This window comes from Alosa pseudoharengus, unplaced genomic scaffold (genome assembly GCF_046254945.1).
Source record: "Alosa pseudoharengus isolate Yale_2024_CS ecotype anadromous, Long Island Sound unplaced genomic scaffold, YU_APseudo_1.1 YU_APseudo_1.1_scf_1, whole genome shotgun sequence".
In the NCBI taxonomy this organism is placed as follows: Eukaryota; Metazoa; Chordata; class Actinopteri; order Clupeiformes; family Clupeidae; genus Alosa; species Alosa pseudoharengus.
The window spans coordinates 39,178,096-39,303,923 of NW_027468564.1; the positions used below are offsets into that span (position 1 = coordinate 39,178,096).

The 125,828-nt window shown below is 41.6% G+C and overlaps 3 protein-coding genes, 1 long non-coding RNA gene and 1 pseudogene across 4 annotated transcripts; 2 read left to right on the plus strand and 3 right to left on the minus strand.

Annotated features, from left to right (window-relative positions):
- Window positions 1–35,629: 35,629 nt before the first annotated feature.
- LOC143118839 (polyunsaturated fatty acid lipoxygenase ALOX15B-like) lies at window positions 35,630–61,831 on the minus strand. The gene is made up of 28 exons (XM_076279956.1): window positions 61,679–61,831; window positions 59,174–59,375; window positions 58,608–58,689; window positions 58,023–58,145; window positions 57,704–57,807; window positions 57,441–57,610; window positions 56,877–57,020; window positions 55,717–55,923; window positions 55,366–55,452; window positions 54,892–55,061; window positions 54,575–54,696; window positions 54,131–54,231; window positions 50,776–50,946; window positions 50,261–50,391; window positions 48,737–48,896; window positions 48,184–48,385; window positions 47,657–47,738; window positions 45,767–45,889; window positions 44,449–44,552; window positions 44,181–44,350; window positions 43,619–43,762; window positions 41,475–41,681; window positions 41,109–41,195; window positions 40,627–40,796; window positions 40,308–40,429; window positions 39,874–39,974; window positions 36,292–36,462; window positions 35,630–35,950 (listed from the first exon to the last, which is right to left on the minus strand). Exons 1-28 carry the CDS (start codon window positions 61,829–61,831, stop codon window positions 35,771–35,773), a joined length of 3,990 nt encoding a protein of 1,329 aa, XP_076136071.1. The 3' UTR covers window positions 35,630–35,770.
- A 5,739-nt stretch (window positions 61,832–67,570) lies between these two features.
- Window positions 67,571–82,049, plus strand: LOC143118847 (polyunsaturated fatty acid lipoxygenase ALOX15B-like). Its single transcript, XM_076279969.1, has 6 exons — window positions 67,571–67,607; window positions 67,690–67,875; window positions 68,350–68,489; window positions 69,480–69,683; window positions 69,806–69,892; window positions 82,035–82,049. The coding sequence occupies exons 1-6, from the start codon at window positions 67,571–67,573 to the stop codon at window positions 82,047–82,049; spliced, it is 669 nt and encodes a 222-aa protein (XP_076136084.1).
- A 2,081-nt stretch (window positions 82,050–84,130) lies between these two features.
- LOC143118854 (cytosolic phospholipase A2 zeta-like) lies at window positions 84,131–99,087 on the minus strand (annotated as a pseudogene).
- Window positions 96,205–97,004, minus strand: LOC143127638 (uncharacterized). The gene is made up of 3 exons (XR_012987663.1): window positions 96,964–97,004; window positions 96,414–96,456; window positions 96,205–96,248 (listed from the first exon to the last, which is right to left on the minus strand). It is a non-coding gene; the product is annotated as an uncharacterized LOC143127638 (long non-coding RNA).
- An 8,468-nt stretch (window positions 99,088–107,555) lies between the features above and the next one.
- LOC143118865 (polyunsaturated fatty acid lipoxygenase ALOX15B-like) lies at window positions 107,556–115,354 on the plus strand. The gene is made up of 13 exons (XM_076279993.1): window positions 107,556–107,769; window positions 108,250–108,331; window positions 108,426–108,548; window positions 108,740–108,843; window positions 108,936–109,105; window positions 109,507–109,650; window positions 111,474–111,680; window positions 111,951–112,037; window positions 112,269–112,438; window positions 112,634–112,755; window positions 113,098–113,198; window positions 114,252–114,422; window positions 114,813–115,354. Exons 1-13 carry the CDS (start codon window positions 107,556–107,558, stop codon window positions 114,990–114,992), a joined length of 1,875 nt encoding a protein of 624 aa, XP_076136108.1. The 3' UTR covers window positions 114,993–115,354.
- Window positions 115,355–125,828: the final 10,474 nt, after the last annotated feature.

The following is a 125,828-nucleotide window of genomic DNA, read 5'->3' on the forward strand; positions in this document are numbered from 1 at the left end:
CTGGCTTAAGCACTGGACTAAGCACCTTTTCAGCTACGCGCTCCAGAGGGCTGTATTAAGGTTGGTCGAGCGCCACTACAAGGTGAAAGTGAAACCAGTGCTTGAAGTGGGAAAAATGGTGCCGGTACTCATCATTCACTTGCATCATACCACGGTGTATCGATATCAGCATTTTTTTCTGATGTCGAAGAACACTGGTATCGAGACATCAAATAGGCTATTATATTCTTAATTTTACAGTGAATAAAATATACTAACAGATATTGGTAAGGAATCACAGTGTGCTATTGCAGACCTGCAAATTGAGAAGTGCTGAAAAAGGTTACCTATTTGCAAAACAAACCTCTGTAGAGGGGTCTGGGGGCATCTCCCCCAGTAGAAAATTTTGGGATTTTAACATGTAAATAAAGCATTCTGGTGTACTCCTGTACGAGATGAAGTACGCAAGGGAAAGTGCAGGTAGAAGTGCCGGGGTACTGCGTGCCGGTGAGTAGCCTACCGGCCGACTTCGAGGCGAGCACTGGGTGAAACAGCATATTGCTTGATGTCGGCAGTAGGCCTAGTTCTAAATACATTTAGGTTACACAAATTACAGTATCAAATTTGGTGCTTAATATGCTGATACGGCTTCATGTTTTTTCCCCATTACAGTGTCACACGGTGGCATATTTTTCCAATATGAGGCTATATTGTGAAATAGTGAAAACTCTTTAAGCAACACATAACTACAACGTTTACACTCACACACAGAATTATGGGCATTGGGGGAAATACGTGCATAAATCGCGCGTAACCCGTATCAGCATAACCACCAAATTTGATATTAAAGCTAGAATGTGGCGGTATTTAACAGCTGTCAATTCTAAGCGGTACATCGATGTTTTGCCAGATCTAATTACCTCTTACAATCATAGTTATCATCGGAGTATCAGGATGGAGATGTCAAAAAAAATTCCGTTTTCAAATTCAAAATTGGTGACACCGTTAGGGTTTCTAAAGTGAGAGGTGTATTCACAAAGGGGTATCAGGAAAATTTTACACATGAATTCTTCACCATATCTGAATGTATTCCTCGAATACCACCAGTCTACAAGTTGAAAGACTATGACGGTGAAGTGTTGGACGGATGTTTTTATCAGGAAGAGTTGCAAAAAATCCATATCGATAGGGATAAACCATTTAAAGTGGAAAAAATTTTAGAAAGAAAAAAAGTGGGGAAAAGAAGTATAGTCTTAGTGAAATGGTTAGGATGGCCTTCAAAATTCAACACCTGGCTTCCTGAAAAAGATGTGATTGACATTTAGGTTTTTTTTTTTTTTTTTTGTCATTTATAAAATATTTAAACCATAGTTTCTAAACACAGTACCTCATTTAGTGTAGAAGACATCATGGATGACGAAGGTTTCTTTATCACATTACCGTCTAATTCTTCCCGAAGCGTGTATCCTGACAACGAAATTTCCAGATATAGGACTAAACTAGCAAGACCATTAACCTTGAAAGGACATTGGGAAGTCTCACTTTCTGAAATTCAGTACCCAAGGACATGGGAAACCTTTCGCGATAAACATGCAACATTTATTTTAACGAATAAGGTTACCGGGGCATACCGTGGAATTAAGCTTCGTGTAGGGTATTACCCAAGCGTCACATACATAGTGGCTGAGATTAACAAACATTTGGTCACACACGGTATAACCCTTGGTTATGATGATGTTTTAAACAAAATCTATGTTGATGCAAAAAAGGACATAACTCTAACATTCTATGGAAAACTGGCTACCATTTTAGGCTTTGATCGTGGGATGGCTTACGACCCAAGCAGTGCACCTGACACGCTGGGTAAAAAATATGGTCCTCGTGTTACCGATTTGTATGGTGGGGAGTATTCCCTATTTGTATATACTGACATGATAGAGCATCAAATAGTGGGGGACTATTTTGTACCGCTCCTGCGATGTGTACAAATAACGGGTGATGACAAGGATATTGTCACAATTAACTACGACAAGGCACATTACGTGCGTGTTTCAAAAGCGCATATAAGCGACATAGACATAGAAGTGAAAACTGATCAAAATTATAACGTGCCATTTAAGTACGGGAAGGTAGTGGTAAAACTGCATTTCAGACCTGTGAAACAAACACAACGGTTTTAAAATGATGATGCCTTTTAACCACTACGCGGATCCACAACGCTATGTTGCCTATTATCAAAACCAGGCCGGGGGCCTGTTGGCTGGCTACAGCGGTGCACCTGTAATGTATGGGGGAGCTGGTCTGGGCGGTCTATTTCGTGGACTTTTTCGAATGGCTATGCCACTATTGAAAAAAGGATTCAGTATTGCCAAACCTCATCTAAAGATGGCTGCTAAAAACATTGTTAGTGACGTCGTCAGCAACGTCATGCAACCCCGCTACAATGAAACTGCTCAGGATGGTTCTGGCATACTAGTGATGTCACGCACGTCTATGAAGAGACCCCCAGGAGTGAGGCGTGCTTCACGCACACAGAAATACAAAGTGAAACCAAAGAAAAGATCAGTGTTGAAAAGGAAATCACGGGGTAAACAACGACAACAACCCCCTGCTAAAAAGAGACGTAAAACTATATTTTGATCATGGCGCTATTACATGGCTTGTCAGAAGAATGTATCAAATCAGAATTGGATCTATTTACAGTTCCTATGACACAAACAGCTATCGAAAAAAACCTATATGTGGAAGTACCACCCATCTCGGCCCTGGCCGACACAGCGCCGCTGGAATTTGTCATAGCAGGAACGGGGGACTCCTACTTGGACTTGAACCATACACTCTTGTTTACAAGACTTAAAATTACAAGACCGGATGGTGCAGATATAGCTGATGGGGCTCCAGTAGGCTTGATAAACTATCCAGGGGCCACCATATTTTCTCAGGTCGATGTCTCATTGGGGGACCGATTGATTTCACAGAGCTCAAACACATACCCATATCGGTGTATCATAGAATGCCTTATGAACTATGATTGCCAGACACTGGAATCAGTTTTCTCCGCCGGATTGTTTTACAAGGACTCAGCAGGCCACATGGATGTAGCGGACCCGGCCGGAGACAACCATGGACTCACAAAGAGAGCAGCCTTTTCAAATGCCAGCAATGTTGTGGAATTGTTGACACCAATCCATAGTGACATATTTTTTCAAGAAAAACTCATGTTGAATGGGGTTGACATAAAAATCCGACTGACCCGCGCAAAGGATGAATTTTGTCTGATGCGTAGTGACCAGATAGCATATAAAATCAATATTGTTTCAGCATCTCTATTTGTTAAGAAAGTCACTGTATCTCCTGCCGTACGACTAGGTCATGCACAGGCTTTGCTCTCTGCTACGGCCAAGTACCCAATTGACAGAGTATGTCTAAAGAATTTCTCAATACCCGCGGGCACTCGTGTTTCCAATCAAGAAAATCTGTTTCTAGGAACACTCCCAAAGTCGATAATCCTTGGAATGATTGATAACGACGCGTTCACTGGAAGTTACGGAAAAAATCCCTTTAGCTTTAAGCATTTTGACTTGGAATTCCTGGCTGTCTATGTGGATGGACAACAATTCCCTGCTAAACCGCTAACACCGTCATATTTACAGGGGTCTGCGGTGCGTGAGTTTTATCAGCTAGCACTAGCCTCTGGAAGACATCTAAAAAATAAGGCTATGATAATAGACCGTGAATCCTTTCTTCAAGGTTACACTCTTTATGCTTTTAATTTGTCACCTGATGATGATTGCAATCAACATTTGTCATTAATTAAGTCAGGAAACATTAGGGTAGAAACTCGCTTTAGACAGCCCTTACCAAATACTATAAATTTGGTGGTGTATGCTATATTTGACAGTATAATAGAGGTATCCAATCGAAGACAGATCCTGATAGATTACCACTAAAGCTATGAACACTGTTCAACTATCTGCAATTATGGATAAGATTTCTAAAAACACCCATTTTCTTGGCGTGCTAGCATGTGACCTATTACCAAAATCACCTGTGCTAAAATTACCTGCGTCTGTGATAATCAACACCCATAGCTCAGACTTACCTGGTGAACACTGGTTGGCCGTGTACATATCAGATGATCATGTGGGGAATTTTTTTGACAGTTTTGGTAACAAACCAAACAACAAAATATTTCCACCATCCATTTACACATTTCTAAGAACTGTGTGTACAAGTATACAATTTTCAAACAAACAAGTACAGGATTTCATGTCTGTTACGTGTGGTGAACATTGTGTTTTCTTTCTCTATCATATGTTGAGAGGTTTAAGCTATGAAGATGTAGTGTCTAAGTATTCTTACAACTTGATTAAAAATGATAATATGGTTTCATCATTTGTGAAAAAATTACAACCCTGTAGCTGTAATTCTAATTTGTTTAACTGTGTCCAACATGTACAAACTGGTGAAAAATTTCTAAACAAGTGTTATTGTAGTGTGATGATAAATAAAGAAGACAAAACATATTACCCGTGTTAAGTGTTTTTATTGACAAAATATTGAAGATACAACCATTATAACGTGAGAATACATGTTGATGTAGATATAAAATAATAATAATAAAAATAACAAACATAAAAATAAAAAATAAAAACCCACAAATCACAACCTGAAACAAATCACAAACCCTCAATGTAGAAAAACAAAATGTCATATACATTACACACCCACACACACACACACACACACACACACACACACACACACCATGTACCATGTCATTGGCACATATTTAAAATTGAAGCCATGCACTAGTCTCAAAATGAGGTGTTTGAAAAGTAGGGGAATCTCTGACAGGTGTCGCAGAGGTGTCTCTGACAGGTGTCGTATAATTATGTGATGCATTTGTTTTCAAAGATTTGATTTCCTCTTTAACAAACCTATTCGGCACTGTAGACAGGGGTATGTTTAGCTTGGCTATAGCACTTAGAAATTCATGCCACCCCTGAGGTCTCCTACTGGGGCTCACAGTCTGTGGTCCAGTGACACTTCTTACCAAATCAAATATGTGTGTGCCGGGTATGGTGGTACCATTAAAAACGAATTCCCCTGTCTCATCCCACGATGCCATATCTCGAGACTTGAGCATTTTTTCTAATATGTACTGAGCATTCTTTTTACTTCTAGTCGGTATATTTTTTAGAACCTCCTCAATCAATTGATCATGATCCTCAGCAGTAGCTACAGTTTGCGCTGCTAAATTCACTCCAACATCACCACTTACAGCTGGTTGTGGCAAACTCAAAGTTATAGTATTGGTCTCAAGATCCCCCTGTTTAACCAGTGTTAAATATCTCTGCAATAATGATGTATATTGACTGATTTTTTCATGCTGATCCAAATCTGTTCTGCTCAAAACTTTTCTTATGGATGCATCCAACTCATTTTCAACAGATTGCCTTAGAGGTACAGGTGTTGTTTCACTCTTTAATCTATCCAATTGCCTTTGTGGGACTAAATACAATTTCTCTGCATGCTCCATCAGTTCTAACTCTGTCTTGAAGCAATTAGACTGCTTATAAAAGGTATGGCTACGCTCAAGAGAGGAAGAAGGAAACCACCTTTTTGATTAATTGTCAGCTTTTTCTTGCGTATACCAATTTTCTTGTCAGCAATAAACTTTATCACAGCCTTCTTCTTTTCTAGTTTTTTATATTGGGCTTTTGTTAATGGTATGGTACCACGGAGGATGTTCAAAGCCACTTCACACAGAGTCAGGATCAACTCATCTGACGCAGTTTGTAAAATGAGGCGTCTCTGTACCGGTTTAGCCTTAAGTATGGTCTTTAAAAGTGACAAATTTCTACGAACCCTCGCAGACATGGTTGTGTCTCAGCTCTTTTTCTGTGCATAGACAGCCGGATACTCTGAAAGCAAGTCTGTTCTGAGGCGAAGTAAATCTGGTGTTTTCGCTTTATAATCAATCAAGAGGAAACCATAGGGTTTTTCTGTGGCATTTTTAAAACATTCCAGAAAAAACTTTGTGTTGCCAGGATACATCTGTCTAGCCAAAACCGCAATCTGGTTGTTATCTCTGGGGTTTTTGAAAAGTATTAGATAATTTGTGTTTAAACTAATGGTCCTACTGGATTTTCCCTGAGAAAACAGGTTCTGAACCAGGTAGATAGCACTAAGGTTACGATGGTGGACATACTGGGTAAACACCTTTTCAACCTGTGTATTGTTACAGGCATCTTTCATCACATCATCAATAATCAATAAGTTATTTTTGCTTGCTGGCAAAAGTTCATCGTCGTCTAGAGCACTAGGTATACCCTCAACAAATTTGATGTCTCTTATCTTCAACAAATCATCATAAAGGGGTTGCCAACAATCGTAAATGTAAACAATATTGTCAATTTTATTACTGATCACAGTGTCTGCGTTCGCCATCAGCAGTTTTACAAAATAGGTCTTCCCAGAATTTGATGGTCCACTTATTACACATGAAAATGGATGTTGAAGTCTAAAGTCAAAACCTGACACATCTCGCAAACCCAAATAAGATTTATCCATTATAACATACCTCCTTCAGAAACCATAAGGCAATGTTGAATAATCAGACAGTAACACCCGTTTGTTGTAAACAACTTTGAAACGTTTCACATCTGATTTGTTTTTCAGAGTGAGGTTTCTTTTGTTTCGCACAATGTTATCAGTACGGGCTAGTATGTGACGTGTGCTATTTCTGTCTGTCACATGGTGATCAACCAGGTCTATCAGGCTGTCTAACCTGATTACTTTTGAGTTTTCAGCATTCAAGGTGACGCCTTTAGTTTTAATACAAGTTTTGCCAGAAAACGTCTTGTAACCATACGATTTTGGACCAGATGAACAAAATTCTACAATGTAGTCACCAGAACCTATTTCATCTGTGAGGTCTCCCAAGTAAGGCCCCAATTCCGGTTCAAAATCGCCATCCTTTGAAGCAAAAATCAAACTGTCCGTGTCCGTGTAAAGAAGCCTCGAACCCAATTTATCCATAACATCATACAGTTCTAGACGTGCATGTGCTGTAGTGAATGCACCGAGGAATACATTTATGTCAGGTGTCTGACCGCTATGCCCCTCAGGAAAACGCCACTGAATCAGAGCCACATCATCCGAGACAAATGAAAAGTGAGTGACCTCATACTCATCACTAAATATGTATCTGGCAAACTGTTCTGGATCCTTCAACATTTCTGTTGTAGGAAGGTTCTCACGCATAGAGAAGCGACCCCACAGGGAATTGAGCAGGAGTTTGTTAATGCTCCTGCGGGCTTGGTTCATGCAAATATTGTCAGGATTCAATCTGACGCCCTCCTTCTCAAAATAGTCTTCAATGTAAGCATTCTTCTCAGCCTCCGATACTACATGTGCAGGGTAGCCACTAGCTTCCTGTTTGTATTGCAAAAAGGTTCTGACATAACCTGAAAACAGTGTATCTGACCTCTCGGGAAAATGCCATACTTCATCCAACTTGGCCAAAACATACCCCTTCTCAACAGCTTTCAGCAATTCAATGCTAACCCAGCAACCTGATAGAGCCCGGTCTTCATCATTGTGGACACAGGGAGTGGACTGATTCTCTTGTTCGGCACATGTTCTACAAAGTGGAAAAAACAATTTACCATTGCATCGGTATGGTAAAACAGGGTGAAGCAACCCTCGTGGGGGGTAGACTGTTGCTTTGACTATGCCATAGTAGTTTTCAAGAGGTTCAAAGTCCTTCAAAATAATCTGAGGGTGGCCTACTGGGTAACTTTTTCTGGCCTGACAGAATGGATAAAGACTAGTGAAATCCACATATCTGATTTTCTCACCATCTTTGGCTTTGTAGTAGAGTTTGTAGGCATTTGTCCTACCACCAAAGAGACTGGCTCTTGGTATCAACCGCTCTGGGTGATTGTATGTGGACATAAACTCAATAACAGCTGGGTCATTTTGCTTTGCAAACATCCACATGCACTCCCACATAATTTCAACTCTTAAACCATATGTTTGGGTGAGTATCTCTACTTTGTCATCAAAACGCTTTCTTAGAATGCCATATGGAACCTTTGACAAGGGGTGTGCATGGTTTGGATTGTAACGACAATCATGACCGTGGTGCATACACCCATTGAATTCCAACGCAATTCTGTCACCGTCTTTTTCATAATAACCATCAAGATAATATCTACCCACCATCATCTCACCGCTGGTCAGTGCATGCTGCACATCCACATTTCTAGTAGCTTTCACAAATTCCAACCATTCAATGGAAATGTTAGAAAATGCTTTGTGTTGGTTTATGTAGGCATTGTTATGTGTGAGAGCTAGTGTGTCTCTGGGGAGAAAATGTGTCTTGTAGACAGTCATACAGCAAGATGCTAAAGTGGTTTGCCCAAAGGGATCTAGACCTGTACAGTCCATAAACTCACTGCGGTATTTCAGACAAGCCTCTCGTAGCAAAATTACATCTTGACGCCCATAAGCCCTCAGTTCTGTTTGAAAGTCAAAAACACCACCGGAGACCTCTCTGTACCACTCATCAAACTCTGTTCTATCTTTATCAGACATGGTGTCATAACTATAGTAAGACTTGTCAGGGTATGGGCCGCGGTAATTGTTGTTTTCTCGTGTGTTAAATTTGTGTGGAAAGTATCCTTTTCCACTAGTTGACAGATTTAATGCAGCAGTAGTTTTAGCCAGACACATTGGGATGAACGAATAGCTGTCTATGTATCGCTGTTTAAAACAAGGGTCGTACATAAAAATCAATCTACACACCATCATAGTAATCTTTGGCGTAAGGCCTATTTTGGAAAAATGTTCCAACAGAATGAAATTGTCAAATCCTGATGCATTGTGCGCCAGCCATGTGTACCCCACATAATTTGAACTCCTAAACTTCTCCAAAAGCTTGTCAACACAATCATAGCCTTCTGCCGTAAACTCCTCCCCACTATATGTGATGGCACAGACAAAATTAGCTTTGTGTCTTCCATCCTCAAACCTCGTCTGAAAATCAAAAAAGATGTATTTGTTGTCTATTGGTTTCTGTTTAATAGGCTGTATGTAACACTTGTGTACACCGTCAGGCGTCAAGTATTCCTTACAATGAATGCAACGTGTCGCTGCACATTTGTGTGGTTTGGGGTTTTTCACACTAACATCATAACGTCTGTTACAATCTTTGCAATATTTTAGGACGTCACATGAGGATGCTAACACACCTGGATCCTTTGTGGGTGTAGGCTGTTTGTGTTTCTGAAAACAATATTCAGACTTACAGTACCTCAGACAATCATTGCAATATTTTACACGCCCCTTCTTCTTGTGACATTCAGCGTCATGACACACATCACAACTAAACTTGCACGCGTGGTGTCTGCGATTGCTATAACCTTTGTAACAAAACTGGCAAACAAATGGTTCCCCTAGAAATGCCTTGAGATTCACAATCCTGTAGTAATGGCCATCGTGTAGGTATAAGAATACTGTTTTAGGGTGGGGGTTTTCACTTGTCTGGTATTTCAATAGGCTACCATTGGCTGAACTGTAGAAGACAACAATTTTAACCACCAAAATGGTCTCAAACTTGGAAACATCCTGAAAACCAATTTTCTGTTGCATAGTAAAACCAGCACGCATCTGTATGTCTGTAGCCAGTGTCATCAACCGCTCATCATTGGCCTGAGGATACAGATAATGTGCAGCACACATAGCGAAACACAGATTGTTTGAAACATTAGCAGGACAGAATAAATTCAATCTATTCTTCTTAATGACTTCATTATGCGCCAATTGGCGTAACTTCCGGCGTGCACCGCCGTTCCACCCCCGTGTTATATTGACAGTTAGCTCTAAGCTTTGATCTGCCATGATCTGTGTATTACTCTGCAAAATTCTTTCAAGAGATTCAATGAAATAATCTAGAGCGTGACCATTTGCTGGGGTCAACATAGCAGCTACATCAGAGGTGAGACTAGGCCCCCTCAACACTATGTGGAAAACACCATTTTCCCCTGCAAGGGCCCTACCGAAGTCAACTATGTCACTCAGTGTGTTGTGAACATCCATTATGTATGAAGCCATGTCAGTGTTTGATGCATTCCTGAAATTAAGTGTTCTGTGTAAAACCATACTGTTAAAACGGGGTCTTGCCACAATCCTGTAATCACCAACTGTGCCACCCTCTCTTATCAACCTTTGTATAGTTGCACGATCTAGGCCATGATTAGTTCTAGAGCCACCATAACCAATTTGCCCCACTTGTGTTACATTGCTGGACTCTGCAACAGTATTATTCACAACATCATCAACATTTCTCACAGGGTCATTTATGCCTCTGGGTTCCCTTTCTAAACTGAATTCAGCTATGAGAGAATGCACCATGTCATTTATCTGTGTAATATGCTCATTTGCACCGTCATTTATGCCTCTGGGTTCCCTTTCTAAACTGAATTCGGCCATGAGAGAATGCACCATGTCATTTATCTGTGTAACATGCTCATTTGCACCGTCATTTATGCCTCTGGGTTCCCTTTCTAAACTGAATTCGGCCATGAGAGAATGCACCATGTCATTTATCTGTGTAACATGCTCATTTGCACCATCATCTGGACCTCTGGGTTCCCTTTCTAAACCAAATGCCACCAAGAGAGAATGCAGCATGCCATTTATCTGTGCAACATGCTCGTTCGCAGTAAAAGAATTAGTAGACAGTGTACTATCAAATCTACTACGTTTGTTTGGCGGCTCCATTGTCACACACACACACACACACACACACACACACACACACACACACACACAAATAAAATTAAAATTCAATAAAATTCAAACCTAAAACTTTAGAACTAAAAAACTAACAAACTAAACTTTTTAGAAGAGAGAGAGAGAGAGAGAGAGAGAGAGAGAGAGATAATAATAATCATTAGAAAGATTACAAAATACAACTGATAGGTTAAATTAAGACCCTAATGTGGTGTAGATCTTTTAAAGTACTCTAGAACAGCTTGCATGCCCCGCCAATCCACTTTGGAAAGAGAAAAACTCTCACGGACCATATTACTGAGTTTATTGGTCTCAACAAACTGTTTGTTCACTCTATCGGTGAGCTGTGTGAGATGTTCACCGTGTTTCTTTAACTCATCCAAAATTTCCACAACCTTCTTTAGCACAATCTGTCTGAAAACAGCATTTGCATGAATCATTTTTTGCAAATGCTCATGTCTAAGATTTGCTGCATTGCTAACACTACCCAAATCAGCTTGTTGGGAAATAACCACTGGATCTGACCTTTGATGTATCTCCTTGGTGTGTTGCTGGTCCCCCAGTATCATGCCATCAGACATAAACCCAAAGTCCACAGAGTGTGTATCAGGGAGTGTAGATTCTCTGGAAACAGCCGTTTTTCCTGAATCCACAGCGTCAAAAGTTTTTAGTTCATCCTCAAAGTTTGGGTTACCCCAGTCTGATTGAGTATCACAGCTTGTAGCCCCACCAAAAGTGGTGTGTATTCCTGAGTCAATTAAATCCAAGTTTTTTAATTCGTCCTCAAAGTCAGGGCTACCCCAGTCGGTAATATCCACTTCGGGCCATTTATTGTCAAATTTCAATTCCGGTGACTGTAGTCCCCCACTGTTGGCATCATCTGTGTAAACATCTGCAAACCAACACAATAATACATACACCATGGTTAACATTGTAGGCCCCTCGCCATGTCCTTCTTATCATTTACACATAATACATTCAGCTCATACAATACACACTGTAATGCAAACACACTATGGTGTTCCGAGATTCCGGACTTACCTGCATATTCAGAGATCAACACAGTAGGGCGCTTGGCCGCTTTGTCTATAACATGGTTGTCCAAATGCTTTCTCTTCCTATCCCTTTTACCAGTTGTCTTCGGTTCAACATCCGCGATCAGAGGGGTATAGTCCACCAGATTTTCCAAAGCTGCTAAAGCTAGAGAAAAAAGAAAAAGAAAAAAAGAAGGAAAAACAATGTCAGAAAATATGTTGGCATAGAATAAAGAGCATAAACTAACTTACTAGAAAAAAGCCATGTATACTCACGAGATGAATGGCGGGGTACAGTTTGATTACTGTTTTTTGTTGTCTTCCGCTGTTTACCCGCGGTCCTCGGCTCAGCATACACATCATTTTCAGTCACTGGAAGTCTTGGTGGTAGATTTTCCAAATCTGCTAAAGCTTAAAATAAATAAAATAAATAATAAAAAAGTTAACAAATGTTAGAAAAGGATAGAATCAAGAAATGCTTGTATTATATAAACCACAATATAAACTTACCATCTGATACATGATGGATCGCAATCTGGTCACTGGACACCGGATTAGTTATTTCACTACGCACTAGTAAAGAAATGAAACATATACTTTGTTAACATTCAGCCCAAAACAGTTGCATAAAGAAATGTAATATACATACTACTTACAAAGATGATTGAACCCTGTGATTCCTACATCAGGGGGAGTAGCAAGGACTTCAAAATCACCTATGACAAATAAAAAATAAAAAAAAAGAACATAAATAAAAATCATCTATCAAAATTTACTAAATAAATTGTTAACAATAACACATTGTTAAAAGATATTGTGGACTACTTACTTACGTTGAAAGAAGACATCATGGTATCTCAGCTCCAAATGCTCCAAAGTTGTCACCAGATCTTGATTGAAGAAATTTTTCAAAATTCCCCCCTGAGGTAACTTATATACCAGGTAGCCAGCACATTTGCAAACAATGGGGGTCTATCTTTGGGTTGGGGATGTTCACTGGCTGACTCAGTTTTAGTCACACCCTCACTCATACCTCCTCTGAAAAACTTGTGTTATAATTAATGAAAAAAGATTTAGCTAAAACCACCTGTGGATGATAATTTGGTTAACTGAAATAAAAAGAAAATAACTATCTGATACTCCCTCAAAAACAAAATAAAAAACGTATGGACCATGTAGAACATTAGTAATAGTATTTTGATAAATGCTTGAATCATGTTATATTTAGACAAGTTCCTTCCACTCAGTTTGTGCTGTGCTTTTGTACACATTTCCCCCTGTTCTGTGATTTCTTTAAAGAGAGTTCATTTAAAAATTGGTTTGAATGAATAAAAAAAATAAAAAAATGCCACATTGGACCATTACATAACTATCATGATCTTAAGATGAACTGTACCTGGGCCATGGCTCCAGAAACACTGCTTATTTTGTGGCTTGCTCTGCCTGCAAGCTCTTCAAATCATTTACAATTAGTCAGAAGCCTAAGACAATGGAGATGGTGAACAGGTGTGTGAACACCACACACACCAGGACTACATGGCCTTGAAACAGCACTAACTGCAGGGACTTGCTCTGATTACATCGTCTTCAATTGATTTAGATATAGTCAGAACCCCAAAGACAATGGAGATGGTGAACAGGTGTGTGAACAGGTGCAGCTATGCTGGTATTCATTAGGACTACATGGCCTTGAAACAGCACTAACTGCAGGGCTTGCTCTCACTACATCGTCTTCAATTCATATAGTCAGAACCCCAAAGACAATGGAGATGGTGACCAGTGCATCTCAGTCTTGGTCACACAACCCACTAAAAAAAAAAAAATGGTGTTATAATTAACAAAAAAAGGCTGTGGAGGATATTTTGGTTAACTGAAATAAAAAGAAAATAACTGTCTGATACCCCCTCAAAAACAAAATAAAAACCTATGGACCATGTAGAACATGACATAGTAATAGTAATTTGATTAAGGGTAGATTCATGTTATATTTAGACTAGTTCCTTCCACTCAGTTTGCGCTGTGCTTTCTGTACACATTTCTTCTGTTCTGTGATTTCTTTAAAGAGAGTTCATTTAAAAAATGGTTTGAATGAATGAAATATACCCTCATTTGACCCTTTCATAGCTCTATCCCTGACAAGACACAGAAACACACACCCCCCTCAGGTTTGTGGAATGCACAATGATAAGAAGGGGACAACGTCCAGGGTTGGACACATCCAGGTATCACTGACTGGTGAGAGAAAGGTAACCAAAACCATTTGATATACGAATGACACTTAGTTGCAACATGGTCAGACAATTAATCAATTTTGACCAAAACCATTTGATATATGAATGACACTTAGTTGCAACATGGTCGGACGATTAATCAACTTTTGACATGCACACCATAAATCAGCAACACTACGTCCAGGGTTTGACATATGGATCATCAATCCAATTTTGACACATGGGTCATCAATCCAATTTTGACACATCGGTCATCAATCAAATTATGGCAGGTGTCATCAATCAATCAAATTTTGACAGGTGGGTCATTAATAATTTTTTTGACATAAGGTACAGCTTAGATACTACTGGAATTCTCTCTAAAATTAGCGAGACTTATCAAAATAAGCCAGGTTTGGCCTTTAGCGAGGTTGATGGAATACCCCCCAGGTATGTAACCTACATATTTGTTTTTGCCAGCTAACTTTTAACATGATCTTCATATTCATTGTGATGCTATATGGACCTCATGCACATGAAAGATTAATATATCATGCCATTATGTTGTTTAACACACCGTGAAATAAAGTTTTCACCTTACAACTTTGCTGATAACATTTCAAATAAATGTCAGTTAGCGCATTAGCAAGGATATTGTGTAACGTATAGGCTAGGCTAGCCTACTGTTGATGTTGTTTCATAGCCTTTTGCTTGTGTGTAGTTAGGCCCACTGCTAGATTTTGACAGGAGCTTGTGATATCGCTTTAAAGTAAGCTACTTGGGCTCAGGCAAGCTGTCAAACACTGTCCACTCATGTGGTGCACCCCTCTGGTTTATACATCCAGTGTTTATCATCTAACTGTATCTGGATGTGTTGCTATCAGAGCAAGACGTTAGAGATGGCGCATGACATGCAGTGATGCCTCGTATAAAAAAAATAAAAATAAAAAAAAGCGCTATTTAAGCACCGAAATGAGGCACCGAAATCCACGTTGTTATTCGATGCAGTTACTACCGTTTGTGTCGGCACCGGTGCCATATTAGAACCGTGTTTCGGTGCCCAACCCTACTAATAACCGACAAAGACTGAGAGGAGACAGAGGGTTATACACAGGGGTAACAGGGCACAGGACAATGATCAGGGTAAAACAAGACATGTGCAAACCATAATTAAACTAACAGACTAATTAACAGAAAGACAGAGGACTGGACGAGACCAACAAGACAATAACAGAAAACAGGTGGGGAAACAGAAAAGGAGGGAAAACTAAGCACAGATCAAATAAGGAAATGGGGCGGAGACAAAGACAGGTGACAGGCAGGTAAACACAAAGTACATGGGGAACAAACAAAGGATCACATGGCACCGGACCCTTGCACATGCACTGTATTCAAGCCACAGTACACTGAAGACAGTAAAGCATGGTGGTGCATGTTATTGGGATGTTTCTCATACTGTGGTGTTGGACCTATTTGTCTGGCAAAACCCAGAAATGCAAAATCATAATCAAAATCATATCAAGTGACCTAGAGGGCTGAAATGTGGTCAGTTCAGAGATGCTTGTTATCCAGCAGAAAGAGAAAAAACAATATTCTAGCCTCTGTAACTCCTAAGTCCAGTGCTTCCTAAAAAACTACAGGATCTTAGCTTTCTAAAGATGTCCAGCATTTGATGGTAGGCCAAAAGAACACACTGCCATCTGAAGTAGGCAGTTCCATGTTGGGGGGGGGGGGGGGGAGAGAAATGGCCCAACATGTTACGGGAAGATTTAAAAAGAGACTGGCACTCTTGCACTGTAGTAACATTTGTATGGTCTAGGTACCGTTGCATAAAAAATAAAATGGCTGTTATTCAGAAGACTACTTTTACTTTTATACTTTATGTACATTTCTAAGCCTATACTTTGTTACTTTTACTTGAGTAAAGAAGTTAAATCAGTACTTCTACTTTTACCAGAGTATTTTTTAACACAAATATTTATACTTCTACTTGAGTATGGGAAGTGAGTACTTTTGCCATCTCTGGGTGGCAGTAGTTGGTCGACTCCATGCAACACAGATGTGAAGCAATTCTCAGAAATAATGGTAATGCAACTAGATATAAGTGCAGTGATTCAAAGTAAAGGAAAATCTTGAGACATTTTTCAGTTCATACAGTAAATGTTTGAGTTTGTAAAGAAAAATGCAAACACTGCTATTTTTTTGAACAGCCTAACATTCCTTTTTCTTCACTTTCTGTAAAGGTATAACACAAACTTGAAAAAATGTTGGTCATGTTTTGATTTGAAATTGAATTTGCAGTGTTCCCAATGCATTGATATTATGGAATTAACAGCTATTCTAAGGATTTTGATACACACACACACACACACGCAGGCGCGCCTGCAGGTGTACGTCCGTACGCACTGTGCGTACCATCAGGCTCAACGGCGAGAGAAAATTTCCCTTGTGTGTGTGTGTGTATTCACACCAAATTGGCCTACCATACCTTCCCAACTATGCACAGTATCCCATTAGCTGCATGCCATCAGGCTATTCACCATTTTCTATTACGTTAGTGAACACGTTATCAAAATTAACGTGCACACATTTTGTTTGAGCAGGAGAGAGAATATACACACGCAGGCACGCAATAGGCTACTTGTTTTCTTTTACTCGGCTATCTATATATGGTTATCAGCACACAATGTTGAGCTAATTCACTAACTCAATACTAATCATGGATATCACAAGTTTTAAACAACGAAAACAGAAAGCAAAGCTAGGAGTTATTCCAGATGGACAAGAACAAGGTAGGCAATCGGTGTACTTGTCAGAACGTTAGACTGCACTAAAGCCAGACGTCATGTTACGCTAGATTCTAGCGGCTAGAACAAAACTAAAGGTAACTTTAGCCTGTATAGGGCTGTATCAAGTTGTCCAAATGAATTGGTCATTGTAGACGTTGTCGTTGTATTATTGCATGTGGATGTTGTTATGCTATGTAGGCTACTTTTTTGCTGACTGACCAATGCACGGACCAATATTGTTCACGAGTGATTTTTTTTTTTTTTTTTTTTTTTTTGGGGGGGGGGGGGGTGATGGGTGTGCGTACCATAGCATTAATTCCTGCAGGCGCCCCTGCACACACGCACACACAAATACATACATACCGGTACATGCATACATATATTCTTATTATTCTACTACTATTATAATGTCACTGCTACTACATTGCACATATCTGTACATGTTGTTCACACAAGTGTTCATAATACATTTACACTGCTCTTATAATGCTAATACACTGCACATATTTATATCTCATTCTTATTACTCTAAACCACATACACTGCCTACACTGAACTATATTTATTGACCTGTCTATACATTGTATATCACTTTGCACTTTTCTGCTTTTTTGACCTTCTGGTTAGACACAAACTGCATTTCATTGTCTTTGTACGTGTACTCAGCAAAATGACAATAAAGTTGAATCTAATCTAATCTAATCTAAAAAGCATCAAATGTTTTTATTACGGCAGTGTTTCTCAAACTTTTTCAGACCAAGGACCACTTTATCATAAAAAAAAAATTGCGGACCACCTAGACCGCGTGACAGTCAAAAACCTAAAAAAAACCCTTCTTAAACAGCCTATATTATGAACTCATTTGTAATAATTAGGTTACTACCAAAATTACCACCAAAGACCTTGAACATGATTTATGTGAGCTGAATTTCTGTTAAGGTTCAGATTAAACATGTACAGACCTATTGCCTTTGGTTGTGATGTGATGAATAAAACGTGAATGGTGGGCAGATGAAGAGGATTTATTTGAAAAAACAAATGCTCACAGTGAACATAAATGCTCACTGTCATTAGCAATAGTAGAGTTGAACTCATTGTGAACTAGTTCAAAATTAAAGGAGTTAGCTATGAAGGTGAATAGCCTTTTCATTTTTAATCTGAATGAAACTATGCACTGCTAATAAAAGAACACATTGCAAATAAGCATAATAGCTTTACAAATAGCAATCAACGCACTCATCGTTGTCTAATTTTTAATGGGATGAATGGTGCTGCTTGTGAAGCATCATTGACTCAATGTCTGGCTCCAAACTGGAGAGTTTCAATCTCATACTGGGGGCTACATTGATCCTGTTGCGCTGCTTTGTTTTTAAACCAACCAGTGTGGAAAATACAACTTCACAGTTGTAGGTGGTTGAAAACGGCATTAACAGTTTTAAAGCAGACTCAGCCAGCTCAGGATGTTCAGGTTGGAGATGGACCCAGAAGTCTGCCAAGCATTTTTCTCTAAATGCCATCCTGAGTGCCCCATCTGATGCAATGTCCACAAGACTGTCAACCTCCCGTGCTGATAGTTTGGAACTGACACGCTCAATGTGAGATTTGTCTCCAAATGGATTTCTGATCCACTCAAAGTCCCCATCTAATTCTGGAAAGTATCTTCCCAAGTCTGTGTGAAGGCCTTGCAGATGTTCTTTGAAGGCTGCAACGGTTGCCATCCAGGACCTCTTCGACTGCGAGGAGAAAATCCGTTAGAGTTGGGAAACAGTCAAATTCCTGGCGATCAAGACGGACACACCACAACTCCATTTTCATGCGTGCAGCTTTAATTTTGTCCTGCACAGTAAAGATCGTGACTGCTTTTCCCTGCAGTGCTAAATTCAGGGTATTGAGAGTGCTGAACACATCGGCAAGGTAGGCTAATTTTGCGAGTGATGATGAACTGCTTGAAAAGGCAAGACGTTTGTCAGACCATTATAGCAGGGAAATTGCACCGACATTCCCAACACAACTCCTCTCATTCAGGTCTTGCTTTAAAGCAGAGATTTCACATAAGTCATCTATTTTTCAACTTGCCAAAATGCTGGTGGTAGATTATGACAGTGTAACATCCACATTCGGGGAAGTGTGTACTGCTCTCATGTTGTTTCTGACCAGTGACGGACTGGGATTAAAAAACGGCCCTGGCATTTTCACCAACCAGCGGCCCACACGGGGACGCGCATGCACGCGCGTGCATGTGCCCGCAACACACAGATATAACTTCACATGCTCGGACATAACACGTTTGTAGCCCCATTGGTGATGAACTCTAACTTTAATATGCATAAAGACTGAACCAAGAACATGGATATATCAATGCACAACTCCAAAAATATGAAATATGAAAATGAAAAAAGAATAGCCTAGAATAGGCTACATGGATTTCTATGCAACGTCACGAAAACATGCGTGCGCAAGAGGCAGAAAGCACCATAGAACAGCATAGAGCAGTGCTCTCCATGAAAAGAACAACATGAGTTTTTGTGCTGAAAACTGCACCAATTCGAAATCACGATGGTTAGAGAATGTTCAATATGTTCAATATCCCTAATGCATGTCTTCGCCAAAAATGACAAAATACGATGTTAATGCAAATGAACGGCAAACTCTGAAATATAGCCTGAAATGAGATGTTATTATCATTGGGACAACAGGGGACCAGGGGTATATAAAAAATTCCGATTGTAGCTTACAGCAGCCGACTATTTAAATCAAGTTTATAACACTGTGGCACCAAGCGTCTTCTGCCCCACGGCTGCGCGCGAATGTAGGCCTAGTTTTGTTGCACGGGAAACCCATCAGAGCAGCCGCTCCACAAACGTCTCTTAATTAACGTCATGCAGTTAACAAGGTGCGAAGGAGCTTGCTCATCAGCATCCAAGTTCATTATAGGACCTCTTTCTCTGTCGCCATCAGCATAAAGGCCTCCAAATTATCCTGTGACAATCGTGTCCTTAGGCGATTCTTGATGAATTTAAGAGTGGAAAAACTCCGTTTGCATGCCACTTGAGTACATGACGGTGTTAGTAGGAATTAATTTGCTAACCATATATAGTTGTTGGCACAGGTAAAGAGGTTTAACTGCTGGAGAAGGAAATAGCAACATATTGCACAATTCTTGCAGGTAGCACATTTCTTGCTCACCAGGTTTATTTCTGTATCTTCCTATATATCCGCGGCATCATCAAAGTCCGACGCTTTTTCAGGCTGTCCCAGTGCGTGGCGAGATGTGTCAATTCCGACTGTAGATTTTCAACCGTAGCACCTTCACTGAATTTAAGCAGTCAATAAAAGATACAGGCAGCATATTTATTGTATTCCAATTTCAAACAATGCACTTTTAAATCATTTGATTGAATAAGGTTACAAAAGAATGTAGACTGATGTAAATATTGAGGGTCACCATGACTGAAGTGTAGAGACTCATGTCTGGTATAAATACTGATCAGGGGCCGGTTCCCCGATAACGCTCACTCTTAGCCCGTTAAGAAGACTCAAAAGATATATCTTTCCAAAGTTGTTTATGTTCCTAAGTGTGTTCCCCGAAGTGTCCCTTAGGAAGCTTCTTAACACGCTGCCTCTTACGTTCGACGTTACAAAGGCGCTGTCCCAAGTGAAGGTGCTGTATTAGTTGGCATCGATTGCTCAGGAATCGATTTTCTACTTCACGCGAAGGTGCATGACGGCGTTAAGAAAGACAACACGTTCTATGCACATAAAACACTCCTCAAATTATTCCAGTAACATTTATTTGAACATAGTTCAAAGTTATCAGTAAAATATAAACTATTAACTAAATTATCAAATTGGCAGCCTAATATGTTCACACGATATGTTGTGACGGGTAGACTAACCGGGTATCCCTCGCTAATCATCCACCCTCCTTATCCCGTAGTGCCACTTGTGCCGCTTCTTGATGGGTTTAACGACTTCTAAAATTATGTGATACACTTTTATATTAATGGTAAGGTACCTTACAATTAGAATTGATTGGCAAGCAGCTGCAGTTACTTCTGTTTAATGCGGTATTGATTGCCATTGGTTAATGTTTTCAATAAAAAGCAACCTATCTACAATGAACAGAGAGAGAGTTAGATAGCCTACAGTATGGTGGGGAAGCAACGTAAAAAAAGGGCACCAAGCTTCTCGTCAGAGGAACTTAAAATTGTGCTGGACGAGGTGAGCTTGCACAAGGTGACACTGTTTTCCAGCTTTCGGAATAACTTGTGCAACAGCAACAAAAAAGAGCTATGGAGCGACATGGACAACACGGCTCCGCGGCCGGCGCCGTTTTTGATTCAATACAAGGACACGTTGGATCGCTGCCATAGGCCTAGTTGGTCGCTTACTGGACACCGCCATGCTTACCCATTTATAGATCTTAGCCATTTAGAGGCAAATTCTTTGCCAGCTTTTAATTATCAAAAGTGATTGCCAATTTGAACGCTTTAATGACATTACGAAATAGCCTAGGCTTACCACCATATTAGTTCTGATACCAAATAAAGTAAACTTCATAAATAGGCCTGCATCCATTGCGAACATATTTTATTATTAGTCTTAAAATGTCCATAACATAAAATCATCGTTGAGCCACAACATCATCAACATACTGTAGCATAGTTTGACTTGTACTGCGCTGCGCTGATTAAAGACTGCTGCACAGTGGCGGCGACTAGCGCCTTGAGAGCTCAAACAACGCTAAGAGAGAGCTACGAATGGTCCAGACCAACCTTACGAAAGTGTGACTTACAGAAGATATATTTAGCGTACGAACGTGTCGGGAATCATGCCATAAGGTTAAGAGAGAGGTTAATAAAAAGGTTAAGAACTACTTAGCGATAAGAACGTTTTGGGGAACCGGCCCCAGGTTCCTACTATGAAGGAAGAAATGGGAGTTAGAGATAAATGGCTTATTCGAAGCCATGTTACACTATTGATGCTTGATAGTGGGCCGAGAGATATTGTAAAACCGTCTTTACGATAAATGGGCCGCGCAAACCCGACAAGCATGCCGGCCCACGAGGGGCCGCGACCCGTCCAGTCCGTCACTGTTTCTGACATTGGCTGTGACTGTGGCAACAGCTGAGCGATCTTTTCCCAAACTCAAACTTATTAAGACCTACCTAAAGAGCAGCATGGGGCAGGAGAGGCTTAGTGGGTTAGCTATCCTGTTAATTGAAAATACGAGAGGCAGCAGCATTAAATATTGGGAACATCGTTAACGATTTTGCACAAAGAAAGGCTCGTAAGATGGCCTTCTTCTAATGGCCTAGTTCACGCATATTGGGGATTGTATGCATATGAATGATTTTATTTGGTTTCTGCACGGTTAAATAAGTTAGGCTACATTAAGTTTTGTTTCTGCGCAGTGTGAGTTTATAAGCAAGCAATCTACGCTTGCAGTTTCAGCAGAGGGTTGAAGAGGCGCATTGCGCGCATTGAGTGTTCCCATAATTCCATGCGAGTTGATGTTAATGCAGTAATATTAAATTACCCTGGCCTGCAGGCTGTTAATAAAATTATTATGACCACCGCTAGCGAAGCGGTCAACGATACCCGGGACACCGAACCACCGGGGCACATGAAATTTGGTGGGTATGTAGCCCCACTAGACTTTTACGGAAAAAATTTGTTTCGTCCCCGGGGGCCACTCCACCACAGTGCTGGGCCCCCCGAACCGCAAAAAAAGCCTTTTTCTGAATAACTACCTGAACCGTGGCACTGAGGATGAAGAATCTTTTATGGTATGTTGGTCTCAAGGGCCCACATCAACCTGGCCCATAATCACTCATTTGTGATTTGCACCCCCCCGGTAAAAAATGAAAATGCAATATTATTCTGCTTTAATCGCCCCTATCTTCAGTTAAGATGTTCAAAACTGCACCAAATTTTATGTGTATGATTGACCTGGCATTCTCTGGGGGTATGCCAAGTTTCGTAGAATTTCATCCATGGGGGGGTCTAAAAAAAATTAGGTTATGTGTACATTTAGTGACTGTACACTCATTGGCCTGTAGATGGCGGTGCACACATATACACATGCACACACACACAGGCACCCACATACTATCGGTATTAGAACGGCCGATACATAATTACAAATTCAGTAGGATTAAAAGAAAGCCATAATAAATATTCATCACCATCATCATGGCTGCATTTCCAGTATTGGCGATAAGTAGTCGTTTGTCCACTAGATGGCGCATCGTTGCAGTGAGACGTAATTTTGTTGGAAGTTAAAAGTGGGTTGAAAAAAACAATGGACACTAGAGGTGGATTTTGTCGTTCGTTCTCATGACACAGTTCGCGTCGTTCAGTTCGCCAAGATGATTCGTTCTGAATCGTTCGTTCTTTCGTTCAGTCGCATTTCCGGTAGCCTACAACGTAGTTCAGCGGTGAATCATGGAATGCAGGTTCTCAGCTCCTCGTTTGTGAAAACGGTCAACACAACACTGTAGCCTAATTGTAGCGGCAAATATAGCTGCAACTAAATGATTATGTGTACTTTTAGACAAAACAGCAGTAGCTAATGTGTTCATTCATCTTGACATTAAATTGACATATTGAAGTAGACTACGGCTAGATCAGCTAATTTCTTTTTTAAAAATGTGTTCATTCATAAAGGAACAAAGACCCAGTAGGCTATGCCGACAAACATGTTTAAAGGTTTGGCAGAAAGATTATATTGATGAAAAGGTTTCAAGTCCCCATTTTGCCCAGGCTACAGAGCCATAATCACTCTGCTTCTTCTGCTTCACTCCGCCAAGAACGAGTGACTGACTTAACGAGAACGACAGACCGAAGTGAAACAGGTCTTGGCGTGAGAACGAACGAACGAGACAGATTGAAGAGACATTTATTAACCTGACATGACACAGAAAATACAAAGACAGCATGCATTTACCATTAGACAGATATTTAAATGTAAATGCCAATATTGAAATGCAAAATGGAATTGTTAATGTACATTATCGTTATTTTTTATCGTATGCTCTCCCACTAGTCTCACTAGCCCATTTGTTTTTTTTCATGGAAACGGTTGCTATGCTTTCATGCCCCTCATTGGCTAATTCGATGAGAACGTTTTAGAAACAATACAGACAACAGCATACGATTGGTTTGGCTCTCGCCTTAGGAAGCTGGGCCAGAGGCATTCACAGCAGCACTAGGTCAGTGTGATTCAGCGACGAACGAAAGAACGAACAAGAACTGGAAAGGCGAACTAGTTCAGGTCGTTCATTTTAAAGACCCGTTCGAAGGAACTAGTTCGTTCGCGACCGACCCACCTCTAATGGACACTTCCTACAAGGACTGTAATTTACCGCAGAGAACGTCTAATAAGGATAGGACAATGTTCACATGAAATGTAATTCCCATTTCTTCTTGAAGCCGACATAAATCTGAGGATGTTTATCGGACATGCTTGGTTTTTACTGCAGGTACGTTAATCGTATAATATCAATAAGGACCTAATGTTACCGTTAGCGTTGGTTGAGTGATGGAGGCCAATTTGATTGATTGCATTTGTAGACAACTAGAAATGCGGATATACCAAGCAAATTGATAGCAGCACTGTAATTGACCGATCCCAAGCCCCGCCCCCTTTTACTATGTCACAATGAGGACTTCGGAGGACCTCGGTCAACCTCGGTCAATTTTGAATTTTCTAGTGTCCATTCTGTATGACAATACGCCGGCTATGCGAATGCTATAATGCTTCTTTTGCGAGTAGCCTAAGTAACTAAATAACTAAAGAGCTCAAAAAGGTTCAAAGATAAGCCTGGGATACTTGTAGAAGTGACATCCGATATCCTGACCTTGTGAAACGTTAACACACATAGGCCTAACTTTGGATAAGCTGCTACTTTTCAGTAAAGAAATCTGAGTGTGTCCGAAAATGTTCCCTTTATTTGTGTTCATAACTACACACAAAAACATAACTAAATCTGGTTTCCACTGTTGAAACGTCAACATAAGCCTACGCAAAACATTATACCTACCTTGCTGGAACTGAACTTGCATTCATACGATTGGAAGACGCGAAAAAGGCTATACCTTTAATCACGTATCGCCTACACACAACAAGAATACTTTCAGCTTTGCTACCTTGCCATGTTTAACTTGGGATAGAAGACTGTTCACAGAAATAAGCTAATGATCATTTTTTGAACAAACGCAATAATAGCCTACTGCGATGCATTATTGATGGCTGAACGAGAGATAGCCAATGTCTTCTACAGATCGATGTGCAGATTCAAAACTATGCTATGCAGTCTCAAAATCTCCAATATTAGCCTAGACCTAGGCTACTACATTGCCCACATTTAAATTAATTATAGCATAAGCGGGCACTGATGAAGTCTAGTGCAATTGGACTTGGTCCCGTAATAGATTTTGTTATGGACACGTCAACACCATATGTTCTGTTTTTTGAATATATCAATATTACTTGACGCCCAGAAATCCAGCATACACTGTTGCACTCGGCTTAATGGGGGTGCTGCGTCCCCATGTTGAACACGCGTTGTCGCACACTTTCCTGCAAACTTGTCCGACTTAGCAACAGTAACTATGGGACTGACAATGGGAGGAGGGGCTTGGGATCGGTCAATTGTATCGACTGTCATTTGTTGCACGTGCTACAAAAATCATTCTGTGCAATGGAAGATTTACCAACGTTACTGATACAGTTTTGCCTACATGCGTGAGACTAAGACTAAGACGCCTGTTTATTTTGTTTTAAGTGCGTGCAGGGAGAGGGGAATCGATGTGCTTTGATTCCAGCTTGGTAGTTGTAGTCTGTGAAATTAAAAAGCACATGTGTGTGAAGTATCCAAACAATGACACGTTCATTTCATTATGGCTGCTTTAGCATCACACCTTAAGCTACTGTGTAGTGGGTCCCATTTAGAAGTGGCTACTTCATTCGCGCTTTCCTTAACTCATGGAGCTGCATGAATTTTATTACAACTTTTCGCCACAATATGGCAGTTTAAGTCCGCTTGATACTGTAAGGCGTAAGCCATTGGTTTCCAAATGAGATTTTATTTGTGTCGCCAGCATAGCCTATTGACAATTTATGTTGTAAATAGGCCTACCTTATAAGCCTACCTGTAGCTTAGGGAAGCTAACAGCTTTCTATTAGGATCTAGTTTGTTAGTTACAGTTTTGTCATAACTCCCTGATGCATTTTTGCATTTAGAATAGCCAGAGCGTGGATATCTCAATCGGAAAATTAAACAATATCGGGTGCCATGGACTAGGCTGGGTGAACCCAGCCTGATCTGCCCGCTATTTATTTTTTGATTTCTTAAAAGATTGAGCTTGGTCTGGTGAAACCAGACTAGCCATGGACCTCAGTTACACAATGCAAGGGAACATGAATCAGCTATATTTGCACGAACAATAACGGACAACAGTTCTTCAACTTTGGCCTGTTAAAATGTGTATGAACAACAGTCTAGCGACGCATTTCATCAAGGCCCATTTGGACATGTCAGTTATTTGCATCACTGGTTACATGTAAAACAGCATTTCGTTTCAGACTACTGTTACTTAAAGGAGAATTCCGGTGTGATATTGACCTAAAGTGTGTTGAAACATGATACCGAGTGTGAACGTATGTCTCATAGCCCATCTCGGCTTGTCCCCTGCACTCCAAAATCTGGTGCTAGTTAGCCGATGCTACCAACAGCTTGTTCAATGGTGGTGCTTCAGCATCGGGCTAGCCATGCAAATAAATCACTGTTTTACACCATTTACGAGGCTCAATGTATCTCCACACTTCATTGGTATACTACCGAAGGCCCTGACATTTAAAACGAGACATTGAGAACTTTGAAAAAGCACTGGTAGTTTACTTACAATATACAGACAGTATCTTCATGAAGTTTAGCGTTTGCAGCCATCTTGAATTTAGTCACGATAAGTCGAGCGACAAGTAAGAATGAACAGGTATGATAAGGGATCAGATTCCAAAAAGAATTCAGTGGAAATGCATGGATTCTAGTTGCTGCTACCGGAAGAAACTGGAATCCATGCATTTCCACTGAATTCTTTTTGGAATCTGATCCCTTATCATACCTGTTTATTCTTACTCGTCGCTCGACTTATCGTGACTAAATTCAAGATGGCTGCAAACGCTAAACTTCGTGAAGATACTGTCTGTATAAATCGTCTTGTAAGTAAACTACCAAACTACCACAAAAAACTGCGTGGCTTCCTTTCTCATGTGTCGCTCAAGCTCTTCACATTTTCTCTCAAAAAATGCCACAGGTTTGCAGATGTAATCTTTGTGTTTTGTCTCTAAATGCCGCTTGAGTTTAGCAGGTTTCATTGCTTCATTGGCCAATATGTCATAGCACAGAACACAATGCGGCTTTGGATCTTCAGCATCTCCAGTCCAGAAAATTCCAAATTTTATGTAGTCACTATGGTATTTACGTTTAACTTTTGCATACGATGTTCCACTATGTTGTGCTAGGTCCTGCTGCAAGCTAGGCCTACCCTGGGACTCGATGTTCACCTCGTCACTTACGTTGGATGTTTCTTCAGCTTTTCTTTTAACTGACCCCGTCTTCAGCCACCGATCCATTTGTCTTATTGTTATTAGGCTAGGCCTATACCATTTTAAGTCACTCGTAACGTTAAAGTTCTAGTTCTATGTTTCTTTCTTTGATAGACTATTTTGTGGAGCCTAACTAGTTAACCTAAGATACACAGGGCAACTTTTTGGGCAATGTTGGCGGGAAATGCTGAGCAACACTTTCCCATTGAGATCGGGCAACATAATTTCTTTTAGGACGATTTGGATACTTAGTTTTTAAAGTAAAACAAGTACTCAACACTATTGTTTGGAAGTCAGGTGGGGTTGATTCATTTTTTTTATGACATCCTCCCGCGGACCACTTGGGGGAGCTCGGACCACACTTTGAGAATCACTGATGTAAACAGTCCACAAGAAACCTCAAAGTGTTACCTTTCATTTGAGACCATGATATGCCTGTCATTAGTTGAAACTGAAAAGGTGTTCATCTTCAAAAGAAGCTTGTTTTCAAAGTTGCCAGAATTCAGTGCCTGGGAGTTTCAGGCCCAGGACTGGCCTACATAGTGGTGGAAATTGGATAAATTAATTAAATGTATTAATTAAAAAAAAAAATTTTTTCGCATGCCCAAATTTCCGTCAATGATTCCCGGGACACTGAAAGACCGGGGTACACGAAACTTGGTGGGCATATAACCCCACATGGATAGCATGGAACCATCGTTTTTCGTTTTGATCTGTAGCCCCACCCGCTGGACTGGACCCCCCGAAAGGAGGGTAGGGCAGACAGTTTTCTGTGAATATCTCGAAAACCGTAGGGTTTAGGAGGACCATTTCTTTTTGTATGTTGATCTCAAGGGGCCATGTCAACCCATTCCATAACCACTCATTTCATGTATAGCGCCACCTAGTTAAACACAAAAAAGTAAAAATGAGGTGTTGTAATTGAAGGTATCTGTGACCTAACATAGTCAAAACTGCACGAAATTGGAAGTGTAGGATCATTATGACACCATCTGTATGCACGCCAAGTTTTGTGGAATTCCGTTCATGGGGGGCCACACAATAAATTAATTTATGTTACTATACACCAACTGGCCTGGAGGTGGCCGGAGACAGTTTTCTGTGAATATCTCGAGAACCGTAGGGCCTAGGAGGTCCACCTTTATGTATGTTGGTCTTAAGGGGGCAGGTCAACCCATCCCATTACCACTTACTTCATGTATAGCGCCACCTAGTTAAAAATTAAAAAGCAAAAAAAAAAATTAGGTGTTTTCATCACAATATCTCTGGCTGACAAGGTCAAAACTGCACGAAAATAAAAGTGTAAGATCATTATGACACCCTCCGAATGCATGACAAGTTGTGTACTTTCGTTTCATTCGCCTTACAATAAAATAATTTATGTGTACATTTAGTGACGTACACCAACAAGGATTCCCGGGACACTGAAAGACCGGGGTACACAAAACTTGGTGGGCATGTACCCCCACATGGATAGCATGGAACAGTCATTTTTCGTTTTGATCTGTAGCCCCCCCGCTGGACTGGACCCCCCGAAAGGAGGGTAGGGCAGACACAGTTCTCTGTGAATATCTTGAGAACTGTAGGGCCTAGGATGACCATTTTTTTCCGTATGTTTGCCTCCAGGGGTCATGTTAACCCATCTCATGTGCACAAACAGATACACACACACACACAGTAATCATACGTATGACACATACTCACACAGTAGACATATGTACGCTTGCATGCACAGGCACACACACACACACACATAACATAAACATAACACAAACAATCAAGAATTTCTCAGAATTATGAACAGGCAAGATGGAGGTGGGGTTGTATATAATGCATTTTACATGTGAAATCTATGCACTAATCATGTTTTGGTACTTGTTGTCTAGCAGATACCAGTGAGAATTGAGTGTGGATAATGCAATTTAGTGAGACAGTTAGAATCATATATGTCTTTCAGCGTGATTTCTTTTTGTGGAAAAAATGTGCTGGACTGGGCGGCGGTCATATTTTGTACCGCTCTGCGGTACATCTAGTTTTAACACAAACTCTCAAAGACTTACTTACATGCAAACAGGACTTGGGCTAGACAAGGTGAAACAGAGAGACAAGCCAACAAGGAACAGAGAAACAGGAGGGTAGAAATACACAAACCAACGAGACAACAGGGAACAGGTGAGGAAGCAGAAACGGAGGGAAAACTAACAAGACAGGAAGCACAGACCAAATAAGGAGATGGGGCGGAGACAAAGACAGGTGACAGGCAGGTAAACACAAAGCACATGGGCGGGAAAGGCGGGACTGGAACAGGCAGGTAGGGACTGGCCGGCAGGGTCAGGACAGATGTTTGGGACAGAGCAGGAACCATCGGGGCAGACACAGGCAGGACAGATAGATGACTGTGCAGACTTGGGCAGGGCAGACTCAGACACGGCAGACTCAGACACGACAACGACAGACTCAGACACGGGGGCAGGGGAAGGGACAGGAACAAAGACAGTGACAGGAACAGTGACTGGGACAGTAACAGGGACGGTGACTGGAATGGTGACTAGGATGGTGACTGGGACAGAGAGAGACAGAGATGGGCACAGTGACGGGGATGGTGATTGGCACAAAGACAGTGACGGGGGGGACAGACCACTCAGGAGAGACAGGAACAGAGAAGGGCTCGGGCAGAGGCGGGGCCAGAAAGTCAGAGAGAGGCGGATCCGGCTCAGGCAGAGGCGGGGCCGGAAAGTCAGAGAGAGGCGGATCTGGCTCGGGCAGAAGCGCGGCTGGACAGACAGGCAGAGGCTGGGCTGCCGGCGTGGCGTCGGGCGACTGGGCATGGTGTCAGAGGACCGGGTTGGACGACGCTTGGCACCACGTCTCCTTCGGGAGGGAGGCTTGAGGGCAAGCCTGGTTCCACAGAACTGGGACTCCTGCGAGCCCTCTGAGTGCGGAGAGAACTTGACCTGAGCAGGCTGAAAATCTGGAATGGTATTGGCTAGTTGGAGGCTCAGCTGTCCCACCCTAAGCCCCTGGCCCGAAGCCAGGGGATGTAGGGACAGGATCAGGCTGGAGGCTAGCAACCTCACTGGAGGGAGCAAGGAGTGCCTGCAGGCTTCTCCTAAAGCCAGTGGTATGAGCCAGCAACTTCGGTGCCGCCGGAAGTGCCGCCAGCCAAGATTTGGAGGAGAGATTCTTCTCGAGCAAAGTCACTGCTGCCAATTTCCTCTCCAAAGATGTGCTGCTATTGAGGACGGTGTTTAGTCGCTCAAAAAAGTAGCCGATCTGCTGAGGTTCCGCCCACAATGGTTCGGGCTCTGCTGGGTCCATCGTGGTCGGCTTGTACTGTCAGGGTTGTGCAGGAGGACCCAAGTGCAAGACTCCATCAGGCAGAATTACAGACAACAACAATTTATTTTAACACAAACTCTCAAAGACTGACTTACTTACTTACATGCAAACAGGACTTGGGCTAGACAAGGTGAAACAGAGAGACAAGCCAACAAGGAACAGAGAAACAGGAGGGTAGAAATACACATACCAATTAACAGAAAGACAGAGGACTGGACGAAACCAACGAGACAACAGGGAACAGGTGAGGAAGCAGAAACGGAGGGAAACCTAACAAGACAGGAAGCACAGACCAAATAAGGAGATGGGGCGGAGACAAAGACAGGTGACAGGCAGGTAAACACAAAGCACATGGGGAACAGGCACGACCAAAACACAGGACACTACACAAAAAGGCCACCAGGGTGGCACAAAATCATTAGTCCAGTCCAGATCCTGACAGCTATATTGTTGTTTGGTGCTCCTTTACTACACCCTTATCTGAGCAAACAAGGCATACAGGTTTATCATGTAGGGTAATTGCTCTTTCTTACATTAAATAACTTTAATTTATCCTCTCTACTTGTCCCTGTAGTCATGGCCTCCTCATCACTAATTTCGGGCTCATCATTTTCACTGGTCGACTGGTTGATCTGCTGCTCAGTCTCTCCTGGCCTCTTTCTACCATCCATCCTTCCTGACGCTTGTGTCTACTGTAGGGCCGGCTCGGCTATCCATATCTGAGAAAACTTTTTGGAAAAAACGGGCTATATGGACCCAACCAACTCTTTTTGGGAGGGGAGAACTCCCTCGCGTAGGCTACAACCCATGCAGAGGCATTGCATTGGTGTCATGCACAGAATGCGGAACGTGTCCTACTTTAAGAAAAGATAGACTAACGTGACAAAAGTGAAGCGGCCCACCGGGAATTCTCCCGATTCTCCCGATTACCTAATCTGGGCCTGATTCAGTCTTACTATTCTTGGACTGAAGACAAGTCCTGCGATGCTAAATAGCCTTTCTCAGGCCGCTGAGGCAGGTAGCGGAGTGTTTAGCTTCACAGAAGCTGCCAATGTACAGAAACCTTTCTTGCAAATACGGCCACGGGTGTATATGACGTTCTCTTTACCACTACCCTGTTCACCGAGTTCACCACTATCGTCGGGGTGGTCGTCTATGATCACGGGAGGTCCTCCAGTAGGTGCTAGTGCTTCCATGGCGGTTTCAGTGCGTCCTCCTTTAGCAACAAACAACCGCTGAAATAGAGCGTGCAGCGTGCGTAATGAAATATAATTTTTTGTTTTAGTAACGAGTAACGAGGATGCTTAGTGGAAATATAACGGAGTAAAAGTATACATTTTATCTAGAAAATGTAGTGGAGTAAAAGTGAAAGTTGACATAAATTTAAATAGCGAAGTAAAGTACAGATACGTGAAATTTCTACTTAAGTACAGTAACAAAGTATTTGTACAACACTGATGCTTCCCAATATTCAACATAATACTCATGTGTCACCACACCAAGGGTGGGAACCAGAGGGGCCTAGGTGACATTTTTGGGATACATGCATCAAATGAAACATATTGATGAGCAAATGGACAACAGGGGGCTGAAATGTGGTCAGTTCAGAGATGCTTGTAATCCGGCACAAAGAAAAAACTATATTCTAGGGCGTAGGTGACATTTTTGGGATACATGCATCAAATGAACTCTGTGTGAGTATCACACAGTTATTTTGACTGTTTCTTACGAAAACTACAGGTTCTCAGCTTTCTATAGAGGTCCAACATTTGATGGTAGGCCCCAAAAGAGGTGGGAACAATGCCCTTGTAAATAGGCACAGTGCAATTTCAGGCAAAAACTTGAAATTTGTATTGAGATCCATGTGGTCAATAAATTGTTAATTCACCCACCAATTACATATCTCTCTTCTCATATGCCAAGCTCTGAGGATGCTAATTGCATCTTCCCTGTTTTTGGACTTTTACTTGAATATCCTTTTACACATGTGCTTAGTGGGCTGTTAGCTTGACAATACTTTAATCAGATTGGTTGGGTTGTGCTGAAAAAAGATTATAAGATAGTCAGTATATTGCACTTTCCTGAGACCTCTATAAAGTCATTAAAACATAGTAATGCAAAAATCTGCAACAAATGGCTGGAGTCCTAGGAGCAGTGGCGGAGCTAGGGGGTGGCTTAGCGGGCTTGAGCCCCGAATCTTTTTTCAAAAGCCCCGAATCTTTTTTTAGTGTTTTAAATTCCCGGCAACTCTTATTTCCAATATAACTTCCCCTCGGTTTCTCTATAAATGTCACCAAATGCTCTATTACTGAGGAAATATATCCCTTATTTTCAAAGCCCAATATTGAAAAATAATTTGACTTGCTACACGATCTATGCCAGGTCTCTGGGCTATCCGCTATGGTGATTTCAATGGTTAGATTGATTTGTTTAGATCCAGTGAAAATGCTGCCTTGACAACGCTACGTCATGGCTTCGGTGTTCCAAAAAGCCTCTGTCAGAAGTCTGTCACTTTTACAGTGTGTGATAAAACACCTTGTGTACATGTTGTTGAAACGTTATGGATATTAGAAAGTTTTTCAAAAGACCACCCAGCTCCGTTCAAGCAACAGCATCGCCCAGTGAACTGACGGATGGTGTTGTTTCAGATTGGTGATTTCACGTTAAGAGCTTTCAGTCAGTTAGGCAGGCTAACGTTAGGCTACTTGGTTAGCTCCCTAAATGCTTAATGTTAACGTTAAATGTCCTCGTTCGTCGGCGTAATTTAAGGCAAATTCAGTACTCTCATAGGCTGCTAGCTAAGCCTACTGCAGAATAAGAAATTCCAGCTCCCAAAACAAAGTGATCCTCGTCTTGAAATGTCAGAAAAAACCCATTAACAGTTATCTGCCCATGTCAACTTTTCAGTGTCATATGTTGCACAAAAGAATGTTAACTGTTAGCCTAACTTAAAACCTTGTTGATATCCTATCCACCACCACAGATCTTATAATCCAAGAGTCCACATAAATATAAAAGTCATGTTATGTTGTTTTGGCTGCCTAACTAATTATTAACTAAAAAATGATATATTGAGAGGAAAGGGCCCTTTCCATAAGTGTGTTAATCAAGCACCATGCAGTCTGCATTCATAATCTTGCTTGATTTTATGCACCTGTGTAAAGGGACCTGAAATTACAAAATTAATATAATTTAGAAACACCTATGTCAAGATGATAATGCATTCATTCTAAAATACCCTTGTATCATGATGACTGGCCATACTGTAATTATATCATAATATTATGTATATTATAGTATAAGATATTATATATATTTGTCACACAGATGAGATCAGGCAAGAGGAAGAAGGAGAATAGCAATAATAAACAATAATGTCATATATAACAATAGCCTAATGAAAATAAACAAATACTATAATATACCATAAGAAACACTTAATTAACTAAGTACATGCTAAACAGATATGAACAGATATTGCCTCTTGAAAGACCCAAAACTATAATTTTACACAGGGTAGTGCCAGTCAGATACCTTGAATCTGTTGAATGTTAGTTTCACATTTTTTAAGTCTCAATGTGTCCATTAGTTTACACAAAATTCACTAGAAGTCATTATTTAAGGGGTTATTTAAAAAAAATATTAAATGGGCTAAGCCCCGAATGTTTACAATGTCTGGCTCCGCCCCTGCCTAGGAGTAAACCACATGGGAAGTTGTGCAATAAACAGTGAGTGTGAGTGGACTCTGCTCCTATTTGTGTGTGTGTGTGTGTGTGTGTGTGTGTGTGTGTGCGCGCGGTGTAAGACACCTGTCATGCAAAGTACTTATTAACAGTTTAATAAATTTGGTCTCTGCATTTATCCCAATCCGTGAATTAGTAAAACACTCAGTACACACACAGTGAGGTGAAGCACACACTAATCCCGGCGCAGTGAGCTGCCTGCAACAACAGCGGCGCTCGGGGAGCAGTGAGGGGTTAGGTGCCTTGCTCATAGGCACTTCAGCCGTGCCTACTGGTCGGGGTTCGAACCGGCAATCCTCCGGTTACAAGTCCGAAGCGCTAACCAGTAGGCCACGGCTGCCCCAGATTGGTTGGGTTGTGCTGAAAAAAGATTATAAGATAGTCAGTATATTGCACTTTCCTGAGACCTCTATAAAGTCATTAAAACATAGTAATGCAAAAATCTGCAACAAATGGCTGGAGTCCTAGGGTTAAACCACATGGGAAGTTGTGCCATAAACTGCCCTCCCTGTGAGTGGACTCCTATTTGTTTGTGTGTGTGTGTGTGTGTGTGTGTGTGTGTGTGTGTGTGTGCACGGTGTCCTTCAAAAGACACCTGTCATGCAAAGTACTTATTAACAGTTTACAATATACCTCGGAATCTCAGTATCTAAAATGCACCACACACACATTAGGCAGGCAATAAATCCTTCTCATGGAGAATAAAGAATGTCCACTCTCAGGTTAACACACACACACTGTAACCTTTACTTGACCAAATTCAACGGTGTACATTCCTACGCTTACACACACACCACTTGCATCACTTCACACAGTCCTTACAGTACGTGGTCACGTATCAATAGCAACACAAAGCCAACCATATTCACATTATAAGACATCTCATCTTTTTATGCTTCCCAATATTCAACATAATACTCATGTGTCACCACACCAAGGGTGGGAACCAGAGGGGCCTAGGTGACATTTTTGGGATACATGCATCAAATGAAACATATTCATGAGCAAATGGACAACATATTTTTTGAAGTAATTTTGGCCCTCCTAGTTGGTGAAATGTCACTTACGCCCCTCTGGTTCCAAGCCCTTTGACAAGACATATTCATACAAGCTGATCTCATTTTGAAAGGCATTGAACGGCTTTATTCATGATCTCATTTTCAGTTATATTTATTTTGGTCTTCAGTTATATGTACTTATGATTTGGTATTCACTTACTATGTATTGATAAGGCTATTACAGTAATAAAAAATACATCTTTTTAAATGGCCACACTATTCTCCACATTTTGGGGGCTCAGATAGATGTAGGGAAACTCCAGCTTCTTGTTCCTCTCCTCAATAAGATCAGACAACTCTCTCAGATCCTTCTGAAAATCTTCAATGAGCTTGCAAGGGACCTCTTCATCAAACAGTTCTTCTGGGAAACTTCCCAATAGGTACTGGAATGTTAAGAGCGTGGTGTAAAACCATTGAAGTTATTAATAAACAAGTTGATAACAACATGTATGACAATACAAGCAACAATAGTTCAGTCCCAGCAGAAACACTATGCTAAGGCAACAGTTTGCAAAATGTCTGACATGATTAAAGATTTTCTTTGAACATAATCAACATAGTTTGTTTTTGTGTCTAAGACGGAAACCAACATCCAGTATAATATAATGGAACACACACAAGAAAGATATTCAGAATTTTAAAAAGATGGATTTTTTTCACTTTTGTTAAATTGAATTTGCAGTTTCAGTGAAAACATGCAGTTTGATTATGAACAAAAACTCACCTGATCTGAAAATGCTTTGCTCAGCAGTCTCAGGACAGCCATGGCATTCACTGTCGTACCTATATCAGGTAAAGTCTCCAGAATGGTGTCCATTGTGGTCCGGCCTTTCTCCTTGGGAGGGGGCTTTCTGAGGGCAGTGGGGTAGTTGGGCATCCAGCTGCCAAAGTCAAACTGCATGGGCCAATTGGATGCAAGAGCGATAAGACACAAGTTAAAAAAAGAAAAATGGAATGTGGACGTTGTTAAATTACCTGTCCTGCAAGAGCGTTAAGACAAAGTCAAACTGCATGGGCCAATTAGATGCAAGAGCGTTAAGACACAAGTTAAAAAAAGGAAAATTGAATGTAGTTGTTGTTAAATGACCTGTCCGCCAAAGTCCAAATGAGGCATACAGTACATGTCACATTTGGGTCAGATATTTAAAACAAGGAAGTCCAGTGCACCATTAATGTAAGTTATAACATGGACAGTGTGTATGGCCTGTGTTTGTGGTAGGGAGGTTTTCCTTTGGCAGTTCGGGGCCTCTGAGCTTATGTGTTATGGGTTCAGGTGTTGAGCATCTTTGCATAATGTTGATTCATAAAATAATATTGCTTGGTTTGGAGAGTGGTAAGGAAGCATAAAGGGAGGTTTTCCATTTTAGCAATTAGCCCCTAGAGGCCGTAGGTTACACTGACTTTAGAACAGCTTATAGCGTTGTTAGTCACGACACGCAAGCAGAGTGCCTAAAATCCTCCTTAGCTGTTCTAAAATCAGTGCAACCTACAGACTTGAGTGGCTTATTGCTTTTCTAAACCTTTTACACATATCTGGCAAGATTTCATAAAATAAAGTAGCCTGGGTTTTCCCATGCTGCCTTACGCACACGATTTTATTCACGCTGCTAGGCAGCCTAGATTCTATGGACTTCGTTTTCACCTCAACAAAGGAACCAATCACAGAATGGAGGGAGGACAGCAAGACGATGACGACACACCGAAGTGGTTATGAGCTACGTACAGACACATTTGATAGACATTCGTAGCACCCAATAAACGGCTCTGGGCATTCGTAAACCACGTTTCAAATAACAGAAAATGTACATGTAGTTCCCAGACGAAAACGTATATGTAGTTCCCAGGCCCCATCTCAATGAGATGAGGTTTGGCGTTAGCCAGGCTAAAAATAAAGGCACAGCGACAAGAAATGTCACGATGTATTCATAATCATTCTTATTTCCTCTATCAGAAAGGTTGCAAAGCAACGTTAAGACACCTACTCTAACTTATGTATGAATTTGTGGTAGCACAGTATAATATAGAAAAAAATTCGGTCAAGGTGTATGTTGGTGTTGGATTTTACATCGGCATCAAACGCAATTCAGCCAATCATAATCAAGGACCGGAACTATCCGTTTTAGAATTTCCATTGTGGCCTCTGAGCTTATGTGTAGAGCATATTTGCATAATGTTGATTCATAAATGTGACGATCCTGCCATTCGTACACGGAGGTGGTTCCAAATGGTCCATGCGGCGCCATACTTGAAAATGGTGTATGCTAACATGCCATAGCTAATCTGCACGATCTTGACCCCCAGTTTTGTACCATATGCTTTTGTTTTCTGCCCCTCACCCAGGGATGGATTACTGCACGGGCCTACCGGGCCCAGGCCCAGGGGCCCAAGGGGTCAGGGGGCCCTGAAGCCCAAGCCTTTGCATGGAATCATTGCCTCAATATCAACAAATCAGGATGTAGGCTATGAATCTGATTGAATTTAGTATTGGCCATCCCCAAAATGCACCAGCATACAGGAAATCACATCAAACAAATTAAAAATGTTCTGGGGGAGGACCCCCAAACTCCCCCCCCCCCCTCCCACATATACGACAATAAGTGGGGGGCCCTTAATACATCTGGGCCCAGGGGCCCGAAAGTTCATAATCCGCCCATGCCCTCACCTAAGCTATGTTCCCTAATTATTGCCTTTATTGCTTTCCACCTGTGCCTTTTTAGTCTTGTTAAATATTGTGTATTTGAACACTGTCTTGTGCGCTTTGCTGGATTATTATGACCGCCACGCAGCGAAGCGGCGGTCATATAGGTTTAGTCGGATTTGTCCGTCAAGGATTCCCAGGACACTGATTCCCGGGTACACAAAACTTTGTGGGCATGTAGCCCCATATGGATAGCATGGACCCATCGTTTTGATCTGTAGCCCTCCCCCGCTGGACTGGACCCCCCGAAAGGAGGGTAGGGCAGACACAGTTTTCTGTTAATATCTCGAGAACTGTAGGGTTTAGGAGGACAACCTTTTTTTTGAATGTTGATCTTAAAGGGCCATGTCAACCCATTCCATAACCACTCATTTCATGTATAGCGCCACCTAGTTAAAAACAAAAAAGTAAAAATGAGGTGTTGTAATTGCAGGTATCTGTGACCTAACATGGTCAAAACTGCACGAAATTGGAAGTGTAGGATCATTATGACACCCTCCGAATGCATGCCAAGTTTCGTGGACTTTCGTTCATGGGGGGCCATACAATAAATTAATTTATGTGTACATTTAGTGACTGTACACCAACAGAGTTTTCTGTGAATATCTTGAGAACCGTAGGGCCTAGGATGACCCATTTTTTGCATTTGTTTGCCTCCAGGGGTCATGTTAACCCATTCCATATGCACCCATGTGCATAAACAGATACACACGCACACACATACATTCACAGTAATCATACGTATGACACATACTCACACAGTAGACATATGTACGCATGCATGCACATGCACACACACAGGCACATACACAAGCACACACACAAGCACATGCACACACACACACACACACACACACACACACAATTCAAGAATTTCTCAGAATTATGAACAGGCAAGATGGGGGTGGGGTTGTATAACATTTATTTTACATGTGAAATCTATAAACTAATCATGTTTTGGTATTTGTTGTCTAGCAGATACCAGTGAGAATTGAGTGTGCATAATGCAATTCAGTGAGACAGTTAGAATCATATATGCCTTGCAGCGTGACTTATTTTTGTGGAAAAAATGTGCTGGACTAGGCGGCGGTCATATTTTGTACCGCTCTGTGGTACATCTAGTTTCATCTCTTGTCAGGTTTGTGCCATGTTCTTGTCTATTATGCTATTGTCAGTCTAAGAGTTTGTATTCTCGTTAAGTTTTCTGTAAAGTTTATGTGTGAAAGAAGACACGGTAAAATCAAGTTTAGTTCCACTTCGGTTCCACTGAATCTGCGTTTGGGTCCAATCTGCTATTCTGGCCTACTGGCCCTGACAATAAAAGACAACAAGGCAATGGCCTGCTCTATCTCAGTCAATGGGGGCTTTCTGAATGCAATAGATTAACTAGGCATCCAACTGCTAGTGTTAAACTAAAAAGGATCGGCCGGGGTTTGATTCTGAACACACTGGTGAGAGCCCATGGCGCTTTTGGATAAAAGTGTCTACTAAATCTCAGTTCACTTTAAAAGGGGCGATCATTTTATTGATGATATACTGTATGTGGTGGAATATGCTGCTCTTTGTGCCATTTAATTGCCCCTTGGGGATGATTTGAATTGAATTTACCTGTCCATTGTTGACAGCAGCATGTTGAGCGGATGCAGTGAAGATCACCATGGTAACAAACTTGATGAGATCGCTCACTGTCTGAAAAGACTCAGGTGCGCCTGTGGAGGTATAAGACATTGACATGTAAATAAAAAATCTGCACAAAACACAAAACAACTCCATCAGCATAAAAGTGCATTTACATCTGTGAAACATTAGATGACGACAAAATGAACTGAACTCCATGCAGTCATGACAGGAATTAGTGGCCATTGATCCGTGTGTGTTCTGACATTCTAAATTCCTCATGAAATACCATGAAATTCCCAGGTTTTTCCCATGAAAGTGTTGGTTGACATTTATTAAAGTGTCTTAAAATATATTTTAGAGTTAGGTCTTTTTTATTTGTAATTCCATTTTTTTATTCCTAAAAGACAGCTCACTGCACACACCTGTGTTGCTCCTTTCCAGGAATCCATTGGTGAAAATCTCTCTGATCCAGCTCTGCAGTTCTGTGTCCTTCTGCACATGCTTATCAGATGTGTAGTAATGTTGCATGACTCCTGATACATACCTGCAAATGACCACATGATTCAGTGTCAACTATTAAATATAGTTGTCTGTATACATGAGGTCATTGTTAAAGTGAACAATGATATAATATTTAAATAGTTTGACTCTTTTTTAAACACGCACACATACACACACACAAATAAAGAGGGGGGGGGTACAATCTGCAACTCTACTCTGACTTCCCAATGGTAAGCATACTTGTTGATGATGTTCCACAGTTGTGTGCCATCATCTCTGTAGTAGTAGTTGGGGACGTCCTCCAGGCCTCTCTCAGAGATGTTCTCAGGCAGACAGAGGGAGCTGTAGGTCAGGGAGGAGGTTGCACGCTTCAGCAACTCAGGCAATGACTTTCCGCCAATGCCAGCATTCTAGGATTATACATAAAGAATTCATAAGGATAAAGTATAAAATAACGCAGTTTACCTAATATCATGATCAAATATTAGATGAAACTAAAATGATCCTTGTATACAAATATACTTGTATAGTATATCTCTATTGCTGCTGTCGGATGGAAACCTAAGTCCTTACTTGTGTTTTTTGTTTAGTTTTTTGAAATATTTTTTAAAGTTTTTTTTCTGAAAATGAATGAATTTGGACATACAAGGTTTCCACCCGACAGCAGGGATCATATCAACATCTATTTTTTACGGTTTCATTATGTAAAGCTGTATGAGTACCAAGGTAATGGCGCCATCGTCGGAAATCAAGCGACTTCTTGCCAGGATGTTGATGTGGAGTGTGTAGCGGGTGTGGGGAATAAGGAGCTACAAAGAAAACAGTAAAAACAGTAAAGAGAATGTTCAGCATGTGGTATACGGACAGTTCCTAAAGGCAAATTAAAATAATAATATACTTGGAACTAATTAGATAGATAGATTCAGAGAGTACTAACAACATTTCCAAATTTAAATGATCAGCCCATGTGATGCTCTATTTTTCTAATCATTCTTGGATATTTTTTGTTCTTCCTGGAACACTGAATTGTTTGGTAATAGGCCTCACTCCAGCTAATGCATGTGAGATTACACCCGCAGATTCAATACCTTGAAAAGAGGGTGCGGGGATGGGAGGTTCCGCAATGTTGCCATGGCAAACACCTCAGACAGAAAGTGAGTTCTCAGCAGGTGAGAGTCGAGCTCTTGCATGCTGAACTCTGCTGCCCGCACAAAGATCTTAGCCAGCAGCCAGTCATGCTTGGGGTCGGTGGGCAGGAAGATGGGGGTTTGATGGGGTCCAGCCATTTGCCTTAACTGTGGAGAAATGACAAATCCATGAAACTAGAACAGTGTGACGTTTATACAGAGTGCAAACAAACTGTTTTAAACTCTAAAAGATTAGATGTTTTTTTGGTCTTGCCTATTTCTCCTAAACATACTTGAGGTCAATTGCTCCTAAACAATTGAGCTCAGTGGATACCAAACCAAGACAGGCTTTGACTGTAACATGAATTAAAATGAACTAGTGCAGTGCCCGTTCAAACATGCTATTCCTGTAGCCCAATTACATGCCTGCTTTGAAAATAGAATAGGGAAAAACATAATTCCAGGTAAGCATTCAATAATGAATAGTAGGGGTGTAAATCGGAGTCTTCATGACGATTCGATACAATATCAATTTCTTAAGCCAATGATTCGATCATTTTCGATACTTCAGAATTCCCCACGATACGATTCGATACGATTCAATACTCAATATTTTTACATGATATCTATGAAGTTTCAAATAAATCAACAAAAGTTCGGAATGTAGGAGCAGGTATCTAAAGCCTAAGTTATACAGCCTCATGTCTTTGCAAAAAAACCACCCGCAGCTTAGGAGTAGGTAGTGCGCTTACATCTGAGCCATAGACAGAAAAAGAAAGGTCGGAGCTGATGCTAAAAAAAATAGATAGGCAAACAAACAGGCGGCAAAATAAACACATTAATCGATACTCTTGCGGAAGAATCGATGCATTGAATCGCCTGCTGCATAATCGATGCATCGATACGAATCGATTAATATTTACACCCCTAATGAATAGGCCTACAGATAATATAATAAATGTGAAGTGAGCAGAATTTAAGCATGGCTACATGTGACATTTTTTACAAATCAAAATTTCATAATCCTAACAGCTGCTTTGAGTCAAGGCTATATGCTTAGCCTATTGAATAACTTGATGATAGAGAAAACAAACCATTTTGTGGAATGATGCATCATATGGAATTTGCAACGGTGTGACTCAAAAACAGTCTCTGGTGGCCTATAAGTGACATCACACTCTTTCTGCCACTCGTTGCTTATCGCTGGTTATGCTTTGCATGTGTGGCATTCTGAGACGTTCTTTAATCGGGACCATCATCGCTCGTTTCAATTTAGGACCTTGCAGTTGGAACTGTCGTTTGCTTATTCAAAGTCTAAAGAAAGTCCAAAGTAGCCTGGGCTATTCATATAGCATCACACTCTGTCTGCCACACGTTGCTTGTCGCTGGTTATGCTTTGCATGTGTGGCATTCTGAGATGTTCTTTAATTCGGGACCATTATCGCTCGTTTCAATTTTGGACCTTGCAGTTGGAATTGTCGTTTGCTTATTCAAAGTCTAAAGACAGTCCAAAGTAGCCTGGGCTATTCGAAGTGTCCGTTTATTGCACATCATTTTTTACGTCATTTTGAAGAATGAAGAGCCACTGCATACCTGTTGCAAAATCCGTGGAGTTCACTTTATTGTTTAGGTCAGACATGTTACGTTTTTACCCATATAACTTCCACTGATCCAGCTTAGCCAAAGCCCTGCTTCTATCCTCACTGGTAGCTTACAGTACAGTGGTGTGTGGGAGGAGGAGTGGCTAGCGGTGAAAGCCAATGTGCTTCTTTTACCGATATATTTAACGATATCTTTTTGCATTTCTTATTCAAACAACGTCAAATTTGGCACTGCGCTTACTCATGCCCATAGCAAGACACCTGCCAAGTTTGAAATCAGTCTGACAAACGGTCAGCGAGATATGCGTGCCACAGACAGACAGACAGACAGACACACAGACGCTTCTTGCTTTATAGATAGATAACAATTTAAATCAGTGTCCACTTCTATTTTTAGTGCATGTATGCATTCCTCCATTTTGGTCACTAGAAAAACATCACAACATTTTGAAATAATACATTTTCTTTTTATTTTGCTACATTTCAAAAGTGTAATGTGTTTACCTGTATGGCTATGGGCAGCATCAGACCCTGAGGGTTGCAGTAGAGCAGGACCAGGGGAGCAGTGAGGTACTGCTGCCTGCCAGCAACTACATTTCCCACAAGCCCATCCAACATCTTGTAGTCACACAGGAAGATGTTCCCTTTCTGAGTGGTTTAGGTGTAGTGGAGGGCAAACAATACATAGACAGTAAATATAGAAAAGAGTTTAGCATCAGACATAACATGAACTAGTTTCACAAAGATGAAAAAACAACATATTTGTGTTGGTCTCTTTTTTCTACAAACATTCATGATTGAAGCTACACTTCAATCAGTCCAGTCAAAGGGGCCTTTGTTGGCCATGCTACCTTTCCAGCAACTTGGATTAATCATTGGATTATTGGATTCATGCTTTTTATGCTTATGCTTTTATGCTTAAAAAAAGAGAAATATTTCCTATCAAAAAGCCTTTCAGCAAATTAAATGTAATTAGATATTTTCAGTTAATTTGCTTAATGCTATACTGTGCTCAAATCTACTGATTTTTCCCCCAAGCTAGACTGTTGACCAATGCGTTGCCTACCGCTATCTCTGCCTTCAAGGTGGTTTCTCCTAGAAGGCCTTTGACCATCTCCTCTGTGACGAGGAAGTTCTCGGGTAGCTTTGAGCAGCGTTGGATCAGCATGGGGTTTAGGCCATTCAGGAACTGGTAGCCAAAGAACTCGTCCTTGTCCCAGTGGTCCTCAACGTATTCTGCAAAGCATTCCATGTAAGAACATTTGCAACAGATACAGCCAGTGCTATGTTCTCATTATGCAATTCTGAATAGCACGTCCAAGTACGATGATTACCAATGGTTTTGTTTGCGATGTCACAAAGGTTCATGTGCAGCTGGTCGATGCTTTCCCAGGATTCTCTATTGTCAGCTAATCCATTGAGCTTCAGATAAATTAACCTACACACACACACACACACACACAATAATGAACTATAATTATGACCGCCGCGCAGCGAAGCGAATAGGTTTAGGCATTTTTTTTCTTTTCCGCATGCCCAAATTTCCGTCAAGGATTCCCGGGACACTGAAAGACCGGGGTACACGAAACTTGGTGGGCATGTAACCCCACATGGATAGCATGGAACCATCGTTTTTCGTTTTGATCTGTAGCCCCCCCGCTGGACTGGACCCCCGAAAGGAGGGTAGGGCAGACACAGTTTTCTGTGAATATCTCGAGAACCGTAGGGTTTAGGAGGACCATTTTTTTGTATGTTGATCTCAAGGGGCCATGTCAACCCATTCCATAACTACTCATTTCATGTATAGCGCCACCTAGTTAAACACAAAAAAGTAAAAAATGAGGTGTTGTAATCGCAGGTATCTGTGATCTAACATAGTCAAAACTGCACAAAAAATGGAAGTGTAGGATCATTATGACACCCTCTGTATGCCCGCCAAGTTCCGTGGAATTCCATTGATGGAGGGCCACACAATAAATTAATTTATGTTACTATACACCAACTGGCCTGTAGGTGGCCGGAGACAGTTTTCTGTGAATATATCGAGAACCGTAGGGCCTAGGAGGTCCACCATTTTTATGTATGTTGGTCTTAAGGGGGCATGTCAACCCATCCCATTACCACTTATTTCATGTATAGCGCCACCTAGTTAAAAATTAAAAAGCAAAAAATTTGGTGTTTTCATCACAATATCTCTGGCTGACATGGTCAAAACTGCACCTAAACATGTACATGCACACATGCACACAATTCAAGAATTTCTCAGAATTATGAACAGGCAAGATGGAGGTGGGGTTGTATAAAATAAATTTTTACATGTGAAATCTATGAACTAATCATGTTTTGGTACTTGTTGTTTAGCAGATACCAGTGAGAATTGAGTGTGGATAATGCAATTTAGTGAGACAGTTAGAATCATATATAGGCCTTTCAGCGTGATTTATTTTTGTGGAAAAAATGTGCTGGAATGGGCGGCGGTCATATTTTGTACCGCTCTGCGGTATATCTAGTTATAATTGTGAGCGTCTTTGTAGTAATATATATATAAAATATGTATGTATAAAATATATATTATTACTAATGTAGGAGGCAGCACACTCATCCACAATCAGAATGTAAGAAAAGGATGGGTTAACAAAACACAAGACTCACTGCGTTCTTGCCGTATAGGAGAACTCTGTCTCCTTCGAGAAAGAGAATTGGAGTTTCTCTGGCAGAAGCATGGCAGATTCGTAATTGATAATCCGGGGCAGGTTCTCAGCATACACACTCCACCTGTAAAAGGAATATACAGGAGAAATGCAACGGGTGCTTTAAAGGAACCATGTAAGATTGTGGCCAAAACTGGTACTGCAACAGGGCCGTAGTCACCATAGACATTGAGGGGGACGTGCCCCCCCCAATATTCAAATATGACAAAAATGTCCCCCCCAATATTCGGACATAGAAAAATAAAGAAAGAATAAAGCGCTATACTAGGCCTACAGGAAACCAACACGTATCTGAAATGTAATCAAATGTAAATAACGCACAAATTAGTGACCTATGGTTCCAGAGTAGCCTACACCCCTGAGTGGTTTGTCTTGGTGATTTTCCGTTTTTCGTTAGTGGCGTGCGCTATCAAAAGCTTCCATTTACTGCACCCTACTGCGGTGAGGTAGGGCTGTCAACAATATCGCAAAAGCTACCGGAACAATTTTCACAAAACTTCTTGGAAAGGTGTAGCACAGGCTAAGGAAATCCCATACATGTTTGGAGCCGATCAGACTGAAAGGGAACATTTTCCATATTGTAGCCTATTCTCGCAATGATAGCGAAAGTGAAACGTTTTATTTTAAATGATGAATTTGTGCAAGCCTGTGTCATTTCTTTCACGTCTTTCAACATCAATAATGCATTCATATGCTAGTAGTAATGCCAGAAATTACCGTGTATAGGCCTCTTAGAAATGATTGTTGCATCTTGCATATTATTTAGATGTACACTCAATCGCGCATCCATGCAGGCAAAACGTGATCAAATGTGGCGACGTTTACAATACGTGATAGTTAATGTGAATCGCGGACAGGAATTTGCACCTCCATTCACCAATTAAAGGCTGTAGTAGGCCTAGTGTTTCTACATGTTGGCACAAAACGTAATTTCTGTCAGAAGCCAGTCTATAATGCATACAGGGGTAACATGAGGTGAGTCAGACAGAAGAGGGGCCTGTCTTAGTAGTCTATTCCTGAATCCTGTCCCTTTCAAACTACGTTAAAATTGTGTGATTAGCCGCCAGCATAATACAATCTAAATTAAAAGACAAAATCTTATTAGGCTCCAAACCTATGAGTCTAAGCCTTAGTTTAAAAAAATCTTCAGGTGTAAGTAATAAGTCAAAGAACCACATTCTGTGAAATATAGAGGTTATCAAAATATACTCTAGTTTGTAATATCTTTTAAAGTATACATTTTGAACACAAATGGAGTCACAGGTCCATGGATGGACCAGTGAAGTTGCTTCTTCTCCACCCTTCTCTTTTCACAAAACTCACGGGGGGGGTGGGGGGGCATTCTGTTTGGGGGTCCCTCAGACCCCACCACAGATTTGGTCCCCCCCAATGTTGACATCATGACTACGGCCTTGTACTGCACACTTTCAAATTACTCTAGAGCGGTGTATCCCCTCCCCACCCCCCCTGACTCGAGGTTGCCAACCCGGATGCCGAAACACTACTGACTTTGTGATTAGTAGATAGGTGGAGGGTGGCGCATCAGGCCAAAACACAATATGACATGACAAAACACAACATCAACATCAGTTGAGTGCTGCAACTTCACTTTTTAAATGACAATATCCTGGCCGGACTACTGTTGTCAGTGATATAAGTATTTGAAATGAACATGATTTCTTAATGTCTAGTGTCATATCAGGGCCATTTTATGATTAATTGAAATACATTTCTTACATACGGTTCCTTTAACTTAACACCACACAGACACTTAACACCACACAGACACTTAATGTCACACACAGTTAGTTTTGGTGTGTTGCCCACATACCTAATTAACTTCTGTCGTCCTTCTAGCTGACTCGTCCTTGTCTTTTGGGCAACTGGGTTGGTGTCCTGGAACACAAGCAAAGCTGAAATAGAAATGTAATCCCATTATGAAGGTCAATATTAACTGACTGACTGCTTTGTCCAAGTTTTGACTGAATGAAGGTGTTACATTTGTGTGAATGACATAGACTAGAGCCAGAAAGAGTAACTGCTCACTATTGTGCTTTTTTCCCCCTTCTTTTTGTTTTTATACAGAAATCTGTTTTCTTACAAACACACAAAATGTGTGTCTGTGTGTGTGTGTGTGTACCCTTGAATCTGTAAACTCATGATAGATAGATAGAACTGCTTTAATCTACTGGATTATTCAGAAGATTTGATTCCTAATGTAACTTGACTTGTAAAGTGGAATCAAATAATGTATATAAAATGTGTTTACACAGAACATTTCCAAGATTTCACCACTAAACTTTCAGGTGCACCAGTAATATGTGAATTGAGGCCATGCCCTGAAACAGGAGTGCCTACCTTTGGCAGGTCTTAACACAACAGTCTCATCGCTGCCAAGCCAGCGGTAACAAGGAAACAAAATGGCATCCCCCTTAGGCGTCTTCACAGTGATCTTATCACAAAACCATTGGTTGTCAAGGCCCATAAATGCCTGGGTGCGGAGCTTTAAATAGATGAGTTCGCCTAGGGACGCTTCACTCTCCAACGTAATTGTTCGCTCCTGTATAAACATGGAAATGGAATATTAAAGTAAATATATGAAGAGTTTGTTTACAAAAAAACAGATAAAAGACAGATAAACATAGAAAATCATGTCTTTTTTGATTAAGCAGAATTAATCTAGTCAAAATTACTTCCGTTTGGTTGATATTACTTGAAATGCAAAGTTTCAAATATTATTTTTTAACTAAGATGCACTCATTTCATTGAAAATGCATTTACATATAAAAATCTGTGCTTGTTAGAGTTGCTGCAGCAAGAGCATCCAGACAGCTATAATGCTACACTCTGCGGGGCATCTTTAAAATCATGCCCCAGAGTTTTTAATTTCTGTTGCTTTAAATGCACTTACCGATCCTTTGGTAAAGCCAAACGACAAAAAGCGCTTGTGTAGATTCTCCTCCTGGCTCTCAGCATCAGCACCACGCAGCTGGACGTAAACGTAGCTCGTGGTGCCAGAAAAGGGGCGGGTTCCTGTGTGTGCCGTCACTGTGTAGCTCGCCATGGCTATTCTGCATAGGAGTGGACACAGATTACTTAAAGAAGACAACTAACATGATGAAGACACTAAATGACAGAGAGAGAGTATGTGTGTATGCATGTGTGTGTGTGTGTGTGTGAGAGAGAGAGAGAGAGATAGAGAGGGAGAGAGTTAGTTAGAGATATAGAGAGAGAGAGTCTCTTTCCTCATTCTCTCACAAAGTTGCTGTTGCAAGATGCATGCCAACATTTGATACTAAATTAAGCAGCAGAAAGAGTAATCTGTGGTTGCCAAAACAAATCTTCTCTCACACTCACAGACGTTTGTACATTTGAAATTGGATGGGAGTATTTTTCCCTGCTGATATCCTGATGTTATTGTGCCATGCACAGTGCCCCAAAATGATGTGTGTAAATGCCGGTGAGAGTGTAAATGTTGTACTTACACTGTATGTGCTGCTTAAAATGTCCCACTTGTGTTCCCTTTCCTACAGTATCTTCATGTTAGTGTGCATTTTGGTAAGCGATTAGATGTCTTGCCTTTGTTTCAGGCAGGCAGAGAGACATACAGACGGACAAACAGACTCACCAGAGTTACAGAGGAAGAGACTCACCTTTGTAAATATCTTTCTCTTGTTAAAAGAGAATGTGTGCTGTTGTGGAGTACACGCAGACCAAGAGGAAGAGATGCTGTCTGAGAAGAGCTCTGGACATGCAGCTTAACATGGTGTGTTCATTGGGAAATTTGGCTTTGTGTAAACCACATAGGAAGTTGTGCAATAAACTGCCCTCTTGACTTACAGCAGTGAGAGTGTGTGGAGTCTCCTCCTATTCTTGTGTGTGTGTTTATTTTATTTCCTTTGAAAGAAACCTGTCATGCAAAGTACTTATTTACAGTTTACAGTATACATCGGAATCTCAGTATAATCTCTCCACACATATTAGTAATCCTTCTCACGGATAATAAAGAATGTCCACTCTCAGGTTAGCACACACACACACACCTTTACTTGACCAACTTCAACGGTGTACATTACACACACACCACTTGCATCACTTTACACAATCCTTACGCAGTGACTTGTATTAACACAAGCAGCACAAAGACAAATCATAGTCACTCTAGGACATCTTCCCAAAATTCTTCACAATATTCATGTGTAACCACATTATATGATAAGGCATATTATGCATACAAGCTTTTCATTTTGAAAGGCATTGAACGGCTTTATCCATGACCTCACTTTCAGTTATATTTACTTTGGTCTTCAGTTATATGTACTTATGATTTGGTATTCACTTACTATGTATTGATAAGGCTATTACAGTTATAAAAAATACATCTTTTTAAATGGCAACACTATTTTCCACATTTCGGGGGCTCAGATAGGTGTACGGAAACTCCAGCTTCTTGTTCCGCTCCTCAATAAGATCAGAGAGCTCTCTCAGATCCTTCTGAAAATCTGCAATGATCTTGCAAGGGACTTCTTCATCAAACAGATCTTCTGGGAAACTTCCCAATATGTGCTGGAATGTTTAGAGAGTGGTGTAAAACAAAAAAAAGTTACTAATAAAAAAGTTGATAATGACATGTATGACATAAAAAGCAACAGACATAAAAATGTAGGCAATAGTTAATATTATATCAGTCCCAGCAGCAACACTATATGGCACTAAGGCAACAGTTTGCAAAATGTCTGAATTAAGATTTTCTTGGAACATAATTAACATAGTTTGTTTTTGTTATCATGCAACAATAAGACAATGGAAACCACTGTCAAGCAGTATAATAAAATGGAACACACAAGAAAGATATTCAGAATTTGAAAAAGATGGATTTTTTTCACTTTTGTTAAATTGAATTTGCAGTTTCAGTGAAAACATGCAGTTTGATTATGAACAAAAACTCACCTGATCTGAAAATGTTTTGCTCAGCAGGCTCAGGACAGCCATGGCATTCACTGTCGTACCTATATCAGGTAAAGTCTCCAGAATGGTGTCCATTGTGGTCTGGCCTTTCTCCTTGGGAGGGGGCTTTCTGAGGGCAGTGGGGTAGTTGGGCATCCAGCCGCCAAAGTCAAACTGCATGGGGCAATTGGACGCAAGAGTGTTTAGACACGAGTTAAAAAAAGAAAAATGGAATGTGGACGTTGTTAAATTACCTGTCCGCCAAAGTCCAAATGAGGCGTACATGTCACATTTGGGTCAGATATTTAAAACAAGGAAGTCCAGTGCACCACTATCCTAAGTTATAACATGGACAGTGTGTATGGCCTGTGTTTATGCTAGGGAGGTTTTCCTTTGCCCATTGGGGTCTCTGAGCTCATGTGTTATGGACTAAGGTGTTGATCATCTTTGCATAATGTTGATTCATAAAATAACATTGCTTGGTTTGGAGAGTGGTCAGGAAGCATAAAGGGAGGTTTTCCATTTCAGCAGTAAGCCCCTAGAGGCCGTAGGTTACACTGACTTTAGAAAAGCTTACTGTGGTAGCGTTGTTAGTCACGACACGCAAGCAGAGTGCCTAAAACCCCCCTTAGCTGTTCTAATTAATATATTATATTCTAATAAAGCTGTTCTTGAATTTCCCCTTGGGGATCAAAAAAGTATCTATCTATCTATCTATCTAATGAAAATGAAGGCACAGTTTTTATAGCCATACATGCGTGTTCACTTTTGGCTCCTTGGCTATCAATTTGGTAACGATAACGGGCTATTTGATGTCTTTAGAACACTAAACATGTCAAATGTTGAGTTACTCCAGTCTACATTATTTGACGTTAATCACTCCTAAAGTTAACTGATGGCTAAATAACCAAAAATTGTTTGCACCTCCAAATGGACGGTGACGTAGGTCTGTGACGCGAGTTTGTGTGAAAGAATAGAACAAAATTCGGTCATGGTGTATGTTGGTGCTGGATTTTACAACGGCATCAAACGCGATTCAGCCAATCATAATCAAGGACCGGAACAATCCGTTTTAGAATTTCCATTGTAGCCTCTGAGCTTATGTGTAGAGCATCTTCGCATAATGTTGATTCATAAATGTCACAATCCTGCCCTGGATCTCTAGATCCACGTTCATGTTTCTTGTGTATCATGTGTACTGCATTATGTTCCTGCCCTGTATTGATGTCTTTGGATTTTTGTCATGTCTCCTGCTCCTTGTCACTTCCTGTGTCCTGTAGGCTTCTATGAGGTTCTCATCTGTCTTTTTGTCTATCCTCCCTTCCTTCCTTCCTTCTCTAACTCTAACAGGAAATCAAACAGGTGTCTCTGATTGCTGGCAAGTGTTGTCCATAGACAGTAAACGTGTTGCCCCCCGCAATATGGCGGCCGCGTTTACGTATGCCACCTAATAGAACTCGAGCCCAATGCGTTATCTAGCTTTCTAATATCTATGGTTGAGATGTCCTGCTCACTCACGCATCACTTTTAAGAGATATCAATTACTGATGATACGGCGCAGCACCTCTTAGGCTAGAATAAACAGACACGCAAATTGCAGAGAATATGAGCTTATACCAAAGCCTAAAAATGTACATAGACTCTTCCTACTTATTGACCCTGATAATGAGATAATGTTTGATAGTTCTGGAGACATGGATGAATAGTTATTATACAATGTGGAGGTATTTAAGGATTAAGTCCCGCCCTCCATACAAATGAATGGCGGAGGCTAGGCTAGTAAATCCAGCCATTTCATAGTCAACACCATATTGAACAATGGGGCTAGGATCCAGCGCCAGTCGGCTCTGACGATGCGGCAAGTTCCAAAGCTGGAAATGACGCATGGACCAACGTTGATTTTTATTGGATGTTCTGTGAAAAGAGAATCGTCCTCCAGTTCACAGGGTGGCGATAATGCACATACCTTGCTTGCCACCTAACAAGAAGAAGAAAAAGTTGCTTGGGAACGCTTGGAGTTCGAGTGGAGTCGCCCGTTTGGCTGTAGCCAAAGTCCTTTTAGGCAAGTCTCTCCTCTCGGCGGCCATATTGCAACACTTTTTGGGCACTTATTGGGCATCTATTTCGGCAGAAATGCACTTGCGCAAGGCTTCACGACACTAATCTCGCTCCAGCGGCAAGATCACAACATATGATTAGCACGATGTCTTCACAACACACCACATTATTGGCTCAATGTATTCATAACACAGCACGTGATTGGCTCAATGTATTCACATGTCGACGTTTTGCCGCAGAAAGGGTGTGATATGTGTAGACAACTGTGTTACAAACTAACCCCATGCATTTCTATGGAGGATTTTTTGAGTGCTGTGTCTCCTCATTAGAAAGTCTCTGCTGTAGCCGCCGGATAGGTACCCACCCACCAACATGTACGGGCATGAGAGCAAGTGCTCAACACAGACTTTTGTGCACGGAGCTGGTTCCAAATGTTCCATGCGGCGCCATACTTGAAAATGGCGTATGCTAACATGCCAAAGCTAATCTGCACACTCTTGACAATGCCTGCATGCATCCCTAATTATTGCCTTCATTGCTTTCCACCTGTGCCTTGTTAGTCTTGTTAAGTCTTGTGTGCTTTGCTGGATTATTTCGTCTCTTGTCAGGTTCGTGCCATGTTCTTGTCTATTGTCAGTCTAAGAGTTTGTATTCTGGTTAAGTTTTCTGTAAAGTTTATGTGTGAAAGAAGACACGTTAAAATCTAGTTTAATACCAAGAAGACACAAAAGGGCTTAGGGCGCTCAGGAGACTTCAGATAGTTCCTTGCTCAGGTGCTCTTCTGCGGCATGCCCTGATGAAGGCCAATATGGCCGCAACGCGTAGGCCCATGTGCTTTTAACCAGTTCGTGCCATGATTAATTAAAGGCTTTTTATACTTTTTCAACCTCAGAGTGCCTCTGCAAACTCTTTTTTCTCTAGTTTAATACCACTTCGGTTCCACTGAATCTGCGTTTGGGTCCAATCTGCTATCCTGGCCTACTGGCCCTGACAATAAAAGACAACAAGGCAATGGTCTGCTCTATCTCAAGTCAATGGGGGCTTTCTGAATGCAATAGATTAACTAGGCATCCAACTGCTAGTGTTTAACTGAAAAGGGTCGGCCTGGGTTTGATTCTGGGCATCCAACTGCTAGTGTTAAACTGAAAAGGGTCGGCCTGGGTTTGATTCTGAACACACTGATGAGAGCCCATGGCGCTTTTGGATAAAAGTGTCTACTAAATCTCAGTTCACTTTAAAAGGGGCGATCATTTTAGAATCTGAACCAAATAGATACACAGACCCTTTTTTAAAAGTTTACCTGTCCATTGTTGACAGCAGCATGTTGAGCGGATGCAGTGAAGATCACCATGGTAACAAACTTGATGAGATCGCTCACTGTCTGAAAAGACTCAGGTACGCCTGTGGAGGAATAAGACATCGACATGTAAATAAAAAATCTGCACAAAACACAAAACAACTCCATCAGCATAAAAGTGCATTCACATCTGTGAAACATCAGATGACGACAAAATGAACTGAACACCATGCAGTCATGACAGCACAAGGAATTTTAGCGACCATTGATCCATGTGTGTTCTGACATTCTAAATTCCTCATGAAATACCATGAAATTCCCCAGATTTTCCCATGAAAGTGTTGGGTGACATTTACTAAAATATATTTGAAAATATATTTTAGAGTTTGGTCTTTTTTATTGGTAATTATTTTTTTTATTCCTAAAAGACAGTATTACTGCACACACCTGTGCTGCTCCTTTCCAGGAATCCATTGGTGAAGATCTCTCTGATCCAGCTCTGCAGTTCTGTGTCCTTCTGCACATGCTCATCAGATGTGTAGTAATGTTGCAAGACTCCTGTTACATACCTGCAAATGACCACATGATTCAGTGTCTTATATAGTTGTCTGTATACATGAAGTCATTGTGAAAGTGAACAGTGAAATCATATTTAAATAGTTTGACTCTTTTTTAAACACGCGCGCACACACACACACACACAAATAAAGGGGGGGGGGGGGGTACAATTGGCAACCCTACTCTGACTCAAACGGTAAGCATACTTGTTGATGATGTTCCACAGTTGTGTGCCATCATCTCTGTAGTAGTAGTTGGGGACGTCCTCCAGGCCTCTCTCAGAGATGTTCTCAGGCAGACAGAGGGAGCTGTAGGTCAGGGAGGAGGTTCCACGCTTCAGCAACTCAGGCAATGACTTTCCGCCAATGCCGGCATTCTAGGATTATACATAATGAATTCATAAGGATAAAGTATAAAATACTGCAGTTTACCTAACATCATGATCAAATATTAGATGAAACTAAAATGATCCTTGTATACAAATATACTTGTATAGTTTATCTCTATTGCTGCTGTCCTTGTGTTTTTTGTTTTGTTTTTTCGATGCATTGTTGAAATATTTTTTAAAGTTTTTTTTTCTGAAAATGAATGAATTTGGACATACAAGGTTTCCACCCGACAGCAGGGATCATATCAACATCTGTTTTTTACGGTTTCATTATGTAAAGCTGTATGAGTACCAAGGTAATGGATCCATCGTCGGAAATCAAGCGACTTCTTGCCAGGATGTTGATGTGGAGTGTGTAGCGGGTGTGGGGAATGAGGAGCTACAAGGAAAACAGTAAAAACAGTAAAGAGAAAGTTCAGCATGTGGTATACAGACAGTTCCTAAAGGCAAATTAAAATAATAATATACTTGGAACTAATTAGATAGATAGATTCAGAGAGTACTAACAGCATTTCCAAATTCAAATGATCAGCCCATGTGATGCTCTATTTTTCTAATCATTCTTGGATATTTTTTGTTCTTCTTTTGGTAATAGGCCTCACACCAGCTAATGCATGTGAGATTACACCTGCAGATTCAATACCTTGAAAAGAGGGTGCGGGGATGGGAGGTTCCGCAATGTTGCCATGGCAAACACCTCAGACAGAAAGTGAGTTCTCAGCAGGTGAGAGTCAAGCTCTTGCATGCTGAACTCTGCTGCCCGCACAAAGATCTTAGCCAGCAGCCAGTCATGCTTGGGGTCAGTGGGCAGGAAGATGGGGGTTTGATGGGGTCCAGCCATTTGCCCTAACTGTGGAGAAATGACAAATCCATGAAACTAGAACAGTGTGACGTTTATACTAGAGCTGTCAAAATAACTGATTAATTTTGATTAATTAATTTGAGAAAAAATAACTGATTAAAAAAAATAGCGCAGATTAATCGATTCCGTATGACCTTTGACCCAAAGCCATTCTAGTCAGTAACCATTACCCTGTAAAATGAAGGAGAGAGAAGAAAATGTGCTGCCTAGATCATAGAGTGGAACATTTGCTTTTAAAAAACGGTCTGATGGTGTTGATAAAAATAAAGTCCTCTGCAATGTCTGCAGCAAGGAATTTGCATATCACCAGAGTTTGTCAACTCTAAAGTCGCACATCAATGCAAAGAAATAGTGTTGACATTGAGGGGAGTGTTAATTTATTTTCATTGTGTCCTCAGGTGTGGCCTGAAATGCCTTGTATGTGAAAAAAAACTTCTTCTATGATATTAGGTCATATCATAGATTATTATGAACATTATTTGAACAGTGAAAATAATAATAAAAGAGTTTTTGAACTTTAATGTCACTAATGCTGATTATTCAATGATTCATTTGAATTTAAATATTTAAAATACTTTCACAGCAAAAATGATATATGTGATTAATTTAGATTAATTAATCACAGAGTATGTAATTAATTTGATTACAATTTTTAATCGATTGACAGCCCTAGTTCATACACAGTGCAAACAAACTGTTTTAAACTCTAAAAGATTAGATGTTTTTTTGGTCTTGCCTATTTCTCCTAAACATACTTGAGGTCAATTTCTCCTAAACAATTGAGCTCAGCTAGGCTTTGACTGTAACATGAATTAAAATGAATAACAATTTAATTCAGTGTCCACCTCTATTTCTCGTGCATGTATGCATTCCTCCATTTTGTTCACTAGAAAAACATTTTCTTTTTATTTTGCTACATTTCAAAAGTGTAATGTGTTTACCTGTATGGCGAGGGGCAGCATCAGACCCTGAGGGTTGCAGTAGAGCAGGACCAGGGGAGCGGTGTGATACTGCTGCCTGCCAGCAACTACATTTCCCACAAGCCCATCCAACATCTTGTAGTCACACAGGAAGATGTTCCCTTTCTGAGTGGTTTAGTGTAGTGGAGGGCAAACAATACATAGTCAGTAAATATAGAAAAAGAGTTTAGCATCAGACATAACATGAACTAGCTTCACACAGATGAAAAAACAACATATTTGTGTTGGTCTCTTTTTTCTACAAACATTCATGATTGAAGCTACACTTCAATCAGTCCAGTCAAAGGGGCCTTTGTTGGCCATGCTACCTTTCCAGCAACTTGGATTAATCATTGGATTATTGGATTCATGCTTTTTATGCTTATGCTTTTATGCTTAAAAAAAGAGAAATATTTCTTATCAAAAAGCCTTTCAGCAAATTAAATGTAATTAGATATTTTCAGTTAATTTGCATAATGCTATATACTGTGCTCAAATCTACTGATTTTTCCCCCAAGCTAGACTGTTGACCAATGCGTTGCCTACCGCTATCTCTGCCTTCAAGGTGGTTTCTCCTAGAAGGCCTTTGACCATCTCTTCTGTGACGAGGAAGTTCTCGGGCACCTTTGAGCAGCGCTGGATCAGCATGGGGTTTAGGCCATTCAGGAACTGGTAGCCAAAGAACTCGTCCTTGTCCCAGTGGTCCTCAACGTATTCTGCAAAGCATTCCATGTAAGAACATTTGCAACAGATACAGCCAGTGCTATGTTCTCATTATGCAATTATGCACATCCAAGTACGATGATTACCAATGGTTTTGTTTGTGATGTCACAATGGATCATGTGCAGCTGGTCGATGCTTTCCCAGGATTCTCTGTTGTCAGCTAATCCATTGAGCTTCAGATAAATTAACCTACACACACACACACACACACACACACACACACACACACACACACACACACACACACACACACACACAATAATGATCTATAATTATAATTGTGAGCGTCTTTGAGGTAATATAAAATATATATTATTACTAATGTAGAAGGAGGCAGCACACCCATCCACAATCAGAATGTAAGAAAAAGATGGGTTAACAAAACACAACACTTAGACACTTACTGTGTTCTTGCCGTGTAGGAGAACTCTGTCTCCTTCGAGAAAGAGAATTGGAGTTCCTCTGGCAGAAGCATGGCAGATTCGTAATTGATAATCCGGGGCAGGTTCTCAGCATACACACTCCACCTGTAAAAGGAATATACAGGAGAAATGCAACGGGTGCTTTAAAGGAACCTGTAAGATTGTGGCCAAAACTGGTACTGCAATCACTTTCAAATTACTCTAGAGCGGTGTATCCCCTCCCCACCCCCCCTGACTCGAGGTTGCTAACCCGGATGCCGAAACACTATTGACTTAGTGTGATTAGTAGATAGGTGGAGGGTGGCGCATCAGGCCAAAACACAACATCAGTTGAGGGCTGCAACTTTTTAAATGACAATATCCTGGCCGGACTACTGTTGTCAGTGATATAAGTATTTGAAATGAACATGATTTCTTAATGTCTAGTGTCATATCAGGGCCATTTTATGATTAATTGAAATACATTTCTTACATACGGTTCCTTTAACTTAACACCACACAGACACTTAACACCACACAGACACTTTGCTGTCACACACAGTTAGTTTTGGTGTGTTGCCCACATACCTAATTAACTTCTGTCGTCCTTCTAGCTGACTCGTCCTTGTCTTTTGGGCAACTGGGTTGGTGTCCTGGAACACAAGCGAAGCTGAAATAGAAATGTAATCTCAGTATACAGGTCAATATTAACTGACGGACTGCTTTGTCCAAATTTTGACTGAATGAAGGTGTTACATGTGTGTGAATGACATGGACTAGAGCCAGAAAGAGTAAGGACTCACTATTGTGCTTTTCCCCCCTTCTTTTTGTTTTTATACAGAAGTCTGTTTTCTTCCAAACAATACACCAACGTGTGTAACACACAAAATGTGTGTCTGTGTGTCTGTGTGTGTGTGTGTGTGTGTGTGTGTGTACCCCTGAATCTGTAAACTCATGATAGATAGATAGAACTGCTTTAATCTACTGGATTATTCCGAAGATTTGATTCCTAATGTAACTTGACTAGTAAAGTGGAATCAAATAAAGTATATAAAATGTGTTTACACAGAACATTTCCAAAATTTCACCACTGAACTTTCAGGTGCACCAGTAATATGTGAATTGAGGCCATGCCCTGAAACAGGAGTGCCTACCTTTGGCAGGTCTTAACACAACAGTCTCACCGCTGCCAAGCCAGCGGTAACAAGGAAACAAAATGGCATCCCCCTCAGGCGTCTTCACAGTGATCTTATCACAAAACCATTGGTTGTCAAGGCCCAAAAATGCCTGGGTGCGGAGCTTTAAATAAATGAGTTCGCCTAGGGACGCTTCACACTCCAACGTAAATGTCCGCTCCTGTATAAACATATGGAGATGGAGTTTTGAAGTAAATATATTAAGTTTGATTTATGAGTTTGCTTGCAAAAACACATACACAGATACAGATAAACAATAAACCATGGATTTTTTGATTAGGCAGAATTAATCTAATCAAAACTAGATGTACCGCAGAGCGGTACAAAATATGACCGCCGCCCAGTCCAGCACATTTTTTCCACAAAAATAAATCACGCTGAAAGGCCTATATGGTTCTAACTGTCTCACTAAATTGCATTATCCACACTCAATTCTCACTGATATCTGCTAGACCAGTGTTTCTCAAAGTGTGGTCCGGGGACCACTGGTGGTCCGCAAGCTATCCCAAGTGGTCCGCGAGCAGACGTGGTAAAAAACAATATAGATGAGTTGTTTGCAATATTGAACCAACTTCCAAACAGTTCTGCAACACTGCCTATGTAAGCTATGGCAATTTAAATCATATGAATCCTCTAAAACAATAAGCAAGGTGCAAAGACAATTAGCAAGGTGGTTCAGTGAGTAGGCCTATTGTGTCTATTAGCTAGGTGGTCCATGAGTTTTTTTTTACTGGTTAAGTGGTCCTTGGTCTGAAAAAGTTTGAGAAACACTGTGCTAGACAACAAGTACCAAAACATGATTAGTTCATAGATTTCACATGTAAAATTCATTTTATACAACCCCACCTCCATCTTGCCTGTTCATAATTCTGAGAAATTCTTGAATTGTGTGCATGTGTGCATGTACATGTTTATGTTATGTGTGTGGGTGTGTGTGTGTGTGTGTGTGTGCTTGTGTGTGTGCCTGCGTATGTGCCTGTGCATGCAAGCGTACATATGTCTACTGTGTGAGTATGTGTCATACGTATGATTACTGTGAATGTATGTGTGTGTGTGTGTGTATCTGTTTGTGCACATGTGTGCACATGAAATGGGTTAACATGACCCCTGGAGGCAAAAATACGGAAAAAAATGGTCATCCTAGTCCCTACAGTTCTCAAGATATTCACAGAGAACTGTGTCTGCCCTACCCTCCTTTCGGGGGGTCCAGTCCAGCGGGGGGGCTACAGATCAAAATGAAAAATGACGGATCCATGCTATCCATGTGGGGTTACATGCCCACCAAGTTTTGTGTACCCCGGTCTTTCAGTGTCCCGGGAATCCTAGTTGGTGTACGTCACTAAATGTACACATACATTATTTTATTGTAAGGCCCCCCATGAACGAAAGTACACAAAACGTGGCATGCATTCGGAGGGTGTCATAATGATCCTACACTTTTAATTTCGTGCAGTTTTGACCTTGTCAGCCAGAGATATTGTGATGAAAACACCTAATTTTTTGCTTTTTAATTTTTAACTAGGTGGCGCTATACATGAAATAAGTGGTAATGGGATGGGTTGACATGCCCCCTTAAGACCAACATACATAAAAAAGGTGGACCTCCTAGGCCCTACGGTTCTCGAGATATTCACAGAAAACTGTCTCCGGCCACCTACAGGCCAGTTGGTGTATAGTAACATAAATTAATTTATTGTGTGGCCCCCCATGAACGGAATTCCACGGAACTTGGTGTGCATACAGAGGGTGTCATAATGATCATACACTTCCAATTTCGTGCAGTTTTCACTATGTTAGGTCACAGATACCTGCGATTACAACACCTCATTTTTACTTTTTTGTGTTTAACTAGGTGGCGCTATACATGAAATGAGTGGTTATGGAATGGGTTGACATGGCCCCTTAAGACCAACATACAAAAAAAAATGGTCCTCCTAAACCCTACGGTTCTCGAGATATTCACAGAAAACTATGTCTGCCCTACCCTCCTCTGGGGGGTCCAGTCCAGCGGGAGGGGGGGGGGGGGGGGGGCTACAGATCAAAACGAAAAACGATGGTTCCATGCTATCCATGTGGGGTTACATGCCCACCAAGTTTCGTGTACCTCGGTCTTTCAGTGTCCCGGGAATCATTGACGGAAATTTGGGCATGCGAAAAAGAAAAAAAGAAAAAAAAAAAAAGAACAAAAATTCTGACTAAACTATATGATCGCTGCTTCGCTGCCCGGCGGTCATAATAACTTCACATTGGTTGATATTGCTTGAAATTCACAATTTAAAAAAAATAATTTCAGAAAATTAATTTATTTCATTCTCTCAAAATGAACAAACAAAATCTGTGCTACCCAGTTAGTTGTTGCGGCTAACAGCTAGCATCCAGATAGCTACAGTGTGACACTATGGGGACATCTTTAAAATCATGCCTCTGGATTTTCTGTTTTTCTGTTGCTTTAAATGCACTTACCGATCCATTGCAAAAGTCATGAGATAAAAATCGCTTGTGTAGATTCTCCTCCTGGCTCTCAGCATCAGCACCACGCAGCTGGATGTAAACGTAGCTTGTGGTGCCAGAAAAGAGGCGGGTTCCTGTGTGTGTCTTCACTGTGTAGCTCGCCATGGCTATTCTGCAAAGGAGTGGACACAGATTAGCCTACTTAGAGAAAATACAGATGTGATGGAAACACCAAACAGAACCCCACATTAAAGTCCAAAGAGAATTAGAGAGAGAGAGAGAGAGAGAGAGAGAGAGAGAGAGAGTGAGTATTTGTGTTTGTGTGTGTGTTGGTGTGAGAGTCTCTATTCTCATTCTTTCACAATGTTGCTGTTGTAAGATGCATGATGATCTTTGTTGCTAAATTGAGCAGTAAAGAAAGAGTAATCTGTGGTTGCCAAAACAAATATTTTCTCACATTCACAAAATACATTTGCAATGGGATGGGAGGATTTCCCACCATGGATATCCTGACGGTATTGTGCTGTGTGTGCACAATGGGGGGAAACGTGTAACTAAGCGCTTTTCAAACTGCAGGAATTCTCCCATCATTTTTTGCCCGATAGAGGGAGTTACACGTTTTGGGAGGTGCAAACCCAATCTAGGTGTTTCTTATGGCTATACAACTCTTGCGCGCATTCTGCCACTGGCTTAAGCACTGGACTAAGCACCTTTTCAGCTACGCGCTCCAGAGGGCTGTATTAAGGTCGGTCGAGCGCCACTACAAGGTGAAACCAGTGCTTGAAGTGGGAAAAATGGTGCCGGTACTCAATATTCACATGCATCATACCACGGTGTTTGATAAGCAGTGATGCCAGTAACGCGTTACTTAGTAACGCGTTATATTTTACCACTTTTTTCAGTGACGAGTAATCTAACGCGCTACTACTTACAAAACAGTAATCAGATTAAAGTTACTTATCTAAGTTACTGTGCGTTACTATTTTTGTCATGTTCCTTAATAAAAAGATATATTCTTTGCTTTCTTCTTGTCTTGGGTATTAATGTCATGTTTTCAGCATGAGGACAATTCAGGACACAGCGACACAAACGTAAACAACAATGGAGGGAGAGAGAGAGATGCACATTTCATCAGTCATTACTTTGAGTTTGTGTCAGTTAAACATGACAACATTAAGGTACATTGTACATTCTGTGCTGGCGACAAAGTGCTGTCTAGCTAGACATCCCAAGTCTCCCGAAGTTTTGGGAGTCTCCCACATATTGATAGCGGCTTCCTGACGCCCGCAAATTACATAAAATCTCCCGGAACCTAGAGCGAACAAGAGCACGCAAGCCAGACCGGACTTCAAATCAAAGATTCTAGAATCTTTGCTTCAAATCGCGTGTGCATAGCTTAATGCGCACACAACGGAGAGGGAGAGAGAGAGGAGTGGTGCGTTTGTGCCTGAAGCGCATCCAAGACAGAGAGCATCCTGGTCTGTTTTGCTAAATCAACCAATCCGTTTTCAGTGTAAGTGCTTATATCTCTTTTCTCTCAAACATAATTAATCAGTTCAGTCAGTGTATCTAGGAACAGGAGCGTCATGGCAGCGTCAGTGCCCCTCAAAAAGGAAGATTTAAGACCCATTTCACATCAGACTACACAAAAGTGTACCCAATTGTCTCAAAAGATTAAAACATAATGATCATCTTGCACACTGCACTGTTTGTAACAGCAACTTTAGCATTGCTCATGGCGGGTTAAATGATTGCAAAAGACTTGTTGAGGTGAGTTTAACAAGTGTAATTTCATTTGCATATTATTCAGGCCTATAGGCTACAAGATGGCTAGTTGCCAAGGCTACATGAAAAAAATCTACATATTTTACTATAACAGTTTCTATCAGTAGGCCTTCCTTATTTGGTGTACTTAGACATTATTGAACAAACATCTGAATTTCAGTATCTAAGTAGGTTAGGTTGGGATGTCTGCTATACATTGCTGTTAAAATGCACTTCCAGTATATTGAGTATTGACAAAACCGTTATCATTTTTATGTTGAGGCGTTGGGGGTGTTGTCGGCAGCTGCTGAAAGTAACTAATAAAGTAACTTGTAATCTAACTTAGTTACTTTTAAAATCAAGTCATCAGTAAAGTAACTAAGTTACTTTTTAAAGGAGTAATCAGTAATCAGATTACTTTTTCAAGGTAACTGTGGCAACACTGTTGATAAGTAATTAGATGTCTTGACTTTGTTTCAGGCAGGCGGACAGACAGAGACAGAGGAAGAGACTCACCTACCTTTAAAAAATAATGTGTGCTGTTGTGGAGTACACACGGACCAAGAGGAAGAGATGCCGTCTGAGAAGAGCTCTGCACAATCACATGTAGCTTTCCTTCTTAAATACTCAGATGCCACACATAGGCTACCTGCCTAACTACCTCTCAACGATTGCGTAATATACAACTTCATGACAGTTCTTCAACCGGTTGAACAGGATTGAGCCTTTGTACCATCTTGCCAAGCCAGACCCCCCTCATTATGTTAATATACTTAGGGGCCGTTTACACGAAACCGCTGGGTGGATTTTATCTTACCGCTTTCACACCTTTAACGACTCCGGCAAGAAAAAACCTTGCGTGTACACACAGAGGTGTAACCGGCTAAGTGTGCTGTAGTGCATATGCCAGACCAGTCGATGGCGCCGCTGTGCATGAGAGTTTCGCGTGAATCGCGTAGAAGAAAACATTGTTGAAACAGTTTGTTAAGCCAGAGAATGTCTAATAAGTGCAAGCCAACAGTTGCATGAAATAAGGAGACTAATTAAGTTAAACTAATAAAGTTAATTTTCAAGGTATGTGACTGCTATGTGAAATTTCAAATGCTTAGCCTACGCATTGCATTAGGTCTGAGCACCACTGGAGAAAACACTAACAAGCAGTTAGCTAATGTTTAACTAAGTTAAGCTAACGTGTGCTTCTAACTTACCACTAAAGGCTGATAGGCTACATTGTGCACATAAATCATGACAGGGGAAAGAAAGACATTTTAATATGATAAATAAATGGTTTGGTTTGTTTTGACAAGCAGCATGTCAGGTCGAGGGCCGTGGCTGAGTTGAGAGGTGGGGCTATGTCGTCATAAAGTTGCCGACTTCGCACCTACAGGCCGTCTACACGGCACTGTCTAGCCCAGGGATGTCAAACTCAGGAAATGGCCCGCGGGCTGCTTATTTGTGGCCCGCGAGGTCATTATTCAATCTGTATTAGAAGTGGCCCGCCGCGTAGTTTATACAGCGCATCCATATCTGAGCTGGCCCGACAGTATTGTCTTCAGCGCATCCGCGTTAGAGCTGGCCCAGCACGCTATTCTATTCAGCGCATGAGCGCAGCCCAGGGCAACGCAGCCCATCAAGTTGCTACATACTGTACATCGATAACACTTCAAATCCCAAAATGCGTTGCATCGTTAATGTCGCCTTTTCTGTTCATAAACAAAACACGTATCCATGCAACCAGACAAACTATCAACGAAAATGGCGAAGCGAAAGATTGATAATCGGAGCTTTCAAGATAGGTGGGAAAACGATTATACGTTCATATTATTCAAGGACAAACCCGTTTGCTTGGTATGTGGATTCACCGTAGCTGTCACTAAAGAGTACAACATAAAACGGCACTACGAAACTAAACATGAAGACAAATACAAAGATCTGGATGCGAAGCTTAAGCTACAGAAGGTGGGAGAATTGAAAGCAAGTCTGCTTTCAAGGCAGACTACCCAAGCCAAGTTACAAGTGATGATGCTGCAAAAGCGAGTTTTACTGTTGCACAGGATATCGCGCAAACAGCACGGCCATTCTCAGAGGGAGAGTTTGTTAAGTGTTAATAGTTACAATTACAATTTTGATAATTGTTAAATATTATTTAAATTTTTTATAGTTCACCTGCAAAAAATAGGCCAATATATTTTTTCTATTCAGATATTCAATATATTTTTTAGGCTATATTCAGAAATGCCTGAATTCTATTTTTTTCTTGTGTATAGTTTTAATTCAATAAAAACATCGGTTATTCAATAAATGTTGCGCTTGGCCTGCGACATACTCCCAGTTCTTAATTTTGGCCCCCTGTGAATTTGAGTTTGACACCCCTGCCTAGCCGGCGGTCTCAAAAGTTCCCACTTCGGAAGCCGGTTTCAAAAGCTATCGGTTTCAGTCTCCTAAACTGCCGGCGTCGTGTACACGCAAGGCGTAACCGTTAACAAAACCTCACCGGTTTCACAAAAACCGGCGTCGTGTGCACGGCCCCTAAGACCTTTAAAGTGTCAAATGGGTTTTAGATATGTTAAGTATGACCATAAGTCATGGACGAAGGGTGACCCTATCCAGACGCCTCTGGGGCCCAAGCCACTGGATGGAATCATTGCCTCAATATCAACACATCAGGATGTAGGCTATGAATCTTGATTGAATTAAAGTATTGGCCATCCCCAAAATGCACCAGAATACAGGAAATCACATCAAACAAATTCAAATTCAATTCTGGGGGAGGAACTGGGCATCGTTAGACTACATCCTTATGCATCGCTTTCTGCCAGGACTTTTACAGGCTTTTCCCAAATCACGGAAGTGACGTCGACACAGAGCAGTAGAATATGGCAATGTATAAGTGTAATTACAATATATACATATATACATTTCTAAATAAATATAACACTATGGGTGGGATAGGGTAGCACAATGGGCACAATGTCCGCCTCCTTGTTGTCCCTGTCAAGGTTGCCATCAATAGTGGCCTACGACATTTCTTTCAATAAAGAGTAGGCTACAACTTAGAATGCCAAAGTCTCGCAGTGATCACCTATTTACGTAAAAGCTTTGTGTGAGAATGTGAGAAAAAGCACAAACGCCTACTTTGATGTATTGTCATGCACCACCACAGAAAGCAGAGAGTAGCAAGATTCCTAGTACCACACACACACACACACACACACACACACACACACACACGTCAAGTTAATATTTTTGAAGTTGAACAATTTTCCTAAATTCTTCACAACTAGTGAATATGTAAATCAATGCTTGGTGACACTGTTGGGGAAAAAAACGTTTTGACTTCTATTTTTGAAGTTGTAGGCTACAGGTGATGAGAACATGAAAGCACAGGTTGACGGAACTGTCTTTTGGGCCTCGTTTTCTGACTGATGGGTTTTTCTGCAACACAGCTTGATTAAGCTTTAAAGTTAACTTCCTACTGAGCAGGCTAGTTCTGTGGCATAAATTACCATAGTAACCATGCTGGGATTTACGTAAACCACACTAAAATGAGCAAGACTTATCTCTCACTAAAATTAATATAAATATAAGCCAGGTTTGGCCTTCAGCGAGGTTGATGGAATACTCCCACGGATACTGACAAGATTTCAGAAATGGGCAGTAATTTTAAAACTTTTCAAAACATAACTTTACTCAAAGCCCTTTGGACAGTGTGTCTTATGCTGCATTCCAGATACCTCGGAAGTCTTTTCCTAGTTGGATTCTCCCAATTTCATTCCAGACAAACTTGGAGCAGTTGGAGGTCAAACATTCTGACCTCCTACTGGGAAAAAGTACAATAGAACACCACTTGAGTTGTCATTTCTGAACTCGGGGTAAGTCGATCTGCCCCAACTGGAGTTCGACCTCAGACATCCAAGTTGTCTAATGCAGCATAACTACCTTTTTTTTTTAAGTATCTAATGTAGTTTTGGGTGTTTTGGTGAATCTAGAAGTCCCCCTATAGTCACAAAATATTTATATTTTACCCTGCCATTCTAAATACTTCTTTGCCATTGTTCCTTCTGTAGATTATGTGCATTGGGGTTACAGGAGTATGCTCATTGTACCAAATCGTGGACAAGCTTGAGCAAGCTGGAAAAAATGATGTCAGAATCCTTTTCACCCAGCCAAACCTACGGTACTCACCATAACATGAAGGGCAGCTGAGTTGCTTTTTTTGCACATCAAAAGCACTGTAGTGTGTTTTTTTTCTGACACAGCATGTCTTGCAGAATACGTCCTGAAGCACTGGAAAGAGGATGAATTCTTTGGCTACCAGCTCCTGAATGGTCTAAACCCCATGATGATCCAGCGCTGCTCAAAACTGCCCGAGAACTTCCTCGTCACAGAGGAGATGGTCAAAGACTCTCTGAATGGGAGCAACCTGGAGCATGAGATTGAGGTAGGTTATATACTGTATCAACAAGCAAAATATTAAAGATATTTGCAAGACTGTGAGATGTAGAAGGTTGGAGCAGGAGATGATGTTATGCATTTCTCAGCAGGTTACAGTCATGACCTCTAAAGGTTTCAGTGCTTTAGCAGTGCATGTAATCATGCACATAGCATATTTTCCTTTAAGGTGTTACTAAGAGTTTATACATTCACAGTTCCTAAAAAAAATATTAAGGGTGTTTAAACATCCCTATAGGACTCTCCAAGGCAAACACATAAAATTGTAACCATTACACTGGTCACAAACACTCAATTCTACATTTCAGATATAATTAATCACACACAATATTGTTCACTCCATGATTGTTTTGGTGAATCAATTTACAACATATTCAGAATGAATTAGGATTAACAGAATAGAGTGAGAATTGGTGGATGTATTAATATATTTCCCATTTTAATCGGCCTCACAATCCTATAGAAAGGGAACATCTTCCTGTGTGACTACAAGATGTTGGATGGGCTTGTGGGAAATGTAGTCCATGACAGGCAGCAGTACCACACCGCTCCCTTGGTCCTGCTCTACTGCAACCCTCAGGGTCTGATGCTGCCCATCGCCATACAGGTAAACAGTTTGCATTTATTTTACCTTCCTTATCCATGATATTCATCAACCGACACATTTCCCGTGATTCATAACGTACAAATGACTCTATACTCTTCACTATTTACAACTTCCGACTCCATGTATAAAACACTCCTGCCTTGAAAAAATTCCTTTAACTTATTTGAGTTGTTTGTACAACCAGCCATGGAAAAAGTTGAACCTGAACTCATTTTTACTCATTTCCACAGCAGTCAGTGTCGACAGCTGTTAATGTTACCGAAAGTTTAAAACAGTATTGGTTGTCATGGCGGTGCACATACTGTAGATCACTTACGAATATCAATAAATCAAAATCAATCAATAAATCCTCCATAGAAATGCATGGGGTTAGTTTGTAACGCCAATATGGCAATTGTCTACACATATCACACCCCTTCCTTGGCAAAACGTTGACATGTGAATACATTGAGCCAATCATATGGTGTGTTGTGAAGACATCGTGCAAATCATGTGTTGTGATCTTGCCGCTGGAGGAAGATTGGTGTCGGGAAGCCTTGCGCACGCACATTTCTACTGAAATGGATGCCTGATGAGTGCCCAAAAAGCGTTGCAATATGGCCGCCGAGTGGAGCGAATTGCCTAAAAGGACTTTGGTATGATAGGTATACTGTATGTAGGCTAAAACTGGAGTAGCTGCCAATATTTAATTGGACTAAAAATGGCAACAATTGGACCCAACAGTGTCTTCAAGATCGAGAAGACCCTGTTGGGACAAAATGTTGTAGTTTTTTAGTCCAATTAAATATTGAGAGCTCCAGTGTGCGTGGACATTTATCTTCTTTTCATCCTAGCTGTACCTTTGTCCTGCAACTGGCCTAACAACAGGCGGGATTTGCACACAACTATTCTTCTATGCGATTAAGATCTTTTTAGGGTCGCATTCATTCATCAGAATGTTGGTTCCAACTTCATACTTTCACCACTAACATGTATGTCTCCCCTACACAGTTAGGGCAAACCCCTGGACCTGAGAACCCCATCTTCCTGCCCACCGATCCCAATCATGACTGGCTGCTGGCTAAAATCTTTGTGCGGGCCGCAGAGTTCAACGTGCACGAGTCCGACTTCCACCTGCTAAGAACTCACCTGCTATGTGAGGTGTTCACCATGGCAACATTACGGAACTTACCCTCCATACACCCGCTCTATAAGGTATAACACCTGGAAAACGGTTGGGGAATCATGGGAAACAATCTAATCATTGAAAGACTATCGGTAATTGTAGAACATATTCATATGTGCATTTATGGATTCCCCCCCCCCCCCCTTTGCAGCTCATCTTTCCGCATATCCGGTACACGCTTCACATCAACATCCTGGCCCGGAATCAGCTGATATCTGAAAATGGGGTCCTTACCAAGGTATGTACATACAGCATTTTTCAACAGGCATTAACGATACAGTCCTTACGTTTAATCCAATATAGGGCAATTCCATGGAAAATAACATTTTTGTAACATCCATAACACCAAAAAAATGTGATGGTATGGTATGATGTGATGTGAATTTTCTGTCACGGCCTATGTCGACATTTTTCTAATTTAAACCGACTGGCATTGCCATTGCCATCAGCAAAAGCCTAAACCTATTGCAAGCATATAAAACAGTTAACTTAAGCCGAACAATATGAGTCATTATTTGTGTTAAATATCTATGTTGGAAAAAATATATAGCCTGGACGAATTTCTGGGTATCGCTAATTTTCTCAACTGGCTCGTGGCTTAAAGGAAAATTCCGGTTTTTAGCACTTTAAGGCCCTTTTCTGGTTTGTTTTGGATGAACTAGAATGGTGGACACCGAAATTTTGACGATTGGTCCGGTCTCGACTTTTCTGACTCATTTTGAATCGCCTTTGACTTCTCAGGGTGGCTGGCAATGGGCATACTGTAGTAGGCTACTCAAACATGTCCTAAAACAACCCCTAACGTTCGTTTTCAAAACTGTGCAACTCACAGAGTGGTTAGTGGTGTTCGTTGATTATTAAAAGCAAATATATCGGCGCAATGTATGATTTCCAGCCGTCTTATTTGCTATTGTGGAACTATTCACAACCGCTCAATATTGGAACCTGAAGCATAGACTGCGCAGCTATCAACGTGCAATGAGTCTTCCAACAGAAATCAATGGGATTTTACAAAATGGCAAATAAAACACGACAGAAACTGTATTTCGCTACGCTACTTGTTTTGGAACATCAACCAACACCACTAACCACTCGGTGAGTCGGACCTACAACGCTGGGATAACAAGTCACCTGCTTTAGCCACTAACATGTATCACTATGCTGGTTTTAAGAGTCTGAAGATTATAATACTAGCCTAACAAAAAGCAAGGAGAATAATATAGCCGCAAGCGGCAATGGCGGGCCCGAGCACCTGCGGGCCGCAACCTGTGACATGTCGGAATCCAACAAAGCACCGACGTGGTGCGTTTGGGAAATGTACATATTTGATGCGTGTGCTATTTGTTTTTGTATTTTATTTTCTGCCACATTTACTCGCTTGGCCAGGTGGGGGCGCAATGCAAGGCAGGCCCATTGGGTGTCATCATAATCATACTATATATTAACCTGAGAAATTTCAGACCATTCATTTTAAGCAAAGAACATTTCTGATACACTTTTTGGTTGGCCAGATGGTGGCGCTATGTTAGGCATGAAAATTACACATGTGAATATCATCACAATAATGATATCCAAAATGTTTGTAAACTTTCAGATCAATCACTTGAGGCATTGTCCATTTCTGGCACATTTCCTGCTTGACCAGGGGGTGGCGCTATGCCAGGCAGGCCCATTGGGTGTCTGGACATCATCATAATTATAATATCTATTAACATTAGAAGTTTCAGACCATTTATTCAAAGCATAGAGCATTTCTGGCACATTTCCTGCTTGGCCAGATGGTGGCGCTATGCTAGGCCTGTGAATTACGAATGTGAATATCATCACAATAATGATATCTGATATTTTATAAAGTTTCAGATCAATCACTTAAGGCATTGTCCATTTCTGGCACATTTCCTGCTTGGCCAGGTGGTGGCGCTATGCCAGGCAGGCCCATTGGGTGTCTGGATATCATCATAATCATGATATCTATTAACCTGAAAAGTTTCAGACCATTCATTCAATGCACTGTGATTTATGACATATTTCCTGCTTATGTGGTGAGATATTAAAATCATATCAAATATATTACAACATTCAAAAATCCCTTCACAATTTAACATCAGCGACATCTTGGCATAATGTTTGCCAAATTTCAAATGAATCTGACAAACCGTCTAGGAGGACTATGTTCAAATTGATCATATGAAATCAGTATAATTGTCATTCTTTCTGTTGCCAGGTGGTGGCGCTATGCCAAACATGCATTATGGGCATGTGAATATTATCATTAACATGGTCTTTAATGACCTGTGAAATTTAAAACATTTCAAGCCATGCATGGTGAATTATGACAAATTTATTGTTCATGTGGAAGGGTATTAAAATTAATAATTTCGCCATTTCGTCAAATTACAACATATCAAAAAAAGGCTTCACAATTTATAATCAGGAACATCTCAGCGTCATGTATACCAACTTTGACATGAATCGGATCAACCGTCTAGGAGGAGTACGTTAAAATTGGTCATGTCCACAACGCACAAAATCTCAATTACCTCACTTCCTGTGGGCGTGGCTAATGGCATGTTAATACAAAAGTTGTTTGTTTTTGGGAGTTACATACACCCACCAAATTTGGTGTGTGTATCTAAAACTATATGCCAACCACAAGTCACAGTGACATAAGGGGGCGCTATGGAGTTCCTGGGCAACGCCCAGTGCCAAGCTTTTATCCCTGTCTATTCACTGTATCACTTGATGTGTGTGCCAAATTTCATGCGTTTTCACCCATGGGAAGCACCTCTTTTGGCATCATAATTCATCACATATTTCATCACATATTAGTCTGCACAAAATCCCAAATACCTCACTTCCTGTTGGGCGTGGCTAATGCATTGTACATACGAAAGTCGTTCATCTTGGGGAGATACAGACACCTACCAAATTTGGTGTATGTAGCTGAAAGTATATGCCCACCATGGGATAAGTCATCTAAGGGGGCGTAAGGGGGCGCTAGCGAGTCTCTGGGCCATACCCGGGGCCAAGCTTTTTTACCTAGCTGCTTTGTGTGACACCTGATGTGTGTGCCGAATTTCAAGACTTTTCGATTATGTTAACCACCTCAAAATATTTGCCAACCACAGGATCAGTCACCTTAGGGGGCGCTAGCGAGTCCCTGGGCCACGCCCGGGGTCAAGCTCTTGTTCCTAACTGCGATGCGTGACACCTGACGTGTGTGTCAAATTTCAAGAGTTTTCGACCATGTTAACCACCTCAAAAACAGGAAAGCAAAAAAGTAGAATAACAATAATAATATAGAAATATAGCCGCAAGCGGCAATGGCGGGCCCGAGCACCTGCGGGCCGCAACTTGTGACATGTCGGAATCCAACAAAGCACCGACGTGGTGCGTTTGTGAAATGTACATATTTGATGCGTGTGCTATTTGTTTTTGTATTTTATTTTCTGCCACATGTACTTCCTTGGCCAGGTGGGGGTGAAATGCAAGGCAGGCCCATTGGGTGTCATCATAATCATAATATATATTAACCTGAGAAATTTCAGACCATTCATTTTAAGCAAAGAACATTTCTGATACACTTTTTGGTTGGCCAGATGGTGGCGCTATGTTAGGCATGGAAATTACACATGTGAATATCATCACAATAATGATATCCAAATTTTTTGTAAACAGATCAATCACTTAAGGCATTGTCCATTTTCTGGCACATTTCCTGCTTGACCAGGTGGTGGCGCTATGCCAGGCAGGCTCATTGGGTGTCTGGATACCATCATAATTATAATATCTATTACCATGAGAAGTGTCAGACCATTTATTCAAAGCATAGAGCATTTCTGGCACATTTCCTGCTTGGCCAGATGGTGGCGCTATGCTAGGCCTGTGAATTACGAATGTGAATATCATCACAATAATGATGTCTGATATTTTATAAAGTTTCAGATCAATCACTTAAGGCATTGTCCATTTCTGGCACATTTCCTGCTTGGCCAGGTGGTGGCGCTATGTCAGGCAGGCCCATTGGGTGTCTGGATATCATCATAATCATGATATCTATTAACCTGAGAAGTTTCAGACCATTCATTCAATGCACTGTGATTTATGACACATTTCCTGTTTATGTGGTGAGATATTAAAATCATATCAAATATATAAGTTATCAAAAATCCCTTCACAATTTAACATCAGCGACATCTTGGCATAATATTCGCCAAATTTCAAATGAATCTGACAAACCGTCTAGGAGGAGTATGTTCAAATTGATCATGTGAAATCAGTATAATTGTCATTCTTTCTGTTTCCAGGTGGTGGCGCAATGCCAAACATGCATTATGGGCATGTGAATATTATCATTAACATGGTCTTTAATGACCTGTGAAATTTAAAACATTTCAAGCCATGCATTGTGAATTATGACACATTTATTGTTCATGTGGAAGGGTATTAAAATTAATAATTTCGCCATTTCGTCAAATTACAACATATCAAAAAAAGGCTTCACAATTTATAATCAGGAACATCTCGGCGTCATGTATACCAACTTTGACATGAATCGGATCAACCGTCTAGGAGGAGTATGTTAAAATTGATCATGTCCACAACACACAAAATCTCAATTACCTCACTTCCTGTGGGCGTGGCTAATGACATGTTAATACAAAAGTTGTTTGGTTTTGGGAGTTACATACACTCACCAAATTTGGTGTGTGTATCTAAAACTATATGCCAACCACAAGTCACAGTGACATAAGGGGGCGCTATGGAGTTCCTGGCCAACGCCCGGTGCCAAGCTTTTATCCATGTCTATTCACTGTATCACTTGATGTGTGTGCCAAATTTCATGCGTTTTCACCCATGGGAAGCACCTCTTTTGGGATCACAATTCAGCACATATTTCATCACATTAGTCTGCACAAAATCCCAAATATCTCACTTCCTGTTGGGCGTGGCTAATGCATTGTACATAGGAAAGTTGTTCATCTTGGAGAGATACAGACACCTACCAAATTTGGTGTGTGTAGCTGAAATTATATGCCAACCACGGGATCAGTCACCTAAGGAGGCGTAAGGGGGCGCTAGCGAGTCCCTGGGCCATGCCCGGGGCCAAGCTTTTGTACCTAGCTGCTTTGTGTGACACCTTATATGTGTGTCAAATTTCAAGACTTTTCGTTTATGTTAACCACCTCAAAATATATGCCAACCACGAGATCAGTCACCTAAGGGGGCGCTAGCGAGACCCTGGGCCACGCCCGAAGTCAAACTCTTGTACATAACTGCGATGCGAGACACTTGACGTGTGTGCCACATTTCAAGAGTTTTCGACAATGTTAACCACTTCAAAAACAGGAAAGCAAAAAAGTAGAATAATGAATAATAATAATAATAATAATCCTTACAAAAACAATAGGGCCTTGCGCCCTTCGGTGCTCGGGCCCTAAAAATAATAATAAATATAGCCGCAAGCGGCAATGGCGGGCCCGAGCACCTGCGGGCCACAACCCGTGACATATTGGAATCCAACAAAGCACCGACGTGGTGCATTTGTGAAATGTACATATTTGATGCGTGTGCTATTTGTTTTTGTATTTTATTTTCTCCCACATGTATTTGCTCGGCCAGGTGGGGGTGCAATGCAAGGCAGGCTCATTGGGTGTCATCATAATCATAATATATATTAACCTGAGAAATTTCAGACCATTCATTTTAAGCAAAGAACATTTCTGATACACTGCTTGGCCAGATGGTGGCGCTATATTAGGCATGTGAATTACAAATGTGAATATCATCACAATAATGATATCCAATATTTTGTAAAGTTTCAGATCAACCAATAAAGGCATTACCAATTTCTGGCACATTTTCCTGCTTGGCCAGGTGGTGGCGCTATGCCAGGCAGGCCCATAGGGTCTCTGGATATCAGCATAATTATAATATCTATTAACCTGAGAAGTTTCAGATCATTCATTCAAAGCATAGAGCATTTCTGGCATATTTCCTGTTTGGCCAGATGGTGGCGCTATGCTAGGCATGTGAATTATATGTGTAAATGTCATCACAATAATGATATCCAATATTTTTAAAGTTTCAGATCAATCACTTAAGGCATTGTCCATTTCTGGCACATTTCCTACTTGGCCAGGTGGTGGCGCTATGCCAGGCAGGCTCATTGGGTGTCTGGATATCATCATAATCATGATATCTATTAACCTGAGAAGTTTCAGACCATTCATTCAATGAACTGTGATTTATGACATATTTCCTCTTCATGTGGTGAGATATTAAAATCATATCAAATATATAACATATCAAAAATCCCTTCACAATTTAACATCAGCGACATCTTGGCATAATGTTTGCCAAATTTCACATGAATCTGACAAACCGTCTAGGAGCAGTATGTTAAAATTGATCATAAGACATCAGTGTAATTGTCATTCTTTCTGTTGCCAGTTGGTGGCGCTATGCCAAACATGAATTATGGGCATGTAAATATTATCATTAACATGGTCTTCAATGACCTGTGAAATTTAAAACATTTCAAGCCATGCATGGTGAATTATGACACATTTATTGCTTATGTGGAAGGGTATTAAAATTAATAATTTCGCCATTTCGTCAAATTACAACATATCAAAAAAAGGCTTCACAATTTATAATCAGGAACATCTCGGCGTCATGTATACCAACTTTGACATGAATCGGAGCAACCGTCTAGGAGGAGTACGTTAAAATTGATCATGTCCACAATGCACAAAATCTCAATTACCTCACTTCCTGTGGGCGTGGCTAATGGCATGTTAATACAAAAGTTGTTTGTTTTTGGGAGTTACATACACCCACCAAATTTGGTGTGTGTATCTAAAACTATATGCCAACCACAAGTCACAGTGACATAAGGGGGCGCTATGGAGTTCCTGGGCAACGCCCGGTGCCAAGCTTTTATCCCTGTCTATTCACTGTATCACTTGATGTGTGTGCCAAATTTCATGCGTTTTCACCCATGGGAAGCACCTCCTTTGGCATCATGATTCATCACATATTTCATCACATATTAGTCTGCACAAAATCCCAAATACCTCACTTCCTGTTGGGCGTGGCTAATGCATTGTACATTCGAAAGTTGTTCATCTTGGGGAGATACAAACACCTACCAAATTTGGTGTGTGTAGCTGAAAGTATATGCCCACCACGGGATCAGTCATCTAAGGGGGCGTAAGGGGGCGCTAGCGAGTCTCTGGCCCAAGCTTTTTTACCTAGCTGCTTTGTGTGACACCTGATGTGTGTGCCAAATTTCAAGACTTTTCGATTACGTTAACCACCTCAAAATATTTGCCAACCACGGGATCAGTCACCTAAGGGGGCGCTAGCGAGTCCCTGGGCCACGCCCGGGGTCAAGCTCTTGTACCTAACTGCGTTGCGTGACACCTGACGTGTGTGCCAAATTTCAAGAATTTTCGACCATGTTAACTCCCTCAAAAACAGGAAAGCAAAAAAGTAGAATAACAATAATAAATAATAAATATAGCCGCAAGCGGCAATGGCGGGCCCGAGCACCTGCGGGCCGCAACCCGTGACATGTCGGAATCCAACAAAGCACCGACGTGGTGCGTTTGTGAAATGTACATATTTGATGCGTGTGCTATTTGTTTTTGTATTTTATTTTCTGCCACAAGTACTTGCTTGGCCAGGTGGGGGCGAAATGCAAGGCAGGCCCATTGGGTGTCATCATAATCATAATATATATTAACCTGAGAAATTTCAGACCATTCATTTTAAGCAAAGAACATTTCTGATACAGTTTTTGGTTGGCCAGATGGTGGCTCTATGTTAGGCATGGAAATTACACATGTGAATATCATCACAATAATTTTTGTAAACAGATCAATCACTTAAGGCATTGTCCATTTTCTGGCACATTTCCTGCTTGACCAGGTGGTGGCGCTATGCCAGGCAGGCTCATTGGGTGTCTGGATATCATCATAATTATAATATCTATTACCATGAGAAGTGTCAGACCATTTATTCAAAGCATAGAGCATTTCTGGCACATTTCCTGCTTGGCCAGAAGGTGGCGCTATGCTAGGCCTGTGAATTACGCATGTGAATATCATCACAATAATGATATCCAATATTTTATAAAGTTTCAGATCAATCACTTAAGGCATTTTCCATTTCTGGCACATTTACTGCTTGGGCAGGTGGTGGCGCTATGCCAGGCAGGCCCATTTGGTGTCTGGATATCATCATAATCATGATATCTATTAACCTGAGAATTGGATCAACCGTCTAGGAGGAGTACGTTAAAATTGATCATGTCCACAACGCACAAAATCTCAATTACCTCACTTCCTGTGGGCGTGGCTAATGGCATGTTAATACAAAAGTTGTTTGTTTTTGGGAGTTACATACACCTACCAAATTTGGTGTGTGTATCTAAAACTATATGCCAACCACAAGTCACAGTGACATAAGGGGGCGCTATGGAGTTGATGGGCAACGCCCAGTGCCAAGCTTTTATCCCTGTCTATTCACTGTATCACTACATGTGTGTGCCAAATTTCAAGACTTTTCGATTATGTTAACCACCTCAAAATATTTGCCAACCACGGGATCAGTCAAATAAGGGGGCGCTAGCGAGTCCCTGGGCCACGCCCGGGGTCAAGCTCTTGTACCTAACTGCGATGCGTGACACCTGACGTGTGTGCCAAATTTCAAGAGTTTTCGACCATGTTAACCACCTCAAAAACAGGAAATGCAAGGCAGCATTCATTTTAAGCAAAGAACATTTCTGATACACTTTTTGGTTGGCCAAATGGTGGCGCTATGTTAGGCATGAAAATTACACATGTGAATATCATCACAATAATGATATCCAAAATGTTTGTAAACTTTCAGATCAATCACTTAAGGCATTGTCCATTTCTGGCAAATTTCCTGCTTGACCAGCTGGTGGCGCTATGCCAGGCAGGCCCATTGGGTGTCAGGATATCATCATAATCATAATATCTATTAACCTGAGAAGTTTCAGACCATTTATTCAAAGCATAGAGCATTTCTGGCACATTTCCTGCTTGGCCAGAAGGTGGCGCTATGTTAGGCCTGTGAATAACGCATGTGAATATCATCACAATAATGATATCCAATATTTTATAAAGTTTCAGATCAATCACTTAAGGCATTGTCCATTTCTGGCACATTTCCTGCTTGGCCAGGTGGTGGCGCTATGCCAGGCAGGCCCATTGGGTGTCTGGATATCATCATAATCATGATATCTATTAACCTGAGAAGTTTCAGACCATTCATTCAATGCACTGTGATTTATGACACATTTCCTGTTTATGTGGTGAGATATTAAAATCATATCAAATATATTACAACAATACAACAAAAATCCATTCACAATTTAACATCAGCGACATCTTGGCATAATATTTGCCAAATTTCAAATGAATCTGACAAACCATCTAGGAGGAGTATGTTCAAATTGATCATGTGACATCAGTATAATTGTCATTCTTTCTGTTGCCAGTTGGTGGCGCTATGCCAAACATGCATTATGGGCATTTGAATATTATCATTAACATGGTCTTCAATGACCTGTGAAATTTAAAACATTTCAAGCCATGCATGGTGAATTATGACACATTTATTGTTTATGTGGAAGGGTATTAAAATTAATAATTTCGCCATTTTGTCAAATTACAACATATCAAAAAAAGGCTTCACAATTTACAATCAGGAACATCTCGGCATCATGTATACCAACTTTGACATGAATCGGATCAACCGTCTAGGAGGAGTACGTTAAAATTGATCATGTCCACAACGCACAAAATCTCAATTACCTCACTTCCTGTGGGCGTGGCTAATGGCATGTTAATACAAAAGTTGTTTGTTTTTGGGAGTTACATACACCCACCAAATTTGGTGTGTGTATCTAAAACTATATGCCAACCACAAGTCACTGTGACGTAAGGGGGCGCTATGGAGTTCCTGGGCAACGCCCGGTGCCAAGCTTTTATCCCTGTCTATTCACTATACCACTTGATGTGTGTGCTAAATTTCATGCGTTTTCGATTATGTTAACCACCTCAAAATATTTGCCAACCACGGGATCAGTCACCTAAGGAGGCGCTAGCGAGTCCCTGGGCCACGCCCGGGGTCAAGCTCTTGTACCTAACTGCGGTGCATGACACCTGAAGTGTGCCAAATTTCAAGAGGTTTCGACCATGTTAACCACCTCGAAAACAGGAAAGCAAAAAAGTGGAATAACAATAATAATAATAATAATAATAATAATAATAATCCTTACAAAAACAATAGGGCCTTGCGCCCTTCGGTGTTCGGGCCCTAATAATAATAATAATAATCCTTACAAAAACAATAGGGCCTTGCGCCCTTCGGTGCTCGGGCCCTAATAATAATCCTTACAAAAACAATAGGGCCTTGCGCCCTTCGGTGCTCGGGCCCTAATAATAATAATAATAATAATAATCCTTACAAAAACAATAGGGCCTTGCGCCCTTCGGTGCTCGGGCCCTAATAATAATAATAATAATAATAATAATAATCCTTACAAAAACAATAGGGCCTTGCGCCCTTCGGTGCTCGGGCCCTAATTATTAAAAGCAAGAATGAGCCAAGTAGGGGAGTCAGTCTCTTAATCAAAATTAAGCTAAACAGGGGTGCAGGAGATATTTTGAAAGTGAGGGGGACCAAATTGTGAACACAAACCCATAGTGAGATCAGATTTCCAGATATAATCGGAGCGCCACCTCTGGCCCACTTTCGACCATCATATTTTAAACTTGCCAGAATATTAAGATAATACCATTGATTGTTTTCAAACAATTGTTTTCACTACTTGGGCCAATGGTAGAAAAAAGCAACATGGGATGTTGATATTTTATGAAGCCATGAATGAATCATCATGCCTATGATCCAAACATAGACTACATGATCAAATAGCCTAGTTAGGCCTACTTAAATTGTCTGGTATAAACCAAATCAACTCTCCATTGTGTGTTTGCAGTTAATATTTATGCATTGTTAGAACTTAACAAGTGTTGGTTTAACAAGTTACCAGTCCAGAACACACAGAAAATTGCAACAGAAAGTTGCCTTTATAATCAACTATTTGTTCCAACAGCATTTAAACAAAGCATTTATAAAATTGAAGAAAAAAAAATTACATAAGAAGTAAAATAAAATACTGTTACTGTAGTGACTGTATCACATTATCCCAAGCTTCAAAGAGCTCCCCACGTCATGTTGAGCAGGAGAAGATGAGCACTAGGCTACCATAAATCCTCAAATTATGCCCGGGATTGATTCTATTTATAGCAGGGCAAATAAAGGCAGGTTCCCATACAAGACGGGGTAACAATTGCCTACCATACCAACAATTGCCATTAGTCCAGTAGAAGACATTGTTCGATTTAAGTCAATGAAATAACCTCTTCTTAATATTTTATTATATGTTGTATTGTATTGTAGGCTATTATGTTGGTTGGATTAATAGCCTATGGTTGGCAAAGAAAAGTCGTTTTCCTACCATGGGTCTCCAACACACGTTCTCAAGCTCATTCTCTTGCCGCCCCTTTCGAGCTTGCCAGAGGCTGAAGCCTATTAAACACAATTGTTGCGACTCAAGGCATTCCAGCCTACGAATTTTATTTTAAAGAAATTACTAAATCCTGCATAATTAAACAATAACTCAATTTAGGCTATACTTGTCTACGCAAAAAGGTTTCCATTACAGCACAACCCCTATTCAATGAAGGGCTGTCTCGCAATAAACAGCAGTGGAAATCCCGACACTTTTTCAACTGCATGAAACTTAACAGTGAACCATCAAATATCTCCCAAATTTCAGTGCCCATCAGTCCCAACATTTAGCAAAATAATCAAACAGTCCAAAAGTAAATTAAATCCCAAACCAAACCGAAAATGCTTTTGATAGCCTACCGGTATGCATGCCGCTCCAAACGAAATGCATGTCTAAATGCAGGTTAGACATATTTTAAAAAGCCTGCCTCGAATACCAGCCTGCCTCAAATAAAGATGATGATAAATGATTTATGCTAAGCAAGTAGCCTGGATTATTTTATGATTGTTAGTAGACAAACTGGCTTCAGATATCCAACAGAGTGAATATGAGATTGTGCAGTCTTACAGTAGGTAGATGGCTGTGGTTAGTGATGTGATGCTGTTAATGGGGAGTTTTACAGTTAGCGCAAATCCTATATGTTATTATTTATTTAGCGTACCTATAAGGCTTTTTTTTCCTTATCAAAAGTGAGGGGGACGACGGCTGTCTCTTCAGCACTGCGTGGGACATATCCCCCACGTCCCCCGTGCCTCCTGCGCCCCTGAAGCTAAAGGATAGATAAATCATTGAGTCACGAAATAAACATCCACTTCGGAATTTTTGGTTAGGCGGTTGTGATTTTTGGTTAGGCGCTCAGGACACCAACTGGAACTACCAAGGAACAACACAAGTGCGACTGCCCAGGGGCAGTAGTTCAAATGACCAAACTTTGCGTCCTTGTTTGTGATTGAGAGTTCGAACTACCTTTTCTAGGAACACCAAATCCAAGAACGATGGAGCGAACTACCAAGGTTGCGACGCAAGTTAGCAAACAACGCTTTCTAGAAACGAGCCCCTGAATGACCGCGAGGGAACGTTAGCAGCGAACGTTCCCACATCCTTCCGCAAACGTCCGCAGAACGTTCCCTGAATCGAAAATTGTTTGCTGGGTGAACACTATGGACGCGTGCATTAATTTCTTGACCAAGCACAATTCCCGTCTTTCCAAGTTGGTGTCATGGTTCTTATGCCTCCCTATTTCTCCCTAATAGTGCCATCCCGGTGGACCAAAGAAGAACTCGCAGCGATTATCATTGTACCCATCTTGGCACTCCTGGTTTTGGCAACTGTGGTCGTTACGTGCTGGTTGTGAGTGTCAATCAGAAGCACTTAATCAATTTGTCCATCTCAACAAAAATGAAAGTAACACATCCAAAAGAAGTAGATTATATTCTATCGAGTGATTTTAATGTCACCACCTCACACATTATTGCTGTCTTTTTGTGGGCGTCCTTAAACAGGAGGAAGAAGGCGATTGTAAATGAGGACAGCGTGATTAAAGCGGATGTCAAGGTATTTGAAATCATTTAGCATTGAACATAACAAATACGTATTTGATATATCGTATATTACTATCATTCCTTTCATACATAAGCCTGTAAACCAGAGTTACTTATCTGTTCTATGACATGTAATGATGGCTTTTAGAGGTTATTCTAGTTCTTGTTATTTGACTAGCCACTGTAATGCTACTTTTTAAAGGCTTCACAGGATAAGTATGTTTCTTTCCCCTATAATAATACTTTAATAACAAAATGATAAGTGGTTGTGAACTCTTTATAAGGGAATCCTCATTGTAAAGTAGTAGGCTACCAATGAATTAAGAAGAAAAGCATACAAAGATATCAGAGTAACATATCCAAGGTAGATCCAGCAACAAATCAATCGAGTACAGGCCACACCTCACTTCAGACAATATACTGTATGTGATCTCCCCTCACCAGCAATGCACTAGTAATGTTTACTGCAGCACCGTAGCAACCATCTCTGACCCTGCATGCCTCAAGATGACCCCTGGCCCCCATGTCAGCGTTCAACATGACGAACACTACGCCACCCTTCACTTCACTCCCAGCTGGCAAGAGGTGTCTCTGAGCAGCAGCATAGCGAAGGAGCATCAGTTCAAATAGCCATGGGAGGAGTGGCTCGACACCTTTTCCAAACAACAATCATATCACTAGCAAAAAAATGAGCACTAATCACAAGCACGAGTCTGAATGTTTATTTGAAGTATATTTTTTAAATGTGCAAGCAAATGCTACATGTACTGCACACCACCCGAGACCAACACATGAAGAGTAGTCAACCAATTTTTAGTTTGTATGCAATTTTAGTTTAGTTTATATATTGATACTGTAACGTCGGTGTGTTGGACTAGCGCTATAGGTTCCCACAATGCATTGCGGCTGGGGTTCAGGGGGGGTTATTGTGTGTGTCTTTACCTTTGTTTACTGTTTATGGATGTGTTTTAGTGTAGTGTGTATACCTCATGTGTGACCCTTCTTGCTCGAGTCATTGCAATACATTTTCTGACACTAGAACAGACTGTTTTTCACAAGTACAACATATATCATCATGCAGTATTGTAAGTAAGTGTGAATCCTTTTTTTATTTTCTATTTTCATATGAATGTACACGATAAGCATGCTTGAATAAGTATATCATGATTATAAACATGCAATTAAAGTAAATGAGATACAGTATCCCACCTTGGTCTCCATAAGAACATGCTTATAATTCTATATTCTCACAGACTATGTCTGGCTCCAAATAATCAAAATGAAAACAAATAGGTATCCATTCAGGGACAGGAGTGGTCTTCGTGTTCATCCTCGTCTTCGTGGACTCTCTCTCTCTAACGCCCGACGCAAAGCCGACAGGAGTGTGTCGCGGTTGTTCAGGATGTTGTAGTGCATGAGATCCATCAGCTTCTGGAAGTTCTCCGGCTGATAGGCCAGGTTGCTAGTGACGTACGGCGAGTCTTCGGTGCTGACATCCACGTCCCCTTGTTTCAGTTCCTCCACCCCCTCGCGCCTGACACCTTAGTGCAACAACAAACAGGAAGTATAGAGTTGATAACAATATGCGATTTTCACGGCAAGATTGTTGAGGCAAAAATAATTAAAATGAAATCACCACAATGTCTGTAAAACTCGATACTATATAAGACACGCATACACTATCCGCGGTAATTAATTGTCTGATTCTGAGTTAAGTGTTGCACAATTGTCAGTGTTGTCTAAGGGGTTATCCTTTGCCCCCACTCACGATGTAACTACATTTGCCACTCGAGTGGATTTATTTCGGTTCTATCGTAGCCTACACCTGAAAGTATGGCACTCTCAGACTTTTGGCCACACTCAGAGCTCCCTGAGTGCAACCACACTTGATGACACCTCTGACACTTCTGACCTGCCCACTGTGTTTAAACCTAAATCCCGATTCTCCCCTAAAGTGACCAACCCAGCACTTGTAACTTTTTCTAAGAAAGTAGACTTTGAGGTTAACCGGTTGTTGAATATGGACCCAGTTACGCACAGAACAAATCTATCCAAAAACGAGCGCATCGCCCTTAACGAACTTTCCAACAACCATGACCTCATTATTCGTCCTGCGGACAAAGGCGGCGCTGTAGTGGTACTGTCTAAGGATAAATACATCAAGGAAGCTCATCGTCAGCTAGACACCAAATACTATCAGACTGTATACTAACCCGTTACCTGTTATAAAAAAAAAAAGAATTTGATGCGCTGTTAAAAGGGGCATTTGATGAAGGCTACATAACATCAAACGAACTTGGTTTTTTAACTGTTGAGTACCCAGTTGTGGCAGCTTTTTATTTACTCCCTAAGGTGCACAAAGAACCCAGGGACAATCCCCCTGGTCGGCCTATCGTATCAGGCAATGGTACACTCACTGAGCCTGCATCGAAATATATTGATTCCTTTATTAAACCGTTGGTAAGGGAGCTCCCATCATACATAGAGGACACCACGGACGTATTGAACAGATTAAAAACATTGCCCAATGTGCGCACACATTTTCTAGTCACCATGGATGTTGAAAGTCTATACACGAACATTGACCACCAGCAGGGCTTGTTTGCGCTGAGTCACTATATCACAGGAAGAATTGACTTAAGTGAATTTCTATTGAAATTGACGGACTGGGTTATTCACAACAATGTTTTCATATTCATGGATGAGATGTATGTACAAAAAATTGGGGTACCCATTGGATCATGTTTTTCACCTAATTACGCATGTTTGTATTTGGGCCTGTGGGAAAAGGAACACATATTGAACTCATGCAATCCTTTTTTTGAATGTATTACATGGTATGGTCGCTACATAGACGATGTTCTTTTGATTTTCAATGGGTCTGAAAGTCAACTGTTGGACTTTCATACTTATGTTAATGGCATTAATCCCAATATTAAATTGTCATTAGACTACTCACTTGATAAAGTCAATTTCTTGGATTTGACTATCTATAAGGGCTTGGAGGGCCAGCTACACACTACTCTTTTCAGGAAAAGCACCTCCCGTAATACCATCCTTAGAGCAGACTCGTTTCACCCCCCGCACCTTATACGGAATATCCCTTACGGCCAATTCCAACGTTTGAGACGTATCTGTGACAAAGACAACGACTTCAATGAACAGGCTGAGTCAATGGCTAGGAGGTTTTCGGATAGGGCGTATAGGCCAGAAGTTATTTCCCAAGCTAACAGTAAAGCGCAGGCACTTCAACGTAGCGTTCTACTTGAGAAGAATACACATAAACGGACTAATAAATCACCACCATACTTCGTCACTACTTACAGTAGTCACGCGGCACGGATTAAAAACATTGTAAGGAAAAACTGGTCGATCATTGAGAGTGATAGCCAATTACGAGAAGTGTTTCCTGAACCTCCAGTAATATCATTCAGATGCGCGCCTACTCTTAGGGATAAGTTAATGCGCTCATACCTCCCACCTGAGCGAAAAGACTCCTGGCTCAAAAAACCTATAGGTACTTTGAAATGTATGCATTGCCCCCATTGTGCCAATGTCAACCAATCCAAATGTTTTTTGGACGCAATAACCAACAGAACATATGAATTAAGGGATTTTATTAATTGTAACACAACATTTGTAATTTATCGTTTGGCATCCTTGTGAGGAGGGGTTCTTTTATGTCGGCCGCACAAAAAGACGGTTAAGGGACCGTCTTGCTGAGCACAAATATGCCATCAGAGTGGTGAAAAAAGATTACCCCATGGCTAGACACTTTAACGAGTACCACAACAAGAACGACTCCTTGTTAACTATACAGGGCATTGAGCATGTCAGACCTTTGGCGAGGGGGGGCAATAGGTTACAGAGGTTGAACCAACGTGAGTCGTTCTGGATACATCGCCTGAATGCTATGGAATATCCTGGTCTAAATGAAGACATCAATTTCACTTGTTTTTTATAGTGATGTAGGCCTACTGATGTGAATGTCACTGTATATTTATTTTATATAATATTTTTTTATTTTACATTTCTTTTCTTATTTTTCTTTCTGCTGTATTAATGTGCAAAGGATCACCTGTTGTAGAATGTCTTTTCTGGTCATATGACCTCTTGACCCTATATAGGTGAGTCCTCATTCACTTGTACATGCCCTGATGAAGACCAAGTGTGGTCGAAACATGTTGCCGTTTTAAACTATGGATTAGCCAGTAACAAATAAAGGCTTTTTAAATATACCTTCCCTGGAGTGCCTGGAATTGCTTTCCTTTTCATGAACTGTTCCCATTTTCCAAGAGCACCCAATACGAGGATAAAGTCTACGCTTTACAATCAAGAGCTACCAGCCTCTTTTGCTGAAGTATATAATATATAATATCATTATAATTTGATGTATTATTAATAGTGAAATTAATTTATATTTGATTGCTTTGTGCTTTTTAACTAATTTGGGAAAATAAATTACACTCAAAATACGAGTGAAGTGGTGGTGAGTATGTAACCACACCCAAAAGCATTCAAATGGAACAATGGATGACTGAAAAGATGGTTAATATGTTTTATCAATAAGACATTAATTATTGCATTTATAAACATCACAATATTGACGGTTAATGCCTGTATTCTGTGACACATCCTGGCCCCTGGGATTTGAAACGATGAAAGGACTAACCTGAAATAATCACAGGCATGGTATATTGTGGAGAATGAAAGATTTCTGAGGGGTCGGGGCTTGCACCTACTCACCTGGGGCTTTGAACTCCCTGAAGGTGAGATTGACCATGGGGAAGTGAACCACGATGGGTGCTTTGGGGTTCTCCTCATCCTCGAAGACGTACACCTCTTTCATGGGCTCGTTCTCCACGTGGCAGAAATCGATGTGGGGGAACGGGATCCTGTGGTCAGCACAGTGCTGCTGGGTTTCCTTTAACACCTGAGGAGTACATTGACAGGGCAAACAGGTCAAACGTGCCTCAGAGAAGATGAGGAACTCAAGCATGACCATGATAAATGGATAGGTCGTGGTTTAGTGTCGTTAGGTAGGTCATTGTTTATCCACAACTACATTTATTGGGGTCAGAAGAGTGTCAAGAGAAAAGGCAGTTTGCTCTATTTTAATCAATAAGAAATGGTGTCAGGCATGACAGGTGCACGGTCCCTTCAAATTAAGAGCCTCAGATATGAGCACCATGCTGGCCAGGGTGTCACAACACGGCTGATTTGAGAATAACATACATTGCTCACACTGATGTACTACCTCATGTAAAAACAATTATTATGACCGCCGCGCAGCGAAGCGGCGGTCATATAGGTTTAGTCAGATTTTTTTTTCTTTTTTTTTTTTCTTTTTCGCATGCCCAAATTTCTGTCAATGATTCCCGGGACACTGAAAGACCGGGGTACACGAAACTTGGTGGGCATGTAACCCCACATGGATAGCATGGAACCATCGTTTTTCGTTTTGATCTGTAGCCCCCCCGCTGGACTGGACCCCCCGAAAGGAGGGTAGAGCAGACACAGTTTTCTGTGAATATCTCGAAAACCGTAGGGTTTAGAAGGACCATTTTTTTTTTGTATGTTGATCTCAAGGGGCCATGTCAACCCATTCCATAACCACTCATTTCATGTATAGCGCCACCTAGTTAAACACAAAAAAGTAAAAATGAGGTGTTGTAATTGAAGGTATCTGTGACCTAACAAAGTCAAAACTGTACAAAATTGAAAGTGTAGGATCATTATGACACCCTCTGTATGCACGCCAAGTTTCGTGGAATTCCGTTCATGGGGGGCCACACAATAAATTCATTTATGTTACTATACACCAACTGGCCTGTAGGTGGCCGGAGACAGTTTTCTGTGAATATCTCGATAACCGTAGGGCCTAGGAGGTCCACCTTTTTTATGTATGTTGGGCTTAAGGGGGCATGTCAACCCATTCCATTACCACTTATTTTATGTATAGCGCCACCTAGTTAAAAATGAAAAAGCAAAAAATTAGGTGTTTTCATCACAATATCTCTGGCTGACAAGGTCAAAACTGCACGAAATAAAAAGTGTAGGATCATTATGACACCCTCCGAATGCATGCCAAGTTTTGTGTACTTTCGTTCATGGGGGGCCTTACAATAAAATAATTTATGTGTACATTTAGTGACGTACACCAACAAGGATTCCCGGGACACTGAAAGACCGGGGTACACAAAACTTGGTGGCCATGTACCCCCACATGGATAGCATGGAACCGTCATTTTTCGTTTTGATCTGTAGCCCAGCACCCCCGAAAGGAGGGTAGGGCAGACACAGTTCTCTGTGAATATCTTGAGAACTGTAGGGCCTAGGATGACCATTTTTTTCTGTATGTTTGCCTCCAGGGGTCATGTTAACCCATTTCATGTGCACACATGTGCACAGATACACACACACACACACACATACATTCACAGTAATCATACGTATGACACATACTCACACAGTAGACATATGTACGCTTGCATGCACAGGCACATACGCAGGCACAAACACAAGCACGCACGCACACACACACACACACACACACACTCACACACACACACACACACATAACATAAACATAACACAAACAATCAAGAATTTATAAACAGGCAAGATGGAGGTGGGGTTGTATAAAATGAATTTTACATGTGAAATCTATGAACTAATCATGTTTTGGTACTTGTTGTCTAGCAGATACCAGTGAGAATTGAGTGTGGATAATGCAATTTAGTGAGACAGTTAGAATCATATAGGCCTTTCAGCGTGATTTCTTTTTGTGGAAAAAATGTGCTGGACTGGGCGGCGGTCATATTTTGTACCGCTCTGCGGTACATCTAGTTAATACATAGCATAACATAACATAACATAACATAGTAAACCTTAAACTGATCGATCCAAATCCCAGGAGTAGTTGAGGGACAGGACGAGGTCCATGCGCCTGTGGGCTTGCAGCACTGGGATGAAACCTGTGTTACAGGCGAAGCCCGCGTCCACCAGGTTCAGGGTGGCGTCCGCTGGGGTCAGCTGGTTTGGGAACGCATCAGGGTGAGTGTCTGGACAGGAAGCCCAAAGGTTGGATTTATTATAACAATGGCAGCTGGTTCCAAATCGTGTCATATTTCACACACAAACACACACACACACACACACTCATACGGTTATTCAGTATATCACACATACTGTATATGACACACGTGTGTGACATATGTAATAAGCAGAACATATACAACATATATAATTGATTATGTAAATATAAACATGTGATACAACAGCATAATACACAACAGCTGTATAATATGTGACATGAAGTGGCATTATTCTTACCATTTCCCGCAATGAATCCACTTGTCTTGTTGTAGTCCCAGTGTAAATTTAGGCCTCGCATGAAGTTGTAAATGCGGCTGGAGATCGGTCGGCTGGTGAAGAAGTCGGTAATCCTTTGTGCCTTGTCGGTGGCCGGCTTGATGATGACGGTGTCGAGCGTGGACGGCCTGTTGTCCGACTCTGTGGGGGACAGAACACCTCACGAATCTCACAGGGTCCAACATGACAACACACACCAACAGCACAGTCATCAGACAGCTGGTTGAAGCTGCTGGGGCAAACTACTGGACTGATACTGTAGTTTGTCAAAATTGCTAAGAATGTGCCTACCCACTTTTAAGATGCTTGACTTCCACATTTCCCTGTGCTACCAATTACATACACGTTAGAAATCATAGGAAGAGTTTGGTTCCAAAAGGCTATATCCTCCATTTTAATGAATTTTCATTAATCTTATTTTTATTATTATTTTGTTTTACATGTAATTTTAGTAGAACTGTATTGGGTTATTGTTATTCAATTAATCTGTACTCAATCAAAACGACACATTTGCAATTTTGTTGATATTATCTGAAATACACAATGACATAACATGACTTGTTATGGAGATATAGTGTTTTGGAACCAAACTCTTCATATGCATGTACTGTATACAACATGTATGGATGCATTTATGTGTACAATATATAGCCTACATATTTATCATGTATGGATGCATTTATGTGTACAATATATAGCCTACATATTTATCATGTATGGATGCATTTATGTGTACAATATATAGCCTACATATTTAATCATGTATGGATGCATTTATGTGTACAGTATATACAACCAGCCAGGTATTGAAAGCACAACTTTTAGGCTCCTGCAGTGTAGTGGTAACTTTCCTTACCACTACACTACACAGTGCTGTCTTCAGAGCACCAATACCTGTCTTGATGACATCACCAGGAAGCCAGGCTGGTTTGTTGCCAGTGACATAGTTCCACACATCGTTAAGGCTGATGGACATGGCACTGCTCCAGATTCCTACAGAACACACACACAGGATGGATGGATGGATGGATGGAAAGGTGGCTGTACTGCATGATCAGGGATCCCCTCACACATCCCCCACACACACACACACACACACACTCACACACACACACACACACACACAATCCTTCTCCCTTGCTTCCTTCATCTCTTACCTATCAGGAATGGCAGCCGAGCCTCTGGAAGGTTCTTGACCATGCACCCCAGGAAGTACTCGCTACCAAAGTTCTCCGTGGGGATGGACGCACCGTATTTTGGAATGCCCACCTCATAGGGGCTGAACTCACACCACTCTGCAAACACAACAAAGGAACAATCTGAAGCTATGACCCAAACATGCTTTAGTCTGTAGAATCACAACATCTTAGCTACACCGGATACAGTAACATTCACTGACTACAATTAGCAAATTCCACTTTAATCAGTAGAGCTGGACGAATGTGTATGCACTGCAGACATTGCCCTGAATTATATTTCTATTTTTTATTTTTTTTGCACAGCACTTGCCATGTGCTCCATTTTGTACGGGATCTGAGTTTAATATCTTAATTTAATTAATAGAAGAAGAAAGGGTTGTTTGGAATAAAACTGAAAACTCTTACCAGCATCAGTGACGTTGCCCTTCTGGCTGGTCTTCATGTTCACTGCAGTGTAGATGGGCAGAGGATTTTGTCCCTCAGATACTGCCCTCCTCTGGTCAGACAGGGTACTGTCCCATTTCTGCACAGGCAAAAGTGCACATTTAGCAATTGGCTCTGCAGAATCTATTGCTTACGTGTAATATGCAATCTGATTGCAGTTTGCAAATACATTTTGAACAAAGTTATGGGTGTGTGTATATGTATGGGTGTGTGTATATGTCTGTGTGTGTTGTATTGCTTGTGTGAGAGATGAACAAGAGAGAGATTTAAGAGAAAGAGAGATGTGTGTGTGTGTGTGCATGTGCGTGCGTGCGTGCGTGCATGTGTGTGTGTGTCTGTGTGTGTATGCATGTGTGTGTATGCATGTGTGTGTGTGTGTGTGTGTGTGTGTGTGTAATGTAAAACCGTGCCTTTTATGGTTTTGTTGCTTTCTGTTTCTGTGTCCATTTCTGTGCTTTTATGTACTATTTCTCTGGGCCATTGCTTATGCAGCACACTGAATGACCCCTGTGCTATTTAAATAAACTTGACTTGAATTGACTTGACTGTATTCAGCACCTTGCCATAGATGAGGTGTTCGATGGCCAGACCCCACTTGTCGATGTAGGTGACTGGGACCCCCTCCTTCTCCCTCAGATCCATCTCCTCCCTGTAGCCACGGAGCTGCTCAGTGGACATGATGTCCTGGTACCTCTTAATCATCTCAACCTTCATGGGCTCGGCGACCACACTTATGTCCTTTTGCGACCAATCGGAAGTATCGTAGAGTGTGGATATGGCCCTGTAACATGCAATAATGCCATGTTATATGAGACAGAACATTATATGGAAATCATACAGGTAAGACTGGTTATGATGTGGTATATTCACACTATATATTCTCTCTCTCTCTCTCTCTCACACACACACACACACACAGAGCATTTCAGAAAAGGTCACACTGCACTGAAAGTCAGATGTGTGAGTGAGGTGTGTGTGTGTGTGTGTGTGTGTGTGTGTGTCGTCTAATCTTGTCTGAGGGGCTGGTCTCTCACCATGTGGCTCCTGAGACTCCCGTGATGTAGCTGACAGCATCCAGGATGCCCAGAGCTTGGAGACCCTTCAGACTCCCAAAGGTGCCAGTCATCGCCCTGGTCCCGCCCCCCGAGCAAACCACACCCACCAGCGGGACCTGGAAGGAGATGTGTCAATAGCAAAGATCCTAGAGCGGAGCTCTGTTCTAGAATCTTTGGTCAATAAGCTTCCAAAACAGTTCTAAACAGTACAGCCATTACCATGAAATAGGAACAGTGCAGCAAAATTACTTTTGTACTGTTCACACATTTTTGTCGGCATATTTGTACATCTGCCATTGTCAGTCCTGGAGACAAGTGTAATAACTACACACCTGTTGTCCTCTATCATCTCTCTATCTCTCTCTCTTTCTAGACCCTTTCAATCTGTTCCTAGATTGTTTCCGGTTTCTGTATTGAAACATTCAAAACCACATATACTTTGAAATTAAAATGTAAAATCTATTGGACTTTAGCGTAATGCTCTACAAATTGTTGATTTTAACTTTTTTGTGTCCCCAAGTTACTATAAAAACTACTAAATGTTGTTTTATGTGCCACCAGAAATGCCTTATGTTAGTTTATGCAGTTGAAATGGTCAATAATGAGTACAACTGTTTATGAACATTATGCCTTCAATAGGGAGTGATTCAGAATGTAGCATCATGTACGAGCATTCTGGGAAATGTAGGCAGTGGAGGTACTGTATGTATTGTGTTACTGTATGTCTGAGTGTGTCTGGCCCAGGCCTTTACTCTCTCTATTTGCATCCCAGGTCATTAGCCAAGGAGCTGGCCAATGTAGTGGAACACATATTTGGACCAAATTTGTACACTGAGGTGAGTCATCTCTCCGTGGGCATGTTTGTGTGTGTGTGTGCGTGTGTGTGTGTGCGTGCGTGCATGTGTGCGTGCGTGCCTTTCCCCCTTCCTTAGCCCCCAAAAGAGCATTCTTGTTTTTAATGTTCCACTTGGTTTGTAGAGTTGGAAAAATTAAAGCCTCTATCCACTGATGAACAAAAGTGATTATCAAGCTAAATGAAATACCATCTCTGGCTAATTTGATCTACACAAACAAGACAAATTCCTTGTATGCAAAAAACCTGCTTGGCAAGAAACCAAACTCTGATCTGTATCTTCCCTTCAATGCACCCCCCACCCCCCTATCCCTCTGGTTTACTCCCTTATCTATCTCTCTCTGTTACACACACACACACACACACCACACATACACACCACACACACACACACACACACACACACCCACACACATACACACACACACACACACACACACACACACACACACACACACATACACACACACACACACACACTACCTTATCTGTCTGAGGAGGTGAGCTGAGCCCTAGCAGCTTTTGCAGAGCATGCCCCACCACCGCCTTCCTCTTCTCCAGGAAGTCCCTCTCAGCCGACGGGATGTTAAAGTCCAGACGCAACGCCAGATTCTCCTCTGAGCTGCAGTGTCACAGTCACCAAACAACAGTGAAGAGGGCAACAGTAACAGCATATTTATGTCAGTTACACTTTGATCACGAAAAGGACCTCAAGAAAATGTAATCGATCAAATAAAATAATAGAAACTATTACACAGAGCCATAATCATAATGTCGTACTGTGATGAATAGCTGGTGGTAATGGCACATGTGTTCCTGTCTCCTTCACGTAACCATACACCATAGACATAATAGAAACCGTACACTACCAGAATTTGAAAATGATGACCAAAACATCTGTTGTCTCGTGTTAATTGTTGGATTTAGGTCAGAGGTTGGATTTAGCCTAAATCATTTAGGTCAGAGGTCATGATGGTGTGTGTATGTGTTACCCCAACCAGAGTGTGCTTTGCAGTTCTAGTTTAAAACTAGACTATGAAACAATTTGCTACTTTCTTTGAGGTCGGCTTTTTTTTTTATCAAGGAAGACATTTTGGTTATCATCTTCAAATTCTGGTTGTGTACGTTTACATGAAGGACAGATGAACACATGTGCCATTACCACCAGCCATTCATCACAGTACGACATTCCTGTCTTCAAAGGACACAGTTAGCATGTTAGCAAGCTTCTAGCAGTGCCAACAAGGCTCTGAATCAGGGCTGTATGTTAACTTTTTTTGCTGAGGTTGACTTTCTAACATCGGTATCTAGTTACAAACACCTCATTAAAATAATGTGTCACCGGTGCTAAGCTGGATAATCATCCAAAACTGTTTTTTTTGTAGCATGTGCTACATTATACGTTGCACTGTGCACTCCTGCTCTGGGTGGTGACTGCAAGGTTTTGTATGTCTTTGGTTAGCTCACTAGTAAATGTTGAATAAGGAGTGGATCTACAATGTATACCGGTAAGTGATTTACATACAGTTACAAACATGTTGTGTATACAATGAAGCACATTACCAAGGTATGCCTGTGTGGAGAATTGAGAGTGTATTAAGTTTTTAGGTAGAGGGAGGTTTTACCTTTCCCCTGTTTTCAGTTCCAGGTTAACAAAATCCTGTGGGAAATAAAATGGTGTTGTTTGATAACTGGGCATTTTCTTTTTTATTATTCAAATGTGTTCAAATTGAGCAATAGATGAATGTTAGAGTTTGTGTACTACCTTTCCAAGAGGCACTTTCATTTCCTGATTAGCACTGACTGGCCGCAAATTATCTGGTGAAAGATTGATTGACTGAATGGCATCTTCAACCTGTTGACAGCAGATTATGAAATAATAAAATGAATGAAAAATAAATAGAAATAAAATGTATGGCATAGTCTCACATTCTCAATAGTATAGTATATTGGTTTGCAATGAGTATCTTCCTTTTTGTTACCTGAAAATTATTGTCTTTTCTAAATGAATCAGTAGTTTTTAAAATGTCAAAAAAGGTGGAGGATGTCAATCTGTGCTTTTCCTGAGACAACAATGACATCTTCCAATGCTTTGCTTTGTCTACACCCAAAAGATTATTCAGAATGTGGTTTGACAATACTCAAGATTATAACAATTGCCTATCAAAATAGTTCACAATTAATTAATATATAAATTGCTGCAGTTCTAGTTGACTCCACCACACCTAAAATGAGAACATGTTCCTTCAGGACTAAGTGTGTGTGTGTGTGTGTGTGTGTGTGTGTGTGTGTGTGTGACTGCGTGTATGCATGCATGCATTTATGTGTGTGTGTGTGTGTGTGTGTGTGTGTGTGTGTGTGTGTGTTTATGTGTTGATGTGTGTGTGTGTACCTGCACAGAGAGTTCTGTCTCCAAGTCTCTGTTGATGTAGTAACGTAAAGAGTCCATCAGGTCCGAGGTGAGAACATGTTCCTCTCTATAAGCTCCTTTCAGCTTCAGTATTAAGCTCTGTATTTCTGCAACACACACACACACACACACACACACACACACAGAGAGAAAGAGAACATATACCTAAGTGAACTGAAAAAGTGTTTCCCCCCTAAACAAAAATTGACAGCTGTACTAAAGCTGGTGATTTATTTTCTTTCTTTGATCCTTCAATGTGTTCTACTGCTTACCTGGGTGTTTTACCGTGATGTCAAGAGTTGAGAATGGTGGTGCCTAGAAGCAGAAGAATCAGGACGAATGTGAGCCATAATTCATAATTTATCCTTTATCTCGACTGAAAGTGTTACGCTTTACTTGACGGTATCGATATAAGAGTGACATGACACTGTCATGAACGTGTCATAAACATTATAAACAACCCATAAACGTTTATGACATAACGCTTCTGTTATTAAGTGTCATTCGGTTTTTGTCACGACAAGTTAGGGTTAGGTTTAGGGTAAGGGTTAGGGTCAGAGTTATGGTTCATGTGTCATGACAGTGTCATGTCACTCCTATGTAGATACCGTCAAGTATTACCAAAGTGATATTTTATTACATGTTTATGCTAACATTTTTTATAGAATTGACACTGCATATTTATAAATTGCAATTATTACGTATACTACATATTAATATCACTGCAATATGCACACTGCAAACAAAAATCTGTAACATCATACTCATATCAACAAATATTATTCTGAATCATTTAAGTAGACTACACAAAGTGACACCTACCACCAAGATTCCATTGGACAGGTAAGAACCTGGTGCTTCAGCGCTAAAAACAAGAAGGACAAGTGTGAGGCGTTTAATAGGCATCTGATGGTTATGCAGTCTATAGAGCTACTGTAACACTCTAAAAAACACAGATGAAAAAAAGGAGCATATGATAAAATATGCAGGGCAGCAATCAGCCTATTATAAATAATTGAAGCCAATGCTTTTTTCAACCTACAGTTGCTTTCACAGTCCTAACAGTTCAATGTTTCCAGGACAACAGTTTATCTTTTCCATTTCATTGTTTTAATGCAATAAAAGTGTATGTATGTATGTACGTATGTATTCAGTTATGTATTTATTTATTAACTTGTCTGTTCTCTTACCTCTCAACCATCTCAAATTCGACCCATAACTTATCACTTGTCTGAGCATAGACAAAAAACAAAACAAAAAAAAGATGTCAGTTGACCACATTTTGTTATTAACATGGTAAAATGTCATAATGTCTCTTCAAGAGAGCTTTACCTGTGCATTTGTTATGAACACTTTGGTCTGTTTTTGGCCCATGGTGAGGTTACTTAGATCAAACAAGAAAGCCATGCAAATATCATCTCCAAAGAATGTGTCCTCCTCGAACATTTGCAATTCTAGAACATTCTGTAAGAGAAGGATAGTTGTGTAAAAAAGGATAGATTGAGAAAGGAAAGCACTTTTAAAAGTTATTCAACTTTGAGTAGGTGGACCCTCAAACTGATGAATTTGAGACACACCAACCTGGTATCTTAACCAAGGGGGAGGCAATAAGTATAGTTGATAACATCAACAGTTAATAACAATTTGTCTGTAAAGTTTTACATCAGATGTTTGTAATGTATGGTTTTAAAGGGTCTATAAGCAGGATAAGCACAACATTGAGACGTCTGTGTGGGTCAGACCTTGACATGGCTGTTCACGCGGAAGTGGAACGTTTCGTTCCACTCAGGGCTGTCGCTGTTGGGAACTGTCCTGGTGCGGTGCAGGCGGGCGGAAGACGTGGGGAGCTTCAGAGTCACATAGCAGTCCGACTTCGACCCTGAAGAGAACCAGCAAGAGGGGGTTAGGGTTAGTACTAGCAATCAGTTCAGTTCAATTCATTTCAGTTTCTCTGCCGCTATCTGGGAAAGAAGTTGTTTTATCTTCAAGAACAACTGTGTACACATTGAATTCATGCACATATTGTACAAAACTCCGCACATTATTTAGTTAGTTAGAGGATTTCAATTCCATCCACATATTTTCTGCTATACCTAACAATAGTTGAAGCATGGCAATAGAAGACACTGAAATATCTTCCATATATGGCAATCTATTGCGTTAGTAAAAAAAAACAGAAAAAAAAACAGTGAAAAGAGACAATTAACAGTCAAGCGGACAGAACACAGATTGATTGACGGGACTTACAGTAGTCATGGGAGTGCTGAAGTTCTGCTCGCAGGACGGTAACAGAGAGCTTCCAATAGGGGACCAATTCCAGCTGAGAAAGATAAATAAACAAATAACGTTAATCACAGCAGCACCAGTCTCATCACCATTATTGTCAAATTATCTTCTCAGTATCTTCACATTATCTCCACAATATCTTCTCATTATCTTCACATTGTCTTCTCAAAATCTTCTCAATGTTTGATCAATATCTTCACATTATCTTCTCAATATCTTCTCAATGTTTTATCAATATCTTCACATTATCTTCACATTATCTTTAACCATCCTGCATATAACAGCTTGCTATAGTACACCATCCAGAGTGAGGTCTGTTTTTTTTCTGCTTTCATTTGAGCTTTGAGGTGTTTTCATAAAACAGAACATGGAATTCACCATGTAATTTATTCACACATTGTCCAGTAATATAAGGCACGCAATCTGATGAGACACAAGCATGAGTTGTAAACTTTTGACAGTTTTAAAATTGTGATGACCTAGAAAACAAGACTGGACAAAATTATGTTTTCAGAAAAAAATGGGTTAAAATAAGGACCAGCTGCATTAAAACTGAAGTAATACATTGCCCATATCGGACCAGACTGACCAGTGGTCCTGAGGAAATTATTTATACAACCCAACACATTTAGAACGTAACAGTTTGCTTACCTTGGCCATGGTTGTTTCTGCAGTGAGCTCAGCTCAGTCAACTTGAAGGCAAATATCTTGAGTGACTGAGGGCGGAGCAGTTTTTGCTTTTGTGGACTTTAGAATGGGTTCTGTTTTCATGCTGACCCATGGAACTGGACAGCACCAGGTAGGCCATTCCACTGTTCCAGTTCAACTGGTTATTGTAGTTCAGTTGGTTATTGGAGGAGTATCATGAAATCATTTGGTCTCACTTACCACATGTCCTGCCAATTGCCTGAATGTTCCACCAAAGACAAACAAAAATAAAAATCACCAACAGCTTTCGTGCACCAATAACATCACCAACAAAACAGCCTTTGAGAGCATTTCATTATCACTGGTTAGCAGGCATCCGTCATGTCCCCCCACCCTACACACGCACACACACACAGACGCCACGTCGTCTTCAATGCGATGCAATCAAAAACATAATCAGACACACCACAAGCCCTTGATAAAGGCACCAACAAATACCAAGAACCAGCAACAAATTATTTGGTCATTCTTCTTAGTTTATGATCCGATCAGCAAAATATAACAATAGCAGTGCATGTGAGACATGCTAAGATTCTCACAGAGCTACAAACATGGGATGTTCGATATAAGCTCCACCATTGGTCCACAGAGCCATCTGAGTGGGATAACCGGAAGCAGTTGGACGTCTAATTATCCTCAAAACGGTTTTGACAAGACCAACAAGGGGCCTGCAGGGTATGGAACTGCCAGACAATAAAACCATGCAAATAAACATCCTCTGTGCTCCTTCCAGCAAATTGCAAAATTCCTGTTGCACTTCCCTAATGACACATTTGAAAACAATCTTTTTGAGACTTCATTAAAACTGGTGTTAAGGCAACTGGCCGATAATCATTTAAAACTGGGACGCCAGATACCTGTTGAGGTTTCTGGAGAAGCCGTGGGCCTATGAAACACCTGAAGGAAGGTGCCTGCTTGATAACTCCAGTGAAATGGTCTTAGAGGCTGTTCTGTTGGTGGGTTAGCTTGTTAAGTGCTTTGTGATTTGTTATTGATTTTGGCTTTGATAGTAAATAGGCTTGGTTGTTGATTGGCCGCTGTGTGAAATCCCCTACCTATAGCACTTGGATTTAATATCTCTCCTGTGTATATGAAAAAAAAATAAAACAGTAGGCTACCCATACTGGTACTACGAGTGAGGGGTTTCAATGCCCTGGAAATATAATGTGTAGACTGCAGTGACATGAAACAAACAAACAAACAAACAAAAAAACTTTGCAACACAAAGACAAATCCTGGTATTGTTGCTTGGCCCTGGCTCTGTATAAGGGGCCGTGCACACGACGCCGGTTTTTGTGAAACCGGTGAGGTTTTGTTTACGGTTACGCCTTGCGTGTACAGGACGCCGGCAGTTTAGGAGACTGAAACCAAAGTCCTTTTAGTGCACACGACGCCGGTTTTTGTGAAACCGGTGAGGTTTTGTTTACGGTTACGCCTTGCATGTACACGACGCCGGCAGTTTAGGAGACTGAAACCGATAGGTTTTGAAACCAGCTTCCGAAGTGGGAACTTCTGAAACCGCCAGCTAGACCGTGCCGTAGTGTTGACGAACTGACCGAAGTGTCGGTTAAATAACCCGGTTCGTGTCACTGAGCCGGGAGAATCGAGTGCCAAACGTCAAAAACCGACTAAGTGTTCCTAACATCCATTTTCACATATAGAGCAACACTGGCTTGATTGGCTGTGCTCGAGTGTTCTCGTCGCTACTCTTTCATCGTATCGCGTATTAGCGCCTCTACTGGAGTGGTAGTATAATCAGTCAAACTATGATGAGCCTGTATGGCTCTGGGCCTCATAACCGTGGCTGTCAAACGAGTCAAACAGTTCGCTAGGTTCTCCGGGCCTCGTAACCGTGGCTGCCACACGAGTCAAACAGTTCTCGGCAAGTTGTAATCAACCGATCACATAAGCCTTTCTAGTGCAAACTAGATGCTTATGTTCATGGACATTTTATCGATGGGAAAGTATTAGATCACATACCTACAAATACACATAGGCCTAATGTTATCTTAGTAGCCTAGTCATGTTAAATAAATGCTTAGAAGTGAATGACTGTAGGCTGCAGGCTGTCACAATGTAACCGTGCAACAACCGCTGTACCCTTTATCTGGTTCTCGGCAAGTTTGATTCATACCAGCCTTAGTGCATCGTAGCCTAGATTATTTATTCATGGCAATTCACACATTATCGATGGGGAAGTAGGCCTACATCTCATATTAGCCTACACGTCATATTATCTTAAAGTTATAAAGTTAAATGTTAGAGAAGTGAATGTTGCTTAGCCTCACGAAGACCGTGCCAGGCTGAGCAAGACCGTAGTCGAGGGTGAGTCTAATGTTATCAAACGGTCTAGGTTCTCGACAAGTTAGTTATTAACCAAGCCTTAGTATCGTAGATGATTGTGTTCAATTTACACATTATTGATGGGGAAGTAGCCTACATCACATACGCTTCAAATAGGCTACCTGGGTACTAGTTATAAAGTTAAATGTTGCTGGCTTCGTTTGTCACGAAGAGACCGCGCATCAGGCTACTTCGCCTACTAAACGAGACCGTAACCGAGGTATAGGCTATGAGTCTATGTAATCAAAACGGTTGTCTGGGTTCGCGGCAAGTTATTAATGTCTTGTTTTAGTGCATCGTAGATGCTTGTGTTCATGGCCATTCATATATCAATGGGGAAGTTCATCACATAGCCTACAAATACACCATGTTATCTTTGTAGTTAGAAAGTTAAATGTTAGAGAGGTGAATGTTGCTGGCTTCATAGTAGGTCCACGAAGTGACCGCGCGCCAGGCTACTGAAGGAGACCGTAACCGAGGGTATGAGTCTAATCAAGCGGGTGTTATCGCAAGTTTGAGTTATCAACCGATCGCAGAAACCTATTTATTTCTCGTGCATCTTAGGTGATTATGTAGCCTACATAGAGGTTCATAGGCTACATTACCGATGGATATACAATACAAATACACGTCATGTTATCTTGGTAGTTGTTAAATGAGATGTTTGTTGGTAGGCTGTTACGAGGACTGTACAACAGGTTAGAGACCGTAACCGTGCTAATGCATGAGTAATCAAACGGGTGTCTAGGTTCTTGGTAAGTTGAAAGCCTTTATGTTTCGTGCATCTTGGAATTGTTCATTGAAATTCATATCCTAAATTACAAAGGGGGGAAATATTATATGACATAGGCTATGTTATCTTGGTAGTTAAGTTAAATGTTAGAAGTGAATAGGCTATTGGTAGGCTCACGAGGAGACCGCGCGCACAGCTGACTACTGAACAAGACCGAATGTAGGCTAACCATGGGCAGTGCTTGAGTCTAGTGTAGGTCAATATGAGTGTGTATGTCAGCTAATTTCAGAGACATGGAGAGCATGACATTTGCAGCTTGAGGCTACATGTCTTGGAGCGATATGGCGGGGGAAGTAACGCGCGATATACCCCCCCCCGTCGCGGGAACCGGTGACCGAATCTATTAACTCGGTAGGCCAACCAACGACCGTCCGGTTGAACCGACTTGCTTGTAAGAGTCGGTTGTCCCATCACTACCGTGCCGTGTAGACGTGTGAAGCCGGCAATCCTATGACGACATAGCCAGCCCCACCCCTAACCCAGCCAGGGCACTCGACCTGACATGTTGCTTGTCAAAACAAACCGAACCATTTATTTATCATATTAAAATGTTTTTCTTTCCCCTGTCATGATTTATATGCCTATCAGCCTTAAGTGGCTAAGTTAGAAGCACACGTTAGCTTAACCTTGTTAAACATTAGCTTACTGCATGTTAGTGTTTTCTCCAGTGGTGCTCAGACCTAATGCAATGCGTAGGCTAAGCATTTGAAATTTCACATAGCAGTCACATACCTTGAAAATTAACTTTATTAGTTTAACTTAATTAGTCTCCTTATTTCATGCAACTGCTTAACCAGAGCACTTATTAGACATTCTCTGGCTTAACAAACTGTTTCAACAATGTTTTCTTCTACGCGATTCAGCGAAACTATCGTGAAGCTTCTGCACAGCGGCGCCATCGACTGGTCTGGCATATGCACTACAGCACACTTAGCCGGTTACACCTCTGTGTGTACACGCAAGGTTTTTTCTTGCCGGAGTCGTTAAAGGTGTGAAAGCGGTAAGATAAAATCCACCCGGCGGTTTCGTGTAAACGGCCCCTAAGTATATTAACATAATGAGGGGGGTCTGGCTTGGCAAGATGGTACAAAGGCTCAATCCTGTTCAACCGGTTGAAGAACTGTCATGAAGTTGTATATTACGCAATCGTTGAGAGGTAGTTAGGCAGGTAGGTATGTGTGGCATCTGAGTATTTAAGAAGGAAAGCTACATGTGATTGTGCAGAGCTCTTCTCAGACGGCATCTCTTCCTCTTGGTCTGTGTGTACTCCACAACAGCACACATTATTTTTTAAAGGTAGGTGAGTCTTCCTCTGTCTCTGTCTGTCCACCTGCCTGCCTGTACTGAAACAAAGTCAAGACATGTAATTGCTTATCAAAATGCACACTAACATGAAGATAGTAACGTGAGTAGCCTACACTCTAAAATGAGATGTATTAATCACATCCACTTTGGATATGGGAGCTTACCGACTGTGCATATTCAGTTTTAAATTGACGTGAAGTCATAATCCCATAGCCTACTTCGAATCTGTCCATTTCTTGTCCGAAGTCATCCATACATTTGCAGAGACGTCTGCACTATTGTCGAGCAGCATTTATCATTCACCTTTTATCATATCAGTCTCTTGATTCATTTGTAACGGAGGCATTGTTATGCCAGTCCCTCTACTATATTAGAAACTGCAGGTGTCAATCTACAGCTTCGTTACCATAGATAAATTGATATTGAGAAACTGCCTTTGAATCTTTCTTTCTCAACAGTGAGTTTTTAAATTATGAATCTACACACCTCAAGCACGTCTTGACTCTTTATAAACAAATACCGTAAACCTCAAAGCAAAAGTTACAAATTAACATTACAGTATCAAATTTGGTGGTTAATATGCTGATACGGGTTACGCGCGATTTATGCACGTATTTCCCCCAATGCCCATAATTCTGTGTGTGAATGCCGGTATGAGTGTAAACGTTGTAGTTATGTGTTGCTTAAAGAGTTTTCACTATTTCACAATATAGCCTCATATTGGGAAATATGCCACCGTGTGACACTGTAATGGGGAAAAAACATGAAGCCGTATCAGCATATTAAGCACCAAATTTGATACTGTAATTTGTGTAACCTAAATGTATTTAGAACTAGGCCTACTGCCGACATCAAGCAATATGCTGTTTCACCCAGTGCTCGCCTCGAAGTCGGCCGGTAGGCTACTCACCGGCACGCAGTACCCCGGCACTTCTACCTGCACTTTCCCTTGCGTACTTCATCTCGTACAGGAGTACACCAGAATGCTTTATTTACATGTTAAAATCACAAAATTTTCTTCTGGGGGAGATGCCCCCAGACCCCTCTACAGAGGTTTGTTTTGCAAATAGGTAACCTTTTTCAGCACTTCTCAATTTGCAGGTCTGCAATAGCACACTGTGATTCCTTACCAATATCTATTAGTATATTTTATTCACTGTAAAATTAAGAATATAATAGCCTATTTGATGTCTCGATACCAGTGTTCTTCGACATCAGAAAAAAATGCTGATATCGATACACCGTGGTATGATGCAAGTGAATGATGAGTACCGGCACCATTTTTCCCACTTCAAGCACTAGTTTCACTTTCACCTTGTAGTGGCGCTCGACCAACCTTAATACAGCCCTCTGGAGCGCGTAGCTGAAAAGGTGCTTAGTCCAGTGCTTAAGCCAGTGGCAGAATGCGCGCAAGAGTTGTATAGCCTACATAAGAATCACCTAGATTGGGTTTGCACCTCCCAAAACGTGTAACTCCCTCTATCGCGCAAAAAATGATGGGAGAATTCCTGCAGTTTGAAAAGCGCTTAGTTACACGTTTTTTTTTTTTTACTTACATAGCTTACGCACATGGGAGAATTCCTCCCATTGTGCACAGCACAATACCGTCAGGATATCCATGGTGGGAAATCCTCCCATCCCATTGCAAATGTATTTTGTGAATGTGAGAAAATATTTGTTTTGGCAACCACAGATTACTCTTTCTTTACTGCTCAATTTAGCAACAAAGATCATCATGCATTTTACAACAGCAACATTGTGAAAGAATGAGAATAGAGACTCACACCAACACACACACACAAACACAAATACTCAATCTCTCTCTCTCTATCTCTCTCTCTAATTCTCTTTGGACTTTAATGTGGGGTTCTGTTTGGTGTTTCCATCACATCTGTATTTTCTCTAAGTAGGCTAATCTGTGTCCACTCCTTTGCAGAATAGCCATGGCGAGCTACACAGTGACGACACACACAGGAACCCGCCTCTTTTCTGGCACCACAAGCTACATTTACATCCAGCTGCGTGGTGCTGATGCTGAGAGCCAGGAGGAGAATCTACACAAGCGCTTTTTCTCTCATGACTTTTGCAATGGATCGGTAAGTGCATTTAAAGCAACAGAAAAACAGAAAATCCAGAGGCATGATTTTAAAGATGTCCCCATATAGTGTCACACTGTAGCTATCTGGATGCTAGCTGTTAGCCGCAACAACTAACTGGGTACAGATTTTGTTTGTTCATTTTGAGAGAATGAAATAAATACATTTTCTGAAATATTTTTTTTTAAATTGTGAATTTCAAGCAATATCAACCAATGTGAAGTTATTATGACCGCCGTGCAGCGAAGCGACGGTCATATAGGTTTAGTCAGAATTTTTTAATTTTTTTTTCGCATTCCCAAATTTCCGTCAATGATTCCCGGGACACTGAAAGACCGGGGTACACGAAACTTGGTGGGCATGTAACCCCACATGGATAGCATGGAACCATCGTTTTTCGTTTTGATCTGTAGCCCCCACCCCGCTGGACTGGACCCCCCAGAGGAGGGTAGGGAAGACATAGTTTTCTGTGAATATCTCGAGAACCGTAGGGTTTAGGAGGACCATTTTTTTTGTATGTTGATCTCAAGGGGCCATGTCAACCCATTCCATAACCACTCATTTCATGTATAGTGCCACCTAGTTAAACACAAAAAAGTAAAAATGAGGTGTTGTAATCGCAGGTATCTGTGACCTAACATAGTCAAAACTGCACGAAATTGGAAGTGTAGGATCATTATGACAAGTTTCGTGGAATTCCGTTCATGGGGGGCCAAATGTTACTATACACCAACTGGCCTGTAGGTGGCCGGAGACAGTTTTCTGTGAATATCTCGAGAACCGTAGGGCCTAGGAGGTCCACCTTTTTTATGTATGTTGGTCTTAAGGGGGCATGTCAACCCATCCCATTACCACTTATTTCATGTATAGCGCCACCTAGTTAAAAATTAAAAAGTAAAACATTTTCATCACAATATCTCTGGCTGACAAGGTCAAAACTGCACAAAATTGTAAGGTGTAGGATCATTATGACACCCTCCGAATGCATGCCAAGTTTTGTGTACTTTCGTTCATGGGGGGCCTTACAATAAAATAATGTATGTGTACATTTAGTGACGTACACCAACAAGGATTCCCGGGACACTGAAAGACCGGGGTACACAAAACTTGGTGGGCATGCAACCCCACATGAATAGCATGGAACCGTCATTTTTCGTTTTGATCTGTAGCCCCCCCGCTGGACTGGACCCCCCGAAAGGAGGGTAGGGCAGACACAGTTCTCTGTGAATATCTTGAGAACTGTAGGGACTAGGATGACCATTTTTTTCCGTATGTTTGCCTCCAGGGGTCATGTTAACCCATTTCATGTGCACACATGTGCACAAACAGATCCACACACACACACATACATTCACAGTAATCATACGTATGACACATACTCACACAGTAGACATAGGTACGCTTGCATGCACAGGCACATACGCAGGCACACACACAAGCACACACACACACACACACACACACACACACACATAACATAAACATGTACATGCACACATGCACACAATTCAAGAATTTCTCAGAATTATGAACAGGCAAGATGGAGGGGGGGTTGTATAAAATGAATTTTACATGTGAAATCTATGAACTAATCATGTTTTGGTGCTTGTTGTCTAGCAGATATCAGTGAGAATTGAGTGTGGATAATGCAATTTAGTGAGACAGTTAGAACCATATAGGCCTTTCAGCGTGATTTATTTTTGTGGAAAAAATGTGCTGGACTGGGCGGCGGTCATATTTTGATTTTGATCTAGTTTTGATTAGATTAATTCTGCCTAATCAAAAAATCCATGGTTTATTGTTTATCTGTATCTGTGTATGTGTTTTTGCAAGCAAACTCATAAATCAAACTTAATATATTTACTTCAAAACTCCATCTCCATATGTTTATACAGGAGCGGACATTTACATTGGAGTGTGAAGCGTCCCTAGGCGAACTCATCTATTTAAAGCTCCGCACCCAGGCATTTTTGGGCCTTGACAACCAATGGTTTTGTGATAAGATCACTGTGAAGACCCCTGAGGGGGATGCCATTTTGTTTCCTTGTTACCGCTGGCTTGGCAGCGGTGAGACTGTTGTGTTAAGACCTGCCAAAGGTAGGCACTCCTGTTTCAGGGCATGGCCTCAATTCACATATTACTGGTGCACCTGAAAGTTCAGTGGTGAAATCTTGGAAATGTTCTGTGTAAACACATTTTATATACTTTATTTGATTCCACTTTACTAGTCAAGTTACATTAGGAATCAAATCTTCTGAATAATCCAGTAGATTAAAGCAGTTCTATCTATCTATCATGAGTTTACAGATTCAGGGGTACACACACACACACACACACACACACACACACAGACACACATTTTGTGTGTTACACACGTTGGTGTATTGTTTGGAAGAAAACAGACTTCTGTATAAAAACAAAAAGAAGGGGGGAAAAGCACAATAGTGAGTCCTTACTCTTTCTGGCTCTAGTCTATGTCATTCACACACATGTAACACCTTCATTCAGTCAAAATTTGGACAAAGCAGTCAGTCAGTTAATATTGACCTGTATACTGAGATTACATTTCTATTTCAGCTTCGCTTGTGTTCCAGGACACCAACCCAGTTGCCCAAAAGACAAGGGAGAGTCAGCTAGAAGGACGACAGAAGTTAATTAGGTATGTGGGCAACACACCAAAACTAACTGTGTGTGACAGCAAAGTGTCTAAGTTAAAATACCCTTTGCATTTCTCCTGTATATTCTTTTTACAGGTGGAGTGTGTATGCTGAAAGCCTGCCCCGGATTAGCAATTATGAATCTGCCCTTCTTCTGCCAGAGGAACTCCAATTCTCTTTCTCGAAGGAAACAGAGTTATCTTATACGGCAGGAAAGCAGTAAGTGTCTAAGTGTTTTTTTTTACCTTTTCTATATTTTTATATTTTTCTTACATTCTCATTGTGGATGGGTGTGCTGCCTCCTTCAACATTAGTAATAATATATATTTTATAACTACAAAGACGCTCACAATTGTCAATTGTAATTATGGATCATTATTGTTTGTGTGTGTGTGTGTGTGTATGTATAGGTTAATTTATCTGAAGCTCAATGGATTAGCTGACAACAGAGAATCCTGGGAAAGCATCGACCAGCTGCATATGGTCCTTTGTGACATCACAAACAAAACCATTGGTACTCGTCGTTATTCAGAATTGCATAATGAGAACATAGCACTGGCTGTAGGCCTACCTGTTTCAAATGTTCTGACATGGAATGCATTGCAGAATACGTTGAGGACCACTGGGACGAGGACGAGTTCTTTGGCTACCAGTTCCTGAATGGCCTAAACCCCATGCTGATCCAGCGCTGCTCAAAGCTACCCGAGAATTTCCTCGTCACAGAGGAGATGGTCAAAGGCCTTCTAGGAGAAACCACCTTGGAGGCGGAGATAGCGGTAGGCAACGCATTGGTCAACAGTCTTGCTTAGGAAAGAATCAGTAGATTTGAGCACAGTATAGCCTTGTGCAAATTAACTGAGAATACTATCTAATTACATTTAATTTGCTGAAAAGCCCATTGATAGGAAACATTTCTCTTTCTTTAAAATGTACAGGCCATGAATAAAAAGAACATTGGTCCAATATTCATTAAAGTTGGTGGAAAGGTAGCATGGCCCAATAAAGACCCCATTATACTTTGGACTGGACTGATTGAAGTGTAGCTTCAATCATGAATTGAAGATCAACACAAATATGTTTTTTTTTCATCTGTGTGAAGTTAGTTCATGTTATGTCTGATGCTAAACTCTTTTCTGTCTATGTATTGTTTGCCCTCCACTTCACCTAAACCACTCAGAAAGGGAACATCTTCCTGTGTGACTACAAGATCTTGGATGGGCTTGTGGGAAATGTAGTTGCTGGCAGGCAGCAGTACCTCACCGCTCCCCTGGTCCTGCTCTACTGCAACCCTCAGGGTCTGATGCTGCCCATAGCCATACAGGTAAACACATTACACTTTTGAAATGTAGCAAAATAAAAAGAAAATGTATCATTTCAAAATGTTGTGATGTTTTTCTAGTGACCAAAATGGAGGAATGCATACATGCACTAGAAATAGAAGTGGACACTGATTTAAATTGTTTAGGAGAAACTGAGCTCAGTTATATTTAGGCAAGACCAACAAAACATCTTATTTTTCAATTTATCTTTTCCTCTGGGACACACTTATGCTAGGGGGCCTGTCTCACACTTCAGGAGCCTAAATAACTAAACATGCCACAGTGATTATCATACACATCTGGCTTCATGACCTGAGGGGTATTTCACAAAGGCAGAAATCCAAGATAAGTGATAAAGCAAGGCTTGACATATACGTTGTCTAGTCATCCTATAGCTCAACTAATTTCATTAACACCAATCCAGGATGAGTAGGAGCGACTATGTTAAGCCAGGTGCCAAATAATTCAGATGCTAATTCAAGCGTCATTCAGACAAAGTGAACAACCGCTTTTGATATAGACTAACAAGTAAAGTTCTCCTTTTTTGAATGGGGAAACATGGCTTCATATTGTCATATTAAGGCATAATATTATCATATTAATTCATATTGTCTTAATAACCGAGTTTGTTGAAAAAATTGCCCTGCATTTGCAATCATCTACTACAGTAGGCTATATATCAACAAAAGAAGCAAACAATGAGTATGTTAATAATTATAAGGCTATCACAATTAAAGTAACTAGATGTACCGCAGAGCGGTACAAAATATGACCGCCGCCCAGTCCAGCACATTTTTTCCACAAAAATAAATCACGCTGAAAGGCCTATATGATTCTAACTGTCTCACTAAATTGCATTATCCACACTCAATTCTCACTCAAGTACCAAAACATGATTAGTTCATAGATTTCACATGTAAAATTCATTTTATACAACCCCACCTCCATCTTGCCTGTTCATAATTCTGAGAAATTCTTGAATTGTGTGCATGTGTGCATGTACATGTTTATGTTATGTGTGTGTGTGTGTGTGTGTGTGTGTGTGTGTGTGTGTGTGTGTGTGTGTGTGTGTGTGCTTGTGTGTGTTCCTGCGTATGTGCCTGTGCATGCAAGCGTACATATGTCTACTGTGTGAGTATGTGTCATACGTATGATTACTGTGAATGTATGTGTGTGTGTGTGTGTGTATCTGTTTGTGCACATGTGTGCACATGAAATGGGTTAACATGACCCCTTGAGATCAACATACAAAAAAAAAATGGTCCTCCTAAACCCTACGGTTTTCGAGATATTCCCAGAAAACTGTGTCTGCCCTACCCTCCTTTCGGGGGGTCCAGTCCAGCGGGGGGGCTACAGATCAAAACGAAAAACGATGGTTCCATGCTATCCATGTGGGGTTACATGCCCACCAAGTTTCGTGTACCCCGGTCTTTCAGTGTCCCGGGACTCATTGACGAAAATTTGGGCATGCGAAAAAAAAAAAAAGAAAAAAAAAAAAATCTGACTAAACCTATATGACCGCCGCTTCGCTGCGCGGCGGTCATAATTACCATTAGAATTAACTTGCTGAACAGCTTGGCTGTTAGCCTAGTCGGGAGCAGGCTAGGTGCAGAGAATAAATCCCCATGGTAACTTATGTGCCACCTCTTGTCTTTTGTGAAACCAAGTCAATGCTAAATTCATCCAGGATAGTCAAAAATCCCAGCTTAATCCCTTTTCTAGGTTTTGTGAAATACCCCTGTTAGTTTAGAGTTTAAAACAGTTTTTTGCACTGTGTATAAATGTCAACCTGTTCTAGTTTCATGGATTTGTCATTTCTCCACAGTTAGGGCAAAACGCTGGACCCCATCAAAACCCCATCTTCCTGCCCACCGACCCCAAGCATGACTGGCTGCTGGCTAAGATCTTTGTGCGGGCCGCAGAGTTCAGCATGCAAGCGCTCGACTCTCACCTGCTGAGAACTCACATGCTGTCTGAGGTGTTTGCCATGGCAACGTTGCGGAACCTCCCATCCCCGCACCCTCTTTTCAAGGTATTGAATCTGCGGGTGTAATCTCACATGCATTAGCTGGTGTGAGGCCTATTACCAAACAATTCAGTGTTCCAGGAAGAACAAAAAATATCCAAGAATGATTAGAAAAATAGAGCATCACATGGGCTGATCATTTGAATTTGGAGATGCTGTCTATACTGTCTGAATCTATCTATCTAATTAGTTCCAAGTATATTATTATTTTAATTTGTCTTTAGGAACTGTCCGTATACCACATGCTGAATTTTCTCTTTACTGTTTTCCTTGTAGCTCCTCATTCCCCACACCCGCTACACACTCCACATCAACATCCTGGCAAGAAGTGGCTTGATTTCCGACGATGGATCCATTACCTTGGTACTCATACAGCTTTACATAATGAAACCGTAAAAAATGGATGTTGATATGATCCCTACTGTCAGGTAATGAGTAAGGAGTTACTAGGTTTCCATCCGACAGCAGCAATATTATAGAGATATACTATACAAGTATATTTGTATACAAGGACCATTTTAATTTGATTATGATTTCAGATAAACTGTGGTATTTTATACTTTATCCTTATAAATTCATTTTGTATAATCCTAGTATGCCGGCATTGGTGGAGAGTCATTGCCTGAGTTGCTGAAGCGTGGAACCTCCTCCCTGACCTACAGCTCCCTCTGTCTGCCTGAGAACATCTCTGAGAGAGGCCTGGAGGACGTCCCCAACTACTACTACAGAGATGATGGCACACAACTGTGGAACATCATCAACAAGTATGCTTACCGTTTGAGTCAGAGTAGGGTTGCCAATTGTACCCCCCCCCCCCCCCCTCTTTATTTGTGTGTGTGTGTGTGTGCGTGTTTAAAAAAGAGTCAAACTATTTAAATATGATTTCACTGTTCACTTTCACAATGACTTCATGTATACAGACAACTATATAAGACACTGAATCATGTGGTCATTTGCAGGTATGTAACAGGAGTCTTGCAACATTACTACACATCTGATGAGCATGTGCAGAAGGACACAGAACTGCAGAGCTGGATCAGAGAGATCTTCACCAATGGATTCCTGGAAAGGAGCAGCACAGGTGTGTGCAGTAATACTGTCTTTTAGGAATAAAAAAAATAATTACCAATAAAAAAGACCAAACTCTAAAATATATTTTCAAATATATTTTAGTAAATGTCACCCAACACTTTCATGGGAAAAACTGGGGAATTTTTATGGTATTTCATGAGGAATTTAGAATGTCAGAACACACACGGATCAATGGCCGCCAATTCCTTGTGCTGTCATGACTGCATGGTTTTCAGTTCATTTTGTCGTCATCTGATGTTTCACAGATGTGAATGCACTTTTATGCTGATGGAGTTGTTTTGTGTTTTGTGCAGATTTTTTTTTTACATGTCAATGTCTTATTCCTCCACAGGCGTACCTGAGTCTTTTCAGACAGTGAGCGATCTCATCAAGTTTGTTACCATGGTGATCTTCACTGCATCCGCTCAACATGCTGCTGTCAACAATGGACAGGTAAACTTTTAAAAAAGGGTCTGTGTATCTATTTGGTTCAGATTCTAAAAAGAGATCGATCCAGGGCAGGATTGTGACATTTAATGAATCAACATTATGCGAAGATGCTCTACACATAAGCTCAGAGGCCACAATGGAAATTCTAAAACGGATTGTTCCGGTCCTTGATTATGATTGGCTGAATCGCGTTTGATGCCGTTGTAAAATCCAGCACCAACATACACCATGACCGAATTTTGTTCTATTCTTTCACACAAACTCGCGTCACAGACCTACGTCACCGTCCATTTGGAGGTGCAAACAATTTTTGGTTATTTAGCCATCAGTTAACTTTAGGAGTGATTAACGTCAAATAATGTAGACTGGAGTAACTCAACATTTGACATGTTTAGTGTTCTAAAGACGTCAAATAGCCCGTTATCGTTACCAAATTGATAGCCAAGGAGCCAAAAGTGAACACGCATGTATGGCTATAAAAACTGTGCCTTCATTTTCATTAGATAGATAGATAGATAGATACTTTTTTGATCCCCAAGGGGAAATTCTAGAACAGCTTTATTAGAATATAATATATTAATTAGAACAGCTAAGGGGGGTTTTAGGCACTCTGCTTGCGTGTCGTGACTAACAACGCTACTACAGTAAGCTTTTCTAAAGTCAGTGTAACCTACGGCCTCTAGGGGCTTACTGCTGAAATGGAAAACCTCCCTTTATGCTTCCTGACCACTCTCCAAACCAAGCAATGTTATTTTATGAATCAACATTATGCAAAGATGATCAACACCTTAGTCCATAACACATGAGCTCAGAGACCCCAATGGGCAAAGGAAAACCTCCCTACCATAAACACAGGCCATACACACTGTCCATGTTATAACTTAGGATAGTGGTGCACTGGACTTCCTTGTATAAATATCCTTAAATATCTGACCCAAATGTGACATGTACGCCTCATTTGGACTTTGGCGGACAGGTAATTTAACAACGTCCACATTCCATTTTTCTTTTTTTAACTCGTGTCTAAACGCTCTTGCGTCCAATTGCCCCATGCAGTTTGACTTTGGCGGCTGGATGCCCAACTACCCCACTGCCCTCAGAAAGCCCCCTCCCAAGGAGAAAGGCCAGACCACAATGGACACCATTCTGGAGACTTTACCTGATATAGGTACGACAGTGAATGCCATGGCTGGCCAGAGCCTGCTGAGCCAAACATTTTCAGATCAGGTGAGTTTTTGTTCATAATCAAACTGCATGTTTTCACTGAAACTGCAAATTCAATTTAACAAAAGTGAAAAAAATCCATCTTTTTAAAATTCTGAATATCTTTCTTGTGTGTTCCATTTTATTATACTGCTTGACGGTGTTTTCCATTGTCTTATTGTTACATGATAACAAAAACAAACTATGTTAATTATGTTCCAAGAAAATCTTTATTCATGTCAGACATTTTGCAAACTGTTGCCTTAGTGCCATATAGTGTTGCTGCTGGGACTGATATAATATTAACTATTGCCTACATTTTTATGTCTGTTGCTTTTTATGTCATACATGTCATTATCAACTTTTTTATTAGTAACTTTTTTTTTGTTTTACACCACACTCTAAACATTTCAGCACATATTGGGAAGTTTCCCAGAAGATCTGTTTGATGAAGAAGTCCCTTGCAAGATCATTGCAGATTTTCAGAAGGATCTGAGAGAGCTCTCTGATCTTATTGAGGAGCGGAACAAGAAGCAGGAGTTTCCGTACACCTCTCTGAGCCCCCGAAATGTGGAAAATAGTGTTGCCATTTAAAAAGATGTATTTTTTATAACTGTAATAGCCTTATCAATACATAGTAAGTGAATACCAAATCATAAGTACATATAACTGAAGACCAAAGTAAATATAACTGAAAGTGAGGTCATGGATAAAGCCGTTCAATGCCTTTCAAAATGAAAAGCTTGTATGCATAATATGCCTTATCATATAATGTGGTTACACATGAATATTGTGAAGAATTTTGGGAAGATGTCCTAGAGTGACTATGATTTGTCTTTGTGCTGCTTGTGTTGATACAAGTCACTGCGTAAGGATTGTGTAAAGTGATGCAAGTGGTGTGTGTGTAATGTACACCGTTGAAGTTGGTCAAGTAAAGGCGTGTGTGTGTGTGCTAACCTGAGAGTGGACATTCTTTATTATGCATGAGAAGGATTACTAATATGTGTGGAGAGATTATACTGAGATTCCGATGTATACTGTAAACTAGATGTACCGCAGAGCGGTACAAAATATGACCGCCGCCCAGTCCAGCACATTTTTTCCACAAAAAGAAATCACGCTGAAAGGCCTATATGATTCTAACTGTCTCACTAAATTGCATTATCCACACTCAATTCTCACTGGTATCTGCTAGACAACAAGTACCAAAACATGATTAGTTCATAGATTTCACATGTAAAATTAATTTTATACAACCCCACCTCCATCTTGCCTGTTCATAATTCTGAGAAATTCTTTATTATTTGTGTTATGTTTATGTTATGTGTGTGTCTGTGTGTGTGTGTGTGTGTGCGTGCTTGTGTGTGTGCCTGCGTATGTGCCTGTGCATGCAAGCGTACATATGTCTACTGTGTGAGTATGTGTCATATGATTACTGTGAATGTATGTGTGTGTGTGTGTGTGTATCTGTTTGTGCACATGTGTGCACATGAAATGGGTTAACATGACCCCTGGAGGCAAACATACGGAAAAAAATGGTCATCCTAGGCCCTACAGTTCTTTAAGATATTCACAGAGAACTGTGTCTGCCCTACCCTCCTTTCGGGGGGTCCAGTCCAGCGGGGGGGGCTACAGCCCAGGTAAAAAAAAAAACTATTAAAAGCATACTTTTTGAAAGTGTACTAAGTACCGTTTGTACTTTTTTCGTCAAATCCAAGTGTAATTAAGTGTATTGAATTATGTATTAAGTGCAACTTAATACCAACTTGACTATACTTTGAGTGTAATTAGTGTGCTAAAATGGAACAACTTTTATCAAACTTTAAGTGTTCTTAAGTACATTATACAAAAATATATTTTATGAGCATTCGAAACACAGTCGCAGTACAATTTTGTAACATCCCAAGTGTATTGGAAATGTACTTAAAAGGCATTACAATATAACTAATAATAGTGTAGTAGTGTATTTTGAATACACTCTTATCCTCATTTCTATTCATTTGGCATGCTTCTGTAATATTTTAAATTAACTTCAAATGTACTTCCTGACTACAATAAGTGCCTTGAAAGTTTGCAGTTATGTTAATAAAAGCATAGTCTTAAGATACTTTAAGCATTATAAAGGCATGCAATTTAAGTATAATATTAGTGTGCTTTAAAATTGTACTATTAGTACTCTCCTACCTATTCTGTTACATGACAAATTACACTTTGATTATGAGAAAAACATTTTATTGACATGAATGAAAACAAAACATAACATTCATCCATAACAAAAGTAAAACATTTTTCTGAAAGTTATGGATCTCTTGAGCATATCTTTTCAAGTTGGATGTGGTAACGCGATAAAACATGCATTTGGCCGTATTATATTATTTCACATGCATAGATTTTTTGAGTGGCTGTTTGGAGCGCTGGTCAGATTCCTCCTCGCTCGCAGCATTTTTTTCCATGCTTGGGGAGCAGTTTCCTCTGAGTGCGCACGCGCAGAGAGAATTTGCGCGCACACATTTAATATCTACGTGTGTGAAATAATATATAATATAATACACCCGAATGCATGTTTCATCGCGCAAGTGCTTTTTGCCACTATTGTGTCGCGATACTCTACAGCCTCATTGGTAGACCATCAATTCAAAATGCAGATTTCATGAAAAACAAAAGTTGTTTACCCTCCTAGGTGAGAGAATTTGCCCTCTAAGCTTGAAATTGTTTACTGGACACCCAGCCTACAGCCAACAACTTCTAACATTCTAACAGTCTAACATTGCTAAATGTGTAATGCATGATCATTTATTGCTTATTTGTTTGCAAAGTCTTCTGGCCCAGAAAGAAAACCATGGTGGTTACGGATTATGGCTGAGGAGGAAAGGTACAGCTGGTAGAGTTGTGCAGTGAGTGAACTTCCCTCCCAATACTGAGATGTGGTGGCAAAAGCTGTGGTAGCTAGCTTCCTTACTAGCACACCATCTTCCAGTCCAAGATGCATAAAGTTTTCGGTGGCAACCCGGGGCTGGACAGCAGTCAAATGCATTGACCTTGGTATTAGAGAATTTGTCTCTGTTGTCTGTGAACAGAAAGAAGATGGAAAACATTTTACAAGATAAACAATATTTTACACAGAAATCTATTGACAATGATGAGATTAATACAGATTATCTGTACCTATTTGACATTTACTTTTTATGGGTCAAATAGGTATTGACACCATCTGTTTGCCATCCTGGTATGGGTAGACCTGGCCAGGTAGTCTTTCCTTAAAGCGTTGTGCACCTTGGCACCGATATGAGTGCAACCACCCTGTTTTCTGCATTTGATTACCTTAGATTCCTTCGTTTCCAATACAACCGTATTATCGTTTTCGGGTCAAATGGCATTTTAAATGGGAGTCGTAGGGACACTAGCCTACTATTTTGATGCATGAATCAAAATCATCATGTATCAATCATCTTCTGACTTAATTATGCTTTCAAACGAAAGTTTGACTCAGGTACATTCACAAAAAGACCCTAGGTTGCATTTTGGCTTGAGTTATGCTTTAAGAGTAATGGGATAAGGTCCTGGATGAAGAATATTTACCTTTACTGCTGATTATTTGAGGCGTTCAGACATCTCGGTTTCAAAACTGTCCAGGAACACCTGTAAAAACATAGTTAGGCTACAGATTAAAACTAGGTAAATTACAAACACTACCATGAAATGAACTTGAATGCTCTGTCAAACACAAATAATTAAAAAAAACTAAATCTATCGCATAAACCAAGGCATAATATCAATCATGTAGCCTAAGCTTCATAGCACTAACTTAGTAGAACACCAGGTTTAATTCCCCCTCTAATATCAATGGTGGAAAAAAACGTTCTACTTCATAAAATGCATGTAATTTGTCCTGTAGACTCATTTTAAAAGATGTCTCCACGATTAAAGAAAAAAACAGCTACAATGTCATTAGCATGCCTAATGAATGTGAAGTGTGAAGTGTGACTAGCCTAGCAGTATCCTCCTTTCTGTGAGTTAACTTAGCCTACACCACACATAATATTAAAGAACATTGGTGAACTTTAGGCAAACGTTGCTTAATAAAGAACACACTTTCTTCCATCATAGTTTGTCTAACGTTAGTGCTAGCCAACGCTTGTCAATAATCCCACAAACACAAAGCAGGCTAATGTAGTTTTCTTCTTGATAGGGATCTGGTCGACGTTAACGTTAGCTAAATTAGCTAACGTGATCTGGCATTGCTAGCTTGTATAAAACAAACTCTTGAAAGATTGCTAAGCCATCAATTTAACTTCTCCAAAGACTACCGAAGGTCATAAAGAGTAAGCTACATCAGAATCATTTAACAATATGCTTTGGGACTCACCTGATAACGAATAACTTGGCACTTTAGATCCAACTGGCTTCAGTCCTTGTTATCTCATATGACGAGTCCTTCTGGCTCTGTAGGACCAACGTCTCTGGCATGACTAGAATTTATGGTAACGTTATCTTTAATTTGGACAAACCTGTAACCTTATACGGACCGTAAACGTATGCAAACGGACAGTCCATCTGTCTTGCAAATAAAGTTACAAGCATAGACTGTATGAAATAAGTTAATGTTTGCTCACACCACGTTTTGCTCGAAAGCTGCACAGATCCGCCCACTCCATTTCAAATTCAAACAGCCATGTTATTGGTCAACTGGACTGCCTATACATTTAACTGTGTTGCCTATAAATTTAACAAAATGCCACATTCATCCTCTCACAACCTCTACTACATCACAATAGGCCTGTCAAACTCGATTCCTTTTAAGGATCCGGGTTATTCTGAGTCACTCACTAAACTGATCCGGGTTGAACGAGTCACTTGAGTCACTTGAGTCAGTATTGCTAAATCGCAAAGAAATTCAGTCCTACGTTCAAGCAGTGCAGTGGGGTGCTTCATTTCGTTAAGTGCCTTCTCATGTTGGATGTGGATCCTCCATGATTTGAAACCAGGTTTTTGCAGTACTTGCATTTAGCCTAAGAGTTTTGCTCTCCTGGTCAAAGTGCATCCACACATTGTTCACCTTTTTGGTGCTCATGTTCAGAAACTTTGATCTTATTGACAGAGAGGGTAGCCTATATTATAATAATTAATTATTTGTTGTTGTTTTGTTAACAATAGAAAATTTGCCTAGGTCTAATGCTACTCTGCTACAATGTTTATTACCACTACTATACTAATAGTAGGCTACTAGGAATCTATTCTAATCGGTATTACTAGGCAACTAATATTATTAGCCTATTAATCAGCTATATATATATATATATATATATATATATGGGTAGCCTAATATAATATAATATAATATAATATAATATAATATAATATAATAGCATCAAAACCTCCGCCCACTCACGGGAAAGAAAGCAGTTTGAGCCAGACTGTTTATTTATTGTCTTAACCTAGCCTTTGCAATTGACTTTCAATGTAGACATAGAAACAGGAATGTAGAAATGCCCTGCAGTGAATAAATTATTATTATTGTTATTATTATTATTACTACTACTACTACTCTCATTAGGCCTATTATTATTATGACCTTGACACGAGTAGAAACTAGGCTACTTGCTCGTCTACAGATCCACTCATGACAATGTAGCCGGTTTCGACTGACTCGCACTCATAACAACATAACGTAACCGGTCCGCCCGGCTGATCCAAATGACCCAGGTAGGCTAGCCTACTCAAGCAACTCCATACAGAGCTTGCAATGTTTCGGACTGTCTTCGCGACCTAATTGCATTTTAAAGTAGGCTATGCGTGCAGAATATATTGTAACAATCTTGCAAAGTTGTCTCAGAAAGGTTTTATTGGTTATGCACCAAAACACACGAACGTCATTAAACAAGCAACACAAGGGAGGTCAATTAAACAAGCACGATACACAAACAGGGTAGTCACATACAATACACGGGGTAAACACATGAGGTACAACATAAAGAAAGACTATACCAGTTAACACATATGACAAAGTAAACGCCATTACTCACACCAGAACCAACATCAACATTACACACACACACACGCAAAGCATTATGGGAGTACAGTCATAACAGCTAGGCTCAGATCATTACACAGCCCCCCGAGACTTAGTCCATGTCCCCATGACTCAAGTCTTACCCTACGTCAGTCCATGAGCCTGGTTGGGACGCGACGCTGGCGTTGTGGGCGCCCCGCTGTCGCGGCAGTGACTTCCGGTGAAGGCTGCACGGTGACCGGTGTTAGAGCCACAGCTCCATTGTCACCAAGTTCCACAGAGTCAGTGTCAAAGTCTCCACGACCCTCAGCTGAGGCCAGGGGTCGATACGGGGCCAGTCGATCACGGTGGAGAGCCACAACTCTCCGACGCTTAATCAGTCTCACACGATAGACCACATCAGACAGCTTCTCTAAGACATCGCACGGGGACCCACTGGCTAGTGAGTTTCGGGGAAATGCCTTTCTTTCTCTCCGGGCAGTACACCCACACTTTATCGCCGGTCTGGAACTCCTGGCCGCGACAGCGCGTATCGTAAGCTCGCTTTTGACGTATTCCAGCTTCACTCATAGCCTGCCGGGCCAACTCGTGTACTCCCTTCAGTCTCTCGCGTAGCTGCTTGTAGTATTCCAGCCCTGGCTTACCTCCAATCTCCGCTTCCGGAGGCGAACCGAACACCAAGTCCACCGGCGTGCGTAGCTCTCGCCCGAACATCAGAGCTGCCGGTGTGCATTTCGTTGACTCTTGCACCGCTGTGCGATATGCCCAGAGCACCAGGGGCAAGTGTAAGTCCCAGTCCTTTTGTCGGCGGTCGGCCAATATGGCCAGCTGCACTGCTAGCGTCCGGTTAAACCGTTCGACCAGCCCGTCGCTTTGTGGATGCAGAGGTGTCGTTCTCGTTTTCCGGATGCCCATGCGCTGGCAAACCTCAGCAAACACCTCCGCCTCGAAATTCCGCCCTTGGTCGCTGTGGAGCTCTTCCGGTGCCCCGAACCGGCAGAACATCTCAGTGACCAGTCTGTCTGCTGTCGTGTGGGCGCTCTGATCTGGCACTGCATACGCCTCCGGCCACTTAGTGAAATAGTCCATAGCTACGAGCACGTAGCGATTTCCCCGCTCTGTTACTGGCAGTGGGCCCATGATATCGACGGCTACCCGCTCCATGGGAGCCCCGACTGCGTATTGCTGCAGCGGAGTGTGCGAGCGTCGCGTGGGGCCTTTCTTCGCTGTGCAGGCGTCACAGCAGTGAACATGCAGTTCAACGTCCAGCCTGCATCCCGGCCAATAGAAGTGGCTTCTCAGCCGACGAAGAGTTTTTGCGATGCCGAAATGAGCCGCCCCCACAGCCCCATGTACCTGTTCCAGTACACGGGCTCTTAATCCAGCAGGAACCAGCAACTGGAAAATGTCAGATTGTCGATCGGGGGCTCGCCAGTGTCTATACAACAGTCCTTGACGTGCTACTATTCCCGGCCACTGTGAATAAATCGCTTTGGTCTCTGGATCGAGTGCTGATACGTCAGTCCATGGCGGTCGCTGACCGGCTTCGATCCATGACCACACTCGGCCAAGCGTAGCGTCCTCCGATTGCGCCTTCCGGATCTCCTCCCTCGACATCACGTCCACCGGCGACTGTGCGTCCATGGCCTCAGCTGCCGCTCTGCAGTGCTGTGTTGTGGCGTTGGGCTGCGGTGCGTTGTCTCTCTCGCTGGCGTGAAGCTGGCGAGCGGTGGCTCTCTTGATGGCGCGGCGCTGGCGAGCGTTGAGTCTCTCGCTGGCATGCTGTTGGCGAGCGTTGACCCTCTCGTTGGCGCGACGCTGGTGGGCGTTGAAAACAGCGACTCTCTCTCTCTCTGCCAGCGGTGATGCAGCCTGTAGCCGACGAGCGGGCTCCGGTTGAGCCGCGGCCAGACTCCTCTCCTCCCTCCGGTGGCAGTGTTGGCACTGGTCTGCTGCACACGGACGCCTGGACAGGGCGTCCGCGTTGCCGTGAAGACGACCCGCCCGGTGTCGAATCTCCATGTCGTAGTCCTGGAGCGCCTCCAGCCAGCGAGCCAGCTGGCCCTCCGGTTCTTTGAAGTTCAGCAGCCAGGTGAGTGACGCGTGGTCCGTTCTCAGCAGGAACCGTTTGCCGTAGAGGTAGGTTCGGAAATGGCGCACTGCCACCACCACAGCCAACAGTTCTCTGCGTGTCACGCAGTAATTCTTCTCCGCTCGGTCCAGTGAGCGGCTGAAGTATGCGACCACTTGCTCGCCCTGCTCGCCTGCTTGTGAGAGGACGGCGCCGACGCCCACGTCGCTGGCGTCGGTGTCCAGGATAAACGGCAGTCGAGGGTCAGGGAAGGCGAGCACTGGGGCCTCGCATAGCGCCCTCCGCAGCCGCCGGAATGCCGCGTCGCACTCTCGTGTCCACTCGAAGAGCTGGCCTTTGTGCGTCAATCGATGCAGCGGGCTGGCGACTGTAGCAAAGTCCCGAATGAAACGCCGGTAATATGACGCCAGGCCCAGGAAGCTCCGCAGCTCAGCACCGTCGCGTGGAACAGGCCAACGCCTCACCGTCTCCACCTTAGCTGGGTCGGTGGCCCCTCCGGCGGCCCCCACGACATGGCCCAGGAACCCGGTTTGCCTCCGGAACAGGTGGCACTTTTTCGGGTGCAGTTTGAGCCCAGCACCTCGTATTGCGTCGAACACCTTTTCCAGATGTCCTATGGCACCGGTGAAGTCCGTTGCATGACACAGGATGTCGTCCAGGTAAACCACGCAGCATGTTCGTGGAATGCCCGCCAGGACACGCTCCATCAGTCGCTCGAAGTTCGCTGGCCCGTTGCATAGGCCGAACGGAAGTACCCGGAACTGCCACAGCCCTTGCCCGATGGTGAACGCCGTCTTCGGGCGAGCTTCCGGGGCTAGCTCAATCTGCCAGTAGCCACTGCGTAAGTCCAGCGAGCTAAACCAGCAGGAGCCGGCAATGCTGTCCAGCGCATCGTCAATGCGGGGGAGCGGGTAGGAGTCTTTCCGGGTTACCTGGTTGAGGCGCCTGTAGTCAACACAGAACCGCCACGAGCCGTCCTTCTTCCGGACAAGTACAGCCGGCGCAGCCCAGGGACTACTGCTTGGCTCTATCACTCCTGCCGCGGCCATTTCCTTGATCTTTTCTTCAGCTGCTTGTCGTTTGGCGAACGGTAAGCGATGAGGCTGAAGTCGGATGGGCCGAGCATTTCCGGTGTCGATATCGTGTTGGACCAGGCTCGTTCGGGTGCAGTCCTCGTCTCTTGCAGCGAAGATATCGGTGTACGCTGCTAGTAGTCTCCGCACCTGGCTACCCTGTGCTTCACTCAGCCCCTCACAGCTACGAGTGCAGAGTTCATTTACGGCTTGCCTTGTCTCTAAAGAGGGCCGCGCTCTCTGAGCGGAGAGTGGTGTTTGCTCAACCCGCTCTCTTGGCTTCTCCCTGGTGGGCGTAAGCTAAGGAGTGGCGGCCTCAGCGAGCGGACCTGGATGAGACCTGTTGTTTTCGCGGGCTTGTGTGGGGAGGGGCGGAGACTCAGCAAGCGGACCTGGATGAGACCTGTTGTTTTCGCGGGCTTGAGTTTCGCGGGCTTGTGTGGGGAGGGGCGGAGTCCGGGATGACGAGTACTCTTTGCGAGTTCGCTTCCTGCGGACTTGTGTGGAGCGAGTTGGAGAGTTCTTCGTCGCGCCAGCTCTCCGCACTTCATGCTCTGTTTTCCCTGCCGTGTGCAACACTACGCTGCTCGTCCCCAAGTGTAGTGTGAACCGGGAAATGTCCACCACAGCCCCCCATTTCTCTAGCACGTCCAGGCCGAGAATGCAATCATCCTGAATGCTAGCCAACCAAAGCCGGCGGCTTGCCGTCTCACCGTTGATGCACACGCACACCAACTTTTGTCCATACAGTTCCGCTCGCTCTCCGGTAACTGTCGTGATGCGCGTTTTTGTCTTTTCCCAGCCTCTGGGTCTGGCTACCACCGTGCCGGGTAAGAGACCAGGGCGCACAAGCGAGATGGTGGAGCCAGTATCGATCAAGGCGCGACACCGAGTCCCATCTAGCGTGCAGTCCACATACAGTCCTCTGGTTTGGCCGAGCCGGCCCAGCCGTATGCAATCCATAGCCCCTCCCGCCGTGCCACCTTCTTCTAGTAACTGCTGGGGTGCGAGCTTGAGGGGTGCCGGGGCTGGGCAGTACCACACGATGTGCCCCGGCTCGCCACACCGGTGGCATCCGTCTCCGCTGGCCGGCCTCTTCCACTCGCGTGGGCGCCGTTGTGGTGGCTGTGCCGTGGTCTGCCGCGTCACCTCCAGTTCCTCCCCGTCTTCCTCCATCGATATCTGGCGTGCGCAATGCCGCGACTCTGTTGTGCGGAAGATGTTTTCCACCCGTTCGGCTTCCGCGAGCGCCACGGACAGCGAGCTGGGGGCGCTCAGGCGAAGGTGTTCTTTTAGCCGCTCTGGGTGGATGCCTCGCACGAACGCTTCCAGTGCCATCTCTTCATGTAGACCCTGGCTGTACGTTGGGTAGCCCCGCCGGGCATACAGCTGCAGGTCAGCCGCGAACTTGCCCAGTCTCTCGTCTTTGTGTCGCCGTCTGGAAGCGAGTTGTTCTTTGGCATCGCTGATGAAGATTCTCTGGCCGAATCGTCGTTGCAGAGCTGCTTCGATTGCAGTCCAGCTTACTTGCTCCGCCGGTGGCAGGTCTTCTAATACTTGTAGCGCTTCCCCCTCCAGGGCCAACGCCACCTGTACGCCCGTTCTCTCCGCCGACCAGCCATTCAGCTCGGCTGCCAGCCGGACCTGTACCATGTATGTCACCAGCGGCCTTTCGCCATTGTAGTGGGGCAACTTTACGCTGGGGCGCCCTTCTACCGCCGCCGTCGCACCGAGGACCGGCCGGTTTCCATCGCTCCCGTGTGGAGCGGGTTCAAGTGGCGGGATGCTGTCATCAGCCCGGTTCGTTTCCTCCTGTGGCCGGGGGCGGGTCTCTTCATCACAGTCACGCTGCAGGCTGGCTCCGTCTGCTTGGCTCAGCAGGTGGCCATGGGCGAGCGTGCTGTCGAAGAGCCGTCTTGGCAGGAAACTCATCATCGCCAGGTAATCAGTTGCAGCTTTCTCCTCCCGTCCAGTAGGGGTCGTCATCCCACTTCTGACACCAATGTAACAATCTTGCAAAGTTGTCTCAGAAAGGTTTTATTGGTTATGCACCAAAACACACGAACGTCATTAAACAAGCAACACAAGGGAGGTCAATTAAACAAGCACGATACACAAACAGGGTAGTCACATACAATACACGGGGTAAACACATGAGGTACAACATAAAGAAAGACTATACCAGTTAACACATACATGACAAAGTAAACGCCATTACTCACACCAGAACCAACATCAACATTACACACACACAC

Coding starts and splice junctions, on each gene's coding strand:
- LOC143118839 (XM_076279956.1), bottom strand. CDS start 61,831: ATGGCGAGCTACACAGTGAAGACACACACAGGAACCCGCCTCTTTTCT. Junction 48,897..50,260: donor AACAAGAAGCTGGAGTTTCC/GTACACCTATCT, acceptor ACTCCTATGCAG/AATAGCCATGGCGAGCTACA. Junction 41,682..43,618: donor TGCTGCCCATAGCCATACAG/GTAAACACATTA, acceptor ATTTCTCCACAG/TTAAGGCAAATGGCTGGACC.
- LOC143118847 (XM_076279969.1), top strand. CDS start 67,571: ATGATGTCAGAATCCTTTTCACCCAGCCAAACCTACG. Junction 67,608..67,689: donor TTCACCCAGCCAAACCTACG/GTACTCACCATA, acceptor TTTCTGACACAG/CATGTCTTGCAGAATACGTC. Junction 69,684..69,805: donor CCATACACCCGCTCTATAAG/GTATAACACCTG, acceptor CCCCCTTTGCAG/CTCATCTTTCCGCATATCCG.
- LOC143118865 (XM_076279993.1), top strand. CDS start 107,556: ATGTTTATACAGGAGCGGACATTTACATTGGAGTGTGAAGCGTCCCTA. Junction 109,651..111,473: donor TGCTGCCCATAGCCATACAG/GTAAACACATTA, acceptor ATTTCTCCACAG/TTAGGGCAAAACGCTGGACC. Junction 111,681..111,950: donor CCCCGCACCCTCTTTTCAAG/GTATTGAATCTG, acceptor TTTTCCTTGTAG/CTCCTCATTCCCCACACCCG.